We start from the raw sequence: 141107 nt of genomic DNA on the forward strand, positions 1-141107 counted from the left end.
TTCTAAGTGACCGAATCACCTCAGGGTGACCTGCTGGAGCTGGAGGTGTGTAAGTGATATCCCTAATCTCTTCAACTGCAGCAGACATGCAGGGCAGTGTTCCATTATTAATCATGAACTCAGCTCATTAAGAACTAGATAACGCTGCATTCATTGCATAAAGATATTAAAACACATATTTGCATATAGAGTCCTTTAGATGGTCTGGCAGCAGTTGTTAGATTCCTCTTCCAATCTGAAGGGTCTGAATTAATCATTTCAAGTGTGTTAGCCTTCACCTTCCACCGTGGCACATTCTGCTCCAATTCTGCTAAAGCCCTTCAATATCATTTCACAGCATAATCAAAGCAAGTGTTTAATGGCTGATTGGGCCTTGCTGCTGTAAATTTACTTTGGGAATTATCCTTGTAGTTTTGCTGACCGCCACAGGAACTTTTGGAGCTGATATTCATCGTGTTCTTATGGATCAGTGTATATTATGGATATACACTGGATATATGGATATAGGTTTCTGCCCGTGCCTTCATCTGGTGTTCTTGTAGGGTGGTGGTGACTTGAATTCACTGGAGCTGCTGAAAGTGATTTTTACATTTGTTTGTGGAAAGGTCTCTGTCCTTACAAAATACTGTTTGCAATCTACGTGCAGCTTTTTGGTTGCTTCTGCTTTGTATTAATGGTGTATTTCTGACTTCCGTCTGTCATTTATTAATCAAAGTGCTTCCAGTACCCTGCAAACATATTTAGATCAAATATTAAGTGCCAAGAGGCAGTGATGATAAACTACATATAGGCATTTAAAATAGAGAGCCTATTTCTAAAATATAAGCTGTACCTTATCTCTGAGGACTTGTACACACTCTAATTAGCTGTGAGTATCAGCTCAGATAAATGAGACAGTTTGGTGTTGGTTTTTTGTATATGATCCATTATTTTAGCAATCTAAATATCCTGGTATAAGACTTGGCTTTGTGCTTTAAAGTGTTAAAAATGATGGAATCCTAGTTAAGCCATTGGGATATACAGTGTCACCCTTCCAGCTGTAATGGGAGGCAGGTAGGTTAGTAGGATATGCACTGACATTACTTTGAAACATGAAGCTAGTGACATTGATGTCTCCACCTCGCAGTGCAGAGCTGTGATTGCTGCTGGGGCCAGAAAAATGTTGTTGTAACAAGCCTGAAAAAGGCATTGAGGCTCTGACACGACACTTGTGATGCAGTCACTGTGTTTGCATCAGTGCTGTGAACCATGAGCACGAATGTGACAAGGAGGGAAGTGCAATTGCTTTTGGCACTGTCAGAAATAGGCGTTACCTGGGGAGTGTGCGTCCCGGGCTAGTCACAGTCTGACCTGCAGGAGCAAATGGGATAAAAGCACGTTGTCTCAAGTATGACCATGTTTTTGCACCACCACATTTTCTCAGTGCTTTTTAAGGTAGGTCATGAAAACTGAGGAGCGGGCTCTGATGGGTGCTGTGCATTTGTATGAAGTTTCCCTGTCATACAAGGCAAGCTTATTTCTTAGGTCAGTAAAGGACAGGAAAGAAAGCAGTTATTTTGATGTCTTAGAGTCGGGGATAGCTGTTGAAAGTCTCCTGCAGGGAAGTGAAAAAATAAAAGCTCGGTAAAACTTCATCAGGAGCAAACAGGAGGTAAGACATTGTTTACAGAATGTTTTATTATTGCAGTGACTTCTGCAGCCAGCTCTGGATAGGATGTTATGCTAACCGAAGAAGTGAGCTCAGGGTTGATCTACAAAATAGCTGCTGCCTGGTGAGTCATGGTCCTGGCACACTTGCTTTATCCAAACAAAAATAGCACTGTGCAGTAGTGGATACATGCTGACTTTTTGTTGGGGTCACTGCCCCAGCATTGATCCCAGTGCAGACCCCTGAGGGGCACTGCTTGTCACTGAGCTCCACCTGGACCTTAAGACATTGGGTATGATTTTGCAACCAGTTCTGCATCCATTGGATGTTTCACCCATCAAACCCATACATTTATGATTTAGAGAGAAGAGTGTTACGTGGGACCCTGCCAATGGCCTTACTGAAGTTCAGATGCATTATATTGGTGGCTCTTTGTCCACTGCTGCAGTTACAGCATCACAGGAGGCCACGAGGTTGCTCAGGCAGGACTTGCCCTTGGTGAAGCCGTGCTGGCTCTGTCAGTATGAACAATCAAACTGGGGCAGTTAGCTGGGTGGGCGCTCTCTGCCTGGGGACGGGCTGGGCATTGGTTGGCTGGTGATGACCAGCTCTGTTTTGAATTGCTTACCCCTCTTTCTTATTAAACAACCTTCATTTCAAACCATAAATTTTCTAAGCTTTCCCCTTCTGATTCTCTTCACCCCATCCTGCTGTAGAGGAAACTGAGTGAGCAGCTTTGTGGTGCTTAGCTGTGTACTGGGGTTAAACAGACATGCTGGGTTCTCACTGTGGAATGTCACTGTATAGGCATGGCAAGAAAGAATTAAAGAAGGGTAAAAAAAATCTAGTTCATAATACATAAATACAAGCAACATGTAACATTTGCACAGAACTTATTAAATGGATCGATAATTGGCTTAAACACAAACTTCAGTATGGGACTGAGAGGATAACAGAGCATGTTTAGTGAGAGTCCTGGACAAGAACGTTGTACCAGAGTGGTGGAGAACAGCAGTGGTTGTATGGTATGGTTAATGGAGGGAGAACAGAATAGTAGGAATCTGGGAAGGTCTGCAGCAACAGGAGAAAAGCATGAGAAAAAGCAAGGATTTAATTACTTCTTGTCCAGTTCATACTTCAAAGGAAGAAAACAAAATGTTTTTTGGGAAACAAATAAAAAGTCTTATGTTTAAAAGAAAACAAAGCAACAGCTTCTTCTTGTGTTTGGGTTTATACAGCATAGTTCTTAGTCTGGGGTTGCAGTTGGATTCCAAGGATGATTGTGTACTTTTAGAGCCTGTTGCCTTTACTTCCTGCTCAGGTTCCACCACAAAAGGAGGAGGAATGTTCCAGTATTCCCCTTCCATCTATGCTGGATATGTGCTACTTGACATACTAAAAACATAGATAAATAAAAAAGAGGGTGAAGAATGGCATTAATGAGTTTGCAAATGGTGCAGGATTAGGTTAGTAAAAATAAAAGCTGACTGCAGTAAATTGCACAGGAGATCTGACAGTGTTTGGGGAACTGATCTCTAAAGATAACTGCATCCTGTTGAGGAGAAATAGCCGTGACTATTGCAGTGAATTAGTTATCGCATCTCAGGGAAAATACCTTGGAGTCATTGTGGATAATTCAATGAAAAGATCAGTTTCATGTTTGGGAACAATAAAAGACAAACCACCTTGTGGTTTCTAATGTTTCTAGACAGGATATTGTACTGCAACAGCAGATTGTGTTCCTACATCGTACAAGCAGTTTGGTCTTTTCCTAGAAGTAGAGAATAAAGAGCTCACCTTGGGAAACAGATGACTAAATTGCAGAGGTGTGGAACATCACAAGTGGCATTAAGTTGTAAATGGGATCATAGAATGGCCTGGGTTGAAAAGGAACCATCCAGTTCCAACCCCCTGCTAATGTGCAAGGCTGCCAACCAGCAGACCAGGCTGCCCAGAGCCGCATCCAGCCTGGCCTTGAATGCCTGCAGGGATGGAGCATCCTCAGCCTCTCTGGACAACTAGTAATAGGGAGCAATAGCCATTATTCCTTGCTATACAGGCTCTAAAGTGTATCATGAAATCATCAGGCAGGTACAGAACAAACAAAAGGAAGAATTTCTTCAAGCAGCCTATAATTAAATTGTGGATCTTGTTGCCACAGAATGTCTTGAATGCTGGAAACATAAATGGATTAAAAATGTGATTAGACAAATTTATGGATATACCTCCAGGAAAGGCTGTTAGAAAGATGCAGTTTCAATATCAGACCAGGGAGGTCTTTCAGAACAGATTACAGGCAGTTTGCAGGGATATACTGTGGAAGGAAGGCAGGGCATTTCCAATCCCTATGGAAGGAGGTGATTTTTGCTCCTGGTTTCTCTGTGTGTACCTTCATACTCTGCAGCTAGATGCGCTCAGGCAGGATCCTGAACAATCCTGTGACTTTACTCTGGCTTTTTATTATTGTTACTTTATTTTTCCTTTCCCTTCGCTTTCGCTTTATCTGTCTTTGTTTTGATAACAGAACAGTCATATTAGGTAAGACACGTGACTTGGCTCCAGGCTGATCAGAGCCTTCACAATCCCTTCTGCATCTTGGGAGTGTTGGACAGTTCACACACCTCTTGTGTCTCCATGCTGGTGAAATGGGGAGACCTTTATTATCTCCTGGGGGTACCTGAGATGTAGAGTTTGTTTTCCCTGACACTGTTTTGAAAATATTTTGCATGCAGTGCTGGGCAAACGTGGGCAGTGATCTGGGACATAATAAACCAGACTTACAGTCCTGCTTAGTGGTGATGTGCTCTTGGAAAGGCAGTGGTAGGACGCAGTGGCAATAATCAGTGAGTTGAGGAAATTTGAAAAATAAACCCTGCTGGAGCTGTTCTTCATGAATGAATTTCTATTATCCAAAAGGACACTTCAAGGCGTCTCTATAAAGTGTAAATGATGCAGCTCTGGGACAGGATTCAAACACCAACTGGGGACAAAATGAGCAACTGGGGAATGAAATCTGGAAATTAGTGTAAAAAATGAGCTCCTCTTTTGTAAGCTGATACAGCTGGGACCTCCCTCCTCCTCCCCACATTCGTGTTCCGTGGGAGCTAAAATGTTATTGGGTATATTGAAAACAAGAGGATAAAGTGAAGTACAACACGAAAATGAAATAGCATTGAAATGGAACCCAGGATGGTTGATTTGATCTGTGTATGCGGAGGCATTAATTCATGAAACATAGTAAAAGCTTGTCTAGAATATGGCAGCTGGTTTCAGGAAACTGTAAATAAGAGCAAAACAAACTGGATGATCTTCAGAGCTGCATCTAGATGAAAACAGGGAGCGACTTATGGGCAGCTATGAATATCTCAGCAAAGAAAACACCAGGGAGGGAGAGAAGTTGTTTAAGCTGAAGTACACTGTTGGCACAAGAGCAAATGGATGTAAACTGTCCATGAATAAATGTAGGTTTGAAGTTAGAATAATTTGTTTAGCCCTAAAAGGAGTGAAGTTTTGGAACAGTTTTCCAGTAGAAGTGAGAGGAACAGAGCACTGTGTTTTAAAGTGACATTGTGTAGTTTATGTGATATTGTTGCCTGAAGCAGAAAAGAACCGTGCCTGGAAAGCCAAGGAGTTAGTTGTATCTTTGTATTTCAAGCAATTTTATAATATAAGATGAAAATTAGTTTGAGAACATAAACATTTGAAGGGCAAAAGGAGAAAAAGTGCTTCCTTGAGAAACATCCAGAAATGGTTATGTGATATTTACTCAAAAGTACTAATGGATGATTAATTATTTGGGTTGTCCAGGTTAAAGCTGAATCAGTAACCTGGGTACTTTCATGCTGTGCCTTATGGTGACAAGTGTCGGGAGCAGATCTGTCTTCATCAGAAGTGGTGTGACAAGACTCTGAATGTTCAAACCCTGGAGTCCAGTGAGGAAGAAATGAAGCCCAGGAAGATGAATTCTCTTCATCAGGTGCTGAAAAGGGAGAAACAAGTGACTGCAAGTGGTGGCAGCTCCTGCCTCCTCACCTTGAAGGCAAGTCATGTCAGGTTTCCACATTGCAGGTATGAGTAAGATCTGCATTCTTGACAAAATACTGCAAAGTTTCAGGAGGAGCTTCAGGGTGGATGTTTCCAGTCAGATGGTTCAAAATGTCTCGAAAACCTCAGATTACAAAACCAGTTGGCTTCAACAGAATTCATATAATTAAGGCGCAAATCATGCCAGTCAGTATTGAAAAGCTCAGACTTTAGGTAAAAGCATTGTTCAGTGTAAACTATAACATTTTCTTCTAATTTTACTATTGTCTTTAATCACCTTACTTCTTTTTCTCTGAAGATGACTATTAGATATTAAGCTGTTATCTAAGCTTGTGTTTCACTTTGGGTGTTAGAAATGCTCCATGATCCTTTCCTCTTTCTCAGGGACATGGAGAAACCTATTGTGCAAATGGCAAGAATAGTGGGGGTTTTTTGTTAAGTGCTGCTGGAACACTGTTCCATCCTCCACTTTCACCACTGAAAACATGGAAGATACACTATGATAGAAGAGTGGGTCAAAGTATTTTCCTCTTACAAAACAACCACTGGTGCTGAACTTCAGTGTGTCTTTGAAATAGCAGACTGCATCCTTTGCAGTGTATCGTGCACCAGGCTACATCCATGTTTTAGTGTCATTAATATACCAATAGGTTATGGGATAGGTCTTTACTGTAAGATGATGATGTGAATTCTAACTTAATTTATTTTCTAGTGGAAAATAACTGTAGTAAAGGCACATATGTTTGGGAATATAAGCCCTCTGAATGAGTTTTCTGGTTTCAAGTCATAGTTGTGAATCCTTACATTTTTAAGAATTATTCCTGTGTGTGTCACTGTCGTTTCATTGCTGATCTTCTTATCTACACATTTGATATTGACATTTCTTTTTACAACAAACAGGCGGTGGGGGATGTTTAGGATCTTGCTGTGTGCACTTAGAAAACAGATTTCAAGCTGTTATTCTCCAGTACCAAATTGCTAAAACTATTGATATTCTGGGCTCTGTTCAGGACTGATGTTTGAATAATGAAGGTTAAAAATGAGTTCTCACATTCCCTTTTTGTGAACTGACTTGATATTGTTTTCAGTACTGAGAATACCAGAGCTGGATGAAGCTCTGCCAGCAATATGTTCCACCTGAAAGCAGAGTTTCAGGATGATGAAAAATCTTGTATTGATTCTTCTGAAGTGTTTTGTAAGTGAGCACAAAGGCAATTAAGGTAGGGAATAGCTGCAGGTACAGGGTGCTTAGAAAGTTCTGAGAAGCTGGAGAAAAAGAAATCACAAATGAGTCCTCCCTGCTTCCACAGGGCAAACCTCAAGAGATCTCTTCACCTTTTAAATTGTGAGGTCTGTATTGAAGCGAATGGTCATCTATTATGTGTTCATGTCATTTTACATTCCTGCCTGGAGGGCCCCAAAGTCGTCCCTCAACTTCCCCCACCCCTCAGTCCCTGACATTTTTCAGAAGACTCTTTAGAAATTTCACAAGAACTGTGTATTTTAAAGAGAAGAATCAATTGTGCCTTTCAGGTTAATTTAGTTGGGAGTGGTGCTGTGGAGCAATTTATTTCCTATTTGCTGTATTGATTGAGATCCCAGAACTCAGAAAGCACCTGCTGCTGGTGATAGATGATAGGGTGAGGGGAACATGCAGTCCTTCCACCACTAGAAGGGCTGGTGATCCTTAGGAAGGGTTGGTAACACTTCCAAATCTAAAGCATAGAAAGTATTCAGCTAGTTTTACTTGGCTGAATTTTTCTTCCTTACTCCCTGAACTGTGCAAAGGGCAAAAGCTCTTTTCCTCTTCCAACATCCTTCACTGGCTCATACACAGGTTTTTGTTTTCTTATCTATTTCTTTACTGTGTTTGTCTGTAAAGAGCTGATTAGAATTCAGATAAGGAAATTACAATGAATGGGACATGGTTTTTTTTCTGTTTGAGCACAATGAGGGCAGATCCTTTATGAGCTATTCTGGGAAACTCCTTGTAATGTTGCTTGTGAGTGGCGAAATGCACTTTGTAATCACAGAGGTGAGTGGGAACCTGTAGTTCTCTTTACAGCTTTGGCCACCGTTGTGTTTTTGTATGCTGATGTGTGTTACTGACTCTTCCGTGATTCATCTCAGCATTTTGGGGAAGGATGCGTTTTTGCCTAATCCAGCAGAGGGCCCTGGTCATGATTTCAGGGTTTTGGCAGAACATTGGTGTTATTCAGTGGGACTGGATTGTTCATGGGAAGCCATTGGAGCCCCTCTTCCAGTCTGGGTCTTGATTTTTGCATGCTACGAGTTCGTAAAAACACATAAGACTTCTCTACCCACTCCATTGCAGAATGCTGAGAATAAAATTAAAGGTTTAAGGGGTCGCTTATATTGGGGATTAATCCTGCCTGGGATTACATGGGAATGTAGGTTTGTGTTGACTACAAACATTTCATTCTCAAAACAAAGCCACAAATGAGAAGGATTGGTAAGAATTTGCAGGTCGTTGTGTCCAATTTCAGTGCTGAGGTATCCAGAATGTAGAATGAACTACAAAGTGATTTTGAAATGTAAAGCAATAATGTTCCCTTTGAAGTACTGATATCAAGTGCTAAATGATATATCAATTAGATGCAAAAACAAATCCCAGCCCTGCAAATATCATAGGAAAACAGCTTATTTGAAGTTGATGGGATTAATTACAAATGTAAAATAGAATCAGGCTCTACAACACTTTTCCTAACAGGAGTTTAATTTCATATGCTTAAATAAAAATTACATTAAAGGCCTCAGAATAGCTGTCTATTGGCTTCATACAGAGAATACAGTCTCTGCCTGACTCAGCCGTCTGGATCTCTAGTGCCCAAACACCTCAACACTGTATTTATCCCTGAGCCACAGGGTGCTGCAGCTCTCATATCAGCAGTGAGGTGTGTGGGCAGCAGCCAGCAGAGGGCTAAATTCAGGATTAAGGCCTAATTGCAGTAATGTAATACCTAACGTTTAGGCAGGTGGAACCAGCTCAAAGGAGCAGATAAACATGTTCATCATTTGCTGTCTGTTTTCAGTCAGGGCAGCCATGCTCAGGGAATGAGCCCACGGGTGAACAGGGTAACAACATTTGGCTCAGATAACTCCTCATAAGAAATGTTTAAAAGAGTAATGAGGAGTTCTGGGCATGATTCTGATTTATGCATTGGCCCCAGTGGCTGCTGTGAATATGTTCATGGTTCTCATTTGTATACAAAGCAAGAAAATTAGGTCTGTGCTATAAAAAAGTGGAAGCCCAGACAATGATGCTCTTGAATGTAAGACCCAGCCATCAGTGTTTCACTGAGGCAGTTACTTCAGTGTTCTGTTTGATCATAGCTGTCCTCAGACTTCTTACATTAGCCTTGGTCTATCTATTAGCATCTTACTTCTCTGTGAACTGGTGGCTTAGATATTGACATTGCAAATATTATAAAGTTTTACTGTTGACTAACTGATGACAATTGTTTGGAGGTTATCTCTGGGCACAAATCATTCTGTCTATTAAGAATGTGTTCCCTTTCACTGCAGTTACATCAATATCTGCATATTGCAGTAGTTCTGGGTTTTAGGGATGATGGATGCGCCTGTCAGATACACTTGAACGTGAAATCTCTGGTGTTTTAAAAGTGGTTTCAGGTTTTTTTTTTATCCTTTCAGTTGACTCTGTGATACCCTCCATGCTGTTCTAAATCCTAAGTGAAAGCATATCTGGCCATTTCTGTATCCTCCAGCATGCAAAGTGTTATCTTTAGCCCCTGTGAGTTTCCGGAGACTTTCAGACAGTACATTATCAACATGCAGTCAGATAAATGCATGCGCTGCATCAGCATAAATCAGGACTCAAACGCTAACCTCTAATGGACCTGCTGCAGAGCTGTGTAAATGCACAGAGCACTCTGCACAAATAGCTTCTGATGTAATGCAAGGGAACGAGAATTCATGAAAAAAACTGTTCCTGCTTCCCCGATCACTGGCTGAACCTTTTTGGTGCAAATCTAAATGTTCTGTGATGGGTGCAGTTCCTGGATAGACCTAATGGTCTAAAGACCTTCGCTTCACTTTCTTTAGCTTCTCCTAAAAGCAAATACACGGGTGTTTTTATTTTTGCTTTACTTTTGCTGTCTCATACCAAAATCGTTGTGCACATGAAGTTTGGGCCACCATACAATCTGTTCAGAACTCGCAAGTTATCTTGTCTGTCACTCCCCTTTCAGCTGGGCCATTAACAGTGACATGAAATAGCATCAGACCCATCAGTGTTATCCTGGGCAGTTTTTTCTGCAATAAGTGCTCTGCTAAGGCAGCCCTGCTCCGTGCAGCTGGAAATCTACAGGACAAATTCTAGTGCTACTTCTTTTAAGAACACTGGCCTGGGATCCCATGATGTGGGATGAGCGCTGCAGAAAGAGACATGCTGTGAAGATGCTTGGGAACAAAACTTGCGAGAGCATGCAAAGATCCTGATGCTGCATTGGGATGTACTTCCAAAAAATCTCACTACTGAAGTTCACAGATTCCAAATCAGACTCTTTGTCCAGTGTCCTCCAGGACAGGGAATCATTTCATTACGTGTGTGTTCTAGAGGTGAGAGCAGAGCCTTTCAGACAGCCCTTGGATGGCAACTCATCTACCAAGCCATGCTGAAACTAGGGCACTACTGAATGTATCTTGCATATGCAGAGCTCCCCCTCCCACTCACCCGTCTACTCTGCTCAGCTCTCCTTCCCTGCAAAGAGGTTGGAGGTGGGAAGAAAGGGGAGATGGGCTTTGTTAGTCCTCTGCTGGGTTTTCTCCTCTCTGTTATGCGCACATGACTTGTGCCTGCTTATATGGCCAGCAGCATTGCTGTTTAAACTCATGCCAATGGATTTCTCTGTACAATTCTCTTTTTGGTGAAACAGAGGTAATTCTTACTGCTCCCAGTGGCTCTTGATGTGGAGATGAAGGACAGAGCAGTCAGTCAGGCTTACCAGGGGAAGGCACCACCTTTAATCACATTTCATTACAGCCAGAGGGCTAGAAATGCTGAAAGCTCTTGCATGGTGTGGGAATTAAAGGGCCAGGCAGGCGTTTACATACTGCTGTGTACAGCTATAGCCAGGCAGACATCAGAGGAATGAACTGTCTGCTGAAAACCAAGAGCTTTGAACAATGTGCACTAAAAATGCTGCTGTTCAGTCTGGTATTTTTGACAGTGCACTCACTAGAAGTCCAGCTGAAGCCATCTCCTCATTTCACAGCATGTGGTAATAAATGGCTCTGTCCAGCTGCAGATTTGGGCTACGTACCTGTCTCATCTCTGCAGTTGTCCATTACAGGTGGGAGCATACTGTGTGCAGCACTTTGTTCAGAAAGGATGATAGTGTTATATCAGTATGCGCATTTGTCTTTCCTGGGCTTAACCAGATTTGCTGCTGCCTTGCTGGCACTGGGATGTTTGTGCTTTCAAGAGCCAAACTGCATCTAACATCTAACATCTAACACCCACTGGCTGAAGCAGGAGCTTAATCCAGGTTACAAAGCAAAGCAGAGATATGAGCCTGTGTGGTTGGTCTCAGGAGTGCTGTGGTGATGTGGGTGATAATTTGAAGATCTTAGGAGGCTGCTGTTTCCAAATGAGCCTGAATCACTGGCCTTTGTAGCAATGGTAGGAGCATGTGAAAAGATCCCTGAAGATGCTGCCTGGTCCTGCCTTGTTTCCAGAGCTTGCAGAGATGGAGAAGGTGTGAAGACAAAAGATCCACGGGGCACTGTGCAAGGGCTGCTTGGTGCACTGAAGCCTGACAGGTGACCTTTGTGATGGAGAATGCTATTGCTGCAGCTCAGCTTTTTCTTTCAGGACATTTCCCTCTTTGTAATGGCAGTCTTCAGTAGGTTGGCTTGCCCAGCAGAAGTCTGTCCTCATCCTGAAAGCATCATCTTGTGATTTCCAGCCTTATGTTGGTAGTCCCAATAGCTCTCTGTCTCTTGTAGGACAGGACTGTATGCTGGGGAGGGCAATCCATGCATGCTGGCCAGGACAGCGTTGTTGTATATTCCTAGTGCTGTGTCTGTTTGGAGGACAGGGTGTAGAACATGCCTGAAATCTGGGCAGTCTGCAGTGCAGATGTGTTGAATTTAAAACCATACGTCAGGTGCTGCAGTGCCAGAATCTTTTATATGGAGTAGAAGGAAATTGTCTTATTTATCTTTTTTCCCCCTCTTATTCATTTCAGAAACTTCTTTTGTTTCATTTATTCTAAATCCTCAAGAAGAATCCTCAAGGAAGGGGAGATGATATTTCCTGTTACTGCATCAGTTGATATACCCTGCCAGGTCCTATACTCTATCGTGGTAATGTTACATCTGAGACCGAAAATCCCCTCAAGGTTTAAAGTCACTTTGGCCAAGCAACATACATTGGTCCCATAACACAAAGGGCTGTAATGGAAAGAAAAGCAATTTGTGTGTATGTGTTTGCAGACTTCATATATTCAAAGAGAGATATAATGTTGAAAGGGAAGAGCAAGAGAATTCAGTATCAGTGAGCAGACATAGATGAGCCCCGTGCATGTCATTTTTCAACACAGTACAAAACAAACGACCAGGAGCTTTTGTAAATTCATTGGAAACAGAAAGGAATCGGCTTTGTTCATTTGTGCTGAGTGTTACTTAACTCACACTTGTGTTAAGCACGCAATCGATCTTCCTGGGAGATCTTAAAAAACACAGCTCTTTGAAATCTGCAGTGACTTAACCTTACACAAGGCATCCTGAGCTGGGCTGAGTTCAGGCATGCAGAATGGATCAATCAAGCTTGCAGAATGTCTGTTCAGTTGTTCCTGTTCGTTTCTTTTTCATTTATCCTGGCAAAGCAGAACTTTGTCATTGGAAATTTATGTACCACATGTGGAACAGTCAGTGGGAGCCCAGAGTTTTTTAAATCCAGGATCTAAAATTGGACTTGTAGGTTCCCACCCAGTGTTATGTGGTGTTGAGCAGAGCTGATCATATTGCTTAGGACTGTTGCAAGTCACCTGTGGGGCTGTACGTGAATTGGTGAAATGAAGTCCTGGGTTGCACTACAGTTGGGATCCCTGAAGCAGGAGCCACTTTCTGATTTATTCATGTGCTTTTTCCTACTTGTCCCCACCTCTCTTCAATAAGCAGAGCATGGTGTCCACACTCTTCCCTCCGTATCTCCTCCTATAGCAATACTGTGTTCATGGTGGCAGCCTGCACACCATGATAACCTTTTTGGTCCATAGCAATGAATCATTCTGAGTGTGTGTGCACAGCTCTAGTGATGCTGGCTTATCAGGAGACCTTTATGGCCACAGATCACTCACACAGCAACACAGTCAGGGCTCAGTGCTTCTCCTGAGCTCTCCAGTCCACTGCCAACTCCCACAGAAAGCATCAAAGCACCCCAGGAAGGGATGAACACAAAGGAAAACCAGAGAGTCTGAACAAGAACATACATTAAGCTTCACAACAAGAAATTTTGTATACGTGCTGCATATCATTAATATTATTAATAATATCACCAGAATCTTGGCAGAATCATAACCAGACAATATAACAGGCACGATAGGGTGTATGTCAAAGGAGAACCAATGAATTAGTTAAATGTATCCCTGTTGCTCAAGTGGTGAGCTTTAGTTGTGGAATTTGGCAGTAAGAACGTGATGACTAAAATCATGCTACTAAAGAGCAGCAAACACAGTCTTATCTTAATGCAAACAAATAGAGAAACTCCAATAAGCCTGTGCATGTGAGGTAGCTTGAGCACGGTGGTGGGGCATGTTTTTCATTGCTGTTCCATGAAGGTGTTGGTAATGATAAATGCTGTGCATGGGGGTTCCAGGTGAATCAGTGCTCCTAATGAGGGGTTTGGGAAGCTGCATGGAAATCAGTCTGGTGAAGTCACTAAAGGTATTGCTGAGTACTGCAGGAACACAGGCAACAGTGAATCTTTGTCTATCTTGTCATCTGTTGCATTAAAAAATTGAAACTGTCATCAAAGGTGCATTTTCTAGCTCAGGTGATTTTAGAGGATGGGTTTTGTGGTGGGCAACCCTGCCCATAGCGGGGGAATTGGATCTTTGAGGCCCTTTCCAACCCATGGCATTCTGTGATTACCAGGAACTAACTCAAAGTAAAACTGAATTTGGCAGACTATGCTATGTTGCATCCTTCTGTAAGTGCTTTAATGAGGCAGTGGCTCAGGAGGAAATTTGCTGATTGCCTTTACCCTCTGGATAGCCATATTTCAGCCAAGGGGTTTGGAGCAGTTTTCTTCTTGTAGCCCAGATGGTGCTGCATGTAGTGGTAAGACATATGCTGCCCTGAAAAGTAAAGTGACCTATATAATAATCGCTGATCTAGAAATAGCACATAAAGCAGACCAAGACAAGTAGGTTTGAAGTTGTCACTTTTCAGTAACTCATTGGACTAGGGAGCTCAAAATGAGAGAGAAATACCCATTCCATAAGTTTCCAGGGCAGGCAGAGCCTGGAGAGACCTTGTGTGAACAGGTGCAATTGGCAATGGTGTGCTGGGACAAGCTGTCCCACCAGTGCTATCAGGGCAGCTCAGAGACAATAAACTCAGTTTACGGCTGCTTCAGAGGTGGGGTTGGTTGGTTGTGTTGTGTTTTGTTTTAAGGGCAATATCACAGTAACATTGTGATTTCCCTTTCTGAAGCCAAATTGAACTGATCTTAGTCTTCAGTAGCTCCACACTAGAACTATACCACGCAGCCCTACCTACAGTAGCACCTTATTACTTACAACTATGCTTGCTACTTAGAGCTTGAGACCACAGAGTTTGTCTGAAGTCACAGCAGTCACCTGGCTTGTGTGGTTTGGCTGATGCTCAGCACGTTGCTCACGCTGGAACCTCAGTGCTTTGGTTCCCAGCCTCCCCAAAGGCTGAGGAGCCCATCTGTGGAGGGCACAGGGGAGCTGGCACCGAATAGCACTGATTCAAGCAGCAGCAGGACGGCTCCCAGAAACAGATCCTGGACCGGAGTCAGGAGGTTTAGTTTGGATACAAGGAGAAAGTTGTTTACAATAAGGGTTGGCGAAACACCAGCACAGGTTGCCCAGAGAGGTGGTGGATGCCCCATTCCTGGGGACATCCAAGGTCAAGCTGGACAGGGCTCTCAGTGCCTGAGGAAGCTGTAGGTGTCCTTGTTCATTGCAGGGGGGTTGGACCAGATTTCTTCTAACACAATTCTGATTCCTTGAGATTGTTTGAGAAGGTAATAAAGAAGATGGAGGCTGCTTCTAAGGCTCTTCATCTGGCAGTATGAGCTTACCCTAAATTTCCTCCCCTTTCACACGGATAGAGTAAAAGTGACTTAAGTTTCCAAATCCAGGTGCAAGCGTGGCTTCCTGAAGCTGGAGAGGATCTGAAGCATGGCTGGGGATGCTGGGACATGAACACAGCAGGTCTGTTGCTGCAAGAGCTGGTCTAATTGAAGTTGTATGGCTGGAGCAACAGCTCCCCACCTCACAGCTTGACTCTTCACATTGTAAGAGTCAGATCCTGAAATCCCATTTACAAAATTCCATCTATTTTTTGACCTGTCAGTGCCAGAGCTCTGTGCAGTGCAGGAATGGTCTGATACCACCTGGCTGAATTACAGAATTGTTTGAGTGGGAAGGGACCATTAAAGTCCAGCTGGTCCCACTCCCCCGCAATCAACAGGGACATCCACAGCTCCGCCAGGTGCTCAGAGCCCCTTCAGTCTGAATCTGGCTGTCCCAGAGATGAGGCACTCACTGCCTCTCTGGGCAACCTGTGCCTCACTGTCCTTACCACAAAAATCCTGTTCCTTATATCCAACCTCAATCTGCACTCTTTTGGTTTGAAAGCACCCACCGTGTCCTGTCACAATAGACCGGACTTTGTTTGCTCTGTAAAATGACAGCATGGTGCTGGTTCCCAGTGCACCTGACAAGTGGCACAGATCCCTTCTGCATTTCTTACCAATCTCTCCTTAATTGCAGGGGTTCCCTGCACCACCTCTGCTAGCACAGCTTGCTTATGAGAATCAGTAAGAATGAAAATACAATAAAGAAAGAAAGAAAGAATAAGCAAGGCATGCAGACACCTGCTGGGAGTTTATTCTGACAAGTGTCATTTACATGCAGGAAGCTGTGATCGTCTCCCTGCAGCGCGGAGCCAACCGCACAAAGCCGAGCGCTCAGCGGCGGACTGTGGCTCCTCCTGCTCTGCCGGTGGAGATCGGGGGCAGTTGGGAGCTCGTGGGATGCGCGTGGCCGTGGGGCTCTTTGCCCTGGAGGTGGAAGGGAAACCAGTGCCATCCCCACGGTGCTGCGCTGTTGTAGCGCGCTGTGCGGGACTCTGTCGCGGGAAGAGATTTAGAGGCGGGGGATGCGCTTGCCTGGAAGGGTCCGTGTTCCCCCCGCGCGCTGTCCGTGCCTCCCCTGCCGAAGCGGTTAAGTGGGGGAGAGCAGCAGCCAGGCTGGCAGATTCCTGCCCTGTGATATGCCAGCCACAGGGTGACGCAAGGGCTGGAAGGCTCCAACTGAACAAGCCATTTTCACCTGCGTAATACGCGCTAGTGGAGATACGAGCGACGGCAGCGGCGGCTCCGAGTCCCGCAGCCGGCCAGACCCAGCGCGGCCGCGCAGCAGCCCAGCCCTCGGCGGCCACTTTCGGTGGCTCCCGCCGCAGCCCGAGAGCCGGAGCCAGCGGCCGCCTGGCAGCAGCATGTCAGCCCCGCCGGACCCCCAGGACCTGCTGCTGGCCGGCACCGCGGAGCGCTGGGCTGCGGCCGGGGCGGAGCAGAGCGCGGCCGGGGCTGCGCTGCGGGATGGAGACGGGGCTCAGCAGCGGGAGCAGCCGGCGTTCGGCTCCGCCAGGGAGCACCCGCCCGTCGCTATGGCGACTGCATCCCCAGGTAAGAGGCGAGGGGTATGATGCTCAACAAAGGGGCCTGGCGGCAGCAGCATCCCCTGCCTCTGTCCCCGTCCCTCCCCCTGCTCCTCGCCCAGCCCTGCTGCTTGAAAACATCGCTAGCGAGTTAGCGAGCGCATAGAAAAGAGCGAGCAATCGCGGCCTCTGCAAATTATTATCTGCTGTGGTGGGGGAGGGGGACGCAGGACCCAGCCAAGTTCCCCAAAGCTTTTTACGATTTGCTGGGCAAAGGCAGTCCGGTTCTCAGTCGGATGTAGGAAGGCATTGGGTTGCAGTTCAACTTGGTGGGGCTCCGTCCTCGCTTGTCTTACACCTGTACACATCCAGAGTGATAGATGGCAAAGGGGTCACTTCACGTATTCCTTACGCACCTGAAATTCCTACATGGCCCCGTGATGTTATTTCAGCACTCAGATTTTAATGGAGTGACTGTTCTGAAGTGGTGTTATCTTTTCTGCATGCTTTTGGAGATAGCATTGTAACAACAGACTTTTGGATTGCTGTTTTAGGGTGTACCTAACTTAAGGTGCGTTTAGTTGAGCCAGGCTGTGTGGGTTCGTATATTTTTTAATTTACTTTGGAGATGTATTTGATTTCCCTTGGTTTGGGGTTCGTTTCTCCAGTGGGTGTGCCAACAGCAAGTGTGCGTGGATTAATGAGGCTCAGAGGGCTTTGGCTTCCAGTACATCCTGATATAAATGCTTTGGGGAAAGCGGCTCTATTTCCTTCTTGGTGATACTTGCCCACTTTCCTCTCCCTCTACTGCCCACCTGGGAACTTAAATAACAACCCAGCCCTTGGGAACCTGGTGGATCCCATCTAGATTTCTCTTCACTGGGAAGCAGGTGTTTCCATTATACAACCTGACAGCGTTAAACTTGTGTCGAGTAAGTTGAGGGTCAGGGCTTGGGACGGGAATTGGTCTCGTTATGCAATAGCTGCAGGAGCATTAGGAACTGCGTTTTTGGGCAGAGTCCTTCCTAATCCCCTTCAGTTAATCAGCACAAAGAGTAGCTGGCCAGAATAATCAAGAGACAGCGTGGCTGTATTATTCTGCTCGTACTCATCTGTGTGTTTCTATCAGGATGTGATTGTGCATCTGTGCATGTGTGCTCTCTCGACATGGATGTTTCCCTGCTGCTTTTCTGTCTGCTTAATGCTACCGAGTTCAGTAGTAAAATGGGATCTAATTCCCATTGGCTGCTGTGGGAAATGTTTTGCTGTTTTGTAGCTGTTTTGTAGCTTTGGGCAGGCAGAAAATCTGCTGATGTGCTGCTCGTTCACTGATCTGAGCCGGAGGTTGTGGAACGTGACTTCTTGCTGGCAAGGGAGGCAGATGGTATTATAAGGTTGCTCGGGGCACGAGTCATGTGCATGGGGTCCTGAGGTTGGGCTGCTCAATGGTGCAACGACACGAGGAAGGAGGAAGAGATCACGTGAGCTTTTGTTGCTCACTGATGGATAAAAATACGGCCATGCTGAATCTCAGCATACAGAACAAAAAAAGGCTGATCTCTGAAATAGTGTAAGTCCCAGTAGACTGAATACCTGTTAACATTTAATGGAAGCTTCTTAGTCTTATTTGTAGATTCAGGCTTAGAGAGTGCAGAATAGAAAGAACGGTAGGATAAAAGAAAAAGAAGAGAAAAGGAAAATAAAAAAGAAAAAGGAAGATAAAGATGAGGGAAAAGGAAAAAAGAAAAAGAGGAAAAAAAAAAGCCTGCTTTAGTAATTATCTGCAAAGGGACTTTGCATCTATTTGTTAGCATCTGTCGAATGGTGGCAAGGTAGAGATGAAGTGAGCAATGCAGACCTTTCCTGATGTTTGCTGACAGTCAGTGTGATTAGCAACATCTTGAGAGCAGGAATGTGTTTTACGTATCTTTCCTTTTGTTTTCCGTGTTTAATAGGTATCTGCTATGTGTGTTTGTGCGTGTGTGTGTTAAGTGTGTACGTGTGCCAGACACAGCAGCAGCCCAATCAGTGGATCTCTGTGCCTGCAGTCTCTATTTGTGGCTGCAGTGCCTACATTTCTGTTCTACATTACCTACACAGGGAGAAGTGCAGCATTTCACGATTCTCTGTGTGACTAAATGTTCTCAAGTTGCTGAGTAAGAGTTCTGTCATATTGCTGAACATCTGAAAGGGATGTCTGAAAGGGAAGCTGGGAAGGATTTCAGAAAACTCTGTAATTCTGCTGCTTAGAGGGGACTGCTGCATGTTCCTAAATGTAGCCATGAACCCATGAAGGATACCTGGCTCCATAAAGTGCTATAAACTTAGAACTCTTGCTACCTAATGGAGCACCTGGGGACAATTCAGGCAAGGAATAAGGCATCCAAACAAGAGCCAACCTGGCCTGTTTGCTTTCCAAACAACTCCCAACACATCCTATATCTTTCTCTCCAGCTCTCAGACAAACCCTTTTTGTAAAGACCACTGTTAAGCTCTTTGAGGCAAGAGAAGGATATGGAGACTGGGAGATTCTCCCAGCATGAGAACAGATGATGGGAATTTATCACAAGATGTTCAGAGATTTTCTTACACAACCTAAACATTTGCAAACTTTCCCCGACCTGGGCTTTTGTTTTAAGTTTGAAAACCAGCCAGGGATTGTTGAAAGGTTCGGGAATATTTTCAAGCTGGCCTTAGGCCCAGCCTTGAGCCAAGCTGGCTTTGTGTCAAAACCTTGTGAGTGGTTTCTGAACGATGAAAAGCAATGGGTTTCACTGCGTGTTCTCTGGATCAACCAAAATCTGCAGTGATTGGAATTACTGAAGAATATTTCCCACAAAGAGTGGAAAGCTCAGAGATTTCTCAAGCAAAGCTGGGGTGATAAGGAGCTGCAGATCTCACAGCTGCTTCTCCTCCAGCAGTAAAGATTGACTCCAGTATATTCTGGGTATGGGCAAAGCAGAGTTCCTCCTGCTTTTACACTTGGCCTCTAGATTTTGCTGACAATATTCCACTCTTTCAAATTGCTCCTTCCTGAAGATGAATTTGGTTTAGGGTGAGAGGAGCTTGCAGGCAGCTCTTGCAAGGCCTGGGAGCTGTTTTGTGTTGATGAAGAAGAGCCCCATATCACCCAACACACCATCTGGTCACAGATTCTGTTATTTATTTTTATACATCAACAGTGATTAAAATTCCTTGAAAAGCATTACTTCCAAAAATATGACACAGGCTGCCAGGCATTTCCCAGAATAAATAAATAAGTTAACGTGGTTTCCTTCGGAGAGATGGCAAAAGGTAAGAAGGGACTCTGCCTCCATGGTGCAGGTGCAGGGTAGTGGGGGAGTCTCTGTCCCTTGAGATATCCAAGGACTGTGGAGATGTGGCACAGAGGGGCATGGGCAGTGGGCATGGTGAGGGTGGGTTCACAGTTGGATTTTGGTGATCTTAGAGGTCTTTTCCAACCTTAATGATTCTGTGACTGTGTGAGTCTATGAGTTAATCCATGGGATGATTTCCAGGCTGTGGTGGCAGTCGCTTCATCTGTGTAGCTGAGGTTGGGAGCTGCCAGTGGACCCTGCTTGCTGTTACTCACACAGGGATGCTCTTTGCCTTCAGTCTGGCACATTGGTCCGGACTTTCCTGGCCATCATGTCCCATTCCTCCTGCTTAGAGAAGCCACAGATGGGGTGTGAGCATGAGATCTGCTCTTTTATGGTTAGGCAGTGTTGCTGTTGGGGTATGTCAGAGCACAACCAAATGCTGAGCAGGTTGCTTTTGCTACCTTCTTTGCCTTCCTGGCCTCCCAAGTATTGCCCTCCGAGATTTGCCCTGCCAGACATCCAAGGGAATGTACCATACAAGGCTGTGTGCACTGTACAGGCTGAGATCCATGAGAACCCATTGTTTTTTGGACAGGGCCCTGGGCAACCTGATCTAGTAAAGGTGTATGTTTGGTGGCCCTGCTAGGCAGGGGGGTTGGAACTACATGATCCTTGAGGTCCCTTCCAACCCGGGTCATTCTGTGATTCTGTGATTCTGTTTTTAAAGTTGCTGACAGAGTTTTCATAGGGTGGATTCACTGACCTAAGCATTTGCTGCAGGGCAGCCTGAGGAGTTGTTCACAAATCTGTTCCCAACTTCCAGGCAGTCTTGCTGTGATTTAGCCAGCTGAAGACAGGTTTAATCTCACTGTGGAAGGATATATATCCATGACAATTTTATGTTGGAAATTTCAGTCCTTCCTGTTTCAGATCATTGAATTTCTTATTTTTTACTCTCCTCCCTGGACTGAAGCAATACTGGAATGAGAGTGATGGAGATCGTTTGGTGGAAGTCTCTGTGTGGCCCCTGGTGTTGTGTGAGTGGAAATAATACCTTGCAGAGAGACAGAAACACTGTGGGTCTCTTCTTGGACTCTTCCTGCCATTCTCATAAAGTTTGACAGTGTGTCCATTTCGTCACAGCTCACGGTCAGTCATCTAGAAGAAATTCTTATTGAAATACCACCTTGGTAAAGCAGGAGTAAGAGATCCTCTTGGGCTCTGCATCTGGGTCTGAAAAGTGCAATTGGAGGAGCATAAGATCTCCAGGCTTGAAATCCCTACAGGGATGTAGGTGACTCCATCCCCGTTTGACTTCAGAGCTGCAAATGTGTTGAGGAAGAGGATGAGGCAGATGAAAGAGAGAAGTAACACCGGGGAGGGTGACTCACCTGCTTTCTTTTATTCTTTTTAGCTGGGTAATGAAACGTTTTATTTATAGGCAAGGACAGAGGAGGAGAGGCTGGGGAGGAGAAGAGCAGCAACGGGGAGGCTGTGGATGTTCCAACTGCATTTTGCATGTTGTGCCTTCCCTGGTCTGTGTGGCACAGGGTCTCAATGGCATAATGCTCCTTGAACTCTGGCAGCTTGGGGCTCTTGGGAGCATGTTCCATGCCATTACCCTGAGGTGCAGAACCTTTTCCTAACACCTGGCCTGACCCTTCCCTGATGCAGTTCCATGCCATCCCTTTGGGTTATGCTGCCTTTGGCTCAGCACTCTTTAAAAATTAGGCAGATCCCACAAATCTGCCCATCTTTTATTCACAGCGTGTCCCATGGAGGTACACTGGCCCAAGGTGTGGACTGGACTGACCCCATGATGCTCAGGACTCGTGTGGCTCTGTATCAGGCCCTGAGACCTAATGACTTTGTGCACATGTGTTTTACCTCAAAGTTGCTGAAATAGCCGAGGAGTTGTGGTTTCACATCATTAACAGGGGGCGGAGTTTTTAAATTGGTGTCATAAGAGTTTGCCTCACTTTCCCTTCTGAGCAGTCATACCTCCAGAATGGACCAGGAACGCACAGAGCCTTTTCCTTCTTAATATGGCATTTATATCCTTCTCTATTTCTCATATTCTGTTATTACTGTCAGACTGGGGCTGCCTGAAAATTTCTGGGCTTTCTTTGTTTTTAGCCTGTCTTAGCAAACTGTAGCTTCAAGTCATGAAGCATTATTTATAATTAGTTCTCCAGTTTAAGGGGGGTAATGTGCTGCAGTAGACTGTGCATGATTCAGCACCGAGGAGCAGAATCTGCGTTCAGTATTCGTGGTTCTGAAGTCACGTCTGCTTTATGGTCAGTGCTCTGAGAAAATGCACATCTTCAGCACTGAGAAAATGTTTGGCATTCACCTGCAAAAGCAAACTTGAAATAGTAATAATTGCACATCTCAGTCCTTGTTTAAAGGAAGAACTTAAAACCCTTATAAGACAAGGTAGCTGGTTCTTCAGAGACTATTTTGACACTCCTGCCTCTGACAGCTACAGCTTTCCCAGCATCTCCTTCTTATAGTGGTGACTCTGTGACTCTTAAGGTTCTACAATCCTATTCTATGAATCCCAGCCTGGATGTGTTGCCACAGCAAGGAGTTTCCCTGGGTATTGCTTAGAATGGAGCCCAGGAGGCTGCACATTGAGGGGTGCTTTGTGTGCTGGGGGGCTCTGAAGGTCTGCTGAGCTATGCCAGCTGCAGGCTTTGCTGTGCCACTCAGGACATGAGTTACATTCGGTTTTTCAGCAGTGCTGAATTTATGAACTGCATCTGATTTATTGTCAGGAGCTTTGAAGTGCTTGTTAATCACAGCCAGTAAAAAACAAATGTAAGGGACAGCCTTGTCAGGCAGGGAGCCTTCCCAGTGCCAGCTGCTGGGAGTCTTGTGTTTCTTTCTCTTGACCCATAGGAATTTTTTCCATGCAAATGTGGGTCTATGTCTTGGTGACAGACTCTTTAGGAGGATCTGCTGTGATAGGACATGGGTAAGTGGTTTCAAACTAAAAGAGGGGAGATTTAGATTGGGTATAAAGAAAGCGTTTTTTACAACAAAGGTTAACAGCACCGTAGCTGGGATAAGAAATGAAAACCCAAGGCATGCAGATGTAGCACAGCACCTCGTATCAGCTCCTCTCTGCTTAGCAGCACCCTTTGTGTGGCATGGGAAGTTTGGTGAGGCCTTATGGGTATTGTCTCTTATCTCACTACTAATGCGTGAGGGGGGGGACTGAATTTCCATAAGCCTTAATTACGCCTTTCCCTGCATGTCCTTAATTCAGAGGCTAAAGAGATGCACTTTCTGCTCATGTAGGAAAAGCTTTGAGTATCACAGTGTCTTCATTCCTGTTGACTTCAGCAATGAGGTTTAGCACAATGCGCTGGAAATGCAGTGTGCACATTGGCTGTACCTCTCTGTGCAGTTGTAGCTGTGGGATGCACACTGTAACCAGACATAGCACAGACTTACAGCAATACAAGGAACATGTGCTCTCCAGTTCTTTTACAAAAGTTACAGAAATGGAGATCCCAATTTTGCTCATCATTTTTTCCTCTGATAGTTGATTTCTCGGCTCTTCCAGGTTATGCCGACACAAATAATCCATGATTCTCAGACTGGGATTAATTTGCAGGAGGGTTGTTTTGCCTGCAGGAAAAGCTCCAAGGAGATGTGTGAGAGCTGGGAGAAGTCCCAGAGGAGTCAATCTCTTCTGAACATGTTGTTTGTGAAAGAAACAGGATATGGAGCCTCCATGCAGTAGCTCTGTTTATCGTTTTCACTTATCAGAAGCCATTGTATCAAAATGGCTGGCAAATGGCATCTCGCTAAAACAGATGAGATAGGATTTTTACATCAATAAACAGCGTGGAGTGGATCTTCAGGAGGTGGCAGCTGATTCTCTACTTAAAAAGTTTGATGTGCATTCAGTGTGGGTACATACTGTTTGTACATACAGCTGTTTGTGTTTGACACGATACAGCTACCAGCAGGGCTCAGAAATGTATCTTGTCTTTGGTTTTATAGCAGGGTGGTTACTCCAAATAAACCTATATTATATTTTAAATGGACTAATTCTCTGTTCTACCAGAATTGCTGTGTTAGGCGCTTTTTTCTTTTCCTACCTTACAAATTAGCACTACGGATTACAGAGGATGTTCTGATTGCTGTCACTGTCAGAGCCAGTTGCTGTTTTGGGATCTTTTATTCTTCGATGTCTCTCCGACATTGGCCTCTGTAATTCATTTGCTGTGTTGCAGAAGTTCAGGTCAGAGCTAAGGAGACAGGCGTGGGGATTTACGCTGTGTGAAGTGTGTGCAATCTGCTTTTTACTTTCAGCTTGCTAAGCAGACCATGCATAATCCCTGGAATATTTAGTAGATCTGCCAGGCCGTGAAGATGGCATTTGTAATATCCAACTAGTTACATGTTCTGTAACATGGTTGTCCATTTCTGTGCATCCATACTACTCAAAAGTGGCCTGAGGATGGAGGGGCTGAATTACACGTGCAAGCAAAATACTTCCCAGTTGGAGCTTTTGGAGTTTGGACTTTTTCCTGTTGCATCATTCTTCTAACCTACTTCATAGCATTTAGCATACTGCATTTTGTGCAGGTGAATCATAGTGTGCAAGGCACTTATGCATTTCTGCTGTGCAAGTACATTGTCAGCTCATATTTGATAACCCACCAGCAAACAGGGGTGTTTTCCTGGAAGCTTGGGATCTTAGCATCGTTTTCCAAGTGAGAATAATGCACCCACTGGTAATAAATCAAGCTGGGTCTGAGGATGCCTCACCACTTTCACTGCCTCCTTGATGAGTGTTATCCTCAGAGGTATAAATTAAAGAGGAAAATATATAATCTGGGAATCTTTCCAACATCGTCTTTGAAAATCTGAGCTGTGCTTTGTTGAAATGTCTTTGGTGGAGGAATGCTAATGGCAGCGCTGAAGATGTGTGCTGATTGCACCCAGAAGAACAGGAAAATGCACAGAATAGCTTCCTTTCTTTTCCCTTTGTCATCAGGATAATTTCTAATGCTGTCTGCACAGGATGAATCTCGAGCTGTTTCTACACAGAGCTGATCCCAGAAATACGGCTTCAGTCGCTCCTTCTCTACTGTTTGTTCCATTATTCTGACATCCGCATGAAATATGTTACATTTCTTTCCATCTCAGCCTCCAGATAATTGCCTGCAGTTGCCAGCACTGAATGCCCGCAGTCCCTCTGCTCTATTGGTCAGAGCCTGAGCTTCAGCAAGGAGGATTTGGGGCATTTCTTCCAACTTTTCTGTGATCATCCATGACCAGTTCCCATGAGGCGTCAGCACAGCCGGGCGGTGCTCACAGTGCTTCCATCACCACCAAGGGAAGGGAAAAGCAGCATGCCGCAGAATGTGCTGATGGGCAAAAAAAATTTCACAGGGAGGGTGTGATTCTAGCAGAGTTCCAGCTGTTCTGGATGGGTTGCAAAGGAATTTTTCAGCATATCAGCAGCATTTTGGAAATGGAAATGATACATCTTCCAATACTTATTCAGGAGCTGGTTTTCAGCTTACCCTCACTGTAACCCGCTTGGGTCTGTAGTATTTACTGAAACTAAGAGTTTAGCCGGACTGTAGTACTTGGAGCTCTGCTTCAGAATGTCTGTGTTTCTGTTTGCTTTCTCTCTGCCAACATCATCCTTTGCTTTCCAGGAGACGGTGAAAGCACAGACAGGCGGAAGCCTGAGCTAGTGTTCCCCATCCTGGGGAGGTGTGAAGAGGTGAATATCTTTACTGCTGATTTGCAAATGGGAAAACTGATGTATGGTGGAGAGAACAGTCTTACAGGTAGATCCCATCAGCTCCACCTGAAGTAGCTGTGGGTGTGCTGAGCCTCAGGCAGTGCCAGGCTGTTCCACAGGGGTCCTGCTTCACCATCAGTGACTTGGTTTGTGGGGCCTCTCAGGCTGAGGCTCCAAAAAGTCATTCCTGTCTCCTAAAAAATGTAGGGCAGCTATTTTTACTTAGTTGCATGAAGGTATTTTTTTTTCTGCCTTTTAAATTCGTGTTAAGGTTTCTTATGTTTTGCAAAGGCATTCATCCTTCCCGCTGAACAGCACAGAGGGAATCCTGTAAGTGCCATGCATTATTTGCTCCCTATACCGATGCTGTTAAATTAGCTGAAGCAACGTGTTTCAACTGTTCCAGACATTTTTCCTCTGGAGCTTTCTTTCCCACAGAAAGGTTTGCTGTTTCCCCTTCATTTGAGATGAAAAGAAAATTGAAAATAATATGAAATTTTCCCACAGGACAGAATTTGTTTTTCAGTAACTCTACTTCCAGCTAATGTCAGGAAACACACAAACAAGCACAGTCAGTATGTTTAATTTCAGCCTTGAATTTATGACTTATTCTTTGCCATCACTGTCTGAAAAGCAGCAGCACTGACACACTTTACTCTCAGCTTGAAAATGCCAGTTAAATCTGAGAGCAAATGCTGCACCAACTGGGATTTATTAGGACCTATTTAATGCTCTTAACAGGAGTGTGCTTTTGGTTGTCTCTTGCTGGTGACAGAGAAGTCGCCTTCTGGCCCAGCCCATCTAATGGCTGCTGAACTGTAATCATGTAATCATAGAATCAGTCAGAAAAGACCTCTAAGATCTTCAAGTCCAACTCCAAATCACCCTCTCCATTCCCACTAAGTCATGTCCATCAGTGCTATGTCTTCACAGTTCTTCAACACCCCCAGGGACGGTGACCCCACCACCATGCAGGTTCTTCTCTCTTTATGCCAGATGTCTTTGCCACCATATGGTGCAGAAGATACGATGCCATCAGCATTCACCAGCCCAGCAGCTGCCCAGTGTCCTCAGATTCAAAGTGCTTCTTCCCTTACTTGCTTAAAAGCGTGACTTGCATGCTGGTGCCAAGCAATGGAAGGAAAGCCAGTGCCATCAGGATCCGTTCCCGACCTACCATGTGGTGTTGCAAAGACAAATGCTTCCTCATCTTTGTTGTGCTCTATGTTTTAATGAGCGTTTTTAGGAAGAAAAGCAAACACACAAGAACAAAGCCACAACCAACTGCTGCAGAATTTTTCAACTATTTCCAGCCCCATTTTCCATCAGTGGTTTGAGGTCTCTCTGCTGTACTACACACGGTTCATGAGAAGACGTTTTAGAGGAGTTGGTTCATGACTTCATCCAGCAGAAAGTTAAGAGGGGAAGGGATATTTGCTCCTGGTGCTTGGGGTGAACAAGAAGAAATGAGCAGTGCTGGAAGTCAGTGTGAGCGTAAGGACAGAATTGTATAAATCGAACAGGAGGATTGGGGAGGGGAGAGGAAATTAGAACGGAGAGAAAAAGAAATGTCAAGAGGAAGAAATCCAAACTACTTTCGGACTTGAGGTTTGTGGAGGAAATTAGGTAGCGTGATGCTTGCATCAGTGAGTAGTAAAGCTTAGAAACTCAGCAGGTGCCTTCTGCCTTCTGCTCTACTTCTCCCTCATTCACGAGCTCTGGAGACTTTCCTGGCCACCCCACCCTAATACACACCCCATTGTTTGCTTGGACCTATTAGCATAATTTCCTTTAGAAAATAACAAAAACTTTTGAATTAATTTTACTTTTCCTGTTATTTCCTTTACTCAACTGGAAAGGCATTGAATCCCTATTATTTAATGGGGATTTGATGAGAAGTTTGTACAGTCCCACCCAGTCAAGTGCTGTGTTGCAGCAGGACCTGGTCTCACTCACCAAATGCTTGGAAACTGGCTGGCTTCTCCCCACAGCTACAGCTTGCACTGGAAAACTACAAAAAGCCCACGAAGACTTGGTGTGGTCTTTGCTAGTTGTATAAAGGGGCTGATTAAATATGAAGAAGTTCAGCAGGCACAATGTCATGTTGACACACAGGGCTTCACAGTAGGATAAACACAGAATGGGAAACCACAGATATGAGGACTGGGGGTGCTGAGGGTCACAGGTGTTGTAGGAAGCGATGCCTGGGCCAATGGTAGATCTTGGTAGTGTCATTCAGGTGCACACCAGCCACGAGTCTCAGAAAATGGGACCTGCTGATATTTCTGTATTTTGGTGCCTTTTGATGCTTTTCTTTTTTGCTGTAAAAGTAGTTTTTAGCCCTGCTTTCCTTGAGGAGTGAAGCAACTCCTGCAGACAAATGTAGCAATCAGTGTTTTAGGTTGGATAAGCTGAGCAATTTTTGGCTTGAAATAGTAGTAACAAAGATTTTTAATAAACGTAAGCTTGGTGGGGAGAAGCTGTAGAGAGTGAGGCATGCAGCGATAGTTGGAAATTAGCAGCATAGAGCCTGCATCCAAGGAAGCAAGAATGGGAAAAGATACAGCACATTAATTTGATCTGATTAGTATTGTCAAATACATGAAGGTAGATGGAAAATATGAAGGATGAATCACTGATTTGTAAATGCGGACTGTGTGTCAAGCCTGATGGCTTAGTTCAATAAGATGCCCATTGTTCTGTGATGGGATTACAGTGAAATGCAGAACCCTGTGCTATGCAGGAATCTGCTGGCTGAGGTGGAGCTGGGCAGTGCAGTCATGGCACACTGGTTGTTACCTACAGGGCAGAGAGATTGATTGGAAGGAAAATGCACAGGAAGCACAAGAGCTGCTGGTGGGGCTCCTTGGTTAGTCCTGGGACCCGGTGTATTGAACTGCCTTTTAGAATGCTTAGCACCAAAAGCCAGATAAGCCCATTAGAGTATGCTCTAATGGCGGATGGAGCATCTGATGAAGGAGATGGCAGCACTGGGCAGTTGTGGGCAATATAAAGTCACTCTCAACGCTCTACAAGTGTGAAAGGAGCTGTGCTGCCATGTGCTGGAGCCACCGCTGCCCTCTGAAGAAATGGTGAATATGGGAACAGTGGCAACAGAGAAAAAAATACCAAAGTGTGAAATATTTGACTGTTAGTTTTAGTGTTTTCCAAAATAAACCCCAACATTTGCTTGGAAAGAATTTTAATTTGACAAAAACAGAAACAAAGTTCAGTTATACTGAAAATGACTTTTCCCAGCCACTTCCTTAAATGAAAGTTACCCAGCCCCTTCTAATGATGAGGAAACAGTCAGTGAAAGCAGTTGTGAGAAATGCGGCACCTCTTCCCAACAGTGTTAATACCTGTAAGGAAGCAGCATCTCCTCAGAGCGAATTGGTCACCAAATCTGGAAGTGTGTGGTTCCATTTATGTTTGGGCTCCGTGGCCTGATCATGAATATTTGAAAAGTGAGCTGTGCCGTGTAATTGTAGCCTCTTACAATGAGCCACATGATTATTTAATGAGGATTCTTGATTGGAAGAATGAGCAAACACATCTTTTATACATGATTGTGCCAATTTCGGTCCTTATTTTCTCTTGGTGCTGATACACACACGTTTTTCATTGGCCTTGGCAGACCTTGCTTTGCTAAAAAGGAGGAAAATGAGGAATGGATTTAAGTAGTATAAAGTCATTTAAACGTGGATAATATCCACTGATTAATACTTGTATAATCCTCTCTGTACCAAAATTAGGAAGATAAGACTAAAATTCACTTCTGAGTCAAAACTGAGTGGCTGCTTTGCACATGTTCGGTTGTGGAGATGCTATTAATTGAAGTCAGCTTCTGGAAAGACCAGTTACTTTCCTAGGCCTGTTATAGGCTACAGGTTGGGGGTTTGTGTTCCTTGCATGTTTAGGCTTCTCCTGGATGTTGCAGTGGCCATAATTTTCTCAGTGCAATAGTGGGTGTTGTGGCTGTAATACAGCCACTCCAGCATCACATCCTCTGCCAGCCTCTGGGTCTTTTTCTGTATGCAGCTTTAATGTGAGATGGCAAGGTCCACCAAACATCAGCTTGTAAAGAGACTGACAGTTTTGCCATTTGTGGTACAGTGCTTGTTATGAGTTGCTCACTGAAACATTTTTCATTAGATTTGGGGGAAAAAAAGCCTTTCTTTCCTGAAGATCTAATTAAAGAATTTGGTTACAACAAAGTTCAGAAGAGCCTCCTCTGAAAGATGTTTTCAATTAATTTTAAGCTACACTTCATGAATACAGAACATGACATACGTGATCTTCCTTTTGTTCAGCAGTGAAGGTTGCTGCTGATGTAAAACACAGTCAGCAAGTAGCTGGGTTGAGAATTAATCCCCATTTTTCACACCACAAAGGCCACTACAGATGCAGCAATCCAAGGTACCCCACCTACTCCATCCCTGTGGTTGAAGAGTTTTTCTAATGTGGTTCAAATGTGAGAGTTTATCTGCTTTGTCTGTTTGGGTAGTGACTCCATCTTATAACACGCTTGTCTTCTGTCCTGGCAGAGATTCCACCAATCGTTGGTGATTATTTTCCAATTTAAATACATTTTTACACTCATCTTGGTGGCACAGGTATTTCCAGAATCCCGCAGCCTTTGTGTTTATTTAAATTATTAACAAGCTTTCAAATGCTTTTGCCAAACCAGCATCAACCCCTTGAGCCACAAGCATCATGAAAGGCAGATTCTTTCATGATACACAATACTCCTGAAAACACAATGCTGTGTGTTGAATAGATCCACTCACTGACCTATTAAGTCATAAAAAAAAAGGAAAGAAATAATGGGCCTGGAAGCTCATCTGAAGCTGAACATTGATGTGAGAAAAAGGATTGTGGCAGCCCATTGAGCATGCAGATAGCACACATTTGGTGGGGGAAAAAAAAAGAGAGTGTTTAGGAGAACATCTGGAAGGAGCGGTGCCAGATGGCTTTTGGCTCTTTGATAGGACTAGTATTTTTTTGGGGTAGAGTATGAAGACCCAATTTTCATGTTTGCCAATATTTACAGATCTCAGTCTCGATGTGAGGAGGAAAATAAGGTCTCAAATAGCACTCTGTGCATGCTTAAAATAAGCCTGATGCTTGGAGTTTTGCTGACTCAACCCAAATAGCCTGAGATGCTGAAGTGCTGGGAACGCCCAACTCCTCCTCCAGTTGGTGGCATCTGAGAATGCTCCAGCTCTACTCCAGAAAGGATTTTTTGTACAGGATCAAACTCCAGGCACCCTTGATGTGAAAATTGTGGTGTAGCAAAGTCTTGCTGAGCTGATAACAGGATGAAATTGCTAAGATTGCCACGGAGTTGGGACCTGGTTTGATATTGCAGGCTGGGGAGAGGCTGAGAGTAATAGAAGTGAGCAAAGGAGAGGAAAAGGATGAATGTTGGTCTGTGCCAAACATGTCATTATGAAATGGTTGAGACTGCAAATGTTCACTTTCCCTCATCAACCACTATGATAAGCCCAAGATGAAGTTCATTTACTTGAACAGCTCCCTATGTCTTTGTAATGTGGATTTGGGGTTACATTGTTTTCCACGTTTGTAAGAGAATATATCCATTGACATATTGATATATACATTGATAGAACCTTGAAAAAGTACAGTTAGCAATGTTAGGTGGTTTCTGCCTGATGTTTGAGTTTTCTTTCACAAATCAATAGTTTTAAACTTTTAAAAACACTCATAGGTGTTCCATTGAACTGGTGTTGAGCAACGAGTATTTTTCATTGCATTTCACTTTTTTCTCTGCTTTGCTACTATCTACTATTCCAGACCACTTCCACGTCTTCTCCTGTTATAAATATAAGATAATTAGGGCTATTTTAAAAGTTACTTGCTGGCATTCCAGGCAGTACAGCACTAAGGAAAGGCTTGTGTTGCTTCTCAGGCTCAGCTGGGTGCCTTATAGCTCTGCTGGGAAGGTCTCACCTCTCTTAGTGGTCTACAGGCTGAATTAATGGATTTTTAATATGTGTATTTTTGCAGATTAACCTGCAGTGGGGCAGCTGTCCTCTGTGCTGAGTTCTAATGAGTTGAGAGCTATCTGCACCTCTAAAATGAGGATTTGTCCCATCTTTTTCCCTCTTTTCTTTATCCTCCAGTATAACTGCTTGTCAAGATATCTAGTTGGCATTCTGCTAGCACCATTCTGCATGGATGCGCGTTGGTAACAGGAAAAAGGCAATAGTGGGAAAAGTGTTTTCCCACATGCTGTGCCATCAGCTCATGGATGGAAAACTCCATTAACACTTGGGAAAGCTTGATTTCTCCAGGGGAAAAGGTGCCTGGCAGCTTATCTGCCTTCTCCAAGGGTTCCTTCAGTTGCACAGAGGTTTGCTCCAAGTCCTCGGGGGTGCCGTGTCTCTCCTGCTGTGGGTTGGCTTGTTGCTTTTTTTCAGCTTAATTTCCATGGGCATTGCGCACTTCTCCTGCAGTTCTGCTCACTGTGGGGTTGTTACAACATTTTAGCAAGACAGAAGCGAGATGAAAAGCAGCGTTATTTATCTGAGCTGGAAGCTGCTTATGTGGGGGGATCTTCACAGGGGTGTGGGCCCCCAAATGGGCAGTGTGGGAATGGTGCAGTGCTGGCTGTCTTTCCCTGCTATGATGATGCAGTGTGTTCCTGGGCAATGCAGATGTGTCCCAAGGACAAGCAGGACATTTTCCACCATCCACTTTGCAAAGGATGACGACATCTGAGAAGGCAGCCAGCCTCCAGCTTGTGACAGCAGCTGGGCTGAAGAAGGCTTGGAGAAAAAGGGAAGACTTCTTAGTAGGTCCCATTATGGAGGACTGCACGGGAGACTGTAGGTCAAGTGGATAATAGGAACTGCATAAAAGTATAGGACCTGGGGATGAAAGCATGGCAGGAACCACTGCAATGCTTTGCTGCTGGTTTATTAGACACTACAAGACATACAGTCCTGCTCTGTAGCATGAGTACAGTTGTCCAGAAGTCAAGCTGTGCTCCTGAGCCTTAATTTCCTATGTAACCTAACACAGTCTGCCCTAAGCATCATATGCTATGGCGTTTGCCTGCATAAAATTGAGCATTTTCTAATGACAGAAACTTTGGGTGGAGTGGAAACAAAACCTATATTTGAATTCTGAGCAGAGTATGAAGCCTATCGTTAATCCCCAAACATGTTTTGAAAGAGGGTTTAAATAAAGCAGAAATAGTCACCACAGATACTTACAACCACTATTTGTGCATAGATACATCTTTGGTTGTTTCTCCTCTGGAACTTCAGCAAGACCAAGAAATGAGTCACGTCTCTGCCACCCCAGCATGTAGGTGATGTGGGTGTCAGCCCCAGACCCTCATTCCATTAAGCCATTAATATTGTTTATTTGAGCTTTCCTATCAAGGTTGCTCCCTGAGGTCTCTTCTCTGGTTCTTGGAGTTCAAGTTGGCCATGTACTACCCCTCAGGAGTCACCAGAGGCCTTCTGTGCTCCCTAGCATGTCCTTGGGAAGGGTACATCGGTACATCTGTTGGCTTTTCCCTCCTACATTCCTACTTTGATTTTTCCAGGAATTTATTCAGCATTGCTTTGAATGCTTTTAGTCCCCCATTTCTATTTCCTTTGGCATACAGGCAGGGAAGCCTGCATGCACAACATGTGGAATGCTGTTATTAATTTCATACTGTTTATGAGTTACTTTGTCTACTGACCTGTCACAGCAGCAGATTAAGCTGGGGTTGACCTTTCTCTAATCTGCAAATTGAGAAACTTGTCTGATATATCCCTTCGTTATGAAACCAGGATTATTCCAGCAAGGATAAAATGTGAAGGCCATCAGCTGCTCTGGCTGAGATCCTCACCAGCTGGGAGGAAGAATATGTAAAATTAGGCGGATGCATTGTGGAATATTCACCCTCTTCTAAGTGCTTTGTTTAAAGCCAGGGTGTTCTTTGTTTAGAACTTTATGAGGAAAATAAAGCCCCCAGCACTGTGCTCTGTTACTGGAGGAGTTAATATGTAGTTTTGTATCCAGCCCATTTCCAAGGAGATGTGATGCTCACAAGTCATTCTGAGCATCCAAGCTTGTCTTACTTGCAATCCTGCAGTTCTCTTTTTGTGCCTAGGGTCTGTCTGTCCCTTCATCAGGCTTGATTTTCACTCTGTTTCCTATGCATCAACTGGAGACCACTTCATTTGCTCCTGTAGCACTCTGTACACTCAATGATGAACTGCAGCTGGCAGAGCTCAGGTGCCAGACAGCCCTCTTGTCCTCCACCAGCACATCACACCCAGCCCCTTCTGACACCATGCAGCGTGTCTGACAAGCCTCCCTCTTCACTCCTTTCCGTCTGTCTCCTGGGGAATAGCACAAGGAGCATCATTACCCACTATGACAGGCCAGGGTTATACAGAGGAGAACTCCTTCCATAAAGCAGATGGGACAAAGAGAGTGAACAAGATACCCTGAAGAGATGTGGATCAGGCAGTGGTGGAGAGGGTGTGTACCAGGATGAAAAAGTAGCCACCATCCACAGGCTTGATTCTCAGTTCTTATAAACAAGTAAAGCTCCATGCAGGAAACCTGGGAATTCAGGAACATTGTGCTATGCTTTCTTACCTGAGTGATAAGATATCCCACCCAGATCATGCCATGCAATGCTGTTTCTCCCTTGGGAGTGGATTCAACTGATAGCACGTGCTGTTGTGCAGGATGTTGGGATTGCTGTGCACCAGAGGCATGGTTTGTGTGGGACAGGCTGCCCAGGGAGCTGTGGGTGCCCTATTGCTGGAGGTACCTAAGGCCAGGCTGGATGGTGCCCTGGGCAGCCTGAGCTGGTGGGGGGCGAGCAGCCCACATCAGGAGGTTAGACCTACATAATCCTTAAGATCCCTTCCAACCTCAGCCATTCTATGATCATTCCATGATTCTAGATACTGAATTGTGCAAGGGGATCGTGCTTAATATGGGAGCAGAAGCCCACTGCATCTTGGGGAGGGATGTCCCTGACCCTCTGCCCTGCTCCTGCTCTTACACAGAGCCAAGGAGAGTTGCAGGTCAGTGCATGGCCACACCTCGTAGCATGCATGGAGTCACTGGCCCAGCTGTTGCTATAAGCATCAAAAACATCCTGGTAGAAACAGCAATAGAGTATGTTCCCTGCCCATAGTGGGAGAGCTCCTGGCAGGGTTTGAAAGACGCGCTGTGTTTGTTCTAACTTTGTGTTGACATTTTCCACAATATTTTTCTTGTTGTTTGCCCGTAGAAGCTCAAATCTCCAGATATTTCTTGCTCAGAAATTGGAAATTGTTTGATCTCAGGCTGTTGAAATCACATGCAGAGACATAGAAGAAAAAGGGAGGCTAGAAACCCCTGGAGGAAGGGGGGACAGGCTTCCCAAGACAATTTCCATTTCATCAGATTGCGGTTTTTTTGTGCTTCGAAGGAAAAAAGCTGTTGTCTGCTAACATGTATTCCCTGTGAGCTGCTCCTGTAAAGTTAATGGGAAGCTGCTCTTAAGGAAATTTTTGGAATACCTTTTTAAAGGGAAACAATGTTAGAGCTCCTGTTTTTCATTGTCCTTTGGGCTGGTTTCCTGCCATTCAGTGTAATGGGGTGTAGATAGGAAGGGATGTGTCCCCACGGGCTTATAAACCTGATGGCTTTAAAACATGCCCATTGTATAGTTTGCACGGAGCGGGGATTTATAGGAGAATAGGATCCCATGAAGGTCCATATCAGAAGAGCTGATCATGAAACAAGGGGAGGAATTTTTCTCCCCATTGTTTTTAATGGAAGAATTACATTTTCCAGCAGCAGTTCTGCCAGATCCTCTGCCACTTGCAACAAACTGGGCTGCTGTACTAAAAAAAGGCATCAGTGGAAGTATGTCTTGTGCTGTGTTGTGTTGTGCACTGTGCATTTTGACCACGACTCCTGTTGTGATGGCACTTTCATTGCAGCTTTGTGGTGTTGGCACTGCTCTCCTCCACACTCTTCACTGCACCCTGAGCCTTTGCAGGTGGCAGAGCCTGGCCCTGTGCAGGCTGAGAGTTTCCATAAATAGCTGAAATATGTAGTTAGCTGCTCCTGCCACCTAGACATCAAGGAAATGGTTTTTGCTCTGTGTAGGTGGATGAATGCTCCTCAGCTTGCTCAGCCCTAGACCAGAGGTCTCTGCAGCTGCCCATGGAGTGAGTACTAACCATCGTTTCCCTGTGCATGTTAGGTAGGTTGCAAAGAGCTCTCACACAAATAATTGCTGGTTTGGGAGCATGCAAGTTAGCAGTGCTGCTGATTGATAAAACCTGCTTGGGCAAAGAGAGACAAACAGCAGCTGAAACTGCACAAACTATTGAACAGCCAGTGTAAAAGAAACACCTAAAAACAGAGGAAAGCACATCTCCATAAGGTCCTTTGTTGCCCATGCAAAGCGCCTTTCCCTTCCCCTTTGCCATGCTGCACAGAAACCTCAGTTACACGCTAATGCTTAGTGCCAGGCTGCTTTCTGCATTGCCATCGGCAGGAAATTAATCCCTGCTCTGTGCCAACAGTGCATGTGTGGAAGAACCCCCTGATTTGTTTACTGGGCAGAGACCAAACTGTTAATTGGGAATCCATGCTGTCAGGGCCACCCAGAAAGGGATCTGGAAGTATGCCTTGTGTTAATGCTGGTGCTGATAGAAGCAGTGGAATTACCTGAGCTTAGCACAGGAGTCAGGTTGGATATTAGGAATTCTTTTTTCTCGGGAAGAGTGATTAGACATTGGCACAGTCTGCCCAGGAAGGAGATGGATTCACCATCCCTGGAGGCGTTCAGGAACTGACCATGGAGATGTGGCACTGAGGGACATGGCTTAGTGGGCACGGTGGGGGTGGACTGGCTTTTGGACTTGGTGATCTTAGCACTCTATAAAACCAGCTCTCCATCCACAGAGCAACTCCTGAATTTATTTGGTGATGAAAGAAAGTGACTGCCAGAGACCATGGCCCTCCAAATGGTGCCTTTGCCTGAAGGGGAGTGCAATGAAGCATGCTGGGTTTTCACTTCTGTTTATTGCTGTCCATCCAGTGAAAGAGCAACTATGGGTCAAGAACCAGTTATGTGCATAGCATTTTCCTGATTTTTGCAGCCTAGTTACTCTCGACTGCCATAATGCAGATAATATTGCTGCAATAACACATTGTTGGAATGTTTTGCATTCAAAACTGTGTTGGTAGTGACATCCTCGGGCAGAGGGAAGAGCCTCTCATCAGCAGCACATAGAGAAAGGAGGTTGAGTTTCTGTCCAGTGAGCAGAGCCCCTCAAACCAGAACCCTTACACAAATATGTGAGGGTTGTTTTGGTTTTTTTTCTTAACTTGAAATCCTAAGAAACTGTCTCTTGAATAGGATGTTCCGTGCTGGCTCATTCGTCTGTGCATCTCCCTGGCAGGTAGCGTATAAATAGCTCCGAGGCACACGCGATTCACGAGTTCTTTTCAAAATACATTATTGAGTCATCTTAAAGCCTCCTACTGGAGCTCTTTTAAAGATGCACTCGTTATTTGAAGTGGAAGATTTATGCCCAAGAAAGAATGGCAAATCCTGGCTAAAGTTGGTCCTTCCACCAAAGTGCTTTGTTTACAAAGCAATAAGGAATGAAATTGCATGCGATCGTGCTGGTGAAGTAGGCAGGCAGCATCTGCACATCCCTGCCTTGGGGATACAGCCAGGAATAGAAAGCAGGGTTCCTTGCTCCCTTGCCTTTTGCCACACAGGGCAGAGCAATCCAGCCAAACCTCCCAGCTATTCTCTCCACCTGACCCCAGACACCATTCAGCTCTCAGCAGTTAGGGCAGAATTAGGGCAAAATCCCCAGGGATGGCAGCTGCTGTAGCAGAGCTGGCTCAGAGGGTAGAGCTCATCTGAATGCTGAGCTGAGTGTCCTTTCTCACCTGGAAATGTGGTCTGAAGGGAACCAGGGGATTCGATAGACATAAGCCTTCAGGTTGTGACAACAGCTCTGCCATGGCACTGGGGGAGTCAGATTTGTCTGCAGTGTGTGTTCAGATAAACACTCACTGATACCAAAGTAAGCAGAATAACCAAAAAGGCTGTTTGTCTGTTCCACTGCTGTGGAGTTCAGTGCTGGCTGCCTGAGGAGCAATACAACTCAGCTATGACTGTGCATTAGAGAAACAGCACAATTCCTTCAAACAGTGGGAGAGCTCTAAAGAGACCAAGCTGTAGTTACCTGCACTGGGAGCCACCTGAGACACTTCTTCCCTCATCTAAAATACCTCTATGCTCCTCATGCACAAGATGATCAGGGCTGTCTCACATATTGCTTTGTTGGTCTGGTTGTGTCTCTGCACAGTTTTCAAAAGTTAGGTCAGGATTTACACTGCACTAAGGCACATCAATGCCATATAAATATTTTTGGCTCCAAGGTTGTAAGTCTAAAGTGGGACTTTTGACCAGGTTAAGCCCACAAAGGGAGTTTGAGAGGGTACCTGGGTGGAATTACTTTTGTCATCAGAACATGCCTGACTGCCCTACCCAGAGCAGCTCTTTCCTTTGCTATATGTGTTTTCTCATACAATGTCTTCAGAGCATCTCCCAGCAACATGGCATCCAAATCCTGCTTTTGGTAATGACCTGCCTTTGGTAATGACCTGCCTTTTGGTGTCAAAGGAACACAGTCAAGTCCCCATAAGCCATAAATATCTGTAACTTCCCCTAAAGTTCAATGTGAACATGAAAAATAGCCTTTGATGTCTGAGACGTGTCATGCACTTTTAGTACGTGGTAATGCTGCCACGAGCTGTGAGTGCAGCCTGAATGAGTCACAGATGTCACCAGCACCCTGCTGCTTCCCAGCACACTTTGAGGTATCCTTCAGGCGCTCTTCTCACTGCTCGGTCAGTCAGGGGCTGAGCTGGGGCCACAGAGCATCAGGATGCAGCAGTGATGTCTGCAGCTCTTGGGCTGGGCTGATGTCATAAGTGGGATTGATCTGGTGTAAAACAGACAGCTCACTCTATGCTGTAGGTGGACAATGACATACTGACATCTGTTGTCTTGATGGCTGCTGATGTTATGATAAAGTAAAACAGTGTTCTTTCTTAAGAACAAAGCGAATAGATTTGAATCAACCTCTTAGGTTGGATATTAGGAAAAAATTTTTCTTGGAGAGAGCAGCAATGCATTGGAATAGGCAGCTCAGTGACATGGTGGTCACCATCTCTGGAGGTGTTCAAGAACTGTGGAGATGTGGCACTGAGGGACGTGGTCATTGGGCATGGTGGGGGTGGGTTGGGGTTGGGCTGGGTGATCTTAGTGGCGTTTTCCAACCTTAATGGTTCTATGACTATTACTGAGAAGGCCATAACCAATGTGCTGTGGCAGGTCTACTACTGAGATGCCCTAATGCATTAATGTACTTTGCCTTGGCTCAGAATCACCTTCCTGGTGAGTTACAGTGTCCAGGATGGATGAAAACACACAGTGAGTTTCTACCCATGACCGTGGGGGCTGAGGATGCAGCAGAGATGAGTTGCTGATGGCCTCTTCCAGACATCACAGTAGCTGGGAAAAAAGAAGATGGAACTAAAGAAGTGTATTTTGTGGATGGAAAGTTAGTTGTGGAAGGAAGTGTTCCTTCATGGATTTATGTCAGAAGAAACATTAGCTTATCTCATACGGCATCCTGCAGGACTTGTGCTTAAAGATTTTACGTTAAGGTGCTTCTGCATCATCAAACTCACTCTGTGGGTGTCACCTTGGAAATGACCTTGTGTGTTTCTGTGCATGTGCATGTTTGAGAGAAGTGGGCTATAAAAGCCTTTATGTTTCTTTTATCTGTTTCATTGAGTTCCAGCTGAGTGCTGGGTGGACCATCCTTGTTTGCTAGTAAGAGAGCAGAGCTTCTCTTCATTTATGCAGGGACAGGCCCTGCAATAGAGATGTTTGTTATTCATAATCTGCTGCTGGTTATTCTCATTATCAGTTGAAGGAGATGACACCATGTGAGTTAATTGTTCTGTTCCACAGCAGCTAATGAATAGTGTACGTATTCCCAACTAACAATTTGCCATAGCTCCATGGGGGAGAGAGTATTAAGTGTTCACTGACAGCATGCACTTATTTATAGAAAGAAGAACTGGGGGACAACAAATAGGCCCACGTGTCTGGATAGTTTATTCTGAATGACAGTAAAGGAGATCCAGATTAAAAATGTACATGTGCCGTTTGGGAACTCTTGTGAAATTCCCTGCTTGTCAAAAGTTCAAGCCTTTTGTAGGTTCTATTGCAAACAGTGGGAGGACATCCCCTGTGAGGGCCGTGGCTGTTCAATATCTGGTTAAAAGCAATCCATCCAGCATGGGTGATGCGGCCCCCTCAGAAGCAAATCAATTGCTAACAGGTTTCCATCAAGGCAATGCTTGATTCTTTTGTCTGCACCTCAGAAAGACACAGATGCCAGGTGAGCTTGTTCAGAAGATTTCTGTCTTATTATTATCATAACGAGAGTATAACATCAGTCAAAGTCAAGGCATAGTTGAGCTTACAACAGAAACACAGTAAGAGAGATCCTGATCCTTCCTGTACGGTGCAGACAACTGAAATAGCAAACGGTCCCAATTACACTGGCATGGCTTCTTTGAGTTCTCCATTTCTCCTCTGGTGTCTGACTCTTGTCTTTGAGTCAAGACCATAGTTTGCTCAGCATTCGGCATATAGGAGTATAAGACACCATTGAGTTCCCACTTTGCTTTTTAGGACATGGACAAGTCTTTCCAGGCTGATCAAAAGACATTCACCAGGAGTAGTTGATGGAGAATGGCAGCTACTGACTTGAAGGATAAATGAATTCATGTTATGATTGTTTCTTTCTTTCTAACACCCAAGCCAGGAACATTCCTTGTAGTGACAAATCTTAAGAGTGCTCAGTTCCCTTGGCATTACTAACTCACTTCTTTCCGTATCCTTAAAAAAAACCTGGAGCAGATATAGCTAATGCTGTGTTGCATCCCACGCACTCATGTTGCTCCTGCAGTCTGTTGCTTTTTCAGATTCACACACATACATTTTCATTTGCAATCACCACTATTGCTTTGCAGTAAACACTGCTCTTGCCTCTCTCCTAAGAGGATCCAGATTTCTTGTTCTCAGGATGGTGCATTTATTTTTAGGTTTCTGTGCTCTTTGCTTGGTACACTGGATGTTCTTTGCTTCTGCATACAGCTTCTGGTCCTCATCACAGACACTGCATCATGGTGTGAGAACAGTGATGGGGAGTGATGGATATTTGTCTTCTAAAAAATAAGTTTTGTTTTTATTCTCCAGATTCCATGAGTTCCCCACGGGCAGGTCTATGCCGTGATCTCTTTTCCCATATGGCCAACTCTGCCTGTATCAGCTCAGGTTGCACGTGGTACGTTGTAGGGATTTGCTGGCATTTGGAAGCTGAATAAGAAAAGGATTTTAGTTGTTCAGTAGCTAAAATTTGAAGAAAAAAGGAAAGGAAAGGAAAGGAAAGGAAAGGAAAGGAAAGGAAAGGAAAGGAAAGGAAAGGAAAGGAAAGGAAAGGAAAGGAAAGGAAAGGAAAGGAGGAAAGAAAAGGAAAGATTTTTTGATCAGTTTTATTTAGCAAATGAAGACACAGTGTGGAAGAAAAATGGGCTGAAAACCCCCTTGTTGGGAAAGAGATGGGGACATGGCTAGTGAACATGGTGGTGAGGGGTTGATGGGCTAAATGATCTTAGTGGTCTGCCCCAACCTTAATGATTCCATGATTCTGTAAGTGATGTGTGAGTTCCAATCAGACCAAAGACTGGTGAAGGTCTGCTGACACAATCAGAATAGCATCCTGTGATGTTTTACAGCGAGTTCAGGGAGGGCTGAAAAATCATGTGCAGATGAGGAAATGCTTTATTCTTCCTTCCCCTCCAGCACAATCTTGATGTCATTATTAACACCTCATGTGTACAAACTTGGCTGTCAGAGCTATTTGCCAGAGTCATAGCAGCATTACAGCTGTGCTGGCCTGAGGACACATGAGGCAGAACTGGTAAGTAAAGATAACAACTTACAATCGACCAGCTAATATTGACAGGGAAAACAGACATGCTCCCAGGCACAAATGCCTCCTCGTGTCTCCTTCTGTTTGCCAGGGGCCTGACTCCAGCATCTTGGGCATTCAGAATGAGGATTTGCAACTTCAGGGCACAAAGTTCCTGCCGACCAGAATAAAGGACCAACTCCTCCAGCTCAGCAAATGCAGAGAGTGAATGTTACAACTGAGAGGTGCTGTTGCATTCCTGGGAAGTAATTCTTTTTCATGATTTCTCAAATCTGGAGCCTGCTTGTGTTCAAATGCCTACTAGAAGCAGACTCACAAGAAGCCTTTTCCTCCTATTTTTCTTTAGTAAAGGAAAGGACAATATTTTGTCAGTCCCTAGGCTTTTCTTAGTCCTGCTAGGAGAGTTGTGTGCATCTTCCATAGCCCCACAGTTATGTTTTCTTGGAAGTCAGGGATTGTGGCAACATAGCAGAAGATCCAGCAAAATACTAAAAGAAACAGCATTATAAAAAATAAAAATAAAAAATGCCAGTTGAATGGTGGCATTGTGCATAGTCTGATGTATACATCAACAGAGTTATAAATACATCTTATGAATGTACTAGCACAATGCCTGCTAAATGAGAGACATGAGTAAGGAGAAAAGCAGGCCAAAACATGATTGCACAGTGGAGGCACTCAAGGACATTGGTTTCAAACACAAGACAACTTCAGAAAGGGAGAGAGGCAGAAACATGCAATATCTCACCCTTCCTATATGGCTTCTTTTGGGTGCAGGTGATCACACATGTCTCAGTGCTGGCCGCAGGGTTGGCCATGCCATCAGTGCCTTGCCCAGACCTTTCTTCTCCTCTACCTCCCTCCATGACTTCTCATAGGAAGGAAGTCATATGTTAGATCTTGGTTTTTTGTATTTTTGGATGTGGGTAGAGAAGGAAAGCATGAAGGTGATTTGATTTTTTGTGGTCTTTCACCCCTCGGTCTATTTTATAATGTCGACCTTCAGAAGAGGATTTCTAGTAGGAGCAGAATCATAGAATCATAATATGATAAAGGTTGGAAAAGGCCTTTTAGATCATCTGGTGCAACCATCAACCCATCCCCACCACGTCCACTAAACCGTGTCCGTCAGTGCCGCATCTCTGTGGTTCTTGAACACCTCCAGGAATGGTGACTCCACCACTGCCCTAAGCAGCTTGTTCTATTATTTGGCCGCTCTTTTGCAGAGGAAATTTTTCCTAATACCCAGCATGAACCACCCTGGGCACAGCTTAAGGCCAGGAGGACTGAGATCTTCTCAGGAATTTATCAGGGAAAGTGGGATTAGCCTGCAACACAGCAAGATTTTATTTGGAAAATATTTAATGTCATTACCCAAAGCCACTCTTTTCCCTCCTGTACAGATGGTGACTCATCTGGTGTTGGCATGCTGGAGATCAGGGCCTAATTGGAGATTGGATGTAGCATGTCCTGCCGTATCATCTGTCAGTTGGTACTCATGGCTTCTGTAAGCTCACATCTTATCAAAGCACATGCTGGGAGCTGGGCAGTGTGCTCCTATCTGAGCCACCACTGGTTTGGTAGGCTTCAGAGAGGGCTGCTTTTGAGATTGCATGGCATCAGATGAAGATATTTAATAGGACAAGTGCCAAAGCCACCAAAAATAGCTAGCTGATGTTTTCAATGCATCATCTGTGGATTTGTGCTGATAACCAAATACTTTAGCAAACATCCTTGTCACTTTACCACCTGGCTTGTGGTAGTAAAAACAGGACTCTGGGCTGGCCCAAGCCCTGCAAAGTTGTGCTGCCTTCTGCACTTATGAGAAGGAGCTGCTCCCTTGGTACCTGTAAATGTCTGACTGCAAAGCTTGTTATTTCCCTACACCACTTATAGTGCACTGAAGTTTCAAAGCTAAAAATTTGGAAAGCATAAAGAGCATCTTAGATCCATTTTTTTCTCCCTAAGTAATTTGCAACATGTAATTTGGTTTCATAATAGTTTCTCTCAGCCTGAGCTTTTTAGTAGTTAATTAGTCAGGGATTTGGGGGAAAGGATGTCTAAACTGTTGAATATATGCTTCCTGGCCCACAAATTATTCTATCACGTTGTAGCTGCTGTTTTTGAAAGTCTCAAGAAAGAAAGAAGAAAAACTCTTAAAATACTGGAAAAATAAATGATGATGATTTAGGCTTCAATTTTCTGTACATTTATTTGGTGACAGAAGGCAGGGAGGGCATGAAGGGCTAATGTGGGTCAGCAAGGAGCAGGGCAGGGCTGGAGGCAACACACTCTGCAAAGCCTCTTCCATCCAGCCAGGGGGATCTCTTGGCTCAGAGGGGAAACCCAGCTGACAACAGAGGACGTACATAGACATTACACATCTTTCAAGGGATAGCTGCAGTTTTTTCAACCTAGTGTGTACTCTACTGAGGATCTCCCTGTCCTTTGTAAGGTACCTTTAATTCTTCCCCCACCCTTCTCCTTTCTCTATGCTAAAAGGAGCTATAGAGCACCTTTATCCCTAATACAGATATCACCCAAAGAGCACTTCCAACTTTCAGGCTTCCCTTCTTATTTTTGCCTTCAGACACCAGCTCATGGTGGCATGATGAGTGGGTGCTAATTATGGAGAACTGCATTTCAACAACAGTCTTACTGCTGGTGAATACAGAAAAATTGCTCATTAGAGCAGCATGGTATTTAGTCAGATTGGCTTCCCTAGATATTAACATTCTAGCGTTGATGCAGACTGGCATTATACTACTTGAACAGAACAATTTTGAGACAAAGCACACAGAAGGACTTGTACAACTGCTGTCCAGCCTTGAGGGCTTTCTAGGCATGGTCCTGTACCTCCATAGCTACATGAGGTGATGCTGCAGCAGTCGTAACCATATGTCCTAGCTGCTTCCTAGTTCCTCCATCAGGCTAACCTAAGTAATTTAAACAGGTACAGAAACAGTGTAACTGCTCAAATCAGCAGCACTCATCAGTCTGCAGAGATACCAGGATTTCCTCTTCTGCAGCCCTCTGGGCTCCCCTTTGACTTGAGCATCAGCTTTTGCTAATTAGCTGAGCTTTATCTAATTAGCACCAGAGTGGGAGCACCACACTTGGCTCCCTCTGGGGATACTATAGGAGATCAGGGAAGAGTTTTCCCTTACTTGGGAGGAGCTTTGCATGGTGTGTCCCTCTGTGTCCTGAGCGTGTCCTTGTGCTGGTGAGCAGTGCCTGCACCAGGTCTTGTTTTGCCTCTGGTGTCTTTAACCTGCTTCTCTTCCTTTCAGTTTACTATGTGTCTATGTATTTTAATATTGGTCATGGTATTTTGCGCCTGGTTTGCCTTGGGAAATAGAATGTGTCCTACATTTGTGTCTATTTTAAGGCTTTGCTCTGTGGTTGCTCCTAGCTGGGGATGTGCCTAGAAGCAGCGCTGTTTTCATGGGCACGGTTGTAAGAGGAAATGCTGGCTGTTAATGGGAGCTTGTAGCTGTGGACTACCTGAGAGATGTGCATGCAAACATGTTTCGAACCCAGGTTACTGTTCTGTCAGAAGTTATACTCATCTCATCTGAGCTCAGTAGTTAAATGTAATTGAAGGTCTATTTACAGACAATGGAGAAAACAAATTACTGTGTCTTCAATTTCTCCTTTAAGGTGCAAGGAATGTTGTTCTTTCCTTGTTGCTTCTGTTTCCTTATTTGGGTGTTTAGGGACCAAGAGACATTTCTACTTATTAATTACAAGAAAAAATCTGTTCACAGCAAAGCCATGAAAGTGAACTGGAATTTATCCCTCCAGGTGTTTTGGGTGCTCTTCATAATGCTGCAGAAGCCAACAGAGCAGTGTTGTCTGTGTGTTGGTGGATGTTTATATTTATGGGTAGCAAACACTTCTGCTTCAGTTCAAACTTCATCTGTGCAATTTCCATTTTACTGACTGTATGCTCAGTGCAGTGGATCTGTCCTTGTATTATTTAGTGCTGTGTCCTGGGTGATGAGAGGGAATGATGGATGTAAATAAGAGGGTTTTTTGCCCAGGAGATGGGCAGCTACTTGGTAAACCAGGCATAATCGTGGAGGGTCTCTTTGTTTTGGATGACTTTCCTCTAAATTGCTTCTCTTGGTCAGAAGTTCATGGCTTTCCAAGAGCTGGCTGCTTAGTGGTTCAAACCTGCTGAAAAAACATGCTGTGAGATTGTTCCAGAGCCAGATTTGAAGGCCAGTATAAATGCACCTGGTGACCTAATGGTTCCTGTGTCCAAAGTGATGCACAAACTTGTCCTGGGTTTAAGCCAAAGCCCCGGAAATGGTGGGGAAGGATGATGCTGGTTGTAGCAAGCTTGTTCTAGATGGTGACCAGGCAAACCCCTTGCTCTGAGTTGCACCTTGCCATACTCAGCTGTTCGTAGGTCCCAATCCCAGCGCTTGTGAAAGTGAAGCTTGATAAAGGGAAGAGTGTTCTCAGTGAAACTGAATTTCCCATTCGCTTTCATGTAATATTTAAGATTCAGCCAAGGAGTTGTAGTTTATGCAGTAGTACCAGGGAGTGAATTTTGTATTGATTTAAGGATTAGACATTTTTAGCTTACTATTTTATTCATCAGAATATGGACTTAGCTTCAGTTGAAATGCTGTGTATTACTCATTTACAGTACTGTACTTGTTAATTTATTCTTGGCATCGGGCTGGTGAAAGCACTTAATTCATGTCCTGTTTACTCTTCACGTCCTTAAATGAGACATCTTAATAGAAATGCAATGGGGAGCAAAGCTGTGCTCCTCACATCCCTCTTCTTGGGGGCAGGTGGCATTTCCAGGTGTGTCAGTGCTGTGGTGGTAGCTCTGGGGGTCTTGCACTCACTGACTGGGAGCCAAGGGTCTGAGTGTTGCTATTGAGATGACAAGTTGAGTGAAAGCAGTGCTTCAGACAGGCCTGTGAGGCACTGGAGCCGTATTTCAGTTCTGTTCTCATGCTGGTTTATTTATAAGCCATTAAAGATGTATGAAGTGATTTTTGGAGCGGGCAGTGTAGCCGTGTCTCCACTTCCAAGGGTGCAGTCTGACTGGCTGGCTACAGATTCTGCTGGCTTTCCTGCCTACTTTATTTTACTGTTGCAGCTTCCTCTGTTGGATGCTGTCCTTGTTCCAGTGACATCAGAATTGAGCCTTCATAGAGTATGGTTTAGCTAAAGTGATGAGCACCAGAAAGTAGGTTTTGCTTTGCTATAGTCCTAGTCATCACAGAATCACAGAATGACCCGGGTTGGAAGGGACCTCAAGGATCATGTAGTTCCAACCCCCCTGCCTGGCAGGGCCACCAAACATACACCTTTACTAGGTCAGGCTGCCCAGGGCCCCGTCATCAGCAAGGAAGTGCACCATGATGAGCTTCCACTGCTCCCGTGCTGGGTTTTCTGCATGTCACCTTGCACCAGCATTGCTGGAAGCTCTGCCCACAGTAGATGTGGCTCAGTCTCCCCTGCCAGCCTTGCAGATGGCCTTGTTTGAATGGTTTGAGCAATACACTGCATGCAGTACTGATGAACCCTAAACCTTCACGAGGCTCTTTGCAAATTGGCCTTTTGCAAGATCCTTCTCACCACTCACAGCTGGATGTATGGCACTGCAGAATTGCTGCAGGGACACCATAAGGAACGGCCGGCAATGGGTCATTTTACCCTCTTAAATATATGAGGATGCATATAGCAATTGAAGCACATAAGGCTCAGTCTGTGTTGCAAAGCCATTATAGTGAAAGCTAGGCAGTGAGAAGCATTCTGCTGCAAAGCCCCTTGAAGTCTGTGTAAGGGCTCCATTGAATTCCAGCAGCCTTTGAATGGTGTTTCCCATTGTAGAATGCTACAGATTGAAACCTGCTGTTCCAAAGCTGCCTTCAGCAATTGCTTTCCTTCTGTTCTCATAGTGGTTGTGAACACAGACTCAAACACTGTTTAAGTTTCTTTAGATCTGATGTAAATGACTGCGTAAGAGCTGATCTTATTCCATTGTCCTAGATCAGGTTAGTGGGTTACGTGGCCTGTACTGCAGTAAGGCTGCTGCCTTGGATGTCTGCATGAGCCCATTCACTCCCACTTTTAAGCTAATATGACAGAGCTTTCCTTTCCGGAGGAAAAAACTGTTTTAATGACTTGTGGGCCAAGCTCAAATCTTTGTTGATTTGTCTCAATAAAAGAGCAAAGCACTATAAGAATTCTTTTAATTTTAAACCTTGCCTTTCTGAAGCCTTAGAATAGATGCAGCGCCCCTATGGTGCTTGCTCTGTGGCTGCAGAAAGTCCTCCCTATATAAGTGAGCTTAGGAAAAGGGGACTCAGTCCTGCACCACTGCCTTGTAGAGCTAGACAGCGGGATCGAGTGTACCCTCTAACTTTCTCACTGGTGTTACCAGGGACTTAATGATGCCTGCAAATGTATTTGCTAGTTTTGTTATTCAGACAAAGCCCATTGTTGGCTGTTAAGGATGCTCCTGCCCTGCATTGAGCAGGGATGCAACACTGATCCAGTGCAGATCTTCCCAAGCTGAATTGAAAGAACAGTGCCTTGCTGTTGCTCACAAGTGGTGCCTCCTTTAATAATGTCCATGGGAAAACTTCCCAACGTCGAGCACAGGCTGCCTGCCAGCCTGTGGGCTGCACAGATCATCCCAGAGGGTCCTGTAGCTAGGATGTCTTTGATCCATTTTGAGGATCATTCCTGTAGAAACCTATTAATTTCTGCCCTGATTTGATCCTGTAGGGGATGGAGGTGACCTGATGAAAGCTTTAGTTAAATGGAAGCTTCTCCATCTGGATTCAGTGACTTTTCTGCTAGGTCTCAAATAGGTGAGTCCTTGCAAAACTGATCTCCTTAAAAGTCATTTTAGCTAAAATTAAATCTCACAGTGGACCACTGCAAGCAAAGGCTGCAAAGGTTGCTTTGGAGGGTGGTGTGAATGAGACAGTGCTGTGACTACTTTATTTACAGCTGCTCAGTCACAGCAGACAGCAAGTAATTAGAGCAATTGGCTCTGAGAGAGGGAGAGGAAAATCTTGTCAATCAGCATGCTGGAAAGGATGTGTCTGATGGGATCTAGAGAGTGGAGGTGATGCTTTTAGGAAGGGAAGCAGGATGTGTTTGCATCTTGCTGTCATTATGGCTGGAGGAGAAAATATTGCATTACTGGGAATGTACTGAGCAGCTGCTAACTAAAGCTCAACTGGGTATCTTGGAAGGATGAGGAAGTGAATCAGCCAAAGTCTTTTGGGAATGGAGAGGCTGAATTTGAGCTGCTGTGAAACACAAAAAGCGGAAGAGACGAAGGAATGAAGCAAATATGGTGGTGATGCTTGTGAACAAGGTGAGCATCACAGGATTAGCTTACAGCCAAATGGAGGGAGTGCTCTGGCAAGCTATGGAGCAGGTCTGAGCTTACTCTGAATCTTTTCAGGTTATCCTTATCACAGCCTTATAGAATTATGCAGTCATTCAGATTGGTAAAGATCACTAAGGCCGTCTAGTCCAACTGTCAGCCTCTCACCACCACATCCACTACATCTTTCTGTTCCTCTTCAAAGAAAAGAAGGGTTGCCTTGGATCTGGAGGCAGATTTCTCAAGCTTTGTAGTGGTTGCATAGATGGTTTCTCAGCTTCTATCAGCTCTGTAATGGGCTGTTTCGGCAAGCTTTTTGCCAGAGGTGGAGGTCAGCACAGACCCATAAATGCCTTGGAGTGTTGAGGTCCATGGAGAACAAAATTCAGTGATCTCTGGAACAAAAGGGAAGTGAAAACTCAGGGGGAAACGCTTTTATTGAGGATTGCTGGGTGAAGAAACAGTCAGAGGCTGAGATAACCTGAGTATGAGAGGGTCTTTAGGATGGCTAGGAACAGACAAGGAAAAGATTGGGTAGGGATGATCTGTAGAGAGTAAAGATCTAGTGGGTCACAACACTAATGTTCTAATGAAGTGCAGGCTTGTGTTCTGGCTCCTTCTTTCTTTAATGTTTAATATGCCCTTAAGAGCAAGACCTAAGTGCTCTGTAGAAGCAGTCAGTACAGAGCAGATGAAGTTTAGAAAGGTGGAAACGCCAACACAAAGGGGAGCTCCTCTGCACGCTTGGGGTTGTGATGCTGGGGTTGTTGGACCCTTTCCCTGAAAATTAGGCTTGCGGCTTTGCCACATCACTTATTAGGCAGATTTCTTTATTAGGAAGCTTCTAATCTCAAACATGAGCAACTCAGAAACCCTCTGCAGCATCTGAGCACTGAGAAAAGTGAGCTTCACTGCAAGTCTCTGCAGTGCACTGTGCTTCTTTATCATTCATGGCAGCGTGGTGGTTTTTTTCTTTTATGACAAATGAACCTAATCAGAGTCTTCATGATGGAATACACAGGAAAACACTCAGGGTAACTATAGCTGCAGGTATAGAAAACCAAACTTAATTTAGAAAGGATATACAGGAGCACTCTAAACAGCTGAAGAATCGAGTTAATATAATAAAAAGATGAAGCTATATAATTTTTCATGCTGTAGTCCCGTGAGATAGGTTGGTGTTCAGATTCTGCATTAAACTCTTGTTGTGTGCTTAATTCTGAACCAAATCTTTATCATTATTTGTTGCTGAAAAGTGCATTCTGTTGTTGGGAATAATTTCCCTGATGTTGCAAAGTGGAGGAGGGTAGGAACTGCAGATCATTTATTAATGCTCTGCTCCATTGTGTCTCTAATCTTTAACAGATGGCTCTGGATGCTCTGGCTAAAATTCAGTATGAGCATGTTGGCTTGCACGGAGCTTCCCATTTCTGTACAGCAGGGCAAGGTCTGGGCAAGGGCACTGAGTGTGGTGGTCATCATCCAGAAATGAGGCTCCAGAAACTTCAGAGGATGAGAGTTCATTGCTCCAGCTTGGGAGAGAAAGGGCTGTGCATACACAGATGTAGATGTGCTTTGGGGTTTTGATTCTTCCATCTTCATCCATGTGGCCTGGGCCTGTTGATCTGACCTATCTAGATCCCTCTTGTGGGGCCTTCCTACCCACAGGGGGATTAACACTTCCTCCCAGCTTGGTGTCCTCTGCAAAAACTTATGGTGGATGCATTCAATTTCTTCATCCTGATCATCAAGGAAGATATTCAATGGACACGGGTCCAATGCTGACCCCTGGGGATCACCATTAGCAGTTGGTTGCCAGCTAGATTTAACTCCATGCACAAAAATTAACCTACTGCTGTAATTGTATTTTCACACACTCCCTGCCAAATGAAATAATGATCCAATTAGTCTGCCTTGCGTTGAAGTGCATGAGTGTGGCATCATGTATTCTAAACACTGTAATGCTGTTTCGAAGGAAGAAATCAGGAAGGAGAAGACGCTTCCCTGAGTGTGGCACCAGGCATCCCAGGCTGTCTGAGAGCTTTCCTGAGGAGTCAGTCATTTGTCTGCCTCACTAAATGTGAGCTGCAAGGGAGTGATTGCTTCCTATAAATGTTTTCAAAGGTCAGAGAGCAATGCTGACAGAAGAATTAACAGATACAGGTAGGTGACAGATAAATGTAGGTTGGAAATGTAGGAGGCTCCTGGACATTTGGCATTTGGTGACCCCACCAAGTGAAGCTGAGAAGCAAGGTTTATCTTAGGCCATGGAGATGTATGTCACAGTGGGGCCAGAGAAAGCAAGAGCTTATGGCATGCCACTTTTTTCAGTGCAAACCTCACCTTACACATCTGAAAACCCTTTTCCCTGCTTTCATTGACCCCACTGAGCAGGCTGCTATTCCTTTCCAGCAAGGTGGGGCACTCTGGTCTCCTGCTGAACCAAGGCAGGAAATAGATTAATTTTCAAGAGACCCTCAGCTATTCCCAGGGCTGACAGCAAGCCTCGTCTGAGATACCCAGGTTTCTCTTGCAGGTGTGGTATCAAGGCAGAATGTTTGAATTTCTGCAACAGAGACCTTGCTACTGAATTGGAGTTCAGCTTGAATTAGATGACATTCTAACTCCTGAAATCTCTGTGAGCCTCTGGTGCGCTTCTTTGGCAATGGCACGAAGCCCAGCCTGGTGACTTCATTAAAGCATCTCTGCTGCAGTCAGACTCTGAGATCTGATTCCGGAGGCTTTGGGAATGAACAGGGCTGACTTGAGAAACCTTTTCTTAAGCAAGAATCTCCATCTTCTGATAGAGTAGTGAAGGGATTTGGGAGCCTCATGTCACTTTAATGAGTATCAGCTATTCAGGCACTCAGCGACATCGGTGCACATGACTGGTATCTTTTGTGTCAGGACTCTTAGGAGGATGCATCCTTGTCAGTCCAGCTGCTGTGAAAGCCAGTTGGGTGAGGTCAGATTGCAGATGGATAGAAGTCTTCACCTCTCAGGAAAATGAAGCCCCCTGTGCCAATTTATAAAGATATACTTCATATGCTTTCAGACAAACAGTGCTACATGACATGCCATCAGTAAAACATGGCAGCCAAAGGGAGGGACGGAGGTGTGGGTAAACATATTCAGATGATGCTGGCATGAGGCTGTGGACCAGGTTGTTCCTCTGTCTTTTGCTTCTGTGTTGCCCCTTCTGCTCTTTGCTGGTCCAGACTGGAAAAGCTTCCTCTCCATCCCAGGTAAAGTGCCTGCAGCTGTGCAGGGTTTGAGGCTACCACATCCTTGTTAATTTTTAAACATTCTCTCTTTTGGGGGCTGTGCACACATCTGTGAATAGCTGCTCACCATAACTTCCTCCACAGGAGCAGAGTTATTTATTCAGTGGGTTTGCTCTGGTAGCCTTTTTGTATTTAATCTAAAAGGAGGTTTTCTTTGTGCCTGGGAAGTGCCTGGCCCTTCCTCCGAAGGCTCTTCATGTGGTTTTATAGATGCTTAAGAATAGTAACCCAGAAGCGCATGATGGATAAATATGAATGAGGGAAATGCAGATTAAATGTAGTAACATTCAGACTACATACAGACAGGGTATGCGTGTCTCTCTGAGCACTCTTAAAGCTTGCCTTCCCCACCTATGCTTCTTTCTCTGCCTTTCTCATCCTTTGTTCCTATTTTTTTTTGTTTTCCTTCCTTTGCATCACTCTTAGTTCTCATTCTGCTCTGCTTATCCCACCACATCTTTGCCCTTTCCACCCTGCTCCCACATGGTTCTGCCTTTTCCCTCTGTCCTGGTTCCTCTCCTCAGTTCTTAGCTCTGTGTTCTTCTCTCAGCTCCTTTCTGCTTCCCTTCTTGGCTGTTTCACCACAAACTATAGTCTGTACCAGGGATGCTCTGCTGTAGTTTAGCTGCCTGATGCAGAGATGACCCAAACCTACATGAGAGCAAGCTGAAAGATGCAGAGACTGAGTAAACTACGCTGGGGGGAAGAATGTTACATCCAGGTAATGTCCCATGGTTAGAATGGAAAAGACATTTCTGCTTTCCTCTTTGAAGAACTTGGTTGACTTCACCTGGGGAGGCCCAGAGAGGGACAGGAAGGGATTAGGGTCTGATCCCCTCAAAGGTGAGGGCCTGTTCTGGGGTGCCAGCCTAGCCAGAAATCTCATTGTGATTTCTATTTATGCTTGTCTTGATCTGAAGTAGGCATTGAGTCCTCAAGCCTCCAGCTGATATATTTAAGTGGGTAAAAACCATGAAAATGAAGAGTCTGCCCATATGCTGTGAATGCCTTAGTGACAGACCTGAATATTTATCCACCTGAAGGCCCTTTCACACTGCCGAACAGTGTGAAAAGCCCTCAGGGTAAGTAAAAGCTGAGCCAGCAGTGGTATAAGTAGATAATTGGAAATACTATCCATGCAGTTTCTTGTCCCAGACTTGCCTCATCTCTTCTGCTTCCAGTTTGGAAAGGAACAAAACACTATTCATTGTCTTTGGACTATTTTGGATCAAGCTGGGAGCTGTGCAACCCTCAGAAACCCTTTTAATGTTACATCCCACTGGTGGCTGTGTGGCTGTCCTGCTGGCCTTGGAGCAGAAGATGCACCTGAGGCTTATGGCAATTGGATAAAAAGATGTTTATAAAAGGTCGTGGTGTTGTATTTTGTCTCTGTACCCTGGAGTTTAGTGGAAAAATGTGGTGATGGTGACTTGTGTCCCAGAGTGAAGTACAGCCTTCTTCCTCACTGCAGTCCTCTTCGTCCATCCTCAGCTCCATAATGACTTAATTTCACGTTCTCTAAGGAATGTGCACCATTCTGATCTTTAATGGCAGAAGTGTTGATGGTTCTTGTTACTGCATGCGAAACATTCAGAAAAGGTCTATTTTAGCTTTAATTTCTGCAAGGTCATACTGCAAATTCTTGTGGACAACAGTGGAAAGGCACAGATTTTCCTTGTTTGCTTGGGCTAATAAAATTACCCATTGCCTGTGTTTAAATTGGAGCGCATTTCCTTCATTCATTTGTAGATATGTAAAAAATTTAATATGGGTAACCTAGAAGTGGGGAACCTAGAAGTGGGGTGCATGCTGCCTTTTGCACCCCACAGCTCAGTGTGATGGGAAGGAAGTTGCCTAGATCAGCTGGTGTTGGGAGCAGGGGAATGGAAAGCGAGAGAAGATGGCTCACCCCTGCTGTGCATCTTCTAATATATGGGATCCGGGGACAGTGATTTCTAATAATACTCAATACAGTGTTACTATAGCAACTATATGGGGTGGTGAATAATTGAATGGGCTCAAATCCAAAATGCTGGGAGCTAAAAGAGCTCTGAGCATGATTTAGGGCTGCCTGCGAACTTGGGTTGCTTGAGGTGTGCATCTAAATGGCTGGACTTGGGAAGAAGCTAAAGAGAAAGCAAAGAGCTGCTTCTCTGCTGGCTCTGAGGAGAGCTGCAGCCTATATTGTCTAGCTGGTGGTAGGTGGGGAGGATGTCAGCACCCCACAGCATCCCCCTGTGCGCACTGTTTTGCGTGCGCTTTCATCAGGTTCCCCAGTCCACAGTTCTTCTGTTTGGTGTTCAAAGTGGGTGTGATGTAAACTGGATCTATGACATGTAGCTTCAGGTCAGATTACATTGATTTGACCTAGGGTGATTTTTATTGGTTTGTTTTCTTGTTTCACTGAAAAAAAATATAAAAATCATTAAAACAAACAAACAAAAACAATTCTGTTACAGCTTGGTTCCAAGCAGAATGACTTCCCTGTAATTTTCTCCCTTGTCAAACTGAAGTCTCTTATTTAGTCAGCTTTCAACTGAAGTGCTGCTGTGCAAGAGACAGACCTCGGTAGCAGCAGTGCTGGGAGGGTGCTGGGGACGTGCTGGCAGGGCAGAGCTGTATGTGCTCCCACTGACATCCATCCATCCCTGCTCCTCTCTGCCAAGAAACACACCTTAACACATAGCTTGATTTTTATGTCTCATGTTCAAGCCATTGGTTCTTTCCCATCCCCTAAGACTGTGACTAATTCCCTCTCTTCACTTCGTGCTGGTACCTGGAGAGTATTTATAGCTTAATCTTGCTCTGCCCATCCCTTCCCCCATTCTGTACAATGTACATATATCTCCTTTATTCCCTCCTCCAGATAGATCCCAAGGGTCCTGCCCCCAAGTTCTTATGTCACCAGCTTTTTTTTTTTTCTTCTTACCTGCAGGTTCTCAGTATCCTTCTGTGCTTTCCCATAATGAAGAAAACCACAAAATAACCCAGCCTGTGGTCACTCATAGGTTGGTGGTTGAACTAGATGATCTTAGTGGTCTTCCAACCTTAATGATTCTATGTTGTGTGCCAGAGGACAAGCTATGGACAACGAATGAAAATCTCTTCTTGCCCCGCCAGTCCCTGTGTGGGACTTCTTTATGTTGCCCCATTAGTCCATCAGCTCTTATTTTCTTTTGCCATCTGTTCCTGGGCTGCCTCTTTCCTCCTCTGTGCATCGATTCCCTCATTAACACTTCGTCTATTTGACACCAGCTTTCCATATATGTGTTATGAGTTGACTTGAGAGGAATGAGTGCAGAGAATGCAATGGAAAGTGAACTATCCCACAATCACTGCTTTTCCATTGCTTCTTAACACCAAGCTTGTGGGCAAGGTCAATAGAAATTCTTTTAGCACCACGTACAGCAGAATCTTAGCTGCTGATCATGTGCTTCTCTTCCAGATGCCCTTTGGCTCACTCGCTGTGGTAGACTCAGAATGGGCTTTTCCCAGAAGATGCATAGTGCTTCATTTGCCCTGAAGTCTTCTGGCTTTCCCCTTCTATCTCTTTGAAAACACAGCAAGAGGAGGGGAAAAAAAGAAGCAGCAGCTTCTTACTGTAGCAGCTATTTCTCTTTATCACTGCTTGTAACTTTGACACAAATCTGCAGATGAATCAGCAATATCTGCAGAGCTGTCCTGTCCAGCATTTGATATAAAAGCTGCTTTCTTCTCAGATGAATCGTTTTACCAGGTGTATCTACTAGAGTGAAAAGGCCCTTCTTTATGATAGCTGTGCATCTCATGTAATTGTCTTCCAAAAGCAGCTGCTACTACAGCAGGAGAACCACTGTGGTTCACATATCCATCCTGTGTCATAGAATCACAGAATGGCTTAGGTTGGAACTGAGACAGGGAAGGTTTAGTTTAGATGTTAGGAGGAAGTTTTCCACACAGAGGGTGGTGACACACTGGAACAGGTTGCCCAAGGAGGCTGTGGATGCCCCATCCCTGCAGGCATTCAAGGCCAGGCTGGATGTGGCTCTGGGCAGCCTGGGCTGCTGGTTGGTGACCCTGCACGTAGCATGGGGTTGGGACTGGGTGATCATTGTGGTCCTTTTCAACCCAGACCATTCTATGATTAAAATGGACCTTAAAGTTTATTGAGCTTCAACACTCTGCTGTCAACACTCTGCTGTGGTCTGTTTGCCCCCCAGCAGGTTAGGCTGCCCAGGAACTCATCTGTCCTGGCTCACCCACAGCTCTCTGGGCAGCCTGTGCTCAGGGCCTCATCACTCTCTGAGTAAAGAATTTCTTCCTAACATCTAACGTCAGTTTTCCCTCTTCTAGTTTAAAGCCATTCCCCTTTATTCTATCACTATCAAACCATGTAAGAAGTTGGTCCCCATGCAGGAACACCTAGACTTGTAGTATCCGAGATTTTTTAGTGTAGCTTCTCTTAACCCCCCAAAAACAACAGGATCTGAAATCTTCTCTGCACAGGAAACTACTCCAGGTCAGGAGCTTTCGCTTGTGCAGCCTCCACTCTTTAAATCTGCAGAAGTCTGTGATTTATCTACTAACCCTGACTGCAGGGAGCTGGCTGTCCTTGCAGACAGCACAGACATGACTTTGCAAAAAAGATGAAGCTGTCACATAAAGAAGGAGAAGGATCTTGACCTTGGCCTTCAAGGAGGTGTTCAGTCCCACTTCACAGTGCTCCCAATAACACCTCTGCTTATGTACAAACTTCAAGCTTGCTGGCTGTTCTCCTGGGTGAGCAAATATTTTTGATGTCTCCAGGTGTCATGTATCCACAGGCAAGAGATGGAGGGGTTTGTAGCTGTATCTGCTGCTCCTGAAGTAGAACAGCGGGTGGAATGAGTCTCTGAAAATGTCCTTCAGGGAACTGAGATGTCTGGGGAACAGTTCTCCTGCCTCTACTTGGCATAAACTCATCATTTGCAGGAGAAGAGACGTGGTGGCAGGTAAATAAAGAAGAGACCTTGAAGACAAGGACATTCATAGCATTAGTTATAGCACATCTGGCCCAATCCTCGTTAAGCAAGAGCTGGAGCCAGCAGGTTGATGCTGATTTATGACTACGGTGGCTCTGTCCCATATTCTGCGCTATTGTGAGAGCTTTAACTTTTAGTATGCTTTGAAAACTCTTTGATTGACTTTGAGATGCACTCTCAGTGCCCTCACCTTCTAGAAATAGAGGGGAATCACTTAATGTACAAGGAAACCACATTAGTGCTTGGATCAGATCCTGCTGCCTTACCTGTCTCAGCAGAACCTCTGCAATCTGAAGCTGCTCATATGTCTTCACTCCTTGATGTTATATATTCTGTGTCCTACTTGAAACTATACTGTGTCTTTTCTCATAACACTTCTGTCATTGTGTCATTGCCAAAACCAGGATCCACCAAAACATACTGGTCCTCCCATATTGGCATAGGTCAAGTTGCAATCAGAAAACTTTGGGTGGAAAGCCAAAGATGGGGATTCTGGGGCTTCAGCTCTTTGCCTCCATCAACCTCATGCTTTCACGTCTTCTGACATGAATTTCCCTGCTTTTCCTTGGGCGTTAGACTTGATCATAAGTTGTGGCCAGTACCACATTATCTCTGCGTGGATGACGCATCCCTGAAGGTATTCAGGGCCAGGTTGAATGGGGCCTTGGGCAGCCTGTAATGGTGACTGGCACCAGGGGGTTGGAGCTTGATGATCTTTGACTGAAATCTCTTCCAACATGAGCCATCCCATCATTCTATGTTCTGGTTCCTAGGGCCCTGTAAAAGAATGACATTCTCCAACCATACAATTATACACTCAGAAAGTACCTTGGTTATAGCAGATAGAAGGTCCATTCTCACCAGCAGCTGCCAACTTCTTTGGTTCTCCACAAACAAAGGGTGCAGGAATCACTTTAGCTGGAGGCTGAAGAAAGCTTCCTATTAAGCAGCCCTTTGAGTCCACAGCCCTTCCATTGCTTCTTCATGTAGGTACTGCCTTTGTGGAGTTGTTCCTGCCCTGCCCCAGCCCTCAGTGGCTGGCAGCTGGATTTCTCCCTGAATTTCTGCACCTGACTCATCACTGTAGGTATTCTGCTTTGTCACTAAATTAATTTTCCCCTTGAGAGCCCTCAGTGATTTCAGCTGAATGTTGCTGCAGTTGTCTCCCTATCTCACTGTAGGATTCATACTGCTGGGGTGCTCCAGGCCTGGGGCACAGCGAGCCAAGCTCAAGTGCAAGCTAATCCTCTCTTCCTTTTCTTTTTTATTCATTTTTAATAGCTGAATTATAGCAATCCTTAAGATGTGTGTATCCCTCTTCCTTCAGGACTGACATTTCAGCACCATTCCTTCTCCAGCAGCAGATCTTACCTCCTTGCCATCAAGCCCTTCCCACACATGAAAGAGCCTGGAGCTGTAGGGCAACAATTTCTGTCCCAGTTTTATCAGGGTGTCAAAAGCAGACAGAGTTGATATTTCTCCCTTTTCCAGGCTGAGTCTCAACCTGCAGCCACAGCACTGCAGATTGCTTTGCAGCAAGCAAGGGAAACTGAGTTTGTGGGTGTCCAGAAGCTGGCCAAGGTGGAGCGTGGGGTACAGGGGGGCTCAAAGCAGAGAGGAAGCTGGCCAGGGCAAGGAGGATTCTGCAGGGATATTGAAGGACAGCCTGGACCAGGCTTGGGGAGCCAACAACTGCTCTGGTTTTTGGGTAGCCCTGTGAGGAGCCAGGAGTTGGATATGATGATCCATACAGTTCCCTTCCAACTCAGGATATTCTATGATTCTATGACTGTGATGTTGCAGGTTGGGGATGCAAGCATTGAACAGCTTGAGTTTCTCAGTCATGTTTGAAGCGGAATTTAAATATCTGAGAATCTGAAGAGAAAAGGGACTTAGCCAAACACATCCAGATTTTGAGCAACTCCTGTGGGAAGGGCTCGAAACAGAGTTGGGCTTCATTTCACATCATTTGGAAAGTGTGATTTAGGTGCTATCTCATTTAGGGCTTAGAAGATTTATCTGTTGGACTCAGTAAAGTTTGATCCTTCCAGGGGAAAAGTGAGTCTGGTGAAATGAGAATGGATATTTTCATAAATGGGGCTTAATGAACCTTAGCAAAGCACATTTGATAGTGTTTTAGGCAGTACTTCAGTATCACTGAACCCTACTGACCATCACATTACACTTGCTGATACCGCCACAGCAACTCACTTTTTATTTCCCTGAAACTGGTTTTTCTTAAAAATTAAAAAGTGATGTTTGTATTCTTTTCTGCTGCTGATGGAGATCTGCTGCAGCTGTACTTATTGCAGGAGCAGTTGAAACTTTATGTAAGTTTTTAATTGTTTTTATGCTACCCTGAAAGTTCATCTTTTGGAGTCTGTGATATTTCACGCTGCCCAGATTACAGGGCAAGGTTATCATGGACCTGACACTGGGTTTTGCTGCCCGGTCAAATTGGAACTCTCTGAAGCAGAGAAGCAGATGGGGATGGGAACTGCTGACTCACTCACTGTGAGTTCACAGTGCATGGCTGCCTGTTGGTTTTGGGGCACCCATCAGACCCAGTGTGCTCTGGGGATGCTTTTGGGGACTAAGGATATTCAGCATCACCAAACCAAGCCCTGCTCCTCAGCACTAATGTTGGGCTTGGCTTGGTCTGGGGTGCACTGGGGCACCTACAGCAGCAATTCACCAACATGTGAGAGATGAGCTTTTGTGTTTTTTTGGAGCAGTGCTGACAGGGAGATGCTTGCTGCTGCAGTGCAGAATCCACAGCAACAAAATATACTCTTAATGGCCTGCCAGGATGATGGGGCTGCAGCACAGCATGTCCTGCATTCCCCAGGGTGGATCTGTTTAATGTTATTAAGAGCTCATCAATGTTTTTCCTACGTGTTCTTCCCACAGACAGGGCTGTAGCACTCAGCAGCTGAGCCAGGGCCTGATCCTCGCTCCCCTGTTCTTTTCAGAAGTCAGAGATCTGCTGGGGCAGCCAGAGGATCCCCAGGGCAGGATCTGGGGAAGCTATGCAGCAGGACCATGTTTCTGTACAGTGGGGACCTGATGGTGGCAGTGGAGGGGAACATCTCAACTGGGCATCCCCCAGACCAATGCTCTTCAAAATGCTGGAGGCTCCAGGGGTAGGATCCTGAAAGCAACTTGCCATCATCCCCAGCCACTGTGCTTAGTGGGTGGTGAGTCAGTAAAGGTTGCTCATGCTCAGCAGCAAAAGCTTTCTGGGAACTGGGGTCCCAGCACAGAGGGGAGGCTTGGAACTGTTGGCTGGGATGATGGATGATGGCACTGAGGCTAGAGGCTGCAGGATCTCAAATCCTCTGTAAACTGACTCATAGGAAGGGTTTTACATGCATCAAAGCTTATCACTAATTTGTCTGAGACAGTGAAAGCAGCCCTCTTGCTGCCTATGAGTTTCCATAGCACATTCAGGACCCATACATTGAAACAAGGGAAATAGAACAGGAGTGAGTATCCTTCTGGCGCACACAGGGCTTTTTTAGCATCTATTGTGCAAATGAGTCCCAGAATGACTTTGAGAGGCTGGCCGTTCCTGTTTGCAAATGCTGTGCCCTGCAGAGCTGTATTCTTCCTGCAGACAACATTAGGAAGAGTTGGAGGAGAAGAAGTTGCCAGCCTGTGAACTGGCTTTGAATATCCTGAGCTAACAGAAAGAGCACCATCTCCTGGCAGCTGACTGCGAGGGCTGCAGGCTCAGAGAAGCTGCTTTGCAAACAGCCTGCTGCTCTGTGCATCAAATATGCAGCATCTGGATGCAGGACAGCCCGGTGCATCAGACCTACAACATCTGGAGCTAGGATAGCTCAGGGCTGACAGCTGGCTTTGGCTACTGAGAGAGGCTGATCCAGGAGAGTCTAAGAGCTGACTTAGTGGAGTTAAATCAGCACAGCATGGTAATGCTGCACTGGCAGGTAGATAGATGAGCTCTCAGAAGTTTGGGTTTCACTCGCTATTTAAATTTTCACTCGAGTGTTCAAGCAGTTGTGCAGTTTGCAAGGACACTGGGTTAGAAGTCTTGTGTTAGAAGTTCAGGGAGAAGGGCCTGGTGAAATTGGGAGTGTGGCTCCCAAGTAGTGCATTCAGATATCCCTGGGGTACCCATGACATTCATTATCAGGCTGGACAGGACTTTGAGCAATCTGACTTAGCTGTAGATGTCCTTGTTCATTGCAGGGGGGTTGGACCAGATGGCCTTTAAAGGTCCCTTCCAACTCAAACAATTATGTGATTCTACGCAGCTGGTTTCAAGGTTTTGGATGATTTGGCATGAGGCTGGGAGATGTCTGCCCCTTCTGCAAGCTACCTTCACTCCTGCTGGGAGCATTACCAGCCAAGGATGTCTGGAAATCTTTGCAGCTTCTACAGTCCTTCTGCATCCATCTGTCCGTGCCTCGAAAGGTCACCAGAGCTGTATATGAGGGTTGAGACAAGCAGGTTAGCATGTAACTTATTCACATGACTTCAGTTAAGTGAACACCATATTCTGAAGTGATCAATTTGAAGAAGATTGAGCGTACTCAAACTTGGGGAAAAAAAACATTTTCATTTAAATAAGCTCTTTTTCTTGTCTGTTATCCTCACTTCAACTCCTCAACTAATATAATCCCAGCTCCTCTTCCAATGTGCTGGAGCACTGCAGCTTTCACTGATCCAAGCTGGTCTTCAGCTGCTTGTCTTAAACTAAGAGTTATTCTGCACAAACCCATCGTTTCTAAGTTACTGTGCTGTGTCAGTTGCTAAACTCCAGCGCTGCAGGGAAGGATCTCTGGAGCGCTCAGTTACTTATTCTAAGGAAACAAAGCAGTCGTTTTCCAACAAAAAAAAGAAAGGGAAATTCTTTACAGTTGATGAAATTGCATGTGACTTAGTGAGCCCTCAGCTGTGCTCAGAATGCTGGAATCAGACCCATTACTTCTCCCGTGGCTGCAGGAAGTGCAGTGATTTCCCGAGGGTTCGTGTTACAAGCAAACACGACTGCTGCTCCCAGCACTGAATGGCTTGGCTTTACCTGAACTGGCAGGCAGGTTTTTGGGCACATTTGAGAGACATCCAGTTTTTAAAAAAGCCTTTGTAAGAAGGGTAACTTCAGAGCTGATCCTGCCATCCATTACCAGAGCTATTCAAGGCTTCTCCTTCCCACGGATATTGAACTAAACCAACTTAAAATTAGGGAAGACATTGCTTAATCACCAGGCTCTGAATGTGCCATTCTTCAGCAAAAATCGGCTCAGCTTCTACAGGTTTCCATGTCTTTAATAGCCAGCCTAATAGCAACGCATTCATGTTTGTCCACTAAGAGGCACTTTTAGCAATGGCTTTCATTCATTCTCTGTGGAAATACAGAGTTGCATTAAATCCCAGTAATTAAGCAATTTCAGCTGTCTTTGAGCTTTTGGTTCTGCAGTTGCCTTGTGAGTTAGGATCCCTCTGTCCTGCTGCTGCAAACACTGCCTGCTCGTGTGCACCTGGACTCCAAGGAGAAACGTATGTGCCATTTCACCATTATCTGCGAAAACACTGCAAAGAAAAAAGAGCAGGCTCGTGATCAATGAGTCCATTCTAAGTCAGCTCTTGTGGTTTCTGCTTGTTGCTGCTGCAGCATTTTTTGTGAGCACCCAAAGCAGCAAAGGCTGCACCGCCATCCTGTGCTGATCCGTGGCCACTCGATATAGTGGGATTTTTTGCTAGTGAATTCACTTACCAGGCTGAGCACTTTCAGGATGCTTTTTCTCTTTGCTACCAGGTTTCCCTTTGTGAAGGAGCAAGCATCCCATTCCAGTCTGGGGAAGAGAAATTGTGTGCTGCATGCAGTGAGCAATACATGCACAAGGGAGCTGGTGGTCTGCCTTTGTGCAGGGCTGTGCGTGTGAAATCCAGCCAGGCTGTGTGGTAAAACAAAGCCTGTGGTTGGATGCTTAGGAGTGCTGAGTGGATAAATATATTGTTCACAGCTTGCTATACAGGCTGCATATACCTCATGGCAATTGGTCAAGAGTAATTCTGACTGTTCTTTAAGGTGGTATTGTTGTGTATGTGCAAAGCAGAAAGTAACTGCAAGCAGCTCAGGGGCATTTCCATGGATACCTTACAGCTTCTGACATTGCAGCTGCAGCAATGTCCCTTTAGTTTGCCTTGTGATCGGTAGCCCAGGACACTGCACACGTGGAACAGTGCGTATCTCTTGCAGAGTAATGAACAGAGGTTGGAGAAAGCCAGCTGGCCTCTCCAGTGCTGTGTGCACCAGCATGTAAGCAGTTAACACTAACAGGCAGCGGATCCTATAGGCATCAACTTTGTTCCTTCATGTCCTGATCCAGCAGACCCTATGAATACTTTTCTCCTCTCCTCCAGCTTCCACTGAAGGAATCTTGCAGTTCAGTTGCTGAACTATGCTCTCTTATGATGCTGCAGAGTAGCTGCCTTTTATAATTCATTTAGCCACATCCCCAGGAACTTAAAGCACGATAAGGAAATCAAAGGCAGTACATGGGAATGATGCAGGGGTGTGTGTAAAGGTTTCACTGCTTTTATGCTGCTGTGCAATGTAGGTGATGAATGTGGTGTGATTTTCTGTCCATGTGTCGTGGTTTGATGATTTTTGATCAGTTTTCCTTATCATAGCATCATGTAGTCTACTGGGAGTTAAAGAGTTATGACTGCATTTCTATGGATTGTCAGTATTTCTGGTCTCTTGGTCTCAGAAGAGTAGAATGAACTACAACTCCCAGAAGTTTTTTCTTTCACAAAGGCTGACACATGCTGGTACTTGTCTTCTCACAGTGCTGTTTTGTGCATTTGCTGTAGGTGTCACGGCCTCATCACACCTCTTTGACTATGGCTCCAGCTCAGCCAATGGGGCTGACAGCTCCTTCTACACCTCTCTGATCTCGGACGTCCACTACACCACTCCCCGGGACAGCACCTACTTCACAGGCATTTACCAGCAGGAGAACAGCCCCATTCCCTGCTCAGGCAGCACGGAAGGCTTTAATGCACTGGGGCATCCCGTTCAAGATGTGACTGGGTTTGAGTCCCGTGGCTTGTTTAGCTTGGATTCGGGAATTGAGATGACACCTGCAGAGTCTGCTGAGGTTGACAAAACCTTAGCAGATCCCATGAAAGTGGAAGGTTATAAATACATGGACATAAGTAGACCAGAAGAAATAAAGTACCAAGAAAAACACAATCCAGACTTGGAAGATGAGAGCCCAGACCTTATTGATGAGTACCGAGGAACACCCATCGGATCCGGCCATGCTGCTGAACCTCAGAGGACAACGGCTTCAGAGTCCATAAAAGCTCCCAAAGAGCAAGACCCACTTGAAGACAAAAGGTTTAGAGACCAGCACAACACCTCTGTGGTGACAGACCCCATCAAGATCACACTCACCGAGACCCCTGGTGCCAGAGAGGCCCCCAGCAAAGAGGCAAGTCCTACACAGCCCACATCTGGTCTGAAGCCGAACCCTGAGGTGGTACCCACAGTGACAGTGTCAGAGCCAGAAGATGACAGCCCAGGCTCTGTCACACCACCATCCTCTGGCACAGGTAATGCTGTCACCATCACCTTTTTTTGCTGTTCAGAGAGAGGTTGCATTGTTAGCTCTGCATTTGTGGAATCACTGTGGAATCACTGATGGTAACAGGCCTTCATGGTGGAGGTGTTTCTGCTCTGCTCTTGTAGCTTTTCACATTGCTGGTGGTCAGCAGGATGCCATCAGGTGCACTGTCAGTGATTTTGGGGTTTCTTGGTGATCCCAGCGGACCACACTGCCCAGAGGGATGCGGGACCAGGGTGCTGTGAAGGGCTGGGTTATTTTGTTAGATTTTAATGGCTGTTTAATGCCTTTTTGCCCTCGCAGAGCATTGGGTTGAACAGTTAAAAATGAGCACTGTTTTCAGGTGAAAGTGCTGCACTTGGAAAAATGCTGATGAGGGAAATGCTGTCATCTCATTTACGGGGGGACAAAGGGCCAATTTCTGATAAAGGCTGCTGATTGCTTGGCTTCTACTGTGGGGTGGCAGGCACCAAATCCCTCACGTTTTCCTATCATCTGATTACTGCAGCACTGTATGATGTCTGTTCCTCATTTCCTATATTATACAACTGCTGTTCACCGTTAAAACATGGAAGCAGTGTAGCATTTAAAAAGAAATGAGGTCCTCTGTCAGGAAACAGAACTTTGAAACTTGAAATTAAATATCAGCATCCTGGATCGATACCCTGTTAATTGAAAATGAGAGTCCTCGTGCCAGAACGTTCATTCCTTATGAATGAATTCCTTAAAATGGCAGTTTGGGACTTCCACCCTTGCTGACACAGAGTGAAACTCTTCCAGAGCTGTGCATGCTTTTGTGCACCTTCAAAACAGAAGAAAAAGGAGCCCTCATTGACTCTTAACAGCCTTCGTTAGTTAGAAGCTTTAGGAAAGAAATTAGCTTTAAAGCATCCCATTTTTCTTCTTTTGTTTGACTGGGTGATATCACACACTACATCTGCAGCAGCTTTTATCGATTTACACTTTTTGCACTAAGAGGTAATTAAGAACTTCAGGCACTAATTATTATTTATGCCATCCTTGGCAGCTGTGAAAGGACTGAATGGCACTGGGTAACCGAATCTCATTGCAGCAGGTGAACAGTGTGTGGCTGAGCCTTGTACTGGCTGAGCCTTGTACTGGCTGAGCCTTGTACTGGCTGAGCCTTGTACCAGCTGCTTGTGGCTACAGAGGACTCCCCTTTACCAAGCTCAGATCACCATCACCTTTGTGCCTCAGCTTTTCCCTTGCTAACTGATGATAGTGATACTCCTTTTATGAAATAGGAAATAACCTATGAGGACAAGCTTTGATTACTGTCAGTCACTCCAGATGAGATGACTTTCTGCCTGTGTTACCAACTCTTCTGAAGGGTTCTATGCTAGTGTCAAATATATTGTTTGTTGCCTAAGCAGACAAAATACCACTTTTTATTAATTTTGTTTCTTTTTTTTTTCTCCCTTTCTTTCTGTGCACAGAACCATCAGGCTCAGAATCACAGGGCAAAGGCAGCCTGTCAGAAGACGAGCTCATCAGTGCCATCAAGGAATCAAAAGGTTTCTCCTTTGAGACCTCTGAGGTGCAGCAGTCAGCAGCTGTTTCTGCAGAGAAACAAGAGCAGAAGATAAAACCTGGGCACCCGGCTGTCCCCTCACCCATGGATAATGAAGCCAGCAGCGCTGAGTCTGGGGACTCAGAGATTGAACTGGTCTCAGAGGACCCATTGGCTGCCGAGGAGGTGCTGCACTCCAACTACATGACCTTCAGCCACATCGGAGGGCCCCCTCCCTCACCTGCCTCCCCGTCCATCCAGTACAGCATCCTGCGCGAGGAGCGAGAGGCTGAGCTTGATAGCGAGCTCATAATTGAATCCTGTGATGCCTCGTCGGCCTCTGAAGAGAGCCCGAAGAGGGAGCAGGACTCCCCTCTCATGAAGCCTATGGTGATGGACATTATCAAGGAAGAGAACAGCTCACGTGCCAGCGCCTTGGACTATGAAGCTAGTAAAACAACAGAGAGCAGGATGAACAGGGAGAACCTGGAGGACTCTGCATCCTACCTGAAATGCTCCTTTGTTGCCCCAAAAGTAAGCTCTGAGCCTCCAACATCTGCTGTCAGTACCGAGGAGCTGAAGGAAAGAATAATCCTGAAGAAACCCATTGAAGAAACTGTTGTTAACCAAAGTAAAGTGTCTTCCAAGGACTCTGGGAAAAGAAGCCCCTTGGCTTTGCCTCTGCTGCCGTTTTTAAATAAGCAGAAAGGTAATTGTATATGTTTCTGTTGATTTTTGCAATGCTACTGAGAATTATAGGTTGGAAAAGACCTTTAAGATCACCAAGTCCAACCCCTATCCTTTCCCACCACGCCCACTGACCATGTCTCTCAGTACCACATCTCCTCTTTTCTTGAACACCTTCAGGGACAGTGACTCCACCACATCCCTAGGCAGCCTTCTAATACATTACCACTCTTTCTGAGAAGAAACTTTTCCTAATATCCAGCCTGAACCTTCCCTGACACAGCTTAGTGCCATTACCTCTTGTCCTATGACTATTTAACTGGGAAGAAGGGGGAGGAGAGGGAAGCATCTGCTCCTTGCAGGGGAGATGTTTGCATTGTTGACCAGGGGATGCTACTAGCACTGGGTAACCACAGCTCAGAGCTGGGTATGCCCATGACAAAGCAGATGTTCCCAAATTTGCAGTAGAAAGGAACATTTGGGTTGCTCAAGCCTGCTGTGCCCCTGGCAGAAGCTGGATAGAGTTCAGGCAATCCCCACCTCTGCTGCTCAGTGAGCATCTTTTTTGTCTGTCCATCTTTGTGCAGACCACTGACCACATGATAGCCTGGAGATGTGTCAGGTACATTTGTGGCACACCATATCTGATTTATCCAGCACTGTGAACCCAAGCATGCAAATATGTAAGGAAGCAGCCTGAACATGTGCAATGTGCTGAGGAGCCTACTGCAAGATCTGCCGTGCAATTAGATATGTTAATACTGATATTCTTAGAGGTAATGACTTAATAGTATTAATAGGCTGAATAACAAACATCATTATTACTCCTTAGTATGTTTTCCTGCCAGATCTCAGAGCACACAACATCACACCGCGTCTCTCTTAGTTCTTATTCAGGTGGGTGAGCTCTGTCTTTTCTCTCCCCATTCTCAAATTCCCCTTTTTCAAGGCCTTGCCCAGGCCCTGCCCAAGCTCTCAAAACTGCAGAGCTGATTGAATTTCCCTTGCGCAGCCTTCCTGCAGTATGTAGGTTGGGTTTGGCTCCTGCAAGGTTGCTGATTCCTGCAACCACATTAGATGCTGAAGTTGCAACTAGGCAGACAACTCAAGATCTTAGATTTGGGAAGTACCTGGGCAATACTGGAAGGGCAGCTAATTTCACTGTACTGTGATTTTGAGTTTTCAGGCCCCAATACAACTTGCAGGGACATGCACCATTGTCAACACATCAGCTTTCCTGGAAAATCCCTCACGCTTCCTTGCAACCCATCTTTAGAGCAGGTCTGTTTCCTCAGAGAGATTATTTTCTTCCAGGCTATACAAGTGTCTTTGAACTCATAGTATAACCCAACACAAAATCCAAAATTCTAAACTTCATCTGGCTGTAGCTCTGCTAAACTCAGTGCAGCTACATACAGCACAAATTTAGTTTCTCTTGATCTTATCTGGAGTCCTTTGGCCTAACTTTTCCCTCTGCTTTCTGCTATTGTTTAAGCTGATGCTAGCAGGGGCTCATTCCCACATGGCAGTCATGGAAGATCCCTGTGTGCATGACTTTCTACCTGTATCACAGCATGTTCATGTTTCTTATCTACATTCCCATAGGTCTGCAGTGGCAGGAAGGTTTCCTCCAGGCCAGGTATGAGACAGCTAATTACTGCTTGGTGATGCACAAGTACTGTATTTCAGTTTCTGCTTTTCCCCCCTAAGATGCTCCAGTGCCAGAGACAAAGAGAACAAAAACAGAATGTAGCGCCAAGAAGATTATTGCTAAATCTTGGGTTATTTTTTAAAGCAGGTTTCAGGGTAGGGAGAGGTGGGCTCAAGGTGTTAAAAGTGAATAGTAGTGGTGTCCAGTTTACTCTGCCTTCCTATCATGGGTATTTGCTATGTCTGGGCACCAGTTACATTTATGGGTTGAATATAGAGTATAGGACTCTCCTGACCTGGGAAAGAAGAATTTACCCCCTCACTGACTGACATGAATTCACATGAAACACTTAAGCTGTTTTTCAGATGTGAACTGAAGGGGCACATTAAATGGCCTGGTGCAACCAGCGCATTCCCCTTGTTTCTCCCCAGGCAGCATGATCTTGAGGTGGGATTGGCTGGCAGAAAATGGCAAGGCAGAGCACATCCAAGGGGACAGTGGTTGCCCTTGACTTGAGGTCTCGGCAGAGCTTTTCAACAGAGCCATTAAATATGTGCTGTATGCCAACCTGGGTTCACATGCCAGGCGTTTGGCATGGACCACATTCAGCCTAGTGGTAAGAACAGAAGGGTATGGCATAGTGCCACTCAATGGAAGTTCAGCAAAATGATGTCATCCAAATCATTAAGAGAATTATCTTAGTTATAAGTGTCTATCATAAAGGGGATACCAATATATAGACTGTTTAAACAGAAGAGAAAACCTTGCAGAGTTTGTTACCTCCTTGTTACATGTCACCTTGGTAGTGCTGGTCCACCACCACACACACTGGGGCCCGGAGTTCGAATCCCCCCTGTGGCGCAAGTGGTAGAAGTGCCACTCTGCTACACAGAGGCTCGAATCCCGGGAGCTGGACTCGATGATCTGTAAGGTCCCTTCCAACCCGCACGAAACTATGAAACTATGAAACTATGAAACCATCATTAAGACAGAATGATCTTTGTAATGTACTTGGAATCCATGTGGGAACTGACCTTGCTGTGGTGGTCACAAAGTCAGTGAGCTCAAGTCAGTGCATGCTCAGCATTTCTGAACCTTTATAGAAAATCAGTGGATCAAATGAAGCTGTTCGACTCACATAGCTGTGCTCTTGATGCCCAATTTTAGGTATTTCAGTTGCCTTTGTCCAGCTCACAGCCAGCTATGTGAAATTTAGAAGTAGTCTGACACCAGGTTCATGTCTAAGTTTGAACAGTTTTGCATTGTGATACTGTAATTCCATCAAGGCAGAGAACAGCAAATGGATGTGGGGTTTGCGCAGTGGTAACTCAGCATCTCTGCTTAACGTCTGTTGCCATCCAGTGGCAATAACAAAAATGGGCAGTGACTTCCTACCTCCTTTTTACTGGAGCTGAGTATCTCAGGCTGTAATAGCAAAGCTATCCAATGCTGTTTGCTGCTAGTCAGACTCACTTGCTTTTTTGCATAGTCAGAAATGATGCACTGCTGGACACAGCTCATTCCATCAGGATTTGGGGCTCTTCTGGGTGTAGTTTTGGGGGGAGGAGGTTGCCAGCTCAATTCCATTTTTATTTTAAATATTCAAACACAGAGAAGGAAGGTTATATAGATGTATTTGTGTTATCTAGTAGCCAGAGCAAAGAGTGTGGATGCTCTTCATTTATTTTCCTTTCTCATTTTGTGGCAATTTATTGCAGGAAAAGGGGGACTCCAGCCTGGGGCTGCTGTCATGCTGCGGCCCACGCACTAGATGGCACAGCTGGTAGGACCCAGGCTCCATGCAAGGACCTCAGCCAAGAAACAGTCTGATAAAATTCAGTGTCTAAAATGCTGTCTTCTGCACTGCAGCTGGTGCCACCCTGCGCATCCTGATTTCTCTGCCTTTTGAAGGACCACTGTAATGTTCATCTGGTTAGTCACCTGCAAGGGTGGCCTCTCTGTTGTCCGGAGCTGTCCCACTGTGGATACACACAAAGCCACATGGTTTTTTTCCCCTTAATCTCTGTGTCCACCTCTGCTTCTTGCTGCAGAGGAGCTGGTTTGGCAGTTTCTTAACAGATTGTTTCCCAGCAGAGATCTGCGAGAGTCCTCAAGTTATTGTGAATGGTTTTTGTTTCATCAGGATGTAGTCTGCATTGTGTTAGCACATCTCTGCTGTTGAGAGTTTGCTGGTGAGGCATTTTCCTATGGGAAGGGGATGCTTGGTAGGGTGATTTAGTAATATGAGTCTTGTTTCTCATCTGCCTGCTTCTCTAGGCTGGCTCTGCAATCAGCAGCAATCCAGGCCGCAGTTTAAGCATACGGTAATGTTAGTTTAATATTGTAGTGCCATCTGCTGTAAGTGCCTCCACACTCCAGCCCATCTGTTTTGCCTGTTAGAGTTTGCTTCATATGGGATTCTGATAGCTTTGCATCCTTTGCAACGTCCCCACTTGGAAAAGGTATGGAAAGAAGGGTGTCCTGCCTTTGAGCCAGAGCATTTTCACATGTAAAACCACCTGGAGAGGTGAAGGCATGAATCCAGGTCTGGCTTTGCCTCAAAATCTTGGGTTACATTGGTGAACCTGTTTGCTCATGCTTCCTACATAACATAATTTAGGTGGGAAGGGCACTGCGGAGGTCTCTACTCCAATCACTTGCTTGAAGCAGCTTGGTCACGTTGCTCAGGGTCTTGTCTATCAGCCCTTCCAGGCAAAGGCAGATATTTGGGATTAGATGAGATCTATGAATTTAGGTTGGTCCTGGGACACTGCCTGGGCTCATTGAGCTCTCAGCATGATACAGTGTGGGGTATAGTGGAGATACCATGGCACACGGCTTCATGCAGGGGCTTCACTGAGGCCTGTCTGGCCCTCAGCCCAGATCAGCATTGGAGCTCCTGGCAGATGCTTGCGGCGCATTTGGAGAGGGCTCTATTGGCAGATGCTCCACCTGCTCCCAGGCATCTGCTGAAAACAGTTGTCATTCCTTCTTCATCCTTCTTTACTTCAGGCTAAACAATTCCAACTTCTTAGGGTTTATCTCTCCAGTCATGTCTTTGAGCCTTGGGAGCCATTTTGTTGTTCTCTTGGCCCTTTTTTGCCAAAAGTCAGTTAAAGGAGATGGCTGATCCCTGGGGAGAGTCCGAGCCAAGCAAAGAACAGAGGAGTTTCTCTACTCTCCTCTAATGATGGTTTGCATGAGCAGTACCTGGGATCAGTAACCACCAAGGGCAACAGTGTCCTCTCACGCTCAGCACAATGCATGTACACTGCAGCCTGACCTTTGAAACGTCTCAGTAAATCTCATATCCTTCAGGTCTCAACCTTTGTCATCCATATCTGGGGCATTTTAAGCCATTGTATCTCTGGCATCTGTTCTCTCCCCAACTTTTGGCTGTGCTCCCTGTATATTGGGTAAGGCCAATCTTATAATGAGTGTCAAAGCTTAAACACAGTGGCTGGATGCTCAGAGGTGCTTTTAAAATTAAATGCAGTTTAATGTAAGCGGATCATACATCTTCTCCTGGGACTGCCATCCACTCCACTATCCGTCTGTGAGCTAAATAGAGAGCTATAAAACTTTGTAGACCTCATCCTTCTGTTTCCATATAGCTTCTGTTGAAGACTGCCTCTAAAGAGTCACTGAAAGACAAAGTGCTCGAACAGAGATCTCCAGTAGCTACGGCACAGGATTGTGTTTAGAAATGTGTCTTGCCAGGCCAAGATTACAAGATTACCTCCTGAGCAATAAAAAAATATGAAAAAGAGCTACTTATACTTGTGATTCTGTGATTCTGTATGTCTGTGCACAGGTGCTTAATTGTTGCATGAAGCATTTCGGTATCAAAGACATGGATGGCAATATCTAAGCCAAAAGCAGAGAGTTGCTGGGTGTCTGTATACATAGAGGAACCCACCAAGAACAGATCCAAAGGGTAGAGATGTTTAACAAGCGTAGACTTCTTTGTCTGCAGGCACAAGTTCATGGCTTGCTCTGCTTGTATCCTTGTCCAAGTCTGTGTCCACGCCATGCCAAGCCAAGCACCCAAGGATGGCTCAGTCCTGCTCCTGGTAAAGGCTGCAAGGAGACAATAACCCTGCTCGCAGGTGATTTTCCATTCCTATGAGCAAAGCTCAAGTGCAGAGTTGACCACAGCTGAAGCAAATTTTGTAAGCTCAGATCTTGACATGTTGCCCCTTTCTGTGTCTCTTGGCATCAACAATGATTCAGCTTTCAGATGAGGTGATGTGATGTTTTTAAGGCCAAGTTGCTTGTTTGTTGTGACTGTAGCACTGAGGATCTGATCACAGTGACAGTTCCCCAGATGTCTTGGTACAGCAATGTTTTGCTTGTTTCAGACTTAATCCTGTAATTCTTCAGATATTAGGCCTAGTAAGGATTTCCCCAGATGTTATTCAGCTGGCAGTTAGAATGAAGTTAAAATTAAAGTGTTTGACTGTACTGAAGTTCTGGAAGGGGTGCATGTGATGGAAGCTCTCCTTCACTGAGAATAGAAGCTGTAGCTGGATATTGATTTTACTGCTGTTTATCCTTCTGAGAGTACATTTCTGATTGGGATGTGATAACAATATCATCTGAAACAGGGATTTTATTTTCTTGGGAAGCTGTTGTGGTCACATGAATTAGGATTGCGAGGGGATACTCAGTGATCCAGTGATTCAAAATGTTTGATTTGTCCCCCAGAGAAACAGCATATGGCATTTCTGTTGACTCTTAACCTGATCTTGATTACCACGTTGTTTTGTTTATTATATTATTTTGTTTATTATTGCAGTGAATTTTTTCCTAACTCTCATCTTTTAACCAAGCCAGGAATGCACTCTTTTTTTGCAGAGACACATCCCAGCTTTCCTCTCTTTTCCCTCCATCTCTCAGTGGCTCAGTGGTTACATGGGAACTGTAGCAGTGATACATCATTTTGGTGTTTTGCTTTTACAGCACTTCATTTGTGTGTGAGGAATAGAAATAATTATGGAAAAATATAGTGCTACATGAGAACAGGTCACTTTGGATGGCATTAAGCTGACTGACCACAGGTCTGACAGAGGCAGGCCTACCTGTGGTGGGGACACTTGGCGATGCTAATGTTGCTTAAATCAGCTCTGAAAATGACAACAAAGATTGTCATTTATTTCCTATCTGGTGCCTTGTTATTTTACATGGCATCAGTGATCTCTTGAAGTTCCTTCCAACTGAAGCTGTTCTGTGATTCTGTGATGCTTTCCTGTATATCCCTACAATCTCTGGAAAAGAAGTGCAATCTGTTTCACAGGTCACATGGACATAATCCACAGCTCAGTTCATGTCAGTGCAAAGTGCTGAGAGGTGACCTCAGGAGTCCTTAGAGCTTGGGTAACTTGAGAAGAACAAAAGGGATACAGATAAGCAGTATTACCTTTGCAAAAAGCCATGTCTCAGAGGAAGAAGGCTTTCAAGACAATACATTTAACCTGCAATATGGATTTTGCATTAGGTCATCCAGATTACCAGATAAAGTAGGAATATCAGTAAAGACTGTCCCCTTCCAAACTGCATCCTAAAGAATAATTTGTCAGGGAAACAGCTCTTGGTGTTGTTGCATCATCTGGCTGGATGTAGACACTGCTGGGGCTTCACATTTCATATAAAAGAGCAATATGGAATCATTTAAAATGGCTTCTTATCTTCTGACTAGCAGGTGCAATGAGGAAGCAGAATTTAAGGAAAAGAGCAGCCACAGGTTTCCAAGATCTGATAGTACCCACAGCCTGGCTGCTATAAACCTCTGCCTCATGTGGAGTTAGTTGGGATCCGCAGCAGTGTGAGATCAGAATCTAGAGTCTGGCAGTCCCAGAGGCACTGTTTTCACAGCAGCTCATTTCTAAGCAGCCACACTCACCGCAGCGCTGTCATCAGAGGCAGGCATCGCACAGACAGTGTTTCCTGTTATTCTGGGGGATAGAGACCCCTCCTTACAGATGCAGAGGGAGATACTGCATAAGTCCTGATGAAATGCTGATAGCATCCGCCAAACACAGCCTGCATCTGGGCAGCTGGAAGAGAGCGGGGCATGAGAGCTCATAGAAAAGCCAGCAGAGATTAATAGCCACCATTTCTGAAGATTACTTTGTCAGCTAATGTACCATTGAAACAAGAGCAGCTATGCTCACTGCTTAGGTTAAATGCAGAAGCTTCTCCGGGATATGCAAGTCACTTCCAAATAGAAAGGGATGCATTCACTGCTTGTTTCAGATGCCTGCACTGGAGCTTTGCTGCTGCAGGAAGAGCACACCCGTGTGTAACCTCACACAAAAGAACAAGGTTTTCTCCAGCCAGGGAGTTGTAAAGAATAAAATTTAATCAAAGCTATAGTAGTAATTGTGCTTTCTGAAACAAGCAGTCACCTGTACACTTTATTTGTACAGGCGGTTATTGCAGCTGGATGTTATGTGCTGACTGTGCTGCCTGGTGCTCCCAGACACAGTAATTGCTCAGACAAATTAGGTCAGAATTGCGTGGGCAATAATGTTTAGTGTTCCAGAGAAACAGCCCTTGCTCCTCTCAGGGAAAGGGTCTTAGTGCTGCAATTTTTGGGAAGGAAAGATGGTTCAGTCCCAGCAATAGCACTATTAGGAGCAGCATGCCTACAGGTTTGGGCCATATTTAGAACATTGCTTTTCTTAGAGCTGCAGATTGGCAGTGAGGGGCAGTGAAACAGATTTGTAGACAAAGCAAGAAAGGAGATGATAACATCCTCATTTTACAGATGGCTGCTGAAATACATGCACACTCATCTTAAAGCCCCTTTGCCTGGGAAAGCTGTTGAAAAGGGGGTTGTGGTTGACTAATTTATTATGTTATTAATTGATTTGTTGAGTGAGATGAATTGATTTCAGTGCAGCAGCACCAGGTATATGCCACAGAACTGGGAAATGGCCCCACTTTATTTCTGAGTCCTTGTTTGCAAGACCATCTCTATAGCCTGGTTGGTGACCTTTACATCTGCTAGATGCCGGTAAGAAATTAGTGGGTGTCCCCATCATTCCAAGTGGCAACGAGCAGGGGCAGCAAGGTAGGAAGAGTTTTGAATAGCACACCATTTCTATCAAATGGATAATTTCCATGTATACAGATGTACGTCCATGTAGCTGTGGCAATGTGCTTTCTACTTGTAGATTTTACTCCTCCAGAAGCAGTGAAGGGGAGATTATGCTGGAAGGAAGCTTAAAAGAAGAAAAAAACTGAAGAGCAACTTAGTGCTTAGCGGTGCTGAATTATTCATAAATCTGGCTGGCCAAAGTAACACTGCAAAGGGAAACAAATGAAGGTGCTGGAGAGAAAATGTCAGATGATATGTCAACCAAATGCATGAGTGTCACAGGTTGCATGGAGAATCTGGCCTGGGATCCCAACTCCTAAGTTCTGGGTTGCTGCCTGCCCTTTATAAGGGAGAGTGATCATGTTGGCCATGAATTCTGGTGTGACTTTGGTGATGCCTGGGGGCCTTTGTTAGCTTGATTTGTGACCTTTTCTTCCAGGGAATCTTTTCCTTTGAAGGGAGTAGCAGTGAATGGGGAATAGTCAGCATGCAGCTATCCAGGACCACAGCTGTCCAAGGCCAGAGGCACTGATCTGCAATGCAGCAGGTAGAACCACAAATTCTGAACAGTTAATTTCTGTGCAACAGAATGGCCAGGTCACAACCTGAACCTATGGTCAAGTACCAGCTGAGAACACATATCTAACCCAGGGAGCTCATGTGCAATCAGTGCAGCTGTGTGATCAGAGGGGGTGGACTCTGGATCCACCCCCCCCCCCCCCACTCTCATTTAAGGGTTAGCAGCCAAGGGAAGAGTGTTTCTTTAGGTAGAGATTGTTCTCCTCTTGAGCTGTCACTGGTCATCAGAAGGGGTGAGCTAATTTTTCTTTTTTATCATCTTCTACTGATCATAATGCTTGTACTGCAGTAGAAGGTACTTTCATTGTCTTCTTTTACAGTGCATCCTGTCAGTCACATCTCTCCAAAGAATGTGCCATCTCCCTTTGTCCTGTTTGAAAGAGCTGCTTTCAGCGCTTCCTGTCCTCCTGGTTAAAAATCAACTATGAATTTTTTCAACATCTTTTCTCTGTGCTTCCTCTGCAGATGAAATCTCTTAGAGTCGCAGAATGGCTTGGAAGGGACCTTAAGGATCCTCCATTTCCAGTCCCTGTGCTGTGGATAGGGTTGCCAGCCACTAGATCAAGCACTAGATGAGGTTCCAGTGCCCCATCCAACCTAGCATCCATCCTTCCTAGTGTCCATCCTTATTATTTATTGCCCTACAACTCACAGTAGCAGCTAACAGGAGTGTCTGGAGTGAGCAAAAACCATCTGACCCACACCTGGTGCTTCCACAGGGAAGCAGAAAAGATCATTGTGCTAATGGTGAGCTCAGAAGTGGGGCTATGCAGAAACTTGAGCCCTGCTTGAGGAGCAGAATTTTTCTCTGCTGTTTCACTGGCTGCTAAGACATAGAAATCTTCCTTGAATCACCATGCAAATGGCTCTGCTACATATAGCTGAGCTCTCCTGGGTACTCCCGAAGAAAATATTCAGTGCACTTGGCTTCACTCCTGTTGTTCTGATCTGGAAATTCCAACAACTGAGATTTTCTGCTGCAAGTCAGGAGATATTCATATGAAGGCTTTATTTTGCCCTGTGGGCACGAGTGGAGTGAAAATCTGCAGTTAACAGATCTAAATCAGACATGCATATACATATGTATGCGTGCAAATGTAGGTATTAGATATCTGTAGAATTCTGTAAGTAAGACCCTCACATCCACTTCCAGTAAATGCAGAAAATTAGTGTTGACAGCAGGTCTCTGTGGCTGACCCAGGCTGAGTTAGTTATCAGTTTGTCCCTACCAGCACTGGCTGGGAAAAAGAGAAGTATAAAATATAGACTCATAAATTATCCCAAGTTGGAAGGGACCCATAAGGATCACAAAGTCCAACTCCTAGAGCTGAAAACAAGGAAGCACATAGAAAGCATCTTCTTTCTAAAATGCCAAGGTTTGTGTTTTCCAAGGATAAATATGACTCCCAAGGTAAGATCTATGTCTCTGTGAAGCCTCCAGAGCATCTGATGTGTGCTGTGCCCTTCTAGTTAGCTGGAGAGTCCCAGTTTTCAGTGTCCCTTCTCATGGCTGTTTCTCCCCAGAGACTTGGAGAGGCATCTTTGTTAGCTCATTGTAGTTGATCCCCATCAGGAGACTGGAAAAATGGAATCACTGCATAAGGATCTGCCACGGTTTGGGTTTGTTTGTTGCTGTTTTTAAGCAGGATTTAATTATGATAATTGGATCCTTTCCAGGAAGGGTAGATACAACATGCTCTCAGCTGTGGAAAATCCTGCAGGATTTCACTTTTGCTGACCAAACTGAAAGATCTCTAAAATGCTGAGGTATCCATTGTCTATCATTTTGTCAATCCAATATAGGAAGGGAGAGGATGTAAATATTTGCTGGAATTGCGTGTTGGAGAGCACACAGTGATCTACATTTGGTTAATCTGCGTTGCAAGTGAAGTCAGAGGAATAGCAGGTGACTGTGGAAGGCTATAGTGCTAGACACCTTTCCTAAGACACACAGATCTCGTTCTAGCTTCATAAGGAGAGAGAAAGGTCTCTGCTGATTTTTGTTTATTCCAGTTGTAGTGTCTGGAGCCGCAATCAGGATCTTGTGTTGGCCAAGATGGACATGTGCAGTATGATCCTCTCCTAGGAGAGTCTACAGAATAAATTTTGGTCTAAGGAGGATTGTTTAAGGCACAAAACCAGGAAACTACACCATTTTGTGCTGGCTGAGGTCAGCCCTGCCTTTGATGTTGCCCATTCTCCTTTTCACTTAGGACACAATAGCTCTGGCTGGAGATGAAGCACAGCCATCCCATGTCAGCAGATGATTCCTCCTGCTGTGTGCTAAAAATGCTGCTTCTGCTGTATGTTAGAGGAGCGGAAGTACGTAAGGGCTGGAGGACCAAATGGTCTGTTTTAATTATTCATTATTTGCAGTAGCTATTATTATTTAAGATATGCCCTTCTTGGTCCGAAATATTGTCTGCTGACCTGTTTCTTTCCTTGGTTGCTACCACCTGACATCCTTCTGCACTTTCTCTGCAAGCAGGCCAGGCCTACAGTCTGGTCCATCAAGTCCCAACCTGCTGCCATCCTTGCAGGAACTGCAGTGACTCCTGTAACCACCTGGGCCATCCCTTAGGCTGTAACTGGCTGCAGTTCTACCAAGCTAGCCAATGCTTTGCTCCTTGTGCTGGTCCTAAATGGCTGCTGGGCTTCCCTTGCTCTGCTCCATCGCTTCTCCCCAAGACCAGAACAGCCAGAGTGTGTGACACATCCAGGGGAAGAGTCGCTGTGGCTGTGCCTACACACCCACTGTCATCCCCATTCCTGTTTGAGAGCTACAGGCCTTCTTTACTCTGCTTTTTAATAACACAGATGATTTTAACTGTTTCCTGGCTTCACCCTCAGTTCCATCTCCTTGTCTTTAGTCTGTTTAATGCTTCCTTCTAAGTGATGGCTTTGTCACTTAATCTCATTAAAACTTCTCTTCATTGAACTCCATGTGCTGCTTATCAGACTGTAAGCCTAATCTCCCATTTGTAATTAATTTGTTCTGTGCCTCCTACAATTTGGCATTGTTAGATAATGGCATCAGTCTCAAGGTCATTGATACGCAGCATGAGGAAAGCACCAGCAGTAACTGCCCTGTGAGTCTCCATCCTCCTGCCTCCTCCCTTTGCCACCCTGTTTGATTTTATTGACAGCTTTCTCCCTCAGCCAGTTTCTAATGTGTTTCAGCTGTCTCCTGTCTGGCTTGTGCTGCTCTGTGACTTTATGAATCAATCTCTTGCATTGCCTAGAGGGGAATGCTTTCCTGATATCTTCCAGGCTCATCTGCAGCACTTTGCCCTCTTGCCTTTCAGTTTGTTCCTGTTTGGTCCAGTAATTCAGGTGCTCTGCAATTCCTTTGCTGAGTTATGTGTAAAACTGGAAGAGATTCATCTTTGTGGACACATATTTGGGGATGAGATACAGGAGTCTTTTACCTTTGGGCCATCGAGCCAAGTGGACGCTCAGTGTCTTACTCAGTGTAGAAATCAATCAGTGCTATAATTAGACATCTGTATTTAAATATATTAATAAATTCTGGATCCCCAGGGTGACACAGCATGCTACCACCAGCCAGTTCTGGTGGGCGGAAAGCAAGCACTGATCAAAGGTGAAAAATGGCCCCTACTGCTTCCTGCAGATGGGATGTGGGTGCTTAGTGCCAGCCCATGTTGAGCAGAGTTAGTGGGGTCCTGCCCTGGCTGGCTCTGCTGGCTTGAAATCTGCTTCTAGCAATAAATTTCAAGGCTAGAAAAGGCAAAAATGAGACCTCTAGTGGTACTGCCATTTTCTCATCAGCAATTGCTGATACAGTTATCTGGAGCCTTTGTGGGCTCTTGAAATAGGGTTAGTCTGGGCCAAGGTAAAGCACTTCATTTTCCCTGATAGATTTATCTTCATCTCACATATTTCCCTGTTTGGAGGTAGAATCCAACAGACTTGAGCTGATTTAGCTCATTCTTAACAGTTCTGTGCGTCCTAGAAGCCATCTATTAAACTTAAGTAACAGATCCACACAAAGCTGTCATTGGGCCACAGGTATCAGCATTCAGTGCAGCATTGATCACAGTATTCAGGCAGCTACACGGAGCAGCTCCAAACCCATTACCCAGAGTGGGGTGGAGGAAAATCTCCCTGGAGTTGGTAGAAGGCAAGTAGTCAGATCTGCAACACTGTGGTAACAGACAGCTCATAGGCAAGGTTCAGCTCCATACTTGAGGATGCATGATAATTGCTCCCAGTGAAAGGTGCCTAGCTCAGAAGCAAGAAGACATGTTTGCAGTGTGCTTGTCAGCTGTTAGGAATTGTGTGTTTCGTCTGAATGCAGTTATGCCTAGGGATGCTAGCTAAGAGCAGAAGACTTTGTGTTTGTGGCTGTAGTCACATACTCAGTGGCCAATGGTTTCTGCTCAGTGACTATGTTGATGAGACTAACAGAGTGACAGCTTCAGGAGACTTAGTCCTGTGGTCTGAAGCAGGTCTGCATCAGCAGGTATAAACTGTTCCTTCCTAAAGCATCCTCATTTTGGGCTCTCTCTGCAATACACTCCTCCAAACCATGTTGAAAACATCTTTATAATCCATTTATATAGCTCCTTTTGTGTGCTGTGCTGCCATTCTCTGGGCTCACACAATCACTACACCGATGTGATCAACAAAAGAACAAAAATCATTTTATTCAGCACATACTCCTTTCCCTCTGAGAACGAGACAAAGCTCAGCTTTGTTTGGCTGGAATGCGCTTGAACCCCAGACCCCAAAAGCACCATTGTAGCACTAAATATCACCTATTTACTCTCAAAAGTGCTTTTTTGAATTTTGATTTGGTTTCATTTTTAATGATCCATTTGTCTCTTCAGACACAGGAGCAGCGAAATAACAGTGATTTGCAGCCACAGGCTGCCCGCTCCATCCTCTGCTTCCATGGAAACACATGTTGGATGAGACAGAATCAGGCTTAAAGCAGATGATTTCCAAGTTGTTTGCTTTTCCTTGCAGGGAGTAACGGATCTCTTGTTTGTATCGAGCTCTAGGCAAGGAGAAGCCACCTTTGGAGGGATAACTTTCAGAGGTGCTAGGCTGGTGGTATTGCTGGGGTTAGAACCATCTTCCTGTGCATATGGACTTGCTGCTTTTCTACTCAGGTGCTTGGAAGAGAGTGGAGAGGGTGGGTTTGAAGCAAGTGTTCTTATGGGCAAGGTTATAAGATGTAATTCCTTTGCATTACCTTCCTTTCCCCCCCTCAAGAGGTGGAGATCATGCTGTTCTCTGCACTTAAGCACCTCAGAGGGGCGGAAATGACTCACCTGATACCTCTGTTCACGTACTGGGCAGCCTCTTCCCTCCGTGAGTCATAGTGAAAAACAGATTATTCGCAATTTGAGGGCAAAATAAGAGAGGAATGGGAAAAGGGCAGGGGCTTACACAAGTCTGCATGGCAGACAGTCAGTGCTTGAGGCAGTGGCACAGGACAACTCCCCTCTGAGCTGCAGGAAACCCATCCATCCTTGGCCTGTTAACAAAACCCCACCCTCAGATCTCAGGAGGTACAAATAAACGTCACCATGTGCTGCCGGCTGGTTCTGCGAGATTCCCACTAATCAGAGCCTTTCATGAATTATTTAGCATCAGAGAAATGTGACAGAAGGATTCTGGCACTTCAGATGTGCAAAATAATGGCTGCTTTTACTTCCCAGCTAATTGGGAAGCCAAAATGTATTGTGTTATATGGGTATGCGTGTCTTGGGATGGGTTGGGATCTTCCTGCCCTACCCACAGAGGGCTCAGGGTTGTTCCTCTGTGTGTTGCTGTGGCCTTGGGGGTGTTATGAGTGTTTGGTTGTGGGCATTTCCATTGTCCTCTCTGCCTCCCTCTGAGCAACCTGTCCCTGTGTGTTGTGCCTTGCATTGCTTTCTGCATGCCTCCCTCCCAAATAAGTAGGTCTTGACTGCAGGTTTGCAACCTGGGAAAAACAAGCAGCTGCAGAACAGCGTGTCTATATTTATCTGGAACTCAGAAGCTGCGGTTTGCAGGGATCTTTGATCACTTTGAGTGTCAGACTACCTGGAGGGGGGGGGGGGAAAGGAAAATAAAACAACTGAAAAGCAAGTCTTTTGGAAAAGGAAACAGCTGCTCCTTACGAAGTGAAGCCTCAGCAGCATCAGACCATATCCACCCTGCTGTGATAGACGAGGTTCATCCAAAACCAAGCACTTGAGTCTGGGATTTGCTTTTCTTTCCTTGAATGTTCAAAGTTTGTGGTTTTCTTGAATTTATTGTGAATTCGGTCCAAATGTTTTAGTTCAGAATGAGATGTTCATTTACAAGGAGGAAGGAGTATGTGGTGCTAACTGTCTCATCTGGAGATGCAATGCTCACCCAGTCCTTTGTTGCTGCTTCCTTTTGGAATTCCTCAGTTTTTTCCTTATTACATTTTAATTGATACAGAAGGGAAAATAATTCCATTTTGCTCTTAAATATATTCAGATTCAATCTATAGTTCCTGTTGCATATTCACACTCAGAGGGTTATCTTTCCTCTGCAGAAGCAATCAGGAAAATGTGGCTTAAGATGTTTAAGAGTATCATCAGGCGAATCTCTGTTCCTTAACCCTTTTAGTTGCGTTTTCTAAATGTGAAATCGTTTTTGCTGATCTATCTTTAATCTTTCGGCCTTGAGAATAGAAAATGAAATTGTCTTTCTTCATATACTCGGCGTCAGCATCCACATCAAGGCTTTCTCATTGTGTGCTGAGGGGCTGAGGATGTGCGTTATTCAAGTACTCAGAGATGGAGCCTGTTTTTCTGTAAGGAGCCCACTTCCACAAGTTCAAGGGATTTAGCTGGGCTCTGCATTTCTTCCTTCCCTTTTTCCTCATTTCACACCTCTGTGTACAAAATACCTGGTTTTAGGGATGACTGATGCTAAGTCCCTCGTGATCTGGCTCCAGGGTGTGATTTTTCTTTGTCTGTTTCGCTGATGTGCTGCTAGAAGCTTATTTCACCTTGCTTATGGGATCTGCTGACCCTGTGCCCCATATGGAGGATGTATGGGGCAGGGCCAGCACCCCAGTACTCAGCCATACTTTCCTCTGTAGCTGCTCTTCCAGATGATATCCTAAATTGTCCCATAAAGCTATTTTCCCTGTGCTTTTCCCCAGCAAACACAAATCTGACCACTTTCTAGACAGCACTTCTGGCACATCATTTCCTGATCTAATTCTTCTGGTTACCCTGGAGGCCTGGAGCAGCATCAGAGGGCTGCTTCACTGGCAGAATATTTCTTCAGCCATTGCTCTACTGACTCTTACCAGAGCCCCGCCATGTTCTCTCAGTGCTTGTCTCATCCCACAGCTTTACACTGACAATTCCTATCATACCTCTCTGTATTTTGCATCCTCTCTCTTTTGCTCTCTTTTTCTTTTCTTCCCTAGCACGCTTCTGCATATGTCATTCATCAGCCTTTGGCCCCGTGACCCACCTCCTAATCCTCTGCAGCCTCAGCCAAGTGTTATTCTGTATTAACAGCTGACCCCCCCCCTTTTATCCCTCCATCCTGATGATGGTTTTGAGCAGCAGCAGCAGCTGGGTGAGCACCATCCCTCCCTCTCCTCTGCAGGGTGTCATCTGGTACCCAGGTGGTCACATCCACAGAGTGGGCAGCAGCAGGGCTGGGGACAAGCTGCAGTGATGAGAATACATCCAGCAGCGTATCGTGGTCTGCTGCTGTTTTCCAGGGAAAGCTGGGGTTGCCATGACAATGATGTGTTGGTTGAGCTGGTGCTTGCATGGCCACAGCAGCTGCACACCTTTGTCTCTAATGCCCGGATGATTCCTTTCCCCAAAGAAAATGGCTTTTTTAGGGGAACATGTGAGGATTTGAGATGTGCCAGTCTATACCTTTACCTACTGACCAGGGTCAGGTTCACAGGAGGGATATTGGCAACAGGAGCCAACAGAAACTCTGCAAACCCATTCACCAGCACCCCTGGGTACCTGCAAGGATGCCAGCCTGATTTAGAGGCTGAATCTCTGACCTCAGGTTGTTGGTTTTATTTGCAGTTGTGTTTGCACAGTCTGTAGTTGTATTTGCACTTGGATAGAGCATCCCAGGCCTGATTCCCTGGGGGAGAGTCAAATGGATGAGCTGTGCCATGGCCACCCCTCTGTCACCAGCCCCAGCTCTGTGGGGAGTATGACCATGCCATACAGCCCTGAGCCTGACACAGCACCATTTCACCTTTAAATGGCGATGGAGAGACCCTTAGGACAGGGCAGAGGTTGAGCCTAAGGGAAGGGAATTGTGTCCCCTGTGTGAGAGCACGTAACTTGAAATTTGGAGACAGTTAAGCTTTGGAAGTATCAGTGGAGCTTTTGGAATGGCACCCATAGGGTAAAGGACCTGCAGCTCAGTCAGACCTTGCTTCAAGAATTTGCTACAAGTGTGTCCTCCCCTTGTCTCCTGAGCATGGTTGGCTGAAGGCTTCTCTGCTCCTTTCACCTCTACCCAGCACCAGGCAGGATTTCACCATTGCCACAAGCAGTGCAATCCAAGCTAGTCTTCACAACCATGCTTGACCTCCGTTGGTCCAAAAAATAGCAGTAACACTTGTCTGCAACTTGTTTACAAAAATGCATGCGGTTCCTTTGCTAGAGAACAGATGCTGTGCCAGGTGTTGCAGAAAGAAAGCTTAAAAGCAGATGCTGCCCCAAATTTAAATGGACCCAGAGACCCAAGAGAGAGGATTCCCGAGGTCACACAGGAAGCCTGTGGCAGACATGGGGGCTGAACACGGATCTCCTGAGGCCCAGCCAACGCTGTGGTCTCAGAACTGTCTTTTCTTTTGTCTTCCAGTCCATTAAGACAATCAATTAATGACATGGAATTAATAATGCCAGCTGCAGCACCAGCAGTGCTGTAAGGGAGACAAATTTAGAAGCACGGGCTTACAGGCAGCAGGCTTGGGAACAGGGGTAGTCTATGAGTGGTGGATGAAGCTGCTCCAATGGGGGAATACAGGTCAGCTGTAGTTTTAGGGGCTCATCAGCTTCATAGTCAAGGCTTAAAGTGAAGGCATAAAACTGCCTCCCCAAAAGGAGAGAAATGCTTCATTGTCAAGTTTCAAGCACTTGAAAAATGTAACCCCTCTGGAAAGAAATGAAGACTTTTCTAGGTCAGTGGCAGGAATAGAGCCTTCGTTCTTATGATGCTTGTGGTTCAAAAACATCATTAAATAACCTAGAGAAATTATCCACTTCTGATGAGCCAGGAGAAAAGTGCAACTGATTCATACGTGTCAGACGTGCTGCCTCCCACGTCAATCAGTCAGCTCCTGCAGAGCATCCCTGGGATGGTCAGTGAATGGAATCTACTCACTGAGGGACAGTAGATCAGCAGCTCAGATTCCATGTTGCCTTTTTTACCTGTGTACTGATTTCTTTTGTGATATGGAGAGCTGAGAAAAAAAGGAAATTAATTGCTGCATTACATGTCCTAAGAGAAAGCATCAGAGCCTTGGGCATGAGATGCAAGGACAAAGCTGTCTAAGGCTCCTAGACTGTGAATAGCAGTGGACCTTCAATAGCTGTCAGCATCTCAGTGATCCTTATGGGTCCCTTCCAACTCGAGATATAACTCTCAGCTCCTGCCCTTTTCCTCTGTGCTGCCTCTGAGCAATTCTGCAACCCAGAAATGTGTTGAGCAAGAATGAATGCAAGACAGCAGAGCCAGGATCTGGCCCATGCCATGCTATTGACAGACTCATCACTAAAATGTAATTGCTGGCTGCCCTTGGCTTGGAGTACTCCGGCAAAAAAATCCCCATTGCTCTTGAGAGCTTCAAGACATATTAATGTGACTTTTAAAATAGCATCCCCTCTATTTTTGTTGCTAATGCTAAGAACAAATGAGCTAAGGAAAAAAAAAAGCCCAACAGGCAGTGATCTCCCTTAATGCTATTGTTCCCCTAAGTGCCAAGTGTTGGGATCTCACAGCACCACGCTGCAGATCTGGCTGCCCTCAATGTGTCCTGCGCTGTGTTGATGTGGGGTGATGCAGAGCTCTGTTCTGCAGAACAGAATCAGTCCGAAGTGTCTTCAAAGTCACTGCACTTAGAGCAGAACCGGTGATAATTTTAGCTCTATCTTTGAATGTGTCATCATGAACTGTTCTTTGAAACCAATGCTGGTTTCCACCCCTGTGTGTCCTGCAGGGTGCTTAGGGACAGCCCTGCAGTTTGGGGTTGTACCTGATCCTTCCCATGGAAGAACATTGCAGGTGCTTCTGAGCTATGATGGACTTAGACATATCATCAACTTGTCTCCAGCAGAGCTACGTAATAGGCAAATGCTGCTGAACCCACTTGGCATGTGGACCTCTCACCTGTTGTAGGTCCAGGCAGGGCCATGTTATTTGTGCCTTCCACTCTGCTCTGCTCCACAGTCAGTGGCCCTGGTTTCATTCTGCTGCAAGAAAATAGTCCTTACCCTCAGGCTATTGATGGGCAGCTGCTTAGTCCTAATGCTGGCTCACATTCTTGGATACATAATTTAAATTCTCATTGTAGAAATGCTTTTTTAATCAATTGCTATTTTAGCCATTGCCATTTTGTTAAGCTTGATGTTCACGCCTGGGTTGACACATGTACAGTGTAACATTGGTGTTCATGATGTGGAGCAGTCCAGCTGTATACAACAGCTCTGAAGGGATGCTTTTTCAAAAGGAGGCAGAAATTGAAGCAGGAAAACTGAGGATGTGGTTTATTTTGGTGGCCTGGGCAAGGTGGTGGGGACCTGAATTTTGGGGTGAGGAAAGTCTCTGCCAGTGGAGTTCATCATGAGAACAGAATGTTAAGTGCACGTGGACCTCTCTCCTGTCCAGGGCAAATTATTATAGCTAATGGAGAACCGTGGGGTACAGTGAGATTCTGTCTTCTCACTGCTGTGTTGCTGATGGTTCACATGCAATAGCTGTAAGTTTCTGTGATGTGCTATTTGAGGTCTCTTGGGCTGTTTTCAGGGACTGCAGGATTTGGGAATTTCCTATGTCTGATCTTTTAGATAGAGGAGGGCCACAAAGATGATCAGGGGGCTGGAGCACCTCCCCTATGAGGACAGGCTGAGGGAGTTGGGTTTGTTCAGCCTGGAGAAGAGAAGGTTGCGGGGTGACCTCATTGCAGCCTTTCAATACCTGAAGGGAACTTACTCCCAGGAAGGGAGTAAACTCTTCGAAAGGGCTGATAATAGCAGGACTAGGGGAAATGGTTTTAAGTTGAAGGAGGGAAGATTTAGGTTGGATGTTAGGGGAAAGTTCTTTACTAGAAGAGTGGTTAGGTCCTGGAACAGGCTGCCCAGTGAGGTTGTGGATGCCCCGTCCTTGGAGGTGTTCAAGACCAGGTTGGACGGGGCCCTGGGCAACCTGACCTAGTAAAGGTGTATGTTTGGTGGCCCTGCTAGGCAGGGGGGATGGAACTACATGATCCTTGAGGTCCCTTCCAACCCGGGTAATTCTGTGATTCTGTGATTCTGTGATTTTATGGAAATTGCTTGTAAATAGCTCATGTAACGTGTTGGTGCAGAGCTGCACTCAGTGTGCAGGGCTAAAAGCAACCAGAGAGGTATTTTCTGCTTTGCAAGGGGTCTACACCAACCAGGCCATGGTGAGATACCATCCTTTACCAAGTTGTTCTTTATTTTCTAAGGCAGGAAGTACACAAAATCAAGGCTTGTACATTATTGAACATTACTGTATGCAATGACAATTAAAGCCAGTTCTACACCTATTAGTTAATTATTTCCCCGTTAGGGCACTGCAGATACTGGATGTAAGCCGAGGACAAGTCTGTCTGTGGATTTCAGTGATGATTTAGAAGCACAAACAATAGCTGCTGGCCATGTAACCCCAGCAGAGCTTTTTAGGTAAAGGCTGAGATCTGACTGTGGTGAACCACTCTGTGAATTCTGGCTTTCTTCTATGAGATGAGTTACCTGAGGGAGGGATGAGTGACCTACTACTGCCAGCTGGGGAGATCTGTTAACTCGGGCGTTAAAGACTTGAGCTTTTGGAGCCAAAAAAGCAGAGAGATTCAGATTCATTTCCCTGTGCTGATGTGTGTATGACCTGCTGTCTGTGTGCTGCTGTCTGTTTTCATGTTAAAAAAAAAAAAAAAGAAAAAAGGAAAAAAAGAAGAAGAGCACTCAATATAAAATTGCTAAAGGAAAAATATTTAATAAGCAATCATGATCTGGAAGGTGATACAGCTGAGAGGTGGATTTTGGGCAAGGTTTTTAAGCATAATAAAACCTGAAAAAGACAGGGTGAAGGCAAGGCACTTCATTTAGTATTTTCCATGTACCATGTGGCCATGGCTTGCTATGACATCACTGCAGTGAGGAAACTGAGGCAGCTTGGTCCCTGGGCTGGTGTTGCAATCCAGCCATTGGTGCACTGAGTTACTGCTGGGAGCTTTTTCACAAATTATCTCATAAACCTGCTGTCCTACACGGTGTGTGCAGCATTATGGGCAGTGAGGAGGTAGCACTTGGACCTGCACACCCCAGCAAGGGAGCAGCAGGGGTTGGTGGGAGGGGTGTGGGTGCTCTGCTGTTTTTTGCTGTTTCTAGAATAGTTTTGATGGGGGCTGAGGGGGGGAAGGGGATTGCTGTGAAGGGACCAGATCCTGCCCTTGGTTTTCCCCTGCCTGCTCCAAGACCTCACCTGGGCACACAGAGGGGAGGGAGGCATCAGCGTCTGGGGGTGGATAGGGAAATTTGTCTCTCAGCCCCAAAAAACCCCAATAAGACACCCAATTTCATCACTGTCAAGAAATTTCTGGAACACGGGTAGTCACAACCATGCAGCCACATAGGAAACAGTGCTCCCCGTCTCCACCCGCCCCAAATTTGCTTTTATTTCTTTTGCCATCAGGTTGCTTTAACCATTTCAGTGGCTCGGAGCCGCCGAGCGCAAAAGCTTTTGATTTGAAAGGGGACCGCATCCCCTTTTGAAAGGAGCCTGCTCCCTAGGGCAACCACATCACACTGCTGATTTGCTGCAGTGGAGACTGCAGCGCGTACAATATGCCCTCCCCCCTCCTCCCGTGCTGCTTACAGCATCAGTCCGGAGCTGAGCAGGGAGACGGGCGCGATACCCCATAACCCACCCATGCTCGGGAATGCCTGAGTGCTAACGCAGCGCCTCCGAACGCAGCACCGGCCACCCCTCCACACGCCGAGATGCAAGCCAGTGCCGACTCCACCAAGATGGACTGTCTTTGGAGCAACTGGAAATGTCAGGGTATTATGTCTGTTCGAGTGTTGCATGCTAGAAGGACTGCATGGTAAAGGCAGGATCCGTCCATTTTCGCATTGTTCACCTGCGGGCCTTTGCATGCTTTTTTATCTCCCTTCCTGCAAAGCTTTTATTTGGGGGTTACGTTAAGAAAGGAAGGAAGAACCTTTCATTGTGCTGTTTGAATGCATTTCTCCCATCTCCAGCTGCCTCGCCCTGTGAGCACCCGGGATGCAGCACCTTCATCCTGCCTCCCAGCCCATTCCCAAGCATCCCTTAGCAGATCATCCTCATCCCAGCATGATTTCTTCCCCGTGGGGGCTGTAGGAGAGCCGGGCGATGGGGAATCCGTGCTGACCAGGGAAAGTGGGGCTGGAGGTGGCGGTGATGTGTGCTGGGTGCATCCTGCCCTGGGCACACCCATGGCCAGGGCTGAGCTGAGTATCGGCACAAAGAAAACGCAGCTCCGGCGGCAGTTCTTGTTTTTTGTGTTTCTTGCTGTTTTTGTGTGTTTTATTGAGCTTCCCAGCACTCCGCCGAGCCATTTGGGGGAAAATATTGTGGGGGTATGTGTAGGGGAACAATAGCATCTTCGTTTGGGGCTGATTTTCAGTGATATGGAGCGGGTTTGGTGCCTGCGCTGGGTGGGGCTGGCACCTTCTGGGGCGCCTCGGCCGGCTCTGCAGCCATTTTTTGTTGGTTTCACCCTTCCCAGCCAGCATCCAGCCTTTGTTTTGCTAAAGGCAAAGCCTCTGTGAGGCTACCAGCTGGGCACATAGGGAGAAAAGCATGTGGCAGTCCTGCGGGCAGGGAGGACACATGCGGATTGAATGTGGTTTTTAATTTTTAGGTGCTTGTTTACATTGAATAGAGCGTACATGGTGCTCACAGCGGGGTCCTGGCAGAGAGATTAGAGCATCATCTTGTTAAAGGGACCGGGATGCTGGCAGACAGAGCTCTGTGAAGGGAGCTGCATGTAACAGGAGCCAGGAGTCCATCCTGAAGTGCTTTTGGGGAGGGCAGGAGGAGGCAGACAGACATACAGACGCTGGTTTTCAGAGCTATTTCTGCAATCTTAATCCGGCACCTAATTGTATCGTGGTGTGAGGGATTTTTTTTTCAGTAGGAATCTGGGAAGTAAACAGATGCACCTGTTCAGTGCCAGCCTGCAGCAGTTAGGGCTTTCCATTCCTTAACCCAGGCTTTTCTATAGGATTGTTTGATCCATTCGGCTCTTATGGGAGAGCCCCACCTAAACCTGAGTCTTTCCATATGAGATTTAAGCATGAGCATCCTTGTGAGGTAGGGCTGGGGTTTGTGTTTGTTTCATTTCCTAAAAGGTGAAGGATTCTGCTGATAATCCTAAAAATGCTGATGTGCTGAGTCAGGTTGTTGAACCACCTGTATTTAGAGGCAGACGAATTTTTAACCCTTTTTTATTAGGAAAAAAAAATAAAAAGAATATTTATTCATAAAGTTAAAAAAAAAGGGGGTAACAACAAAAGGCACGCTGCTGTTGTTTAATTAATTATTAATCATGGGTAACAACTGCAGGCTTTCTCTGTTTCTGTGCTTTCCTTTTTGAAATCAAGGAGCAGAAAATGAAATGGCACAACACGACCCCTGCTGCTCTGAGACAAAAAGGGTCGGAACAAAATTGACGCAGCTGAAATAAATCACTTGCCTTGGTTGCCACATCATCTGCACATCTTTCTTGTTCTCGGTTGGTGCTCTCTGCTTTAGAAGGGATCCTGCAGGAAAACATGAAGCACAGAGCATTATTTCTGCCAGCAAAATTCTTTGATCGCTCTCAGATAAAATAAAAGCAATTTAAAATTGAGAGGAATGAAGGCTAAAGATTGATTCGACGATTCTCCTGGTACCTATTATTCACGTCCCCCCTCCGTCTCGACCCAGAATATCAGTTTCATGAAAATCTGGGGTTGTATAATTTTGCCAAGTTCGTTCTGCACGGAATTATGGCTCCTCCTGAAAACTCTGGAATATGGCTGCGAACGGAACAGATGCAGTCACAGACCTCAGTAAATTCTGAGCATATTTTTACTGAAATTATGGAAATGAAATGCTGAGGATAACTTTAGTTTTAATTAATAAAATGTCAATCAGCTATATCATTAGCTTGCCCTTACAGAGCTTTAAATTAATGTAAAATTTATCCAGGCTCTGGAGGAGCTGCAGGGATGCTTGGTGACGCTTTGGCTTTGCCCCACTGAATCTATGTACTGTTCCTTTTCTTTAGAGGACTGCTGCTAATCACGTTTAGAAATACTGCAATGAGTTTTACCCACCCATCCTGCTGGTCATGCTTGTGTCAATGGTGGATCCTGATAGAGCCTTCAGAGATCACATCAACACATCAACCCCACTAGGCACCTGCTTCTTGCAAAGTATTGTCATGGGTAGGTGGTGCATTGGATTGGCTGGGATTGAGCCATCCATAATGCACGAGTGTGTGGAGAAAGATCTCCAACTGGGCATGCTGGTGGCTGGAGCATGAGTCCATGCTGGGGGCTCATCCCCACACCTCTCTGCACGGGTTTCTGTGGGTTAGGAAGGTCTTGGCACCTCAACCTGTTGGGCTCCTTGGTGGTAGCACACTGGTCCCCATGTCGCTGTTTCTTCTGCATGCAAGCTCCCAGCTGGACATAAGTAAAATGCCTGTTCACTATAAACTAAAGTGGAATTGGAGTGCAGATTTCATCAAATCTTTCCAGCTGCCACAACTCCACTGGAACTGGAGTTACTGATGAGCTCTCCACCTTTGCAACAGCTACAGATCTGCCCCAGATGCTGGTTTTTACATTGGACCTTGTTAAAGCCAAAATCCTGGAACAAAGTCATCATCTGATGTAACTTCTTTAGCTAATATCTTCAAGTAACTCTACTAATTGATGGAGAATTTGCATCCTGATTTTGCAGCTGATTTCCTGTGAAATTAGATTTGTCAAGATATTTTTCCACTTCCAGATTTGCTTTCATTTCTTGTTGCTGCTACATAAATCCAATCAATCCTTCTTCAGGCACATCCCTGTTGATGGCAATAGAGCTGCAAGATCAAGAGTTTAAAATTAGAGGACAAGCTGTCTTAGGCATGAGCTTCATACTGCTGGGTTGCCAGCTTTCTCAGCAAACACAGTGATCCAGGTGGTATCAAAAGGGAGATTTCAATAGCTCTACCAAAACATGCTCTGTACATCTCCTGCTTCATATCTGAATGTAAATCTCTTTCTTTTATACTTTTGAGAACAGATAAACAATATATATATATATATATATATATATATATTAACAGAACAAAGAACAAATTCCCCCAAATTAAGATCAAGATATTCTTTATGGTGTAATTTAATCTCCAGCAAGAGGGTGATGATGTGGCAATAGGCAACAATGGAGGACTTTCATCAGATCTCTGAGAAAATTAACTGAGTTTGAAGGGGCTGTTTTGATATCAAAGGGGTAGCCTCTCCGTGTCACATTCTCATAACTAAAATAGATCTGAGCCTTAATTTTGAATGTCTGCAGACTTTCAGGTGTTTGGATAGAGTTAGGAAGGGTCTGGGTCTGTTAGTTTGGTCCAGGAGCATCTCAGAACAGTCTATACATTTCCATAGCTTCGTGTGTATACAGGGACTGCACCTGGGGACTTTGCTTGGTCCCTTTGTTCTCTGCTTTCTTAAGATAAAAACAACAGCACCTTCATAGAAGCTGGTAAAAGCAGAGAGCGATGTGGTTTGATGAGTAGGGGGATGTGTGGAAAGATGCTTTTTTTTTTACCTTTAGATCAAATATTGGTTTCAGCTCTCATGTGAGAATAATAATAACAACAAAAAATAGCAACAACCACAGGAGGCTGAAGGGCCGATTTCTTTATTGTCAACCCTGTTGTGCTTCTGTCTACCCAAGCCCGGACTGGTGTCTTACGTAAAGCTATCAGTCCTTATTGAGCTCACATAGTGCAGTTCTGATGTTGCAGATGGAGGAGGTGGGCTGAGGAGCATTCCATATCTTTTTCCCTGGTTCTATTCCTGCTCCAGGTTTCTTCTCTTTAGGGTTCAGGGTTCAGGTTGAGCATTGGAGCTGAGAGATGATAAAGACGTGAAGTTATACTAATGACAGGAATGTCATGGACTAGATGTGTACAGCAGGGATAAGTATGGAGAGAATCCTCAAGGCTGGAGCTGAAGAACAAGGAGAGATGCCTTGTTAAAACAACACAAATGCTCTGCCTTGGCTCTGCTGTTGATCACAGCAGTCTTCTAAAGGCACCAAACTGCTCGCTAAATGTTACATCCATCTGTATTCTGTTTTAATCAGATTTGCTGTGGGAAGGGGAGCAAAGGCTATGGATCCTCCCCTGGAGAGAAGGAGGAAATCATGTCCCCACAGCCTGTGGTTAAAACTGAGAAGTGGCATTTGTTTGAGCACAAGCAGTATTTACTTCTCTTTGAGGACTCATCTCTAGTAGTCATATTTGTTGACAGATATTGTTGCAGCAATGCTATAAACAAGACTTCCCTTCTTAAATTGGATTTCCTAAGCCTTTCACTGCCACTAGGCCTGGGAAATGTATTATGAAGTCTCTATTGTATTGCGCTGTATACAAAATAAAAGACTTTTTCTCAGTTCTCATTAATACTAATATTACACAAGGAATGAAGCTCTACAACCCATTGATTTCACATCCTAAAGAGGCCCAATGGGACCTCCACTGTTGGGAGGGCAGCTTGATCACGTCCATGGGTTTATTAGTATGCTGAAAACATACAACCTTTATTTGATCCTCAAGGTCCATGGCTCTCATCTGAAGGCTGCACACAAGGTTTCTGTGCACATTTTTTGTGCTAACTAAATTCTGCTTGATGGATGATCATTTTTCATACTGTTGTTGCAGCAGAGGAAAACCTTGCAGAGATCTTCAGAGGGAGGCAGGGAGAACCTGTGGAAGATGTCAATGGATCAGACTGTGCACAGCTGATCTTCATTAATTTTCATATTAAAATGCTTGCTTTAAGGCATGGAATGGAAATACAGTCATGCTACGAGATATGGTTTAATGGTTTCTTGTAACTATGGTAATGGGAGGACGGTTGGACTAGATGGTCTTGTAGGTCCTTTCCAACCTTGTGATTCTGTGATTCTATGAGAAACTACCAGAGCTCAGTTCTCATGATTTCCACCTGAACTTTAGGAAAAGGGAACCAGGAGCATCACTTCTTGGTCCACCCCAACCATCTTGAGCTTTTCACCCTCTTGTGCTGCTCTTTCCAGCCCCAGGTTTGCCTTCTGGCTTTTGTGATGCCAAAGGAGCAGATACATTTTCAGCTGAAAGTCCAGGTGTGAGCTGAGTGAGCTTCCAGGCTCTGTGCTCAGGAGCAGTTCCTTGCTGTCATTGCATGCTGTTGCTGTTATTCATATTTGGGAGGTTACTTTTAATTTACCTTGCAAATATTGATATTTCCTGTCTGCTGATATTGACAGGTAATTGCTTAAATCAGAGACTGTACCTTTGTACATCATCAGTCTGGTGGATGGCCCCAAACAAAGAACTCATATCTTGTAAATAAGATGAAATTACACTATGATTTGTAGCCGAGTGCTTGGCACCGCTGGAAGCTTTTTCTTTCCAATTCATGCTACTGGAGTAGAATTTTACAAGTTCCTGTTGTGAGTTAAAAAATACAGACAGGCAACTCTTTCAGATAAATAGCTCATCAAATGTGCTTCTGCAGAAAAAAACTCTTTAGAAACAGTTCAGTGACCTGCAGCAGTCTGCAATGCTGCTTTCTTAGAGATTGCTGGCAAGTCCCCCATAATAAATAGAAAGTCTTTGGAGACTGAGAGTGTTCTGGCAACACCCAGAGCCCTTTTATAACTCCACAGCTGAGCCAGAGCTCTGCTGCGCCGTACTGGAAAGGCCACAAAGTGACTGAGGGAGGGACTCTGCTTGCTCCTTCCAGGAGGCCGAAGGGAGATCATGAAAAGCTGCAGCTGAACTGCTGCTGCATGTTAATGGGCATGGTCAGGACTTAAGAGTTGGGGTTTTCAACACAGAAGGTTTTGAATGAAACTGAGGCAGATTTCAGTGCCTGTTCTCCAGAACCATGTTTGCACATTCTCTCTGAAAAACGTCAATGCTCTGAAATTAACATTTCAGCACTCACAAATATATGTTCCTCAGCCAGACAGATTGACTTGCTGTCCGGCTGCATGCACATCACATAGCAACAGGCTCACGTGGCACCAGCCTTCTGCTTCATGCATATTCAGCATGCGTTGCTCAGAATCATGCCATTGTCGTGGGTCTGGGCAGTATCACATGTGCCCACACAGCCTACAACAAGCCCAGGTCTTGCAGGACTCTTGTCTGCACCAGGATCCTATGGTGTGATTTTACACTGAGACCTGACCAAAGCATCTAATGGTGATGTCAGATGTACAACTTTACCTCAGCTTGTGATGTGTGTTCATGTGTGCTGGTCTGAACCTGGTGTGTGCAGGGTTGGACAGGCAGGGCAGTAAAGTGATGGGGCTGGGGCCAGCAGGTGCTGGAGCAAGCCATGAGGTTCATCTCCCTGCACCACTCCCTCTGTGTATTCCTTTAGAGACCGGAGTGATGGCTGTTGAACATGGGCACCATGCAAGGACCTCCACCTGCCTTGCTCAGATTTTCCACCTCAAAGCTGGCACATATTTTCTCCGTGCACATATGGGAGTATTTGTGTCAAGTCTAAAAGACACAGGATCCCTTCCTCCCAGGTCTCATTTGGCTGGTGAAAGAGGCCAGCTGCCTCTCATCTCCTTTCTCACGCATGCACACAGCCCCAGAACTGTGTCATTTGGTCTCTCCATCTCATGGCTGTGGCAAGGCTTCCCTTACCTGATACACCTTAATAAACACCACAGCCATCTCACTGAGGGGAAGTTTGCAGGAGATGCTCACAAAAACAAATCTCTCTCCAGCCATTCAGCATCTTCCTTGTTGAGAGGAGTCAGAAGGCAGTTTGGCAAATCAACATCTATGCAGCCACCTTCGGTCTTGCAGGAATTGAGGCAGGATGTCATAGAAAGAAGGAGCTGCTGCTTTTGCATCTTATCAGCTATCAGTATGAATCCAGGGAACTCCACAGAAATGGGCTGCTGTGCTTTTTACTCAGCTCTCAATTGTTTGCCTGTCTACTGCCTGCCTCCTAGGTAACATTTCTCACTGGTACGTGGCCTTTTTGTTTCATCTGCAGGTGATAATCCACTTACAGCACCCTTAGCCAGCTTACCTATTCGTTTAATATCAAGATAGTTTATAACACAGAATTGAAGTATCTCAGAAACTGAGATTTACATAAATTTCCAAAAGTGTCCATTGACAGACCCATTTTTAAGCAGAAAAAGGATGGAGCTGTGAATAATGCAGCCTGTCCAAATGCTCACTGGTAAAAGCACACCAGGTCCTGTGCTGTGCTGCAGAATTTTGCAGTGCCTTTAATGAAAAAGAGACTGAAAAGCGGTAAACACCACAAACTTACCTTCTGGATGCCATTTTGTAAGGATGCATTGCAAGATGCACATTCCAACACTGAGACACTGCAAGCAGCCTGTGGAGTTCCAGCTGCATGGACACAGCTGTGTCTGCTACCAGCCTCCCTGATGGGAGTGCATGCCCTGTGCTGTAAGTACATCTTTAGAGTATCCACCAGTCCATGCACTGGGGTTCCTGCAGGAAGAAGATGTGGCCATACAACTGGAGAGCCTCTGCCACGTCCCCAGTTTACATGCTCACACTCAGCATGTGCCACTGAGTTCCCTGGTCCCTTGATGCAGTCCTTGGATCTCATCATACACACTTCCAGTCACAGGTCCAGTGCTCAGTGCTGGCACTTAGAAATATGAAAGAGTCATTATGCTGTGTATGTTGACGGAGATGATAGTAGGATGGGAATGTTGCATTCAATAATCCAATAGCAATTTTGCACTCAAGCCCATTACTTTGAAAAGCAACGCTAATGTGTGTAATAGTAATGAGTAATGGCTCATTGACTCAAGGGAAACATGCAGTGGTGACTCACAGTGTTTTGAGATGAGATGATAAGAACTACTATGTTGGATTAATATGGTTTCTTTTTGTGTTTGTGAATTTTCTTTGGACAGATTGCATTTTCCCAGAATTTACTCTTTGTTCAGATTGTTTGACAAGCAGCATCTAAGAAATCTGCTTGGCTTGTGTTGTGCTCAAGCTGTTCATGAGGACAGCGTGTGAAATCAGAGCTGCTTTGTTTAGATTGCCATCAGCCTGTCCTTTGGCTGGAAAGGGAGTCAGGCAAGGAGAGAAAAAGAAAGGTTTTTGTTGTGTGTTTTTTTTTAATAGTTCTGAGATTTGTAATATCAGATTTGTAAATCTGATATTTAAAAAAATCAGATTTGTAATAGCAAGAGGAATTACTCTGCATTTTCAGGTTCTGTTTGTTTCCTACCCATGTAAGTGAATGGTTTCCTACCCGTGTACTCATTAAGCAGTGGCAAAACCAGGAGTTTTATTACTTCAGAAGTAACAAAAGGATATTGTCAAAACTTTGCATAGTTGAATAGAATATTGGTTTATTGTGGCTAACCCCAGATTTTCTCATTTGTTTTCAACAGCCAAAACTTGAAGGTGTTTTGATCCAGAAGTGGAAACACATCATTAGCATTTGGACTAGTGACCAAAAATATAATAACCCAGAGTTTCAATGTAAAATAGGAACTTTCATCAGCTTTTTTCCCTTAACCTTTCTCTGCAAAGCCACATAAAGTGCAAGGATTCCAGCTAGGTCATTGGTTCTCCTTTCCTCCACATCTGAAGCCACTGAGCTGCTTTCAGCCAAGGAAATTCCTGATGACATTCGCCCATCATCCTCCAGTGAAGGCCCCAAGCATGGCATTGGTCTTGATGCCCTCCCAGCTCCCGCCATTAACATGCTGTTCTTCTCTCCCCAGCTATCAACCTGTTGTACTGGCGCGACATCAAGCAGACAGGGATCGTGTTTGGCAGCCTCCTGTTGCTGCTCTTCTCCCTGACCCAGTTCAGCGTCGTCAGTGTTGTGGCCTACCTGGCCCTCGCCGGCCTCTCGGCCACCATTAGCTTCAGAATCTACAAATCAGTCCTACAGGCTGTGCAGAAGACTGACGAGGGCCATCCCTTCAAGTGAGTGTGTTGCGGTCATGGCTGGGGATCAGGTGTCTTGTTGGAGATCCATTCCTAGTGGAAAGTCACATTTCTTTCAGCTGCAGCTCTATAAAATTCTTGCTCATAACAGGGCTTTCCATTGTCCAGAGTCTCAAGATTCATATTGGCTCAGATTCTAGGGGAGTGAGGGGGGAATAAAAGTTTGTGAAAGCAATTGTCCTCTGAGACATGGACATTTTTTTCCTGCAAGTCTAGAGATCATGGAATTCAGAAGCAGATGCAGAAAGGGGGTTTCACCATAAATAATGATGGCACAGTGCTTCAACATGCAGGAAGAGTGTCGCTTCTGGGCACACTGTGCTGGGTGTAGAGGGGATATTGGTGTCTTCTCTCCAACACTGCTGGGCTGTGGCAGGGCAGTGCATCACCTCTGGGGCTGGTGCTTGTTAAGCTCTCCCCTCTCTACTGAAGGCCTGGGCTGTTTGTTCCAGCTGATGAGGGATGCTTCATTCTCTGCTGTGCCAACAAGCCCATGAACCAATATAGGGAACTGATGTGGCTTCCCAGCACACAGTGAAAGCTCCTGCTACAGATAAGCGAGGGCTGGGGAAGAGGGGGTGATGGGGAGATAGGCACGAGCGTGCACGGTGGTGAGCCTTGCTGGGTTTCTAACTGCCCTGTGTTTCTGGCAGAGCCTACTTGGATATGGAAATGAATCTCTCACAGGACCAGATTCAGAAATACACAGACTGTCTCCAGCTATACGTCAACAGCACAGTCAAAGAGCTGAGGAGACTCTTTCTTGTCCAGGACCTTGTGGATTCTTTAAAAGTAGGATTGCTTCAAATATTTTTAACCCCTCTCTAGAGGACTGATTTACATTTCAAAGTGCTGTTTCCCATGTCGACACTGTCCTTATAAAACCGAGTTTTGTGTAGCTTCAGATATCAAAGTTGCTTTGCTATTTGATTTCCAATCTGCTTACTTCCAGTGGCTTAGTTAGGCAATCTGCAGTTGCAGTTGTTTATCCACAATACAGGAGTTAGAAAAGATGAGGACCAGCTTAGCTCCTGCAGGTCTGGAAGCATCTCTTGTTGTGCTGTCTGTGTCCTTGCCACAAAATAACTGGATGCAGAAATCTACCTGCACAGTGCTCAATGCAGGGTCCTAAATGAATGCAATTAAGCCCAAAATATGCATGAAAGTTCAGCTAGGAGTGTGAGAGCAGTAAAATGCAGACAGGAAAATGGTTTTATAGACCCAGAAAAAGTACCTAGTTCCTGATGTGCCTTACTTAACAAGTCCTAATACACATTAAAAAAGGCTAATGTGCCATTATATTAGCTACTTAAGTGAACTCGTTTCTTCTTAGCTGACACTGGAGATGATGTAATGATCTGTTTTTCATTTAGTTTGCAGTACTAATGTGGCTGCTGACTTATGTGGGAGCCCTCTTCAATGGCCTGACTCTTCTGATAATGGGTAAAAATCATCACTTCTTTTCAAATCTATTTTTAATTTCAGTTCCCTGGTGATTTCTACTTAGGCAAAACAGCCTCTCCTCACTGTGCCTTCTCCATAGTTAAAGCACCAATCTCTTGGTGGCTTGTTCACTATTCCCATTCCATCATCCATACTGCTAGAACCAACGTGTGTTCTACAGCTTTGCAGCCGCTATGCCCAGAGCTCTGGGCAAACCCATATTTGGGAGATTTGAGCAAAGTTCATTTTTCATGCGAAGATCCCTTGGTGGATCAGCTGACCGAGTGGCACGATACACGCTTGTCGCTGCTTGAAGTAGGTCTCTTCTCTGGAGGAATCTGATCAGCAGGAATTTAACACTGTGCTCTTTCTCTCCTCAGCTGTGGTGTCAATGTTTACTCTCCCCGTTGTATATGACAAGTATCAGGTAAGTCTGTGCAGCTCTCCCATGCCTGTCTTGTTCTGCCTTGTTGGTGCCCCACTGACTTTGTCTCCTCTTGGTCTTTGCAGGCACAGATTGATCAATACTTGGGACTTGTGCGGACCCACATAAACACTGTTGTGGCAAAGTGAGTTCAGCAGCACACTTAACCTTGCTGTGAGGTTGTAGTATTCTGGGGTGGCTGAGAGCTGGGTGTTCCCAGGGACAACATCCCCCATCAGTGATGCCCTACCCAGATGATAGAGACATTTCCAGCCAGTAGTTCTGTGGTTCTGAAAACACAGCACTAAAAGTCTGTACTTAATTTTTTTTTTGTTTAAGCTTAATTCCTGACTTCCAGTAGACAACAGCCCATGGTAGGATAACAAAGGGCAAGAGAATATCACTGAGCATGTCTTGTGGTTATATAACCATAAACAGCCAGGACATTTAGTGTGGGGCCTGTAGGAGAGCACGGGCAGGAATCACCTCTATTTCTTGTTGGACTGTAGTCCGCCCATCCCCACAACACACTGATCACAATTACCCCTTGCTAAGACACCAGCTGAGGATCTGCTGGAATGGAGCTACTGCCTGAACATGCAATTCTTTTTCTCTATTTCTAGGATTCAGGCTAAAATCCCAGGTGCTAAGAGAAAGGCAGAGTAAAGCAGACAGCGAGAATCCATCGACTACAGTAATGAATAACGGGGGAATCTGGAGTGAAACAGCTCTGTTCTTACACTGCAAATTTATCGTTCTTTTTTTTCTCAACACCATGATATTAGAAACATGAAACTCGGAAGCAGTGCTTCTCCCCTGCTGCTTCTGCACTTAGAATACTTGCAATCACTTGTGTCAAGCACTAAAGTATAGCAAAGAGAAAAGTGTACTAGATGTGGTTTTTTGTGTTGCTTATAAAGTGCATGATGGTGAGCGCCTAAATAATATTGAACTTTTTTATTTGATCTTTTTTTTTAGTGTTTTTCCTTCTTCTATTGGCATTGCTTCTATAACTTTCAATGTTACATGTGGCTAGGGGCTTTCCTGCTTAGCGCACTGATGCAATAGTTAAAATTGCTTCTACGTCACTGGGTTGCTGGTTGGATTCATCTTTATTAACTATATAGAATTGTAGACTGATGTTTTAGTGTTTTCCAGCACAAATAAAATGAGCAGTAATCGGTACTTATGGTAATCAGTTTTGTATAACTCCAAAAAGAAACCCACGAAAACAAAACCCAGTACTTTTGTCATAAGGGATTGACAGGCTGATTTACATGTATGGCAACTGGAAAGTTCCAGCTTGTTCAATTTATTACAATTTGTATTACATTCTCTGTAGTTCCTAATGGACTTAATTATGGACTCTGAATATTTGCACTTATGTACTTGATACCGAATGCAGAAATAAATGTTACTAAATGTACAAAGCCCTCCCTCTCATTGCCATTGGAATCAATGTTACGTTTGCAACCTGGACAGATACATCCCCTCCCCCTTCCCTTGTGATCCACACGTGCTTCACTTATGCTGTCCCACACAACCACCTGCAGTATGTAACCTGCCCGGCAGTCTTTCTGGGTCCTTAAACACTTCTCTGAACTTCTTGAATTGAAATCTCTCCTTTGATTTGTTCACTTAATTCATCTTCATCTCCTACACGTGGACACGGTGACGTCTGTCCTTGGTCAGGCAGCAGTGGTGGCTGCCTGCGTACAAATGTATAACACAAACTTATGGGAGGAGATGGCAGGAAACTGGGCCATTCATTTCTTGGGATGGCTCTCAGCTACTGTTATTTTCCTTTAAGGTTCCTATTTAAATATTCTACTCTGCTCTCATTTAAAAATACCAGAGCATTTTTAATTGTCACCTGCATAGAGACACAAACATCTTTTCTCAGTGACAAAACCAAACTCCTCCGTGTGACTCGAGTTGCTTTTTGGTCCAATGGAATATGTTTATTTCAGCATGTGTTCTTTGCAGACAGGTGTTACAATTCAACACCTGTACCCAGCTTTAGCTGCCCCTCAGGCTTTCCTACAAGCTCATTCAAATGGCCAGTGCATGTCCTGTGTTTCTCAGGAGAGTAACATTGACGATGACCACATTTACTGTCCCATCCCACTGGTCCAACAACCATGTTCTCTCCAGGCACCAACAGCATAGTTACACCTAAAGGCAATCTTCTTGTAGCATTGAACTCTAAGCAGGACTTAAAGGCTACAGCTTCTGTAAGTTTGGAAATAAGATAAATAGAGACCAAATATTCTTAAAACCCCAAACCAAGAAAGCCCAAGTCCCACATTTTTGTCCCATCCAGCATCGCCCTTATCTACAGTCCCTATCAACCCAACTGTACCCCTGCAAGCCACCTCTCCCACCCACACTTCACTTTCCTCTCATCCCACACTGGGACTTTCCAAACCATCACACAAGCGTCCTTGAAGCCCCTCAGCTTTCAATGTATGTGACACCATCAGTCTGCATGTGGGCAACATGGGATGGGTTCATGCTGTGGGTAGGAACAATTTAGAGGACACTGGATTTCAGGTGTTCCGTGCTGGAGCTGCCCACAGCCACTCTCACCTGGCTGGGATGGCAGCAGGACTTGGAGTTGTAAGTATGCAGAAAGCCAGCGTGCCTGGAGCTGCAATAATCCTTGTTAGCAGCCCCCTGCTGCACGGTCCAGCTTGCCGTGACAGAGGCCCTGCTGCAGGTTTGGAGTGAAGGCTCGTGAAGCTTTCACCTGCATCTTCCAGCAGCTTTTTCTCCTAAGTTCCTGCCTATGAAGGAGGTGTTTAATAGCTACAGAAGTGCTCTTTTGGTGCTTTACATCACCTGAATGCCTGTCTGTGTACCTCGAAATGAATACTCCGTTGGTGGTTTCACACAGAATGGAAATGATCTTGTCTTTACAATCATGGAATTGCAGAATATCCCAAGTTGGAAGGGGACCACAGAGATAACCAAGTCCAACCCCAGGCTCCATGCAGCACCACCCCTGCTTCTCCGTGCTCCAGCAGTATTTTACTCTTCCTCTAGGCTGTGTATTTACCTCTGAGATGCTGCTGATCTCTTTTATGCCTCCTGTGCTCTTTAATATTAATCTAGTTGGACTAAGATCCTAAACACATTAGTGCCAGGAAAGCCCTGTGATTTGGAGGAGAGAAGAAAGGTACAGTATTTTGTGAGCAGCTAATCCAGATAAAGGCTGTCTTCTTCCCCACAGCTTTTGCCATCTCCCTGCACACGTTCAGATGGCAGCTGGCTCCCATCCCCATCCTGGCAGGTTACAAGCAGGTCGGCTCTAAGCCTGTAAGCTTTTCCTTCTCCATACGGGCACAGGGAAATGTGTGGCAAGCTCCTGTATTTACCCAGGGCAGCTTTGCAAACAGCAAGTACTCTGTGTCTCTTCTTAATGCTGTCTTTTCTCAGGCAGAGAATGAAAAGCTGCTTCATCAGTAATTGTGCAAATGAGCTTCCTGGGAAGGAGGGAATGAGTGGAGCAAGGCTGCTGGCATGGAGGGAGCTGGTGAGACTGGCTGCTACTGTGGGACATATGGCATTCGGGTAAGGGAGAGATGTTTGCTGGTAAGAGTCAATAGCTGCAATGCCTCACAAAGTAGGGGAGCAGCCTCTTTCTGCTGGGCTCTCTTGCTGCTCAGCACCTTTACAGGAGAGAGGGCAAAACCCTGCCCTGCACCAGGACAGGGGAAAATACTGAGGCTTTGTGGGCAGGCAGACCTGATAACACTCGGGCAAACCCCCACTGATGGAGATGTGCTCATTTCTGCAGTGCCCATCAGCTCATTGTCCCTTTCATTCCTGCTCTGCCTCAGCCCAAATGCTTGGGGATGTAGGAGACCATGAAAATAAGAGGACAGGAAAGAACTGCAGATCCACAGCCGCGAAAAGATGAAGCCTCTCTAACATACTTATAGTGCTTTACCCTCCTGTCTGCGGCTGAAATAGCAGCTCAGACTCATTTCTTGTGTTCACTGAATATCAAAGTGATTCACCCTCAAGGCTGCAATTTATGCAGCCTCACGGCTCTCTTTGTTTAAGCTGCGAAATAATTCAGACCAGTGAAGCTAATCGCTGCTCACTGTAAGGCCATTCTGCACATATTTTCCTTTATGAGGGAGATGTAAAGTGGAGATTAGTTATGTTTTTATTCTTTTTACAGCCCTGTAATTTAGCCAAAGTGATGTCAAGTACCCCATAACAATCCAAAAAATGCTTATGTATTATAGATGTGATTTTTACTGATAAAGGGGAAGGAGACATGAGGAGGAAAGGGGAAGAAATAGGAAGAGGAAAATGGAGAGGAACATGGCAGGCAGTGAGCGACTTGAACAGCAGATGTCTTCATGCAAAATATCCTTTGCTTGCCAAGTTAGACATGAAGCCCACTTTCATTCCTCCTAATTCCACTGATGCCAGTTGGGGAAGGCACGTCCACAGCACTATCAGCTTTTGCAGTTGAAATACAGATCTGCCATGAACTGAGGAAATCAAAACTACCAAGAATTGCACTTCAGGTTTTCACTCCAGCTTAAAAAACGTAAGGAGTACAAAACCCTGATGGCTGTAGGGTCACTTCTGGACACTTCCAGATCCATGTTCATTTACATACTGACATCAGGATACAACCAAGATTCTCCCGTTGTCTCAAGTGTTTTACCTCGCCCACCTTGGCAGCAGCAATCACAAGTCTATGACTCACATACTGTATCAATAGTGCAAATGAGAAGAAAATATTGTTCCTACTGCCATTTAGCCAGAGGTACTCCCACAGCTCCCCAGTCACAAGAGACCTGAGTAAATCTTCCTTCCCTACAGTGCAATGCTGTGGACTCTGAGCCGAGCTGTTGTAACCCACGTTATGTTAAAGAAATAAACAGAGAGTGTACTATAGCTTTGTGCCAGGAGTCTCTGATATGGTGCCGTGCAAGAGATTACGAGCAAACTAGATTAAATGATGATTAATAGAACAGTTTAAGATTTTCTGGAGCTGATGGCAACTCAGATTTACAGAGATCAGCAATGAAGTTTCCCAAATATGGGCAATGTTTCAACTGAAATGACCGAAAAACAAATAAAATACCCTAGATGCAAAGGCTGCTAATGAGCATTAGTAAAAATTAAAAGTAGTGAAGTATCAGAGGAGAAAAATGGGATTCCATGTGGATGGACCTCAGTAGCATTGAAGCCCAATAAAAATGGGGTGGTGCTTTGCATCACAAGTGCAAGGACACGGCCTTGGTTGAGAATAGGCAAGGTAGTAATTCTCCAGCACTACCCTTATTCTGCTTATTCAGACCTGGTAGCTTTTGCAAGTTGGTGCTGCATTGTCTGGCTCCTCTTACCAAAGGGCTGCTCATGGATTTGACTTTTTCCATTCAACACAAGAGCTGAATTTATTTCCAACACCAGGCAGCAATAAGTTCCTAGAAGTCTAGGGCTAGAAATCAAAGTATCTTGTAGTTTAAATGCCCAGCTGCAGTTGTAAAACCACCCTAGTTTATGACCTATCCTTTGCTCACACTTTTGCTTTTTATGTCCATGTTTAGCCCCCTAGTCTTTATTAGGAGTTTATCTGCAGCATCAGCAGATAAAGTCTTACTGGACTAATACCAACCAAACAGAAACAATGGCTAAAATAATATCTAGAAGTGCATAATTGACTGAAAAGAAATTAATTTCTAGCTTTTCCTCAAGTATAATTTCCAGTTCATGGGCTAAATTCACTAAGAACATTGAAAACTTGCCCCCAGGGCTTTGGCATTAAAGTAATCAATGTGTGTACTTGGCCCAGAATTGCCTGAATTTCAACTGCTGGCCATGTACCAAACTGCCTACTCTCTGGAACCAGTAGGTTCATTGAAGCCTGATTCCTGCCCTAAGACTACAAATGATTTCCAGAGAAAGAAGGCCCTTCCTTTCTCATGAGGCCTTATCTTACAATTAGCAATCATAAATCACAGATGGCTTCTTATTAAGCCAGATAGCATAGGTCTTCTCGAAGCCCAAGTCTATAGATGGGAGTTCTACTAGTCCAGGGGCCACTAAGCTCACCTAGATACTGTTGTATTTTGTAGGTAATTAAAGAATGATGTTGTCCTGCTGATTATTTATATCTTTGAGCTCAGCTCGTTTAGAAAGAATCAAAGAATCATAGAATAGAATCACAGGATCTTTGATAACGTAAAAGATCTCTAAGATCATTTAATCGAAGCATCCACCTACCACCAATTTTGCCCACTGAGCCACATCCCTCAGTGCCACATCTCAGTTCTTGAGCACCTCCAGGGACGAATCAGTAGTTCTACTTGATATTCCCACATTCAACCATAACTTTATCATAAATTTTGAATAGAAATGTGTTTGTTCTTAGAGCCCCCATTTCTAAGGTGATAAGGCCAACACAAGTGATTGCATTTAAAAGATAGATGTTCGCTGCCACAGCTGCATGGGAAAGCTTCAAAATATAACTCAGCTGTAAACTGCAGGCTCAGAAATGCAAATAAGGAATCTACACTTTATTACTATTACTTCTAAACCTTGCAAGATTTGAAAGGTTGGGGTAGCAGCATAGCCTCCAAGGCCAGAAATTATCATGTTTAACTGCTAGCATCTAGGAGTACTTTATGTGCTGTGCTTGCAAGAATGCCATGTAATACATGGTCCTAGACACACTAGTAGGTTATAGCAATATTTTGGCCTCCCTGGAGGCAGACACAGTGTGATCTTGCAGCCAAGGTGACAGAGCAGTTGGCCTGCAGTGCCCAGTGTCCTAGCAACAGCTTGGCCTGGCCCAGCCGCCATGTTGAGGCCTGAGGCAGGCGCTGTGGCATTGCCACCCTCTGCGGTAGCTGTGGCTGCCATCCATCGCCTGCAGAGCCTGGGTGAGCGTGCGTGGGGCTGCTGGGGCACCTCCAGATCCCCAGGCAGGATGAGGCTGTGCCATGTGTGGGAGGGAGGGCTGCTCTCCCTTGGATGTGGCCCCACAGCCTGGTGTGAACGGGAGCAAGGAAAGCACCAAGCCTCAGCATTGTTTGTCATAAATATCCTCAGATATTATGGTTCCTTCCTGCAGCCTGGTTTGGGGTTAATATGGGAGACATAAAATCCAAAGAAAAGAGTCACTGCAAGTGTTTGATGGAGACGAGCTATGTGTAGGCCGTGTGTTTCTAAATGAGATGGCTGCCGTGGTTATTAATGCATTTCCTCCTTGTCTTTTTGGTTTTGTTATCACATATGTGGCCATCTGGTTCCTCTGTGGGACTCTCAAGACTTTCTGGCAAGCACATAAGTGAAGATGTCTAGGGCTTTTTCTTCAAGGCTTTGGTCATGGCAGGTGATGTGAGGCAGGTGCTTGCGGTCCCCACAGCTTCTGAAGTGAGCACATGGCATGGTGTGTGAAGGAAGGACGTTTTAAATAGGCTGAAAGCACAGATTCAGTCCTTTTAGGCATTGAAAAGTTACAAGCTCTTGAATTATCTTGAATGCTATTTTCTTTTTCCTGGGCTGTATCAGACAAAAATCAGCTTATGGAGCTTTTGGGCCTTCTTGGAAGACAAATGTGACCAATAGAATCACATTTATCACCTGTGAAAAATACAGTCTGCTTCTGAGGTAGCTGAGTGGATTACAGAGATGCAAAATGGAAACAATTCAGCAATCAGCAATTTGGTGCAAAGGCCTTTATGAAGGAGATGGAGCAATGACTAAAAGCAGAATAAATTTGCTTTAAAAGGAAAGATTAATCATCTTGCAAAAGAAGGATTGCTCCAAGTGTAAGCAAGGAAATTGAGCTAAGAGTAATAAAGTTTTCTAGAGAAAAAGCACTAAATAATCTAAATAGCAAGAGACAAATTTCAAACAAGCTTTATCTGGCTCTGAAGTATTCCTTTGAGAAGCAGGGGCAGACAAGTATTAAGGCTGAGCAGTCCCAAAGGATGGATTGCACACACAGGGACGTTGCCTCTGGTAATCATTTCCAATTTCCCAATTTCAGAACATTCAAAACTTTCCATTGCTGTCAAATCTGTTTAACTGTGATGGAGAGTTATTCTTGTCTAACAAAACTGGTTTCTTATACAGAACCAGGATTGGGCACAGCCTGTGGTTATAGATATGTGTCGCAAAACATTCACTTCTGAAGGCCTCAGCTGTCAAACAAAGGACTGTGTGGAACAAGGATCTGAGCTTCCCCATTCCTTATGAGATTTGTTGCAGGGCATCATCTCAACAGCTTCGTTTCAAAGACTGTACAAATATAAAGTCCCTAATAGAGTTTAAAACCTAGAGGTCAGAAAAAAGCACACACAGGTGAGCTGAATGTCTTGGGGTGACATGAAATATAGTATGAGACCTGATTTGATGTAGAAATACCCCACTGAGTTAATGTCTGTGGTCTGCCCTGCTGGTCACTGCCAGGTGCAGTGCATCATGTGCCATAAGGACCAAGTGTTTTGGAGGAAGGATTGCAGGTGTGGGAAAGCACTGGCTTTATTAGGCTTAAAGAAGATGGAAAGCAAATGATGTTCTGTTGTGTGGAGGGGATAAACTGTGACTGGTGCTGTTTTGGAGCAGGAAGTTTGTGCTTATGGTTCTGAATGGGAGAGGTCAGAAAGTGGATAGCTGATGTGTTTTGCATGTCACTTTGATTTCTGTGCTGCTTTTAATAAGCTTAAGGGTTTGATAAAGAGAAGGGTTTTGACAGTGATGGAGGTGGCATCAGACAATGACTCGTGGAGCATAGAGTAAGAAAAAACAGAAAGGCTTTAAAAAAGTATCAGACACACAAAGTAATCCAGAGGGGCTCTGAAAGGGGGATGACTTAAAGCACTGCAAAAATAAGGCTTCACAAGCAGAACTTAAATTTTAATATGGCTTTTAGCTTTTACTTCAGCTAATAACCTCTCTCAAGGGCTGTTTTAAAAGATGGTTTCCACAGAATTTAACTTGGAGCCATTTTAGGACTGAGAACTCTATCAGGTCCCATAGCCCTCATGTGCCCCCCATGCATCTGCCTTTTCCCTGCACCACAAGGAGTGTGGAAGATGCTGACCTACTTTAGAACAAGGCGAAAGATATTTGGCACGTAATTTTTGAGCAAATCTTTCTCTTTCAGAACTATTTTTGCAGAGCAGTAAATCAGAATTTGAAGTTTAAAAATGATCCATTTTTATTTTATTGTCTTTTGGTGTTGTTTTTGTTTGGTTTTTTTTTCAGAAAAATATGTGAAAAATGAAGACTGTGTGTTCAATGGGGAAATTGTGCAGCATCTTGAAGACACCATTGCTGCTATTAAGAAATTGGTAAGAAGAAAATAGTACTTAGTTTGAGATGTATAGCAGAAAATTAGCTGGTAACCACAAAATCAGTCTCCAACAGTTGTAATTTTACATGTGTTCTCCTGTGTACATTATATTCTACTCAAGAGAGAGGTAGGTTGGGTAAAGTTGGAGGATGGAAGCAGGTGGTGCTTTAACAAGTATCTCCATTGGGTATATTGGGTATATCCATCAGTAGGCTTTGAATCAACTATTCAGACCAGCGCTGTGTTAGCCTTATGAGATGAGTGTTTTATATAACATGCTGAACTCATAAAGCTGTTTTCTTTTTCACTGCTTCAGCTAATTGAGGATGTAATTCATATGAAATTAAGAACCTCTTAGACATTTATTTTACATATCTAAATATTTCATCTTCTCAATGAAAGGCAAATAATTTATAGTCATGCATATAGAATTTGCTCCGTACACAGCAAAATTTAATGGTGTCTTTTCTTCCTGCATTGTCTTTGCTGATGATTGTAACAGCTAGCAAAAATGAGGAGAAAAATAGGTTTGGTTTTATGCATACGTTGCAATATCAGCATCCATTTAGGGACTGATTTCTTTCCCCATAGACTGGGGGGCGAAGGTGGGGGCTTTGTCAATCCACCTGAAATTCTCAGTCACGTGAATTTTGGGATTCAATTGCTTGAGGGCTCCTCCCACCATTGGTTACCACCACTGGTTACCTTCCTTTTCTCTTGCTGTACCATCACTCTAAAGGTGACCCTTCTCATACCACCAGCTGTGAACCAGATGATGACCTTCTGGTGTATCTGAAGGCCAGCTATGGGCTCTGTTCTTCAGCACAGCTTTGGGCCATGAGGAAATGAGGCTTTTCTGTTGCACAAGTGACACCCTGTTAAACAAGTTATTGTTACTTTGAAGACTGAAAGGACGAAAGAGAACAAGTATGAGCAAGGAGGATTAAAAAAATGGTCTTTAAGGAAGAAGTGCTTTTTCACCTGTTATGCTTGTTCTCACTTGTGGATTTGTTAATTGACAGGAAGAAATGAGAAGGAACACCATTGAATGCCTAGAAGAAGAGACTATAAAGAACAGCAAGCTTCGCTTCAGATTGCACAGTCTTCCAAGAGAGATTGCTGCAGAGATGGCAGGTAGAACCAACCTCTTTCTCTGGAAAGAGAAGAAAATTGAGTTTTCTGTGCATGTAAATGATGTGAAGAATTCTGTGAAATAGAAAATAGAACTGGCAAATGGCTGCCAATAACTTATTAATGAGTCAAGATGGGTGTTTGCTGAGGTGTGACTCTGTAAGGGATTATTCCCTTGTGTAACAGTGAGAGATGTCTTCACTGAATACCATGCACAAGCACTAGAAGAACAACAGGAGAACTGCAGCATTCATTCCAACTGCAGCAGTGCCACAGCTGTTCTCTCATTCTGGTGATGAGGCACTTGAGTGCTCTGTGCTGCAAGTTCCTTTCTTGTGAAGTAGGATTAATAATGATGTAATAAGAAACGCTACTTTGGGTGGGGTTCATCTGACCAGATGCCAATCAAGTGCCTCCTACAGCTGATGGAGAGAAAGGAGCACTTAGCCATGATTCATCTCATGTGGAATGGGTGTTTAAAGCAAGACAGAAGAATCACAGACTTGAAGTACCTTGATCTTTGGCTAAGAAGAGATGAAAATAGATGAAAATGAAGACTGAGATTTCTTTCTTTCTATTTTCACCTTTAAGATGCCCGAGGCATACTCTGCTAGATCTCATAAGTTCTTCACTAGGAGAGTGGTTAAGTCCTGGAACAGGCTGCCCAGGGTGGTTGTGGATGCCCCGTCCTTGGAGGTGTTCAAGACCAGGTTGGACGGGGCCCTGGGCAACCTGATCTAGTAAAGGTGTATGTTTGGTGGCCCTGCCAGGCAGGGAGGTTGGAACTACATGATCCTTGAGGTCTCTTCCAACCTGGGTCATTCTGTGATTCATCTGCCTTGATTTAGTGGGCATGGGTGGTGGGTTGATGGTTGGAATAGATGATATTGGTCATCTTTTCCAACCTTAATGATGCTATGATTCTAACTGCAATGTAAGCACAAAGGTCAGTGGTCAAGTAGCTGATCTAGATGAGTAATGGGATTTATTTATTTACAGGAGAAGCAGTGGAGTTGGGTTTGTTTATCAGGGTAACCATGAGGCTGTGTGATCAGCTTTAGGCTCATTGGGAAACAGCAGAGAGTTTTAGTGGAGTTACTGGAGTTTTCTTTTCCAGCTGCATTTTCTGTTTGTTGATTTGTTCCCTCACCTTCTCTCTGCCTTACAGCATGGTTGCTGTGCAGGTAGCTGGCTGTTTATACCAGCTGCTGTTTTTGGGTGGGTGGTTGTGCACTCATGTGACTGTTATCTCAGAAGCTGGAGAGATGTGCTAGTACAATGCCCATGCACAATAGAGCTTTATCCACTCAGCCTCTTCACGTGGGCTCTTCAGTTTCACACAGCTATGGCTCTTCAGGGAGAAATGCTGTTGAATTCAAGCAAGGTGATCCTGCTCCTTCTCTGTGGCTGCCAGAGCTGCTGGTGCAGATGTTTTTCAGTGTATATTTATCATTTTGCTGTATGCCCAGGGAATTTAGTAGGCATATAGTATGAACAAGAGCAATGGCTCTCTAAGAACACAGCAGACTTCTTCTCGTTGATAAATGATGATGACTCAGGGAAATTGTGATGAGACTGAAATGCTGAAATAAAACCTGATTTAGGGGATGTTATTTCGTTAGTGCCTTAGAATCACAGCTATTCCTTGCCAAGTGACAGTACTTATAGCTGTGGGTCCAAGATTATGAATCAATCCCTTTATGCATTATCTCAGCCATGCTTTTTTGCAGCTAAGAGGCTTCTGTGTGTTTTGTATTTATTTTGTAGCTCTTGTTGCTGCGTCACGTGAGTCTGGTGCTGTTAAGATGAATCAGCTGCAGTCTGCATTGAAAAACATTGCTTATGAAATTGACTTACTGGAAAAGAAGCAAGCCCTTTGTGAAAGGCAGAATGCTGCACTGTGGTACGTATTTATCTGAGCAAGGAAAAACATACTGGCAAGGTGATTAAGGCGAACAGAAATGTGATGAAAACATGGTGAGCAGTGCTTGTCTCTCACCCCTGCAGCTCGCTGCAGTGTTTCTAGGCAACTCTGTGCTGCTGCAGCATCAAGCCTGCTTCTCCAGATCTAGTTTCTTTAATATCAGAGCCTGCTTGCTGCTGCCTGAAACCCTGATAAGCTTGGCTGGGGACAGCTGGCTGCTGCCTGGCTTCTCACTTTGGCAAAGGAGAGTTTTCTCTTTCAATGATTTATGTTAAGGAAAGACTGCAAAGATCATAATTTTTTTTCCTAAACTGAGAATTAAAAATGGGAGGAACCCTAAAACTGGATGATCATTATGGTAGTTTTCAACCCAGATTACTCTATGATTCTGTGAATCAGTAACTGTGATAGAGGTCCCTCTTCTTCTTCAAGAGGTACCCAAAGATGACAGAGACTCGGTAGATGATTCTTGTTTTCTCCCCCAGCAGATTTCGTGTTACTGTCACCCCCTGGTAAGCTGCTATGGAGCTGTTCAAAAATAAACCATAACATGTTTTCTTAGGGGAAGTTTTCTTTCTCCTTTCGTTTGGTGCTTGAAGGCAGACCTTCCATTTTTAATGAACCTTATGGAAAATAATCCCACTGCAGTCCCAGGCTGGATGGGTTGTGAGCAACCTGCTCTAGAGGGAGGTGTCTCTGCCTATAGCAGGGGGTTGGAACCGGATGGTCTTAAAGGTCCTTTCCAACCCAAACCATTCAGTGGTTCTATGAAAAAGTAGAACTTTGAGAAAGTAATAATATAAAGAACAGACAGCTGTTCCATTAGAGTGAAGTGTCTTGGTCTTAATAACACATGCTGGTGAATGTTGTGACTTACAGTGGAGTCTGAGTTGTCAACATATGGATAAGCAATTAACATTTGAAGCAGTGATCAGTAACAGAAGACATTAATGGTTTGGGTTTTTTGTTCAGTGAGGAACAAAAGCGCCTGAAGAAACAGCATAAAGAAAGAGTGCACTTACTGAACGAAAGGATGGCAACGAGAATTAGCACAAATGTGCTCTTACTTGAGACTGATCGTAGAACAAGAGCTATAGAAAGAGAACTAATCAGTGCAAAAGCAGCATTAGAAGAACTGCAAGCAAAAATAGCTGAAAGAATGAGTCAGCTTGAGAAAGAGATGGAAGAATGTGATGAAAAGGTAAAGGTTTTGAAATGCCCTGAGAAACTGTGCCACATGCTGTGTTTGGTTTTCTATTTGCAGCTAACTTAAGTCTCCACAGCAGCCAAATACAGAACTGACTTGTTGTAGATGTGCTTTGTCTGTGTGTGTGTAGGAGGTTCTTACGTGCACACACAAACACACACACATTGAAATTGCACGGTATATAAAATCCATTTTCTATCAGCTCATCTCATGATGTGTCTGTATCGGTCCTTCTTGCTGCGTGTGCGACAAATGATTGCTGGGACTGCATCCCTTCAGACACACTGCTTAAAATAAAAGTGCCTATATTTACCACCAAACTGTGAGATAAGGTTTTACTGGTTTTTATATCCTGTCCTACTTTCAGTTGCATACATTTGGTATCCTTGCTTGTTAAAAACAAGCAAATAGATTAAATGAAAGCTTGGTCATGGAAATTATATCTCTGCAGAACAGAACTGTAGCAGCGTTCCCGGATGGTATAATCAGGTTCCCACAATGAAATAAAATCACATGAGCTCTTGAGACATCATAGAGTCATAGAATGGCCTGGGTTGAAAAGGACCACAATAATCACCCAGTTATAACCCCCTGCTGTGTGCAGGGTCACCAACCAGCAGCCCAGAGCCACATCCAGCCTGGCCTTGAATGCCTGCAGGGATGGGGCATCCACAGCCTCCTTGGGCAACCTGTTCCAGTGCATCACTACTCTCTAGGTGAAAAACTTCCCTGTTATATCTAACCTAAACCTCCCATGCCTCAGTTTAAAACCATTCCCCCTTGTCCTATCACTGTCCACCCTCATAAGCAGTCATATCCCCTCCTGTTCAGATCCACATTTGCATCATCTATTAATTATCATTTCTTTTTCATCTAGGATTTATTCCTTTGGTACGTAGCTGTGGTTTTTGCAGAAGGTTATTTTCTGCCAGCGTAGCTGTTGTGCTCATTTAATTTTGAAAGGCTCCAGATGCTTTCATATAAATTTTTAAGCAACGCATCGCGTGTTACTAAGAATGAATTAATTGTGCCATTTTTTAATGCAGAACAGAGAAATGAAAAAAATCCTCGACGCTCAGAAGGAAAAAACTTCGGCAAAACAGCGCGAGTTTGAAAACCTGAATGTAAAATTATCAGACCTGCAACATCTGATCAATCTGAATTCCACAGTAAGTTCAATGCAGGATTCTTGTGGATCAGTTGAAAGATCAACTTTCAATTCCATAATCAGTCAAAGCGAGGGGAATTTAGAGTAAACTGCAGTCTACCTTTTAAGGATAATAAGCTTACGTGTTAGCTCACTGGATGGCAGATATCTGTAGATAGATGTAATAAATACGGCCTTATCCTCTGTTTTTTCAGTGGACAGTTGTTGTTTTGAGTGGGAAATCTCAGACTTTCTAGAAAATATTAGAAGAAAATCCCATTCAGATGTTACCAAATCTTGAAGATCAGCGGCAGGAAAGGCGTTTGTTGTCTGGTGGGTTGCTGTTGTTGTTTTCTTAATGTATTTTATTTTGGCACAGCCTGTTTTATCTTTTATAGGCTATACATAATGAGAAAATTCTCATCGCAGAACTGAAAGAAAAGAGGGAACACTTGGAAAAAAAGATGGATCTGAATAAGGCAGACATGGTGGCAGCTGTGGAAAAGAAGTAAGAATTCATAAATCCTTTGGTCTGATCTTTCTGCTGAACCTGCATCAGTGTTTTCAGTGGAAAAGATGACACCAATATTTATGATGAAGCAGCCAAATTCCATCCTCAATGTAGCGTCACCCAGGGTAGCTCCTCAGCTGCTTCCCCTCTGACTCTGCCACTGGTTGTGTGAAGGTTTTATATGACTGAAGGGGATGGGGAAAAATGAGACTTTCTGATGGTTCAGTTTTGCTGTTTGAACTCCTTTTGCTCTCCAGGATGAGCTAAGAACCCATACAAAGAAGAAAATAGGAATTGTGTGAAATTTGGGGAAAATTATCATTCAGAATGTTAACTAATGTTTTTCTTGATGGCAGCACAAATCCATTAATGACTTCATGCAATGAATACTGCCATTAATTAACAGTGTAATTACTGTAAAGAAATGAGCTGCAGCCACCATCTGGTCATGGCTTTTGCTTCTGCAGACAGTTACAAATTGCTTCTCTTTACACTCTGGAGTACCAGTAGGAGGATCTGTGCTAGGCACCTCATCCATGCTCATGTTTAAAGGGCCTAGAAGTAGTTGCAACTTGGTGAATGACCACAGACTCGTGGGCTGTGGTGAATTTTATAGCCTCATTGTAGTAGTGTTGTCCTTCTGTTCTCATTCTACTGAATTTCTGAAGCTGTTAGATGATATGGATGTCTTAATGCCCTTCAAATTGTTCATCCTTCATAACTCATTCTATTATTTGATGAAGCAGAGAAGTTAAGCAGCTGAGTTAAAGAAAGAATCTGGCTAGTGTATTTTTTCCTTCACAGTATTTGGCATATTATCTCAAAGCCTGCTCAGTTTGGGTTTTGCCTTCTATACAAAAGGACAGCCTTGTGATATCTGCTCTTCCTTTGTGTTAGCACTTCTTTAGGTCAACTCTTGTTTCTTCCATGACTCCCAGTTTGTTTAGGAGATAGTCAAAGGAAATGAGTATATATATATATATATATATTATATGATTGGCAGCCCTACCTGCAGCAGGGGGGTTGAAACTTGATGATCATTGAGTTCCCTTCCAACCCAAGCTACTCTATGATAGCTTTTAATAATCTTGTGTTAATACTCACCTAATATGTCCGAATTGTCTTTGTTTGATAGAAATCAGGTTGATTCTGAGTTTCTGCTTTTACAATCACAAATTGTACAAGAAAAAGAGGATTTTGATCAGGAACTTGGAAAGGTAAGAGATTTTTATTCTGGATTAGAACTTTTACTAAGCCAGGTCTTGAAACAGTCAATCAGACCTGTCCAAAGTGGGATATGAATTGTTTTAGGTGCTTTGATTTGCCCATGTGTTTATGTTGAGTGGAAACAACCATGTAGAAGATGCACAGACATTTGCCTTCTACTCTGCTTAGGCTCTGAAGGCAGTGGTGAGATCTCCTCTTTAACGAAGACCATGGACAAGTGTTATGATACTTCAGGGGGTACTGAGAGCTGGTGTAAACTTGAGGTTGTGATCTTGTGAGCTGGGATGCAAGAAACCAGGGGTTGTGAGACTAGGGTGTTGATTTGGGAGAGAGTCCATTTGCAATAAGAGAATGGGACAGACTGATGTATATATAAAGACTGTAGTGAGATCTGTTTACAAGGATGAGATTGGTATCCTGACTTGGAAATCTGGGTGTGGAATTTTCACAGTGATTCTTGATGATTTGCTGCATGCTTCTTTATGTTATTAATTTATATCACCTGTGTGGTAAAGATAACTAGCTGTGGCACTCCATCTGCTGATTCTGTGAAGGAAGTCCTACTACCTGAGATTATTGTTATGCAGACTACATACGTCCATCTGGAGATGGTTTCTGAATTAAGTTCACAACCTCTCTATATGTATGTATATCAGACAAGGTGACCACCCATTAAAAAGCTGGGGCTCTTAGCCTGGAGAAGAGAAGGCTCTGGGGGGACCTTATAGCAGCCTTCCAGTACCTGAAGGGAGCCTACAGGAAAGCTGGGGAGGGACTTTTATATGGGAATGTGACATTTGTGTATGTTGATTACATATATGAAGTCAAACTCTATTTATTTAGAAGTCCTCTGGGATTTTTTTTGGTGAAAAGCACCATAGCAGCATAGGACATTATTGTAAGGTAAAACAAAGACAGAAAGAATATTCAGCTAACATCTACAATCTTTATTTGTAGGTTAATGAATATCTACAAAATGTTGAATGCCTGAATAATAAACTTAAATTGGAAAACAAAGCTGTGCGCCAAAAGTTTGAGCGAGCGCTGGAAGAAGAACAATACTGGGCCAGAAAAAGAAATGAGATGGACACAAAGTAGGTTTTACCTGTCAGCTTTGGGATCCAGATATTTTGTCATTTTACAACTAATGCTTTTCTTGCCATGCACTGAGACCACGTTTCTACCAAAGGATCTAATTTTTTTTTTTTCTGTTAGATCATGGACTTTATCTGTTCTGTTAAATGGAAAGCTTGAATTTCTAAAAAATCTCACGATGAAAACGAATGACCTGGAGGAGGAAACTGAAAGTCTTAAGGACAGCCTGTTGTACGTAATCTTTCAGTAACAACAATAGTAAATCATTTCAGTCCCCTTCTTGTTGGTTTGAGGTATTCTGAAGTGGAGCATCTAATAAGGAACTTAGAAGGGTTTACAATCACTACCAGTAGGCTGGAATTAAACCTCATACATTGAAGAGGACAGCTGCCCACTATCCTAACTCAGTCTGTAGTTTCTTATCACCAGGTGAGGAATATTCAAATAATGAAGGATGTTGTAGCAGTGTAAAATGTAAAGATTCACAAACATTGATTCTGACTGCCAGCTCATGCCTGTAGTACCAGGCCTTAGACTAAACCATTATCCTTTTATGGTGGTACTTGAGAAAATCTACATTTATTCAGAGAAAGTGCAAAGGATCAGCCAGTTATGTCCTCCAGACCCAGCAGAGTCAAGTATTTTCATGCATTCTGAGTTTTCTTTGCCACCAATTGCCTCATTCAGCACAGCTTTCTTGTAGTGTGGCCCCAAGAGGCTGTTAATGTGGTTTCCCGGCTCCCTCTCTAAATCCTACTGAGGAACATTGTGTTAATGCAGTGCTGTCCAGCTTATGTATATAATTATAGATAAAATGTAAGAAAACATTCGCTTGCCTCCCTTTTCACGCTGAACATGAAAATGTATAATATGTTCACCCTGCTTTGTAGGGAAATAAGTACATTTCATTCTAATAGGACAAAGGAAATACTATTGCCATGTAAATATGGAGTGCAAATAAATTGCTGAAGAGGAGGTCAACTTGTAGAGCAATGTAAACAAAATCTACAGTATAAAACTAAATTAACAAGATAGAGAGGTGAAATAGTCATCAGATGGTATCTTGACACTAGTTCAGTATCTGAAGTAACAAGAGGAAAGGAAGGGGTGTTGGAGCTTTCTCTCAGCTATTAGTTTCAGAACCAGAGCTCTCTCAGCTTTCTCTCAGCTATTAGTTTGAACCAGACCACATCAAACACTGCAAAACGTCTTAGAAAAAGGGATTGAAAGATCACTCTTTCCCAGACGCTGTCATTCTACTTCTTTTTGTTTTGTTTGTACATGGTAACCTTGTTCTCTGGATCTTCACTGGTCTCCTCGGAAGCAGCATCTCTGTCCATTTAGCCCAAATCATTTAATTTTGGGGAATGATGAACAGACGTTCCCATCAATTTTGGGTTTTTCATCATTTTGAAAGAATTACTTAGGACTACAGTGTGCTACTACTGAGATATCTTAGAGTGCTGCTTTGATAAAGTTTGCATTTGGAACAATAAAACCTTTGGAAGAAACCCCAATCCTACTTCTTTGTGAATCCTTCTGGACTTAAAGCAGGTGCTTCCTATCTCCTTTGAGTCTTGAAGGAGTAAGAATCACTCATCTCACACCACCAACCTTTTTTCCTTGTACTGAGCTCCCCTAAAATACACCGAAAGCACATAAGAATCATGCACTTTGATATTAACTCTCTTAATTTTAAATGGGTATTTTGAAAAGCTCTGCTAAAAATCTGAAGGAAAGTGCTTGTAAATACTCAACACTGTTTCTGAAAGCTTCTCTCTCTTTTTTTTTTACATCCACAGAACAACCAAGGAAAATAATGCAAAGGAACTGGCATCTCTAGAGCAAAATCTGGAGGCAGAAAATAAGATGAGGTAAGATGAGAGACCGTGTGTATTGTATCCTTAAAAACAAAGGTGTAAATTAATGCATTACTGCCCTTAGCTGCTATTATATCAGAGATATAAAACCAAAGCCTCCCTATGTAAATATCCACTGATAGAATGACAGTAGAAGAACATTTCCTCAAATATACGCTTTGTTTCACTTGAACAGTCCCACTGTGCTGCCAAGTGGTGAGAAGCATTGAACTTACCATGTAAGTTGGTCTTCATCATTATGGCAGTAAATATCCTCCAATATTTCATAAGCTTTTTTGTATTTACCAGGATAGAAAGCTGTGAAAAGATTGGTTGTTATTTCTTATTAATTTTAAATGTAATTAACATCCATTGGTCACTGAACTGAATACTTACATCATACTTTTATCTCCATGATGCAATAATGCTGTTTTTGCTTTTCCCCTCATTAAAATGCCATTCTAAATTCTCACTCTTTTGATAAATAAGAATCTTTTATCTGACTTCCAGTATGCGCTTTCATGTCAACAGCTGTTCTTGTATCAGTGCTATGCTCTGTCCTTCTTGTAGTTTACAAGCCCCAGGGATTTATGAACACAAAATCATGTCCCTTCTAGCTTTTCAGTTTGCTAAGATAAATTAACCAAATTATTTAGTCCAGACGTAACAGAAGACTGCTTGCTTCTAGATTCCTTCTCTGTATTCAGTACAGGGACACTTTTAAATAGAAACTCATAGGGGTTTTTGTGTCTTTCTGTGCATCTTTTCTAGATTCTGTCAGGATCCCAGGCTTCCAGCTGAACTCCTTTGATTGTAGTCCTTTCCCCCCCCCCCCTGCATTCATGGTGTGGTTGGGTTGAAAGGAACCTCACATGCCCCAGGCCCACCCCTGCCAAGGCCTGGCTGCCCCCCCCCCAGCTCAGGCTGCCCAGGGCTCATCTATGGCCTTGGCCACCTCCAGGGATGGGGCACCCACAGCTCTGGGTAGCAGTGCCAGCACCTCACCATCTCCTGAGTAAAAAATTTCTTCCTAACATCCAACCTAATTCTCCCCTCAGTAATATAAATAAATATTCCATATTCTCAAATTACGCTTGCTCCAGTAATGCTGTGTCCAGTCATGTTGTGTCTCCCTTCACTGCTTTTTCTCCAGTTTCAACTTATTTCTGTTTATGATCTGTCACTAGAGTGATGCTTCAGTGGAGGCTACTACTGTACTTAGCAATGCAAAGCAAACTCTTGGAAGAGGAGAATATAAGCAGAAAACGGAATGAAAGGATAGAGGCTGGTGAGAAAAGGAAAGCTGAGCTACTTAAGGAGGTATGTTAAACAGCAGGTATTATAACTCATGGCATTCAGTCATACAACATGTTAATGCTATACATTCACAGCAAATTGGTAACTCAGTAGCCTCCAAGGGGAAGTGAATAAGCATGTTATCAGGTCTAAAGGTTTTCAGTATCTAAAGGTCTTAATCTCTCCGTCCTTAGAGGTATTCAGTAGCCATTTGGACATAGTCCTGGGCAGCTGGCTCTGGGTAGCTCTGCTTGAGCAGATGGGATTGGACAAGATGAACCCCAGAGGTCCCTTCCCATGTCAGCAATTCCGTGATTCATGATCCATGATTTAAAAGCAATTCTTTATCTCAGCAGATGTATTTCCAGTGCAGATTACTTTCGTTTTGTTCTGATTGCTTATTTCCTACTGGTTCAGGTAGACACTGTGTATTTCAGAAATCCCTGTCCTTTGTTTTGTTTTCCATTATGAGACCAAAGAGCTTGAAAAAGAAATTCTTCGGTCTGAAAACCAAATCAAAGCGCTGACTGAAGAAGCACGTAAGAAAAAAAACGATTACAAGAGTTATAATGAAGATTTTACTAATAAAATAAAACATCTAGAGGTAAGCTTTGTGTTTCTTTTGATGCTTTGTTTTGTTGTTGTTTTTAATTAACCCCAGGTCAATTTCTGGTGGATGAAATGGTCCCATCCCATACAGAACTGGTAGTGTTTGCTGTATCGTGATGGAGCTGAGCTCAGTAGTTATTTCAAGACATTTTTCTCTCTCTCTCTCTGAGTATGAGCCATGCAGAGCTTTGGGAAATTTCAAACTCTTCAGCAGTCTTTGGTACACAGCGTATGTTCCGTTCCCAGGAAAACTCTTTAGTTCTTGATCAACGTTCTGATTGGAAATGGGATAAATCAGATGCCAGGACTGTAGGAAGTGTCTGTATTTATCACCTTAGAGAGGTATATTTAGAAAATGCCTTGAGGATCCTCCTCATTTTTCTGGTGGAGAGGTTATGTATTGAAGGTTCAGTTCTTAAAACAGCCCCATGGGGTAAGACGCAGAGCTGATCCTCCCAGGAGCCTGTCTTCTGCAGTATCAGATATAGAACCAACACAGAACTGCCCTTCTTTATTGTCTCCATGATAAATAACAAGTCAGAAACTTCTATGGATGGAGACAGCATGTACATTAAGTAGCTTTTGATGGAATTTTATGCTATACTGGATAGAAGAATAGAAATTCTTCTATTACTGATTAGTAACTTTGGTTTACACATACGTTTATCCTTTGTAATCACTGACCAAATAGAACAGAGCTCCCAAATGGCTTGAGAGTGGCCTGCTCTGAGTTTGAAATTAATGTTTATTTTCTTCAATGTCTCAGGTGGTAGAACAGTGTGAGTGCTGATCACATATGCAGAAGACAGACACAATAAGGGTGGGAGCACCCTCTACAGTGCAGAACTGGAATCACGAATGTTTTTTAACAAACTGGAAGAATAATTGAGGGGGAAGAAAAGAATTCCTTCAATTAATGTTTCTTTTCATTGAAGGATGACATCAAAACTGCAAGTGAAAATCTTCTTAAAATAGAAGAGAAGTTAAAGGCGAGCATGCTGACTTTGGAAGAAACCCAGAAGGAAAGAGATGAGAAGCATACAGAATATGAAGAGCTGAGGAAATCATTTCTAAGTAAGTGTGAAGTACCTCCTCAACACAGTAGGACTTCCACTTGCTGTTACTGCAGTGTGCCATAGCACTTTGTCTGCCTGCAGCTCAGGTGAACTTTGAAACAAGTTTTAGCTGAGCTCTTTGCAACAACTAGAATCCATAGACATAGCTATAGCATAAACATGGAGTATCTTTAAATGCCAGACCAGTTAAACAGCTCACTTACTGATATAACCTAGTTTTCTTAACAGCAGCTTTACCTTAAAATTCAGTCATTGCGCTGCCTTAAAAACCCTTTCTCTGCTTTGCAGAAAAGAAAGATGAAGAGTTACAAATCCAAAGAGCCATTGAGAAATCAATCAAGACTACTGGGACGCTCAAGGAGGAAATAGTAAAAGTTTAAAACTTAATCATACCACTTCTGTAACGTTTCCATCACCAGCTCTACTTTCTCTCAGGCGCTATGAGGCTGGGGTTGGAGAAAATGAGCTGGGGCTCAGGGTTGCCATCATCTCTGTTGCTGTGTTTCTGCCTGGTGGGGCGCCTCAGCTTATAGCCCAGCTCATACTGAATTGCCTTTAGGATTGATTTTGTATTGCCTAGGCACATGGGCAGGCCAAAAAGAGACTAGTGAACTAAGGCCATTGTGAACCTGCTCTTATTCAGATGCTTGCTACTGCTAGGGCAGTGTCCTGTAAGTGAGCATCCCTCTCTGTATTTCTTTCTCTTTCCTGGTGAGATACCCATCTCAGCTGTTACTTAGAAATTACTGAACGAAAGGTGTCGTGTTGTAAAAATCTCTTTTCACTTTATTTGGGTACAAAACTCCTGAATAAAGGTCAGCTAACAGTGAAGAGTTTGTTATTTACAGCTGGAGCTACAGAAGCAATTGCAGATCAAGCGTGATGCTGCCGTCAGCCAGATGAAGCATCAAACTGAGAGTATGAAGTTGCTGGAAAGAGACATCTATGAGATCAACAGGAAACTTGACATTGTGAACATCGAGAACTGCAGATTCAAATCAGTGAGTATATTGAAGCTTGATAGTGCTCGTTCTCAATCAGAAGTTATCTGTTCATTTCTGAGGGAGCCAGCCATGGAAATGCAGAAACACAACCACCACCACAGGGCAGACTTTGTCTTTTAAAGGACTGGATGTGCTGTTGTGTTCCCAGTACCCTTCCTCATTTTATCTGGAACCATGGATGTAGTCATACTGTGTTGATTTTGGCAACTGTTCAATTAGCAAGATGAAATGGATGCTGTCAAAAGAAAGCTCATCCAGAGTACTGCAATTAACCTTTGCTTATCTGCAAGTCCAAGTTCAGCTTCTAGATATCAGGAATAAATTCTTTACTGTGGGGCTGGTGAGACACTGGAATGGTTGCCCAGTGAGGCTGTGGGTGCCCCTCCCTGGAAACATTCAAGGCCAGGCTGGATGGGATTGTGAGAAGCCTGGTCCAGAGGGAGGTATCTCTGCCTATAGCAGAGGGTTGGAACTGGATGATCTTTGTGGTCCCTTCCAACCCAAACCATTCTAAGATTCTTCTTGCTGATATCTTTAGAAACACTGAAACTGCTTGAAATTCATTTAGAAAAGTTACAAACTGTGGCAACTATTCAGTCGTGTTTATTTTTTTCTCCCAGTGCAATGCGCAGATGAAAGAAGACATCCTGGCAATGAATGCTGAAGCAGAAGTCCACCAGTCAACGATAGTGAAAATTCAGAATGACCTGGCAATGCTTCGTGGTAACGTTACTTACAGCTTCCCAACGAGAAGTGATATTTCAGGGAATATCTTTCAGTCCTTACAGAACAACCTACCATAGTTTAACTGTTGACTCTGATACAGGTTTACTTCTGGAGAGATGGGCAGAGGACAGCTCCATTCAGAAGGTGAAATTCAATTCATTTCATATTACAAATAGGGCACTGCCTTTTGTTTAACTTCACAGTGGGGCACAGTATTAAACCTGTGTTTTCCAATGATCTGAACCTTCCTGTTTTTAATGCAAGGATTGGGTCATCAATGGAAAACTTCCTGCAGGGCTATTAGTTGGGTGGCTGGTCCAGCTGTGGGAAAACAAGATGATTAAAGCTTTCTCAGCATAATTTTGAGGGAAAGAAACGTTCTACCTCATGTCATTGCAGGAATTCCTGGAGAACGAGCAGGAAATTCTGAACGCATTGGCAGCCCTGGTAAGAAAAATCCAGCACCGAGAGGAGAAGATTGGTGACATTAACAGCAGGGTACGGGATAGTCTGGAAGGACTGGATGCTCTGTTTGAAAAGAAAGCTAGAATGGACAATGATGGTAAGATGCACCAACACTTTTTTACTCTTTGTTTTTCAGTCCTAGAGGAGTTTCATTCAGTTGGTTCATCTTTAATTTCCACTTTTTAAAGGTTTGTTGTCACACAGGGGCCTTAGATGGACACAAGCGAAACTACTTGCTTTGGTTCCTTTCTTTAGCTCTAAGCCTATAGATTTCTGCTTTCCTTCTTGGTTCACTGTGTCCTTGTTTGTTATGACTCACAGGTTTGGTCACTGCATGACTGCTTGTAACAGAAAGTAGTTTCTAATTGTGTTGTGGAGCTGATAAGGGCTGTGGCTATTGAGGCTGCTTTGAAATGGTTGGGTCTGGGTTATATGCCAGGAAGAGGGAATGAACAGAGGAAGGGAACTGTCCCAAGGAGGAAGCCAGGCAGAGGAGGGGAGGATGGTGAACGTGTAGCAGAAGAGCTCCCTGCTTCATCTGAAGGGCCATGTTAGTATTTACTTCCTGGGCTGGTTTTCCATAATACGTGAAATCCTTACATTGAAATAAATACAGATAAGCACAGTACAGTTCAGTACTGCAGCTCTGCAAAAGGCTTCTCCCACCTGCTGCTGCCCTGTCTGCTCACATTCCTACACAGTGTGTATTGATGTGGCAAATGTGCAAATATAGACAGACCTGAATGTGGATAAAGTAAAACAGACCAACGCAGGTCAGCTTTATAAATGGTATTTTAGCACATGGGGTTTAAGGCCATACTTTCACATGTCTGCAAATGGCATTTTCTGCATCTACTGAACCTTACAGCACTTTTCCTCTCCTTTCTCCTACAATTAGATGCAGTTAAGAATAAATGAGGAAAAGCTCAAGATATTTTTTGGAAGACAGAAGCCAGCATATGGGATGAGGAAACCAATGCTATGTTTTATTCAAACCCCCCTCATTGAAATTCTATTCCAAAGGTTGTGTTGCTTTATTCAAACACCACCTGAAATCTTACATTAAAAAAATAAATAAATACAAGCAAAATACTGTATGAGAATGGGTCTGAGGCTTTTGTGCATATGCATTATGATAAATACAGACAATTCCTTTCATCCATACTAGACTCTGTCTTCTTCATAGAAGCAAAGGCTTTTAATACCACAGTCTCATTCAGAAATGTTTCACCTGTACACAAATAACTTCTTTTAAAACAGAAGCTTTCAAATGCATAACAAGCATTCGAGCTGTTTAACCCAGATCATTAGGACAGCACTGTTGGCACAAAATCCTTTTAATGTCCATTTCCACCTTCTGAGAGTATGCGTGACGGCTCCGTGTACTTTGCTGTCATCAAGTAGAAGATGGCAGGTGCAGGTACCAAGGCAAGTAATGGGAGGTCTTGCTCAAGATTGTCCAGTTTGGGAATGGAGATGATTCCATAGGCATGAAGCAACCAGTGGCTGAAGAGGACAACAAGCCTTTTCTTCCTGACGAGAAGATCCCTGAAAGACTGGAAAATACACACAATATTCTGTTAGCAGGATGTACCTCATATTTAAGACACAGCACAGGTCACACACACAGACACTGCACTGAGCCTTCTGGATTCAAGGCCTTCTAGCACACAGCAGTTTCTCAGTGCACCACAAGAGGGAGCTCTCATAGTAACATCTTCCAGCTAAGAGAAGTCAAAGGAAGAAGCTTCTAAAACACTACTGAGCAAATCCAAGTGACAGTTGTCTTTAATCCTTCACGTATTTTATGAGAAGTTCCAATATAGAAAACACGTTTACCTACCTCCACTTCAGAAGCAGACAAGTACACAGCCAACGTAACCAGAGACAACACCAGTATGATGTATGGAAAGGCATAATCTAAAGGCAAACAGTAACCAGTTAGTTTATAGGTTAAAAAATACAGCATGATGCATTTCAGCAGAGATTCCTCCATATAACCAAGGGTGCAGAGCACACTAAGCTCACCCACCACCATCACATCCAACACATACAGCAATAGGGATCAGCCGGGCACAACTATTCAGTGCTTCCACCTAAGGTTTTCAAATGTAACTTTTGTCAAAAGCAGCAGACACTGGTATTTCCTAGTGAAGGGACTGTACACATAAATCACTAACTGGTAAAGAAAGGTAAAGAGAAAAGCAGTCAGGCTAAGTGGGGATTTTGTTACACAGTTCCCTCCTTGTGAGAAGTGTGCTTGGAGCTAAACCAGAGAGTAACTGAGCTCCACAAACTTACACTTAAATCCACTTCTGAAATCAGATGTGCCCTCATTCTGAATTAACATCCCCTTGTACCCTACTCTATGCCTGTTTTCATAAAGGGACGGCCTCTAGCAGCACAGGCAGAAGGCAAAGCAGTGTTGGGCTACTAACAAGGAACTCATTCACATGGCACTTCTCATAAACAACAACTTAAGCAACATCCTCATCTGTGAAGCAAAAAGTATCGTATTCCTCCCCTCTCTGCTGCGCGTCATTTGTTAGAGTGCTTATAGGTAGGTTTCTTAGTGCTAGCAGGAGAGAACTCACAGAGCAGGCCTCCTCCAACTGCCTGGAGCACGGTGAGGACTGGGAAGAAGTAAAGTGCCGCATAAATGCTTTTAAATCGGTCGGACTTTCCTAAGCCACAGGCAATTTTCTTAACCAGAAAAGGTCGAAGTAGCATCATCAGCACAAGGCAGAAGGCGTAATATATAAACACAATCGTGTACCTGCAAATGAGAGAGAGAAATTCCTTACAATGCGCAGTCTTGTTTGTCCTGCAGACTCAACTGAGAACCAGGAGATTTGGTGTTAGCCAGAGCCAGCTGTAATGTACAGTTGTTAGGAGGGGGATATGGAGACACAGAACAGCAGAGTGATTTTTCCTACAGGAAATGGCCAAGATCCAACAAATGGGGATAAAAAAGGAAGTCTTACATGCTTCACAGAGGAATATCCTAGAATAGGCCACCTTTGGTGTGATGCTGTCCTGCTTTGCAGGGAGTTTGGACTCAGTGATCTCTGGAGGTCACTTCCAACCCCTACAATTCTGTGATTCTTTGGTGGCAAGAAGGAAGCTGATCACAAACTGCTCTCTGTAATACTTCTCTGTCACGTTTCCCTGCTGCATGCTGAGGATGCAGCAAGAGGAAAACACAGGAACAGAGACTCTATCCTCACCAATTCAGAAAACATCATTAGGTACTAATGTGTTTGACACACAGAACAGCTCAGTACATGAAAAGTTTCGAGGGGATTTGATACTTATGGGTACAAGCCAGGTATAAAGGAACATGTTCTACAGCTTTGAGAAGAGACACAGACAGAAACAAACATGTATGAAAGGAAGTGAGAGCTCTGAGCATGGAAGAATTTATACTCACAGGGGATAGACTGCTTCATGAGTGCAGTGCACTGTAGTGATGTAATCAGGACTCGGGTTGTAGAGCATTGTGTACCAGTCTGAAAGCTTCTTCACCTTGCAGGAGCGGATGTGCAGAGAGCCAGCGGGGTCACTCACCAGCAGAGTAACAATTGCTGCAATGCTGCACTCAAACAAGGCAGTGATGTGCTGCAACAGTGCACTGGAACTGCAGAAGAGAGAGACATTTACTACTGTTGTGCTATCACTAAAGTAAATCTAAATGCTGACCGTAAAGCATAAGTCCAGAGAGGACAAAACCTTCTGCAGCTGTGATTCATTGTGACCAAGGATAGGACAAAGCCATATGAATAAATCAATAAAAAATATTCAGTATTTTAAGCTGAATGTGAAAATTCATTTTCCGTATCTCGGATGACGCAGTATGTAAAGTAACTGGAAATCATTCCAGTTTCTAAAATGAATGCTTGCTTTAGTATGGACAGAATAAAACAGTATCAAACCATCAGGAGAAGCATTCTCCTATGTATGTGACCTGATGCAAGGAAGCATTGCTTTCTAGGAAGGCACAGGCAGCTGCTTCCAATTGGAAGCATAAGAAGCAAATATCCACAGCCAAAATAAAGCACTGCTTTCTTCATTGTGCCCAATACTTCACAGAGCTGAACTACCTCCTGCTGGAACAGCACAGCTCCTCAGTGCTCAGCCTTGAGATACAAGTAAATACAGCACAAGCATCCCATCAGGTGAAGTCTAACAGTGCTCACATCGTTGCCATGTCAAAGGAAGCAGGAGTGATAACAGCACATCTGAGAGCCGAGATGGGCAAGAAGGACCCAGGTCTCTCTCAGAAATAAAAACCCCATCCAACTGCCCTGCACTGCTGTATTGGCTCAACCAACAGGTGCTCTGCAGAACTGCTCAGTCCATTATGCTCACGGTTACAAGTTTACTTTTCAAGTAACATAACTGAAGGAGGGATTTACTGACCTCTTTTTGCCTGAATACCACTCGATAAAGAACCAGTGCAGGACGAGGGGCAGCATGGCCATGAAGCCGAGGTACAGCCAGTCGTAGCGCTCTGGGGATCCCACACACTCCCGGCAGATCTTGTTGTCATCAGTTCGTTGACCTCTGGGACACACCTACAGGAAGCAGGGATTGACTGAGACACCGTGACCCACCAGGAACCCGTCACAAACCAGCTGGGCTGCGCAGCCTGGAGAGGAGAAAGACTCAATAGGGGCCCTTCAGTATCTAAAGGGAGGAGGTAAGAAAGAACGGGGGCAGGGCGTGCTGTGTTAGGACAAGGGAAAACGGTTTTAAATCAGAAGTGAGATTTAGACTCTAAATAAAAGGGAAAAAAACAGAAAGTTTTGAGTATTAACAGGACAGGAAGTGTATCATATGTTTAAAGAGTCAAGACAGCAGCCTCAGCGATGTCTCTGCCTGCACTCGTGTTCTCCCCATCACATTTGAATGCACACAACTCGGGATGGAGCCGCCGATACGAGCCGGGCCGGAGCGGTGCCGCCCGGTGCGCAGCGCTTACCCCGCAATCCCCGTAGAACTCCACGGAGCCGTTGACGGCCAGCACGACCCTGCCGCAGTACAGCCCCAGGCAGGCGGGCTGGATGTCCACAGCTGCGGGGAGAGACAAAGAGCCGCCCCGTTACCGCGGCGATACGGCCCGACCCCACCAACCCGCCATCACAGCCCGGCCCGCAGCCCTACCCGAGCGGAGCATCCCGGCACCACGCAGCACAGCCCCGCACTGCTGACACACTTCCGCCTGCGTCACTTCCCCTCCGCACAAACCCCTCCCCATCCACAGTGTCACAGTATCACAGTATCACATAGTGCGGGTTGGAAGGGACCGTAGAGATCATCGAGTCCAACCCCCGGGATTCAACAGAGCCTCCTGTAGCACAGCGGCACTGCTACCATTGTGCCACAGGGGGATTCGAACCGAGGGCCTCCGGTGTTGCAAAGTGCCGTCCTTAACCTTAACCTTAACCTTAACCTTAACCTTAACCTTAACCTTAACCTTAACCTTAACCTTAACCTTAACCTTAACCTTAACCTTAACCTTAACCTTAACCTTAACCTTACCCACAGCGCCACCGGGGCGCACTGTGTTGCTCCGCCTGTTGGGCGGGGCTTGTAGCACAGGGGGCGTGGCGCTGTTCAGGTGGGCGTGGCCTATGGAGGTGTTCCCCCCCGTATCGCGGTGATGGCGGCGGTGCGCGCTGGGTGCGGTGCTGGGTGCGGTGCTGGGTGCGGTGCCGGCGATACCCGGGCGCTGCCGCCCCGCTCGCTGTCTCACCCGGTGCTGCACACCGTGGAGATGCACACGGGCGGAGAACCGCTGCGCGTCGTGCCGCGGCTGGAGGCGATGGAGGAGGCGGCATCGGCCGGGCTGTCGCTGCTGGAGCTGCGGCGGCACATGGCGGCCACGCAGGATCACGTGCGGCGGGCGCTGATGCTCGAGCCCCGTGGGCACGGCGACATGTACGGGGCCGTGGTGCTGCGCGGAGCGGCGGCCGCACGCGGGGCGGACCTGGCCGTGCTGTTCCTGCACGGCTCCGGGTACAGCGCCATGTGCGGACACGCCGTGCTGGCTCTGGGCCGCTTCGCCCTGGACTTCGGGCTGGTGGCGGCCCCGCGTTGCCCCGAGACCGCCGTGACTCTGCGCTGCCCCTGCGGGCCCGTCACCGCCTTCGTGCCCTGGAACGGGCAGCGCAGCGGGAATCCCGTCCGCTTCCACAGCGTGCCCGCATTCGCCGCTGCCACCGGTGGGGCCCGAGCTGCGGTACCGTGCTCTATGGGGGTGGGGGTGCTGGGCGATGCTCTCCCCTATTGCCGTCTCCCTCAGCAGGGGCTGGGTGCTGTGTTGGGTACGACAGTGCTCGTGGAGCTCGTGGCTCCTGTCAGCTCGGTGCTGTGTTCCCTCCTCACCACCCTCTGTTTCCTCTCCCAGACGTGGCCATCGATGTCCCAGGTCACGGCAGGGTGCTGGTGGACATCAGCTACGGTGGCACTTTCTATGCCTTTCTCAGCGCTGAGCAGCTGGGCCTCGACGTGTGCTCCTCAAAGACCAGAGACCTCGTTAGTGCAGCCAGCGCGGTGACAGAGGCAGTGAAGGAGCAGGTACAGCCCCGTGCCTTCCCTAAGGGGTAAGGGGCACTGAGGCCCTTTATCCCCCACAGTGCTCAGATCCCCATGTCCTGTGGTCGCTGCCAATGGCCCAAGTGCTGCTCCTGTCCTGACCCCGCTGTGTGCTCTCCCAGTTCAAGCTGCATCACCCTGAGAGCGAAGACCTGGCTTTCATCTATGGCACCATCCTGACAGATGGGAAGGATGCCTTCAGCGAGGAGCCCACCAGCAACATCTGTGTGTTTGCTGATGAGCAGGTACAGAACGGGCTGCTCTGCAGTCCTGGAGTCACACAACATCCTGAGTTGGAGGGGACCCATTTCTATTTAAGCCCATGCTGGTCCGTGTTCTCATCTGATTGTAGGTGGACCGAAGCCCAACAGGCTCCGGTGTGACAGCTCGCATTGCCCTGCAGTACCATAAGGGACTCATCCAGCTGAACCAGAGCAGAACCTTTCGGAGCAGCACCACGGGGTCCTTGTTCACAGGGAAGGCAGTGAAGGCAAGTGGCTCATGCTGGAGTTTCTCTCTGTTGTGGAGCGCTGGGAAAGAGTGCTGGGAAAGTATTCCTGCCTTATACATGGCTTATTGCAGCTGGGGGGTGGAGAACATCCCATCAGCTCTGTCCTGATCCATATTCCTCTGCAGGAAACCAGCTTTGGGGAATACAAGGCCGTTGTGGTGGAAGTCTCAGGAGAAGCCTTTTACACCGGCACGGCCACCTTCACTATGGAAGATGAGGACCCTCTGAAGCACGGATTCTCCCTCAAGTGATGTGGCAGCCGTTGCTGCTCCTCCTGCCCACATACTGATCTTTCCCTGTGGCCTGTTGCAATGTGCAGAGCAGCAGGACCAGCCTCGGCTGCTGCCATAACAGCCACTGCTGTGCTTTGGGCTGACAGGTGCTGCTTTGTGGTGCTTGAGCTATGGGCTCGCTTAGGAGAGCTGCCCAAATCCCTGTGCCTTCATTACCTTGACACATGATTCTGATACCTATTAAATGCCAGCTGAAAAACTCTGCTGGGCTCTTGTTTTCACCTCCCAGGTGCTGCCATGTCCTCATTGCACTGCTTCCCAAGCCCTGCTCTGTCGCTTCTCTTGGACCATGAGCTAACTTGGGTTAACTTTGGGTTAATTTTCAGCAGCAGGAACTGAACTGGAAGACTGGAACTGCTCTGACCTTTGATTACAAACTCGTTTGCTTCTGGACAAAATGGCACTCAGTTACTGGGGGCAATAATGGGAATTGGCCTCATGAAAGTGTTCTGAGAGTGCTCATAGTTCATGGGGGGAGCAATGTGGGAGGAACTAATGCAGCCAGGGTCCAGTTTAGGGGGGTCTTCTGTGACTGGACGAGGGGAAATGGTAAGGAAAAGGTTTAATTCAGTGAGGGGATGGAGGTGGGGATGCGATGGCGTGGGGATGAGGGGACGGAGCAAACAGGCTGTTCTGGTGGAGGAGAGAGAAGGCGCAAAGGAAAGAGCCGTGAGGATCGGTGAGAGGATGGGGGCTGTGAGGAGGATGGGGCTATGGGGGAGGAGGGGTGGCGGCAGAAGGCGACGTGCGGGTACAGCGGCCCCGGCGGCTCGTAGCGCTGAGGGGCTCATAGCGCTGAGGGCCCCGCGCTGCGGCTGTGCCCGCCCCGAGTGGCCGCGGGGGCGGCGGGCGGTTCCCGGGCGACGTCAGCGCTGGCAGCGGGGGGCGGAGCGGGCCGGGCCGCGGGGCTGCGCATGGAGCCGGCGGCGGCCGGGCCGGGAAACCTGTCCGGCGGCGGCAACGAGAGCGGCACGGCGGAGGCGGAGGCGGCGGGGCCGGGCTGGTCGGCGGCGGCTCTGGCCTCGCAGGCGCTGGCCCTGCTGCTCATCTTCGCCCTGTCAGCGCTGGGTAACGGCGCGGTGCTGCTGGTGATCGCCCGGCACCGGCAGCTCCGCACGGTCACCAACGCCTTCGTGCTGTCGCTGTCGCTGTCGGAGCTGCTGGGCGCGCTGCTCTGCCTGCCCCTGGCCTTCCTCAGCCTGCTGGGCCGCCCGCCCGGCGCCTGGCTCTTCGGCCGCCGCCTGTGCCTGGCCAGCGCCGCGCTGCACGCCGGGCTGGGCATCGCCGCCACGCTCACCATGGCCCTGCTCTCCTTCGACCGCTACTGCGCCATCGTCCGCCAGCCCCGGCACAAGATGGGCCGCCGTCGCGCCGCGCAGCTGTTGGCCGCCGTGTGGCTGGCGGCGCTGGGCCTGGCCGGGCCGTGGTACGGGCTGGCGGCCCAAGGGCGGCGGGAGGCCCGGCCCGGTTCGTACCGCTGCGTCTACGTGCTGCCCTGGGGCTCGTCGCGGCTGGGCCCGCCGTACGGCGCGGCGCTCATCGTGCTCTGCTACCTGCTGCCCTTCGCCCTCATGTGCTTCTGCCACTACAACATCTGCCGGGCCGTGCGCTTGGCCGAGAGCCGCGTGAGACCCCTGGCCACCTACGGGAACCTGCTGCGGGCCTACGGGGAGATGCGCACGGCCACCACCGTCCTCATCATGATCGTCTCCATCATCTGCTGCTGGGGGCCGTACTGCATCCTGGGGCTGGCCGCCGCCGCCGGCCGCCTGCCCTTCTCACCCACCATGGATGCGGTGGCCAGCGGAATGGCCTGGGCCAACGGGGCCATCAACCCGCTCATTTATGCCGCCCGCAACCCCAACATCTCCGTGCTGCTGCGACGCAGCCGCGAGGGCGGCTACAGGACTAGGAACAACATGGCCGCCTACCTCTCAGCCCCAGGCTGCAGGACGGAGCCCCGCAGTCGAGCCGAGCGCGTGCGGGAACGCTACGTCAACTGGCACAGCGGGCCTTCGGGGAGCGCCCCATCCTCATCCAGCCCGGCAAGCGGAGGAGAGGTGGCCATGTGGGCCTGCAAGAACCCAGCTGTGCTCTTCTGTCGGGATGGGCAGCCCGACACTGTCTCTGAGGCTGTTTTGCAGGGCAAAGTAGACACCGTCAACACCAGCCTCTGATGGGGTTGAGGGCTGGGATAGCAGCATCGGGCGCTGGGGCCATCTCCCTGAGGAATCAGTGATAGCTACCGATCTCTTGGAAATCGGGGAGATGAGCCTGCATGAGCCATAGTGTGATTTCTTCTCCATCGTGCAAGCTCTGGTTTGGCAGCCCGCTCTGCCAGCAGAGAGAGATCCCAAGGGAAGGGTGTTCCCCTTCCATCAGGCTTGGGGCAGTGGTGATGGCCACTGAGCATCAAGAGTTTGATTGCATGTGCAGTTACTCCGGTCCTTCAGAAAGCATCGAACTGGAGCTGCAGAGCAAACACACAAACAGCCTGAGCCAGCCGACTGTGTGAGCTGTTTGCTAAGTGCCAACAGAGCCACCAGGAGCTGAGTGCTGGCAGCTGGAGGACGCTCAGAGAACACCACACTGTGAAAACCGCATCACGGCAGGAAAATGTTGCTTTAACCCATTGTATGTGGCAGTACAGAATGTCATTGGGTTTGGGACAGGCTAAAAAGTGATCTGTGAGGATGATGGATTATTTAAATTGCTAAGTTAAACAGAGCAGTGATTGTTGTGACAGATGCCTGCGGAGAAGGAAGATGTGTGATGCTGGGAGGGAGGGAAAGGAAGATGAGATGTGTCAGAATTTCAGCAGCCTTTTATTTACAGGTGCAGCCAGTATTAAATACTGTGAGTGTGGGAAACAGAGCTCTGCAGACAGAGGAAAAGGAGTGGGTGTAGTGTGTTGGATCACATGGGCACAAGGTGTACTCGGAGCTCAGCAGACGTGTCTCACATCTCCAATGATTTAACTGCACTTAGAGGAGCCATGCGAGAGCAGTGTCTGAAAGGAGAGGCACAGCAGTGCTGTGTTTTCTTGCTGTGCTTAAGCATATGAAGATGTGCATATGCAAAGAACAGATATCATAGTGCCCACAGCAAGAATCTGTTAATGGAATGTGATATTCAAAAGCCAGCTCTGTTTGTTTGCCACTGGATAAAATGAAGGTAACACCAGGAAATGGAAGTGCTATTGCAAAGCACAACTTCCTATGGGTTTATCTGACTGATATTTTGGCCCGCAGGCTCAGAGTCCGAACGCCTTAATCAGTATTCAAACTCACAAACTGAGATTGTCTTAAATTAAATGTGAGAGGCAGGTAGTATTGTTCCTGTATGGTCTTCAAGAATATAGTGTTACTGTTGTACAGCTTTTTCACCTGGTTGTGACTCAATGAATGTACCATCGTTACTTTGCAAGCCAGGCAAGAAATAAATGATCTTTTATGCAGGAGATGACAGTGTCTCAGCCTGGCATCATTCACAGCACAGCCCTGAGATGGGAACTAATGTAAAAATATTGCCACTGAGTGGTTGTAGATGGGGATCGAAATGTTGTGAACCTGGGTAAAAGCCCTGCAAAAGGTGGTCCTAGCTGCCTCCTCAGCCCATTCCAGCACCACTCTACTTGTTTTTAACAAGTACTTGCCAGTGGCTGTGCATTAAGGATGCACAGAGCTGAATGGGGGCAGCTGGCTGTGCTCTTTGAGCTTCCCAAACAGCCCTTTTCTGTTAAACACTAACTTGGCACGCAGCAAGGGAAGTCTTGACCAGACCCTTTCTGCAGTTGACCTGCTGCAGCTCTGCTAGAGCAGGGCCTGCTCTGTGCCAGCCATTCAACTACATGTGTCTCTAACAGCCCCCTTTTTCAAAGCGTGCTTTAAGAGACACAACTAAAGGCAAAGTATCTTAAACCACAAACAGCAGAGAGCAAGAGAAACACAGAAGGCACACGCCAAGCTTGCAGGCTGCCGGCCAGAGTGTGCTGCAGTCTCCCAGCTGTGCTGTGGGTCGCTGCCTCTCAGCAGCGGGGCAGTGGAAGCTCTCAGCTATGCTCAGATCCCCCTTTGCTGAGATGAAGTGAGGCGCTGGGGGTTTGGCCACGTGCAGTCTCTGAGGTCATGCTCTGAGAGAGCCGTGCTATTTAGCAATGCTATAGGAGCTGCTGATAAAGTTTATGAGTTAGTTCTCTGAAGGGAAGCAGTAAGTCTTCAGGAGTGAGGAGTGTTTCTAAAGGCACCATTCCAGATGGAGTCTGATAATTTTGCCATTGAGGCAATTGGATTCATTTAAGTCATTACCTTCATCCCTCCCTAATACCCAGGTGGAGCCTTGGTTCAGAACAACGGCTTTGTGTGTAATTTACAAACTACAAGCAGTTTGTAAGTGGCAGCCTGATGGGCTTCAACAGTCGACAATGAGCAGCAGAACAGGAGCGAGATCCATCAGCTCCACTTCTTTCACACTGGTGTTAGTGTGTGGCTCCAGCAGATGCCAGCAGAGATCTGAGCAGCTAGCACAGCCCTTCTGCTAACAAGCAGCAGGAGAGCTTCTGCTCATGAGATCAAGAGCTCTGCCTGGCACTGGACTCCACTAGGCACTGGAAGAAACCCACAAAACATTGGGGAGCGACTTCCAAATACTGAGGATACTTCATTTTATGATCCTGTTGCTTTTATAAACCATGGGAAAGCAGGGAGCTGCAGCCAGACAGTGCTGTGACAAAGTGTGATTTTGGGGAGGTCACTGGGGAGATGGTGCTCAACTTGCTGAGTGCAGAGCAGGAGGGGGAATGTCCAGCTCTGTGGGCATATTCCTGTTTCTTGTAAGGAGCAAGCCTTAGTTAAGGCAGCAGGGTGAGAGTCATAGAACCATAAAGGTCGGAAAAGACCAATAAACATCAAGTCTAACAGTCAGCCCATCACCTATGCCCTCTAACCATGTCCCACCACTGCTCCTGCACACAGGGAGCTGCCTGTGCTATGGAGAAGCAGAACCCTCAGCTCAGTCCCACAGGTTAAAACCCCTCAGTGTGATGGATGCTCACAAAAGCACTCAGTAGATTTCTCTTACATCCTTCACCAGCCATTCCCTCCCAAACACCCAGGTGGAATTTGCTTACCTGACTCAGCGACACAGCACTGGGGGAAAGCACTGGGGGAAACCGGGTAACATTTCTCTGTGCTCCCCAGCACAGCCTTGCACAGAATACTGTGTGATGTGCTGCCCTGAGGCTCACCATCTCCCAAGCGTTGGAGGTGCACTTAGAGCAGCTGATCATCCACAGAAGCGTTTTGAACTCACTTTTATCCTGCTCATGCACTGTGCGTGCCCTGTGCACCAACCTGATGGTCAGGCAGAGCAGCACACTGCGGGGAAGCCCCACGTCACCACTCATGGCCGTTTGATTCTATGATGATGGATAGAATTAAAATTATCCCTCTTCCACTAAACAGGAGGGAATTAAAGCATACCATTTTTGACTGCTCAAGGCCAAGAGGATGCTGTACTTCTCAGCACAGGGCAGAAAGGTGCCCATTTAGCCCCCAAATCCCAAATATCCCATTTTCTTCCCACCCACAGAGACACCCGGCGGCTGCTGTGTGTGCTGCATTGCACAATGACTCGTGGCCCCGCGCTGCACACTCACCGGAATCGCTTTTCTTTATTGCATATTGCCATCTTAGAAAATGTACAGTCTCATGACATTACACAGCATTTCCTGCTAGCTACGACTAATAACATTCTTACACCTAACACACTACCTTGGTCACTACGAAGCTAACAAAGTCCAAGACATATACTTCAGTTTACAAATTGTTATGGATTTTTTTTTTCTTTCCTTTTTTTGGCATTATTAAAAAAGAAAACCAAACCAAACCAAACTGTCTTTAAAATACACACCCAAGAGAAAAGAGTGGCTACTTACACCAGCACCGATCTAAAAGTAGTTTTCGACAATGGCACATGGAATTACCTGCACGCAGCCTTTGCAGTTATTTATATAGAGATCTTCTGTTCTTTTTTTTGAGGGGTGGAAAAGAAAAACAAAGACATGGCAAAAACTCAGCCCAACCGTGGGGCTGCCGTAAAACCAAACAACAAAAGCCAGGTCTGGGAAGGCAGGAGGGAATCTGACAGGAAAGGTCCTGATGTGGCACTGGGGCCCTGCAGGAGGCCACCCCTTCCCATCCAAATGCCGTGCAGATCCGACGTGAGCAACCATTCCTTAAACCATCAGAGGCCATAGGTTTCTATTTTCAACCTTTTAAATCTTTGTTGTTTTAGTTTTAAATCCCACCCCCCCGAAGTCCATTCCCTCAATTGTATCAGCCCCGTTGTTTGCTTTTCTTTTCTTTTTCAGCCATAAATAAAAAATATAAACAGAGGCACTTTAGTTAAGGAATAGCGTTATCATCACCTTTTTGCCTTTATTTCCCTCTCCTTCTGAAAGCAAAGTGCTCAACTCCACCTATGAACAGAACATGCAGGTTGCACAGCCGCTTGGATTCGAGGTGCTGGGCTCTCAGCTGGCGCTTACCTGCTTTATGCTACTCGGAAAGTCTTTTGTTTTTTTTGTCTTTCTTTCTTTTTCTTTTTTTTAAAATCTACAGTGAGTCCAAAGTTGCAATGAAGAAAAGAATAACATGGTAAAACCACAGCTCTTGGCGACTCCGTTCAGAGTGATATTTCACAGCTTTCACACAGCACGCAGACCCAGCGGCCTTCAGGTGCTTAGAACCGTATCTTTATACAAATCAGTTTAAACAGCACTTTTTTGCTATACAGTACATCTCGTTAACTGACATCCCACACCCCATCAGCAATACCGATTAATCTGACCAAAAAAGAGAAAACAACCTCAGTTCAAATAGCGTTCGCGTGTAGTGCAACAGGGACAAACTCATCTCTCCACAGGAAAAAGGAACAAACGAACAAAAGATCGCAAAAGTGTTGGTGGTATCAAAAGGTTTCATCTCGTTTCCTTAGAAAACAAACATACCACAAATAAATAAGAGCAAAAAGTAACAGTCCTTTATATATTCAGCATAATTTAAGAATAGAAATGTTAATGCGTTCACTTTTTATTCTCCAATTTCTTAATTTTCTAAACCTTTAAATTATTACTCCCTGAGAGCTTTGAATTCTTTTTATTCTTTTTATTCTTTTTTTTTCCTTTTTTTTTTTTTTCCTATTTTTCTTTTTTTTTTTTTTTCTTTTCTTTTCCGGGCTGACATTTTACAGGTAGTTCTGCTTACAAATTGGCAGGGACGTAGTAGAACAGCAAAGCATTGCTCACAGACAGCACTTCGTCACGTCATTGCTTCTGCGTGCCCATTAAAAGAAAAAAACAACAAACCCAAACCAGACAAGAAGGTGGGTGCAGGTTTGGCCCTAGCCCCACTGCACACCAACTGAGTGACCTTCTGTCTGGACCGACATCTACGGAGGATACAGTTTGTCCCATTGAACAGAAAGTGAGAATAAAAATTACAACATGAAAGTTTATGCCCTTCGTCGCCTCCCAGAACCGACCCTTCCCGTTGCCTTGGGCTAGGAAGCGTTATAAAAGTATAAATACATCTGGGTGCCACGTGCACAAGAAGCATACTCGGGTAAACTCTTCCCTTAGCAAGGCAAGAGGAACAAAAGAGCGTTTCCCAAAAGCAATGGGAAGAAGAGCATTGCCAGGAGTGCTTGTGGCACCGAGCCTGGGGACCAGCACACAAGTGCACATCTGGGGAAAAACCACGACAACAAAAAGAATGCATCAAGTTCAGTCCACTTGGTTTTCTCCTCTTTGCTTTTTTGCCTTCCAGCAATTGGCTCTGCGCGGTGCCCAGGGTTGGGAGAGAGATGCCAAGCAGCTCTCCCTCACCAATGTGGGTCATGTCTCTGCACCCAAGTCCTCTCTTTCTCCATGGACATGACATTGTGCTTGTACATCAGGAGAGCCACTTGTCAAGGGGACGATGGGGAGGGGACGAGCACCCACAGGACACAGCTCCGCCCGGCCTGGCCATGATCATGGCACATACACACACGCTCGCCCGCGGGGAGAAAGAATGTGCCACTGTTTTGCTTGGAATCACAAGGCAGTATAATGAAATAAAACAACAACCCTAGCCACTTCGAAAAAAGACCACTAACCGGGTTTTGAAA

The 141107-nt window shown here is 45.2% G+C and overlaps 6 protein-coding genes across 13 annotated transcripts in view; 4 read left to right on the plus strand and 2 right to left on the minus strand.

The window, feature by feature from the left end:
- Positions 1–16120: 16120 nt before the first annotated feature.
- On the plus strand, positions 16121–102362 carry RTN1 (reticulon 1). 3 transcript variants are annotated; one of them, XM_015865783.2, is made up of 9 exons: positions 16121–16622; positions 64263–65006; positions 66475–67257; positions 98834–99041; positions 99716–99854; positions 100436–100505; positions 100886–100932; positions 101016–101074; positions 101553–102362. In XM_015865783.2, exons 1-9 carry the CDS (start codon positions 16433–16435, stop codon positions 101593–101595), a joined length of 2283 nt encoding a protein of 760 aa, XP_015721269.1. In that variant the 5' UTR covers positions 16121–16432; the 3' UTR covers positions 101596–102362. The 3 variants fall into 3 exon arrangements, with proteins under 3 accessions (XP_015721269.1, XP_015721271.1, XP_032300623.1); XM_015865785.2 differs by lacking the exons at positions 16121–16622; positions 64263–65006; positions 66475–67257 and adding an exon at positions 89425–89851 and having other exon boundaries at positions 101553–102359; XM_032444732.1 differs by lacking the exons at positions 16121–16622; positions 64263–65006; positions 66475–67257 and adding an exon at positions 89787–89894 and having other exon boundaries at positions 101553–102359.
- Positions 102363–107716: 5354 nt separating this feature from the next.
- Positions 107717–126634, plus strand: LOC107315416 (coiled-coil domain-containing protein 175-like). Of its 5 annotated transcripts, none has more exons than XM_015865774.2 (20): positions 107717–107840; positions 110173–110258; positions 111283–111394; positions 113159–113294; positions 114288–114516; positions 115569–115691; positions 116068–116177; positions 117316–117397; positions 118365–118501; positions 118623–118733; positions 120305–120376; positions 121549–121681; positions 122130–122261; positions 123202–123340; positions 123631–123710; positions 124191–124343; positions 124967–125069; positions 125173–125216; positions 125472–125634; positions 126436–126634. In XM_015865774.2, exons 1-20 carry the CDS (start codon positions 107759–107761, stop codon positions 126453–126455), a joined length of 2247 nt encoding a protein of 748 aa, XP_015721260.1. In that variant the 5' UTR covers positions 107717–107758; the 3' UTR covers positions 126456–126634. The 5 variants fall into 5 exon arrangements, with proteins under 5 accessions (XP_015721260.1, XP_015721262.1, XP_015721261.1 ...); XM_015865775.2 differs by lacking the exon at positions 107717–107840 and adding an exon at positions 109369–109562; XM_015865777.2 differs by lacking the exon at positions 107717–107840 and adding an exon at positions 109569–109700.
- On the minus strand, positions 126503–131140 carry JKAMP (JNK1/MAPK8 associated membrane protein). Of its 2 annotated transcripts, none has more exons than XM_015865781.2 (7): positions 131079–131140; positions 130519–130610; positions 129957–130111; positions 128968–129174; positions 128132–128313; positions 127381–127457; positions 126503–127093 (listed from the first exon to the last, which is right to left on the minus strand). In XM_015865781.2, the coding sequence occupies exons 3-7, from the start codon at positions 130016–130018 to the stop codon at positions 126875–126877; spliced, it is 747 nt and encodes a 248-aa protein (XP_015721267.1). In that variant the 5' UTR covers positions 130019–130111; positions 130519–130610; positions 131079–131140; the 3' UTR covers positions 126503–126874. The 2 variants fall into 2 exon arrangements, with proteins under 2 accessions (XP_015721267.1, XP_015721266.1); XM_015865780.2 differs by lacking the exon at positions 131079–131140 and adding an exon at positions 130701–130805.
- A 49-nt stretch (positions 131141–131189) lies between these two features.
- Positions 131190–133140, plus strand: L3HYPDH (trans-L-3-hydroxyproline dehydratase). The gene is made up of 5 exons (XM_015865779.2): positions 131190–131761; positions 131947–132116; positions 132257–132379; positions 132487–132624; positions 132771–133140. The coding sequence occupies exons 1-5, from the start codon at positions 131200–131202 to the stop codon at positions 132894–132896; spliced, it is 1119 nt and encodes a 372-aa protein (XP_015721265.1). The 5' UTR covers positions 131190–131199; the 3' UTR covers positions 132897–133140.
- Positions 133141–133282: 142 nt separating this feature from the next.
- Positions 133283–136400, plus strand: GPR135 (G protein-coupled receptor 135). The gene has a single exon (XM_015865711.2). It carries the CDS (start codon positions 133853–133855, stop codon positions 135113–135115), a length of 1263 nt encoding a protein of 420 aa, XP_015721197.1. The 5' UTR covers positions 133283–133852; the 3' UTR covers positions 135116–136400.
- A 2183-nt stretch (positions 136401–138583) lies between these two features.
- Positions 138584–141107, minus strand: part of DAAM1 (dishevelled associated activator of morphogenesis 1) — an 87562-nt gene continuing 85038 nt past the window's right edge. The window contains exon 26 of the mRNA XM_015865786.2: positions 138584–141107. This exon is cut by the window's right edge and continues 243 nt beyond it. The gene's annotated coding sequence lies outside the window, so the exon portion shown is untranslated.

Source organism: Coturnix japonica, chromosome 5 (genome assembly GCF_001577835.2).
Source record: "Coturnix japonica isolate 7356 chromosome 5, Coturnix japonica 2.1, whole genome shotgun sequence".
NCBI lineage: Eukaryota > Metazoa > Chordata > Aves > Galliformes > Phasianidae > Coturnix > Coturnix japonica.

What these genes read in the sequence shown, in the direction of transcription:
- RTN1 (XM_015865783.2), top strand. Translation starts at nt 16,433, where the DNA reads ATGTCAGCCCCGCCGGACCCCCAGGACCTGCTGCTGGCCGGCACCGCG. An exon ending in GACGAGGGCCATCCCTTCAA is followed by an intron (nt 99,042 to 99,715) that starts GTGAGTGTGTTG and finishes TGTTTCTGGCAG; the next exon opens with AGCCTACTTGGATATGGAAA. An exon ending in CCTGACTCTTCTGATAATGG is followed by an intron (nt 100,506 to 100,885) that starts GTAAAAATCATC and finishes TTCTCTCCTCAG; the next exon opens with CTGTGGTGTCAATGTTTACT.
- LOC107315416 (XM_015865774.2), top strand. Translation starts at nt 107,759, where the DNA reads ATGTTGAGGCCTGAGGCAGGCGCTGTGGCATTGCCACCCTCTGCGGTA. An exon ending in TGGAAGAATGTGATGAAAAG is followed by an intron (nt 114,517 to 115,568) that starts GTAAAGGTTTTG and finishes TTTTTAATGCAG; the next exon opens with AACAGAGAAATGAAAAAAAT. An exon ending in GCTGAGGAAATCATTTCTAA is followed by an intron (nt 123,341 to 123,630) that starts GTAAGTGTGAAG and finishes TCTGCTTTGCAG; the next exon opens with AAAAGAAAGATGAAGAGTTA.
- JKAMP (XM_015865780.2), bottom strand. Translation starts at nt 130,794, where the DNA reads ATGGGGAGGGGTTTGTGCGGAGGGGAAGTGACGCAGGCGGAAGTGTGT. An exon ending in AGTTCTACGGGGATTGCGGG is followed by an intron (nt 130,112 to 130,518) that starts GTAAGCGCTGCG and finishes TGCTTCCTGTAG; the next exon opens with GTGTGTCCCAGAGGTCAACG. An exon ending in TGGTATTCAGGCAAAAAGAG is followed by an intron (nt 129,175 to 129,956) that starts GTCAGTAAATCC and finishes TCTCTTCTGCAG; the next exon opens with TTCCAGTGCACTGTTGCAGC.
- L3HYPDH (XM_015865779.2), top strand. Translation starts at nt 131,200, where the DNA reads ATGGCGGCGGTGCGCGCTGGGTGCGGTGCTGGGTGCGGTGCTGGGTGC. An exon ending in CAGAGGCAGTGAAGGAGCAG is followed by an intron (nt 132,117 to 132,256) that starts GTACAGCCCCGT and finishes GTGCTCTCCCAG; the next exon opens with TTCAAGCTGCATCACCCTGA. An exon ending in TCACAGGGAAGGCAGTGAAG is followed by an intron (nt 132,625 to 132,770) that starts GCAAGTGGCTCA and finishes ATTCCTCTGCAG; the next exon opens with GAAACCAGCTTTGGGGAATA.
- GPR135 (XM_015865711.2), top strand. Translation starts at nt 133,853, where the DNA reads ATGGAGCCGGCGGCGGCCGGGCCGGGAAACCTGTCCGGCGGCGGCAAC.